Below are 144,179 nucleotides of genomic sequence, written 5' to 3' on the forward strand. Positions count from 1 at the left end.
GTCACAGCACATATTAAGCTACACCACAGACCCATAGTGACAAAGAGCAGCATGGCACTGATACAAGACAGAAGTATGTGGGACAGAAGAAATGCAGAGACAAAAGAACACTACTACAACCACAAAGATGCTGGAAACCTTGACTGGAGAAAAGCCATTCTTGTCAAATAAATTAGTGTTGTAAAAACTGCATATCAACATAAGAAAGGAAATAAATCCCTATCTCTTACTCTGTAGGAAAATTCCTCCAAAGACCTAAATCTATTAGAAGATAGCATACATAAAATACTTTGAAACAGCCAAGGGCACAGAAGTTCTGAAAAGAGCTCCAAGAAACCATTTCAAATTCAGAAACATGGTACTGGTAGCTTACATCATGCTGGAGCACATGATGCGGGCTGCTAGATAGGAGAAGACACTTGACAGTCTCACTCAGTTGTGGACTCTGTGTTACATTACTAACATTCCAGGTAAGATGTGCCCACTCGTACAAAAGTAGCAATAATATACAGGTATAGATAAAAAAAAAGGTAAAATGGTGTGCATGTATGAAAATTGCTCATGAAACCCATTACTCTATATGCTGACTTAAAAAAAAAAAAACTAGGTCTGGAGAGATGGCTCAGAGGTTAGGAGCACCATCTGTTCTACCAGTGGTCCTGAGTTCAGTTCCCAGCACCCACAGGTTGGCTCACAGCCATCTATAATGAGACCTGGTGCCCTCTTCTGGTCTGCAGGCACACATGCAGACAGAATACTGTATAAATAAAATTAAATTAAAAAAAAAAACAACCCTAGAGTAGCTGCTCATTTAGTCAAAGGAGATGGGGACCTGATATTCACCATCATCACCATCCAGGCATGAAATTATGACCCTGCTTGTCCAATTTCAACTTGTTTCTGTCCCTTAACTATGTCTGCATTTTTTTTCACCCACCACATGTGAGTGCTTCTGTCTGCAATGAGAATTCCTGTGCTTGCTGCTTCTCAGACTCAACTGAGGACATACAGATGTAATCACCTTTGTGCATTTGATAGCGTTGATTCCCTCAGCCGTTCTCTCAATTATTCTTTCCTGGAATTGTACATTAGTAGAAATTAAAAAGAGACCTAGAGAGAAAAACAGTTGGAAGGTGGAGGTACCTGAAATAGAGTCGACTAATTCCTTTGTGGGTGCCCTTTTAATTTTTAACCCTTACAAGGAAGATAAATTTACTACAAGGTGCAAGTAACATTTAGAGCCCTAGAGGCAGACATTGTTATACTGCTGTTGTTCTAATTCTGATCTCCTCCTTTGAACTTTTTCATCTTTCCCACAATACATTTAATTTGAATACACTTAATATAAATAGGCTCTTCAAAGTTCTGATTGAAAGCCTTAAACACTTCCTAAACTTCACCCCTGCCTACCAATTGCTTGTAAAGGTTTTTCCTTGGCTGCTCCTAGCTTACACCTCTTACCTCACTTGATTATAAATAGCTCTGTCTTCCACACTCAACAATATGCTGATTCTACTCCCGGGCAAATGCTGTATAAAAGATTTCCATTGCATCATAGTTCTGTGGAAGGTAGGTGGTGCTTATTACCAACTGGAGATGAGGAAAGCAGTGTTCACAGATTATGAAGTGGACCAGAGGAAGGATAGAAATACAGAGAAACCAAGAGAACAAAAAAGGGAAAAACATTTCCTTTTCCCATCCCAGATCAAATTTATATTTCTTCCTGGCTGTCAAGAATTTACACACACAGCCAGGAGGTGGTGGCGCATGCCTTTAATACCATCACTTGAGAGACAGAGGCAGGTGGATTGCTGTGAGTTTGGGTTCAACCTGGTCTACAAAGCGAGTCCAGGACAGTCAAGGCTACACAGAGAAACCCTGTCTCGAAAAAAAATTGCTAAAAAATTTACATATGCACACACACATACACACACTCATGTGCACACATGCACACACACACGTATGCATGCACACCATGGTAAAAAAAAAACTACTTGTATTAAAACAATGCTTATTTTTCTAAAAAAAAAAAACCTATCTCAAACAAGAGTGTTAAAATAATACATGAGCTATGTTTGCTTCAGGAAAAAATTGCATGTGACCTTTAAGTGTGATCTAATCAATATGTCTCTCATTCCTAAATCTGAGCCATGTACTTTATAAACCATTGTAGAGTTTTACTTAGGAAAGAAAATTCTTTAATACAAATAAGTAAAGCAGAAAATGTTTTTTACTTTTTAAGCTTTGTCTAATCTTTCAACTTGGTCATTAGTTTGATCAATATAACCTTGGAACACACACACACACACACACACACACACACACACACACACACACTGCACAGTGTTGGGAGGTAAGTACACCAGAGACCAACACGCAGACACTCCTTTTTTTAATCTTTTTTTACATATACATTATATTATTACACATATATACAATAGATTACCTGGAATGAGGGATGAGTCTTTGTTCTTCTGGCAGGTTTGCAGACCTACCTCCTGGGTTTTAAGGTCAGTGTGATGGCCCTAGCATGGTTATCTGTTGTGCTAAGGTCTGGGGACCTATTACGTTCTCCACTGATTCTACAGGCATGACTCAAATCATGGACTCAGCTTGGGGGAGAGCATTTTATCATCCCCCAGAATTTACTTGATAGTTAAGTAGACAATTGAACAAGCAGGGTCCTATACTGAGGGCTAGAAGAAAAGGATTAATGCCCCCAACAGGAGCCCTAACTAGGGTAATTGATCTAGAGAACCAGAAGACCAAGGATGGCTACCAGTTTTCAGAATCTTGGTGTCTCTTTTGTCTCTCCTTAAGGTTATTTCTGACCATTAAATTAATTACCCATAACTGGTTAACACAGAAGTGACAAGTTTCTCCCGGTTGTATACAGAGGTGTCCTTGTTTCCTTTAGAAGAGGTCCAGTCCTCTGAGATTCTGAAGAACCACCTCTGATAAGGATTCTGCCAGACAGGAAATAGAATTGTCTAGATGGCCTGTGTCTACATCTACTTGCTCACTGAGTTCTTCAAAGTTCCCCCACACACACACAGTTGGGGCTAAAGTTCTAACGGCAGTGGACCCCATAAAGCCTGCCTCCACCACCTGAGAGATGAGAATAAGGATGGTTTGCCATGCACAGGAAAGTACAGAATCTTCATCCTGATCTAAAGGTGGCTTTTCTACTCTCAAACCAGATCCCATCTCACTCCCTTGTGTGAAGAGGATGGCCAGTCACTACTGGAAATCATCTCATGTGTGCTGCTGGGTATAAAACAGAGTCTTGAAGAGACAAATAAGAGCCTGAAGTTTACATAGAATGGAGAGTTCTGTGTTTTCCAATTTTACAGATGACTGGTTGACAGGGACATCTAAAAGATGAAAGGAATAGAAGGGGAACCTTTGGGTATTGGGGATCCTCCCTTAGAGGAAGGTTTCAGGCTGCCTCTGCCTCAGGTAAATTGCTCCAAGAGCCTTAGCCAAAGCCACCTCATATGTGTGGAGGAGAGGGGGCCTTCCTTGAAGCATTTTAATACTCACTCCAATGGTGTCTTGGAACTTCTTAGAACTACCCTCTTCCTGTTTTATATCTGTTTTCCCAACCAACAGAACTGACAGAAACACAGAGAGCGTCACAGGAGGCAAAGAGTAAAGACAAACAGAATTGGTCACAACACAGACTTAAACCAGGCCTGATGGCATCTCACATGGATTCTGTTTCTAAGTGTCTTACTCAAAAGCTACCATGAACAGATTTACCTCCAGAGATAAAAGATTCAGGTGACTTTCTGCAATTCTCCATTTTAGGGTGGAGGCATCAGAGGCCTCTGGGGTGGTACGAATAGAGGCAGGAGAAGTTTGTAGGGCCCGGGAACATTTCATGGTTCACACTCCCTAGGAACTCTCTGTTTTCCATGCTATTATCCCAAAGGGATCTGAGATCCCAGTGGCCAGCATCTCAGTCCCTGGCACCTCCATAACATTGCTAGCTAAGCCCACCAGAGAGCACCACAAAAACACTCTAACAGCAGAAAGGAAAGTCTTTCTTGCCAGGCAGTTGCCTCAAGGGGAATTCGCCCAAATCATTAAGTTCTGAGCTTCACAGATCTTTGTCTTCATGCACAAAAAGAAAAAAGAAAAGAAAAAAAACACATCTCAGTTGTCACACTTTAGTTGGCAAGAAGTAGAACTACAGAAGTCAAAATGCAAGGTTAACATATTTAAAAGCTTTTTTTGGAATTATGGTCTAGGTCTTTGATGGATTAAGTCTTTGTTACTGTTTTGGCAGATATTGGGGCCTATGTGTTGGGTTTTAAGGTCATAATGGTGCTTCTAACACATCTCCCATCTGTAGTCCTGCCATTAAATCTAAGCAGACTCATGTCTGATTTTAAGACCAAGGTAAGAAACTTACTAATGTGTTCTTGATACATGAGCCACCGTGTGAAGAAGCCCAGTTGTCCTGATGGAATAGGAGATCCCATTAGCAAAAAGTACAGAAGGAAACCAACTGTAGCAAGCCAGAAAATGGAGAAAATCCATGCTAGTACTGATTAAGACCCTCTTAAGGCACTACATCTGACTCCACCTTTGAGATAAAGAGCTAGCACAGGGGTATTCAGCTAACTGCACGTAGAACAGAGACAGCCCTTCCCTGATGAACACTGCCAGGTACCTGTTATAATTAACAGATGGCCTCTATTGCACACAGACCCCGGATTTTGTGTAGGTTTGTATTTCAGCAACTTCTGTACATCCTTACCTCTATCACCCAGTCATACCCAGATCTTATCTGTCTGAATTAGGGACCCAGGAAGTGATGGGCAGGGAAGAGACTGGCCAAAGACACATTAGGCTGGCAGGCTACTTCCTTATCCTGCTGGCATTCCCCCAGCCAGTGTTTCCCCATTTCTACCTAGGTTTATTTCCAGTGAAATTTTAGAAATTTCTTTCTGTTTTAATGTTGTAATTTCAAGGCTGCTATGCTCTGTTCCTCCTGCGCTATCCTCTCAACAACAATAACAAAAAAGGTAGATATGGAAGTTGGTTGCAACCTTTTCCTGTGAGATCTGAAATTAATCGTTTCACACTGGAGTATATAACAGCTTCTGGATTCATAATCTTACATTTCTCCTTAATACTCTAAAGTCACAATTTCCTTCAAGTTAGTTTTTAGTGTAAAGATGCGTGAGTGAGTGAAACAGAGAGAGAGACAGATAGACAGACAGAGGCAGAGACAGAGAGAAAGAGAAAAGGGAAGGAGGAAGGGAGGGTAGGAGGGACGGACTGACAGAAGGAGGGAAGGAAAAAGGGAGGGAGTCCCACTGGCAGCAACTCTGACGCAAGAGCTGGAGACATGGCCCCAGCTATCACTTGTAACACCCTGAGGAATCTTTTCCAAGACCCCTACCCCAGGCAAGCCATTATTCTTCACTTGGTCGCAGAGAGAATTTCAGAATCGAGCTGTATGACACAGAGCTGGAGTTTAGCCAGAAGAATGTGTAACACAGGTTTAATAGGATTGATAGAAAGAGAAGCTCCCAGGGAAGACCAAGACCCACCCGAAGTGTTGGAGCTTCTGGAGAAAAACCATTCGTGCTCAGTTGGCTTCACAACAGCCATGGTATATTTTAGGTGGGTTCTGAAGCTCTATCTTCAAAGACGTGCGAAGGAATTTCAAAGAGATCAGAGGCCTTCCCTGCAGTAGAGGGAATGGTTGGTAAGGTAACAGCCTGGGTTATAGAGATTGCATAGAAAGTCTGAACATTTTCATAGTAAAGAATCATAGTCTCGTCTGGGAGAGGGGACTGAGGGGACTAGGGTGAAAGAGGGAGGGAGTGGGGAACGGGAAGATACAAGTGACGGGATAACAATTGAGATGTAATCTGAATAAATTATTTAAATTTAAAAAAGACTAATAGTCTTGTTTGTGAAAATCCTAGAAAATATCTGAGAAAGAAATAAGGCCATACTCCATCATATACAGTTATGTCTTAACCATGGTTTATTGCTATTTTGATATGTGTGTGCTCACATGTATGCATGTGTAGGTGTGCATATGTGTGTGGGGGGTGTGTGTGTGCGTGTGTGTGTGTGTGTGTGTGTGTGTGTGTGTGTGTGTGTGTAAGCCAGAAGAAGAAGTCAGCCAATCTCTTGGAGCCGAAGTCCAGTCAGTTGTGAGCCACCTGACTGATGTCGGTGCTGAGAAATAAACGTAGGTCCTCTGCAAGTGCCCTTAAACACTGAGCCATGTTTCTAGTGCTATTTTAACATTCTTACTTGAAAGCATCCAAGTACAAGGACTATTGTCCTCTGTGTCATCAACCCTCACTGAAAACTTTGATCATGCTGAGATTACTCATTCCCAGCTTCAGAGAGGAACCAGACTCCACGGTGAAGGTTCCTTTCCCTTCCCAGCACCCCTTAACTTCCTGTCTTTGTAGTTGGCCCCAACACAGCATACATGGATATCTAACCTCCTTGGGTAAGCTTACTTGTGCCAACTAATAACATGCCAATTTCTGACAAAATGTTCTTTTTAGTTCTGTATAAAAGAGTACTTAATCCAATTTGATGCATTCAGTAGTCACAATATGAATGAGCTACACTGACCTGAAGAGCTTGTTCGGTGTTTGAAGAGGTCTAAACTGTTTCCAATGGCAACCAGAAAAATAAGCTTCCATCTCAGACTACAGAAACCTTTCATCTATATGATGAGTCCAACAGAGAGCTGGGAGGTTTATGACATTTTAATCACTGATAATTTTGCTTGTGCTAATGAGAAGACTTTTTAATAGGAGGCACTTGGAGAGGGCTTCAAGAAGAGCTGCCAAGATAATTAATGCACCCTTATAAATCAGTATAAAGACAATGCCAGTCTGTCAAAAATATCCATTAGCCAACCTGACCCTACCTTCTCTGGCCATCCCATGTATTCATCAGATGTTCTCAGCCTTAATGGAAATTGACAACACAATGATGACAAGGATGTGGTATGGCTAAAGGAGCACAGACTACTCCATAGCCCTCGAAGACAGTCAATAACAGGACGCATCATTTATGCCCTGCCAACTTCCCGGAAGAGCCTCAGTCAGCTTATGTGAAAGCCTGCAGTAAAAATAATCTATGAAATTAATGTACAGTAGAAACCAGGTCTTGTCACCTAAATATTTGAAGGAAAGAAGGTGAAGAAATGGAAGCTAAGCCAGCACAAACTCTAAAAGAGGAGACGAAGAATATGTTGACTACAAATGCAGCCTACCCCATGTAGCATGGCATATAAATGGAGCAGAGGAGAAAGGAAAGGTCAAAATGCATGGGGGTGGGGACAAAGAGAAAAAGGGGGAAGAGTATCCCGTATGCTCCGCTCTTGCCACAGTGTTGACCCTTCTCAGACTTTATGTGTGCCTTGACGCTCATAGTAGGTGAGAAAATCAAGAACCAGAGCCTGAGTAACTTGCCCAAAAATTCATAGCCAAGACCCTGAGGAACTAACATACATAACACAAACCCATGTGGTTTCAACAGAAAGGTTATTTCTGCACAAATTTTCTCAGTGTGGAATTGAGTTAAGGGCACTAAGCAGAATTTGTGCAAAAATAATTCTTCCATTCATGTCACATGCCTTATAGGTTTCTTTGTGGAAGACAAGAACGTACAAAGTCTTATTTTTTCCTTTGATTTTTTTTTATTATTATTATAGCACCTTTGTGTACATGATAAAATGATACATTAGCACTCCAGGTTACCACACCATTGGTAAAAATCCTTCCCCTAAGTAAAAGTGTGATTTACTCCCAACAAGGAAAGTGTGCCAAAATGAGGGCTTCATTGCAGATGTGATGCTCTCCACTTGCCTGATTCTGAGTTAATCAAAAGTGAAATTTGGAAGAGCTTTTTTTTTTTTTTTGTGCAATGGCTGGCTAAGGGATAAGCTTTCAGACATAAAGTAAAATCAGTCCCTGTTGCATAGCCCTCTAGCTGTGAAAGCTCTAGCAATTTATTTTACCTCCTAGAACTTCAGAAAAGTGAGAACAATTCACACGTGGTTTCTGGGGTGGTGAGAGGTTAGCAGTGAAACTCAAAGCTAAGTACTTGGCATAGGGTTCTGACATAGTGGAGCTGCCCAACTGTTAACTAACATCTTCCTTCTCCCAAGTCAGGGTTTAGTACATTAAGATGACTGTTATTTCGCTAAAAAGAAGAGAAAATGATGGTCTGCCTAGGATTCACTTCAAAGTCCTTCAAATTAAGTAAGAGAGTAAAGAACATATTAAACAGAACTAGATGACACCAACAGACACTGCTGCCGGATGAACCTGGCTGAAGCCAGAACACAAGGTTCATCATACAATTTGTTTTACTTTTAGATATATTCAAATGTTTTTGATTTCCGTAGTTAGAATACCGAAAGGGCACATATGCTGACAGAAAAATACTAAGACCAAGGTTAAGGATGTAGCTCAGTGGTAGAGCACTTGCTTAATTTGAGTGAGGCCTTGAAGTTGATCCCAAGCGCAGTGAAAATAAATAAAAGGTTGCTGGGGAGATGATTCCATCTGTAAGGTACTTTCCATGCAAGTATGAAGACTTGATTTCAGATTCTCAGCACCCAAGTGTTTAAAAAGAGGCCAGTGAAGGCACATAAAAGCAACCCCGGCACGTGTGGGAGAGGATGCAAGAGGATCGCTGGAGCCTTCTGACTAGGTAGTCTAGCCAGTTGGTGAGCTCCTGGTCCAGTGTGAGACTTAATTACAAAATAATGAGGTGAACAGGCGAGTGAGATGGCTCTGTGGATAAAAGCACTTTCTGCCAATCCTGACAACATGGTTTCTATCCCTGGAACCACAGTGATAGTGGAAAGAAAGAAACAATTCCTGAAAAGAATCCTATGACCTCCATATATACACCAAGAAGGCATGCACAGACACACACACACACACACACACACACACACACACACACACACACACACATTAAATGATAGATAGATAGATTATATAGAACATAATAGATAGATATAGATAGATAGATAGAAAGAAAGAAAGATAGATAGATAGATAGATAGATAGATAGGTAGATAGAGACAGGGAGATAGATTAGATAGATAGATGTGAAGATATTTTTCAAGTAAAGTAGAGATAAAGGAAAACACTTGGCATTGACTTCCAGTCTTTACATACATGTATATGTATACAAACATGGTCAAAAATATATAAGTACATAAATCCAAGACTAACAAGAATAGAAGAGTGAATTATAGACCAGTCAGGATCATGCAGTGAGATCTTATGCCAAAAATGAAATAAAAGAACAGACTCTACATAGACTAGTCTCTTCTCAGACAGCCTCTGAGTCTGTGATGAGTGCTTCCCTGAAGCCAATTACATTATAGGACCTTAGAGTTACCTGGAGAGATGGCTCAGTTATTAAGAGTGCGTTCTGCTCTTAAAAAGAACCTAGCACCTAGGTCAGCCAGTTATGCCTCTGCTCCCCAAAGGCACTGAACTCACACACCTACTGAGGCCAGTGCAGCTATGGGTATCAGAGTCCTGGAAAGAAGGGTAATTTTAGACAGACACATGGAATGCTGGGTCCAGTTCGGGAATTAATTTTTTTTCTCACTACTGTTTATACATTGTTGGGTTACCTACTAAAAATAACTCTGCAAATAGAGCTTGAGCAGTCTCTTGGACCCTTTTTCAGAGTTCCTCCTTTTTCACTTCTTTGTCCTTGTGGTCTTGTTTTGCCCTGGAGAACATATATATCATAGGCCTTATCTTGTGCCAGCAGTTTTCAAAACTCCTGGGGTCACATCTGTCAGGGTTTGTGCCTGAGAGAAGAACTGCAGACCATCTGGACCCAGACACATGCCCACACATACACTTATATGCCTAAATACAAGGGAGGGGTGGGTATGGGAACAGGAAGGAGCAGGTTGGGAGAGGACAAAGGGAAAGAGTACTGAGAAAGGAAACTACAATGGAGGTCATCTCTGGGATGAGCTAGAAAACTGAGGCAATGGAAACTCCCAGGAATCTATGACTAGTTAAGATTCTTAGCAATGGGGGATATGGAGTCTGAACTGGCCATCTCCTGTACCCAGGCAAGACTTCCAATGGAGGGATTGGGACACCAACCCATCCACAAAACCTTCTCACAACCATCTGTAATACGATCTGGTGCCCTCTTATGGTCTGCATGAAGACAGTGTACTCATATACATAAAATAAATAAAGCTTAAAACAAAACCTTCAACCTACCATTTGTCTGGCTACAACGTGTGCAGTGGCAAAGAGTTCCCTCGATGGTGGACTGTGACCCAGAAGTGTAAGCCAAAGAGTTTCCTCCTCCAAACTGCCTTCAGTCAGAGTGTTTTATCATCACAACCAAGAACATGTTTATGCTTTTTAGTGCTAGGGGAGGGAGGCAGATTTTTGTGGGCTTGAGGCCAGCCTGGTCTACAGACGAGCCAGAGAGACTCTGTCTCAAAAACAAGAGAGGAAGGAAACCAGAACACAACTCAGGAGGAGTGCGGTCACTGTAGAAGGGAAGATATGTGCAGAACTAGGAGCTGGTACTTAAAGGCAAATTGTGGTTTGCTTCATTGTGTTTCCTAACTAGTGTATCCGTATTTCCCACCTGTCCATTGTTGGAAGTCATGTGATCTCACTATGTTACCTAAACTAAACAATGGGAATGATTTATCTTTAATAATATTAAAATAGAGCTGGAGAGATGGCTCAGAGGTTAAGAGCACTGCCTGCTCTTCCAAAGGTCATGAGTTCAATTCCTAACAACCACATGGTGGCTCATAACTATCTATAATGAGATCTGGTGTCCTCTTCTGGTGTGTAGGTGTACATGCAAGCAGAACACTATACATAATAAATCTTTTTTTTACAAAATGTCAAAACAGTTACAAAGTACATCTCTCAGTAGGACTTCTTCCTGGAGAATCACTCATGTTTTCAAAAAAACATACAGGGTAGAAAGAGAGCAGGGAGAGAGGCAAGAAGAAAGGGAGGGAGGGAGAAAGGGTGGTAGGGAGGAAAAGAGTGACCACTTATTTTTACTCATTCATATATGTAACTTGATGCAATGTTGCAATTTCATTGGTGCTGTTGAAAACAACCTGAAATTAGATTGGACTGTGAAGCCACAAACCCTCAACAGCAAACTTACCTTCTAATTCCACTGTGTCCACTCAGCATTATACAACCATCATCAAGTCTCTGAAGTGTTTTTGTGACTTTTTACATCTCAAATTATTTTTAAAAAAATAAGAATTTAAATGGCTGGGGCATATATGAAAGGCTGCATAAAAATCTGGAATCCATGTTTGCCTGTAAGAAATGCTCAGAGATTATAAACAGGAAAGAGATTAATGGTTTACTGACTTTTACAGTATGATTTTTAAAGCCATATTCCTGTATGACCTGTTCAAATACATTATCAACTATATAACTTGAAAATAATGAAAACGTTTTCATAAACATTAATGACTCCATAAAACAACTGGGAAGCAAAAGGTCATTACAGAAGAAGAAAGCAAAGTCATTTAACTCCTATGATTGCCAAGAAAAGAGAATTCCAGTGTGTGCATGCATGAGTGCAGCTATTTCATTTTTAATTTTTTATTGTATTTTTAACTCTCTCTCTCTCTCTCTCTCTCTCTCCCTCCCTCCCTCCCTCTCTCTCTCTCTCTCTCCCTCTCTCTCTCTCTCTTTGTGTGTGTGTGTATGTGTGTGTGTGTGTATGTGTGTGTGTGTGTATGTGTGTGTGTGTGTGTGTGTATGTGTGTGTCACATCCTCTAGAGCTACAGTTACAGATGGTCATAACCTTCCTGACATGGTTCTGGAGACCAAACTCAAATCTTCTGTAAGAGAAGCAAGTACTCCTAACAAACTACTCCATCTCTCTAGCCCCACGCAGCTATTTTTTCCCCCTTTATCTCATAATAAGCAGGCAAAGCATCTGGAACCATCTTCAAAATACATCTGCAACATCAGGTTTGTCATATTTGCATAAGAACACAGATATCGCCTTGCCAGCCAACCACTTCAAGATAAAAAGAAGCTCTGATGTGCACAGACCAGGGAACAGTTCGCTGAGATGCCCATTAGAGTGAGTGGAAACCCTAGCAGCCACACCACAGGTGTGGAACCAACAGATAAAAAGCAGGAGATCAAGCATTGAGTTCTCCGCAGTTATGACTGCTATAAAGATTCTGATTAAAGTCTAGATGAATCGTCTCAAAGAGGTCACCACTGAGGCCATCAAGAAAGGCTTTTCAAAGAAACAGCTGTGTCAGAACTGCCAGTAAGAAGTCATTTGTAACACTGGTACCCTTTCTCACCTAGGACAAATCCTGTAAATTCCGTACTTTCAAAGACCACAGTTTTTCCTCTTTACTCCCTCATGTTCAAGGAGTGCTCACTACAAATCACATTGCATGATAGTCTCTCCCATTTCCAAAGTCAACCTTGACCTGACAGCACCACTCAGTGGTAGAGCATGTGCCTAGTATGTCTGAGGCCCTGGATTTAATCCACTTGGTTTTAATCCCCAGAAGTAAAGAAGGGTCTCATCATGCTCTTTCAATTGACATTATAATGAAATGATCCCTGCCCTGACTTTAATTGCCAATTTAATACAGCCTAGAGTTACCTGTGAAGAAAGCCATAAGTGAGGAATTGTGGGGTTTGTCTTGACTGTTAATTGATTTAGAAGTATTCAACCCACTATGGGCAACACCACTCCCTAAACAGAGGATTTAGGACTAGATAAGAATGCTAGTTAAACCTGAATCTGCTAGCAAGCCAACAAGTAGCATTCCTGCATACTTTCTACTTCCAATTTCCTCTTGAGTTCTACCTGGCCTTCTCTCAATGATGGGCTGTAAGCTAAAGTAAATACCTTTCTCCTCTAGGGTCCTTTTTGTCAGATTATTCTTTCACAGGAACAGAAAATAAACTACTATTATAATCACTGTTTTCTTTGAATTAACAGTTCAGATGAGCTATATTTGTAAGAAATTTTAGAATGCAAACTATCAAATGCTTTGGGAAATTTGGATCCTAAAGCTTTATCTATCCCCAGATGTTAACAATAACACTAGTCCCCTGTTACAGTCTTTCCTAACAGTTGAATCTTTCCAGCAATAAAAGTATAAGATCACAAATATACAGCCCAGTGACATATAGACACACTAGTATAGGTAGCCGCCACCCAGGTGGCTTCTATCCTCTCTGTACAAAGAATGTACATTACTTTATTTAAATGATGCGATGACTACTCAGCATAGCAGCCTCTGCTATAGAGGGGGTGATAGAATGGGAACCTCAGGTGTGCACACGTGTTGGAGAGTTGGAAGCTGGAGAAGAGTGGTTGCCTTCTCCGGGTCAGGCACTTCTCTGTACAACAGTGTGACCACTGTAGCTGACTTGCATTACTTGGCTCCTTCTTTTCTCTGACCAACACCAGTACTCATTAATACTTAGATACTTTAAACACCCACTGAATTATTCGTTGCTTTATCATGCCCAATTAGTATGTCTCTGTATGTTGATTTTGTACCTCTCAAGTTTCCTGAATTCACTAATTAGTTCTATCAGTATTTCAGTGGCGTTTCTACATTTTTCTGTATGTAAAACTATGTCCTCTGCTAAGAAGGATGATTTTGATTTTCAGCTTTTCAATTTTGTTGAGTTCCTTTTTGCTTTGCCCTGATTGTTCTGGCTAAGAAATCCTGTGTTGTGTTGAATAGAAGTAGATTTTTTTTTAATGAGTGCATTTTTTTTTATCTTAAAGGAAACCCCTGAAAACTTCTCCTTCAAAGATTAAATGATGATGGTAGCTATAGAACTGTCATTCACGACCTGATTTTCTAAGAGTTTTTATCATTAAAGGATGCTGAATTTTTTTCAAATACTCTTTGTAGCTATATTGAAATAACCATATGGTTCTGGCATTTTATTAATGTGGTGGTGTTGCACATTTTTTGTCTATATTGAACTTTCCTTGCATCGCTGGAATGAATCCCACTTGACTGTAGTAAATAATCGTTTTTAAAGATTTATTTTTGCTTATATGTCCATGTCTGTGTCTGTGTGTGTGTGTGTGTGTGTGTGTGTGTGTGTGTGTGTGTGTGTGTGTCTGTCTGTCTGTCTGTCTGTCTGTCTGTCTCTGTGTGTATGTGTGTGTGTGTTTATCTGTGTGTGTTTGTCTGTCTGTGTGTGTGTATGTGTGTATGTTCGTCTGTGTGTGTGTGTGTGTGTGTGTTTGTCTGTCTCTGTGTGTGTATGTGTGTGTGTTTGTCTGTGTGTATGTCTGTTTGTCTCTGTGTGTGTATGTGTGTGTGTTTGTCTGTGTGTGTGTGTGTGTGTGTGTGTGTGTGTTTACCTATGTGTGAGTGCCTGAAGGGACCAGAAAAGGTTATCAGACCTTCTAGAGCTGGTGGTACAAAAGGTTTCAGGAACTGTGGTCCTCTACAAGAGCAGCAAGCACTCTAACTCGCTGGGCCTTCTCACAAGCTTTGGAGAATGATCTTTCTGATGCTTCGCTGAGTTGTATTTGCTAGTATTTTATAAAGATTATGTAACAGGGCTTTTACTATAGACCTTAGTAGGCTCTCATACATTAACATAACTGACACCATGACCAGAAAACTCAGCACATAGACAGTAACACCTGACAAAATGAAAATAAAGACCTAATCCATCAAAGTCCATAGCTCTGGGAACGCCTCTAAATGTACTAACCTTGATTTTCAGCTTCTGTAATTCTGCTTCTGGAAAACTGTTCTTGTTAACTGAAGTATGTCAACTCGATGTGGTTTTGTGCTTAAAAGCTCACCAAAAGAAAGTCTCAGTGCTACACCAGCATCCTGAACACCCAGTATAGTCACTGGCCTGTTAACAAAGACTTTCCATTCTCTTGAATTCATACCCAAGCAGTCTTCTCTGATGGATACCCCACAACACATTAAGCAAGATCATTTGAGAGCTGCTGTCTACACAACCCTTCTTAATCTTCCTTAATGGTGTTCTCACTATAAACCAAACACAGGCGCACCTGAAGTTTGAAAGGTCTGTGACATTTTTCTTATGCTGACAAGACTACCCAGGTCTGTTCTGTCGTCATTATCTAAGTATGTCTAAACACTGTCACAATCACCAATACAACAATGACAGTGAGTCATAAGAGATAGGTGAGGCTTCCTAAGAGGCAGGAAGAAAACAGAATTACACAGACACAAGTCACTTGAAGGAGTAAAGTCCAGGTATCAACCCAGTGCAGATGTGAAGAGAAGTCAGGCCTACTTTTGTCAATTTTCTTCCAAATAGCTAGAGAAGCTACATTATTATACTTTCAAAAGTGGCTTCCCATTCATGGCTGAGGGGAAAATTAAAGAGAATTTGTGTATGTGCATGTGTGAGTATGTCTACACATTACACACATGATATATAATAAATATAATTAATCCATTTATGTATGCATACAGTCAATTGTCAACTTATACTAATTTTCTAACCATTGACTTTGAAGTCAGTGCTCTAAAACACTCCTAGGAAAATAGTCCACTGGAAAATTGCCTCTTAAATATCTTCCACCATATAAGAGCCTTTAGGATCCAAGTTGAAATTTGACTCAATGAAGTACCTGGTATCAGATGAAAAAGAAAAGAATAAAATAAACACAGAAACTACAAGTATATTTAACATAATATTTCACAACATTTTGTGAACTCTGCATCATTTGTACTGGCTCCTGTTATAAGATGTGTTCTGTCTTGCCGAGAACTATCAGAAATTTGGATCCTGTGTGCTAGGGATATAGTTCAGTGACAGAGTGTTTGCATAAAGTCCTAGACACATGACTCTCTTCCCCATGCAATGGCAATAAAATGAGACTAGCTTTACAAGTAGCTCTGCACTTGCCCACATTATCACTACAAACTATTCAACAGTAAACAAAGCTTGTCTACCTCAACAAGATTGGAATCTGCTAGATAGATGTGTCTCCCTAGGGCAGGAGAACTGCAACTGGAAAGTCACCTGAAGCTACATAGTGAGACACTGTTGAAGAAAGGTGAGGAAGAGGAGGAGAGGGGACAGGAAAAGAGGATGAAGAAGAAGAAAAAAGAATATACTCTATATGCAACACCTTCCAGAGACTAAAACGTTTTTAAAGAAATGTACAGTAGAAAGGGCACTGACATCTTCAGATTTCCCAAAACATATTTTGTGAAAAAAAAAACAACTTTCTATTTACAAGAATTCAATTTGGTCCTTTATTTTCTATCCTTGAAATGAATGAAACTCTTGGTTGTTGGGAAAATCTACCTGTGGTGGTTAGTTTTATTCATCAACTTGACATAATCTAGAATCATCCAGGAAAAGAATCTCAATGAGGTATTCCCTAAATTAGGTTGGTCTGTGAATATGACTTTGGGGGTTTATCATGATTATGTTAACTGAGGTTAAAAAAACCAGCCCTCTATGAGTGTCACCATTTCCTGGGCAGGGGATTCTATACTCTGAGAGTGAAGAAAGAGAGAGGAACACAAGCATGCATTCCTTAATTCACTGCTTTCTGCTCTTAACTATGGATGTAATGTGATCAGTTGCTTCAAGTTCCTGCTGCCCTGCCTTTCCTACAATGATGGGCATAACCTGGAATTGTGAGTTAAATAAACCATTAAATTGATGTATTAGTCAGAGTTCTCTAGAGAATCAGAATTTATAAGTCTCTATTTCTTTCTCTCCCCCATATGTATATATATGTGCATACATGTGTATGTTCATTGTATATTTATATATAGGTGATATATACATATAAATACATAAATATGTGTGTCTGATTTATTAGAATGGCTTACAGGCTGTTGTTCAACTAGTCTAACAATCATTGTTTACCAACAGAAGGTCCAAGAATCCACTAGCTATTCGGTCTACTAAGCCAGATGTATCATCTGGTCTTCAGTATACACCAGTATCCAGTATCCTGAAGGAGTGGGGCACTAATGCCTTTAAAGAATGGACTTGCCAGTGAGAGCAAGAACAAGCAGGTGGCCATAGGTTACCATCAGAAGGTGTGGCCAAGATTAAAGATGGACAATCCCACCTCAAAAGGTCTGGATTAAAGATATATCTTCCCACCTCGAATAATTTAATTTTTAAAAATTCCCTCACAGGTACACCGAGGCAATTTGGATTTAGTTAATTCCAGATGTAGGCAAGTTGACAACAGAGAACAGCCACCACAATTGCCTTTCTCAGGATATTTTAGCATAAGGTAAAGAAACAAAGGTAATGCCTGAGATAAACAACTTATAAACCTAAAACAGGTTGTTCAGGCTCAGTTTGTGGCTGCTGCCTTCATCACTCTGCGTCTATGGTGAAGATTAACGTCCTGATAGGAGCACAAGCTGCTCACCCCACAACCACCAGGAAGCAAAGAAAGAGCAGAAGGAGATAGGGCCTGCTATAGGACATAGGTTCCCCCACACAGGTCTCACCCCTGGAAGGTGACACACCTTTCAGCAGCAAAGTGTTCAACATATGAACTAAAAGGATAACATTTGTCATCTAAACCATAACGCAATTCAACCATTTTTTTTTCAAGATTTGAGGGTGTTTTTATACTTTTATCTTTAAACTAATTTTGCTACCCAATATTATCATGATGTTGTGGTCCTACTGTCTTCCATCATAAAATATCGTATGTGGGATCACATTCTCCCTGAATTCTTTGTAATTTTTGTGCTTTCTTCTGCACAAAACAAAGCAAATATTATTTTGTTTCTCCTTAGATACAATTTGTGATCATGGGAGCTTTAAATATGCAGGCACGCTATTCTGTTCATTTACTAGATACGAAATTCTTCCACCCAAAGATCTGAACCTGTAGGAAGTACACCTACTAAATGAAAACTTTGATTTTTGTAACATCTAACTGAAGTTTAACTCATCCTTCAGATGTAAATATAGGGACTAAGCCCCAGTATTGTTTGCAGAACATAAATATTGTAGAAATAGAAAGCAGTAATTTCCACATCACATTTGGAGTACTACAAGTTCCTCAAAAATATATGCTAATGTATACCCCTTACTTGCAACTATAACAGTTTTTAAACCTACCACATACAATATCTTTTGCAATGTATTATTAAAATCATGTTTGTTGTATCAGAATATGCTTAAGAGTTAGTAATTTTATTTCATATACTTATTTACTTTATAAACCTAGGCATTTGTATTATACTTTTTAAATGTTTCCAGAAAACACAAGGCCCAGCCAGTTCTTCAAGTTGTAAAGAGGCTAAAATGGAATCACACCTACATCAGCACAACGCATTTCAGTTAAATAAGTGAAAAGAACCTAAGTGGGTTTTAGGGGAAAATTATTGTCAGTATGGATAGGAAAGGACAGAGGAGAGAGGGAAGGGAAAGGGAAAGCGGGCGAGCAATGAAATGGGAGGTAACAGTGCATGCCATGCAATTCCTGGAACCCACACAGAGGCAGAAGGAGAGAACTGACTCCACTGTGTAGTGGATGTAAACATATTTTTGTTTTGCTCCCAGGTGTGGGGTGTGAAACACACTTGGGTGAGGGTGTACAGTGTTTGTCCACTGTAAACAGACTTGGGAGAGGGCACATGCCTCTTGCAGGGGCATGGGGTTTGCCAGCTGATAAACATCCTAGTACAGACTCTGAGAAGAGAGATATATGTAAGCCTAAAACCAGAGGCTGGGCTTTTTGGTTTTTGTTTTTTTTTTTTTTTTTGCATTTGCATTTCATTGTTCCAATTTGAGATGCTCCTAGAGAGAAATGCTCCAGAAAACACTTTAAGGTTCTGGGTTCCGTCTGCTGCTCCCCGGGTTCCAGATGCTGTGATTGCCGTCACTTTTGCTGAATTCCTGGTTTACTGTTGAACAGGGCCGCTGGAATCCTGATGATGAAGAATGAAACTGGCCCAAGGAACAGGGTCTAAAACGGTCTACTTCTCCTGTCCCCATTAACCTCTTTTTCTCTCCTATCTAAGGCAGGTGGGTTGGAAAGAAAGGGGAGGCATTAAAGAACCCCAAATTAAAAAAGTATACACAACAACATTGTCCTCTGACCTCCACAGGCATGTCATGATCGGTATAGCTCTGTGTACACACGCATACACACACACACACACACACACACACACACACACACACACACCATAAATAAACTTTTAATACTGCTTAAAGTATTTAACTCAAGTTAAGCATTTTCACACAGGTAACTGTTAAGTCATGATGAGTTCCTCTCAATAACATCATGAAGGTTTTGTCAATGATTTATTTCTTTTATTGATATTGATTTCAATAATTTAATTGTTTCCATCTGTATTTGCTACCTGTATGGGACACATTTATCCAATTCATGGCTCATGTTTTAGTGTATTGAACCCAAGTCCTTACACACGCTAAGCTCAAGGGTATATGCAGAAAATGAGAAGCTTCCTCTTGCAGTAGATGGGAATTAATATGGAGACCCACAAATGGACAATATGCAGAAAGTGACTTTGTAACACTCGGGCCCAAATGGGATGTCTTCATCAAACTCTTCAAAGAGATCAAGGATATATGCAGAAAACGAGGCTAAAAGCTTGAAAGTCAGAGGGAATGGGTGGCACCAAAGAACAGGGTCTTCTAGGCACAATAGGACCAATGCACATATGACCTCACAGAGACTGTGGCAGCATGCACCAAGTCTGTACAGGTTCAAATCAGATAGGGTCCCAGCACTGAGAGATGGAAGAAGACAGGAGTTCCCATACCTAACCAAGAAGCTATCTCCAACTGATAACCACTCCCAAATGAAACAATTCTCTCCAACAGAGTCTGGTTGGGGATGCAATCCACTCTTTTAAAAAAAAAATCATTAATAGAAAATGTATTCAACATAGAAAACTGTGGAAATAAAATAAAATCTTTTTTTTTTTTTTTTGGTTTTTCAAGACAGGGTTTCTCTATGTAGCCTTGTCTGCTGTGGACTCACTTTGTAGACCAGGCTGGCCTCGAACTTCCAGAGATCCGCCTGCCTCCGCCTCCCCGAGTGCTGGGATTAAAAGCATGTGCCACCATCGCCCGGCTTAAAATCAATTATTTTGCTAACACAAATGCTTGTAAAACTTTACCTGTTTACTTCTTCCTCTGTCAACAGGAGACTGCCTTTTGTGGAGGTGTTGTCTTTGCCAGTTGGAAAAATATACACGAGCCCAGAGAGAAAGAGAGGAAGGAGGGCCCTCAGAAGAATGCTTGGAGGAGACAGTCAGAGCAGGAAGAAACGGTGTTTTTGGTGCATTTGTTGCTGCTGGATGAATATCCTGATGACAGAGATTGGTATTGCCCCAAAGAACCCAATGACCTGAAACAGTAGGAGGAAGGCAAAAAGAACCACGCCCCTTCTCCCCACTAATCTTCTTTCTCTCCTACATGATATTGGGGTATTAAAAGGGATGGGCGTGAAGAAGAGAGAATGGTTTTAAAAATCAATATAAAAATAGATTTTAAAGCCGGGCGCGGTGGCGCACGCCTTTAATCCCAGCACTTGGGAGGCAGAGGCAGACGGATCGCTGTGAGTTCGAGGCCAGCCTGGACTACAAAGTGAGTCCAGGACAGCCAAGGCTACGCAGAGAAACCTTGTCTGGAAAAACCAAAAAAAAAAAAAATAGATTTTAAAAATATGCCTACATTTCATGTTGTCATTTTTTAACAGCTGAGTAAAGACCATTGTATAGATGTACCACAGTGTCTTTATCCATTCTTCTGTTGAGGGACACCAATATTGTTCTCAAGTTCTGACTATTATGAGTAAGAAACAATGAATGTGGTTGAGCAAGTGTCCTTGTGATAGGATAAAGAGTGATATAGGTGGATCTTGAGGTAAATTGATTCTCATCTTTCTAAGGATGGGAATTTCCATAGTTGACTGTGTAAGACAAACCACTCTTAAGGGAAGGACCCATGCCCAAGAGTAGATGGCCAACATAAAACAAACTTGGTGGCATCTTTGAAGGCTTGTCATCTCCTAATGATTGGGTTTTATTTTGTTTTTTTGTTTGTTTGGTTTTGTTTTTGAACCTTACAGGTTCTTTACATAATTATGGCTTCTGGTTTTGTGTTTCCATGTGATTCCTATGTTATACATAGGCGTGTTTCTTCATCTACATGTGTTTCTTGTGTTTTTTCTTTGGAACTTTGTTTGCCTATATTTTATATTAATTTATCTTATTATTATTCTTTAGATGCAAAAAGCATATGTATTCAATGGGAAGGAGGTAGAAGGATCTCAAAGGAGTTAGAGGAGAAAAGTCATAATCAGAATATATTTCATGAAAAAAAGTCTATTTTTAATAAGGGCAAGAGGGAGTTCTAAGCCTAAAAATGGTGGGTAGATCCATGCAGCAAGCCACCTGTCCCTCACTACTGTAGAGATGGACTCTAAAGCTGCAGTGTGCTTTCTGTATCCTCCAGCAGAGTGATTAACACTAAAGATGTTGAAAGTACATCTACAAACATAAGTCATCCTCTTGTGCAGATCTCACGGCTGTGCTGTTTTCCATGCTGTATACAAGCATAACTATACCCCCAACAAGAACATCAGCCAAACCCAAGAGTTACAATCTGAGAGTCTTGGGATAAAGAACATGCCCAGCCCACATCCTGGAAAGGCAAATGTGGCCCCTGGTGCACAAAGATGGAAAACGACTTAAGAGAAAACAGTTGCAGTGAATATCAGACACTTGTGCAATACAGACTCCACAACAGCATAAACAGGGAAAGACAGTTTAATTAACAGTCCCTGGGCATATAAAGGCAAAGAAAACCACCTCAAAGCTTCATCCTTTTTGATACATTTTTCTATTTTTTTAACATTGATGTATAAACGTGTGTGTGTGTGTGTGTGTGTGTGTGTGTGTGTGTGTGTGTGTATACACCTACCATGTGTCAAAGGACAACCTACCATGTTCAAAATGCTCAAATCACAAAAATACGGCCAACAGAACAAACCATGGGGTGCTCTCATTTAAAAAAAAAAAGGCAGTATACTTGTTACTAGCTAGCCACCTCTGACTTCGAAACTATTATGGTCAGCTTGCCACAAATTAGAGCACCAGAGTAGGGAGCCACACCTGAAGAAGTATTCTGATTGCCATGCTGATGTGAAGGTGACCCACGCTGACTATACATGGCACCTTTTCATAGCAGCCCAGATAAAACCAACAACACAGCAGAAAAAAAGATTATCTCATTTTGTTGTTGTTGTTGTCTTGGCATTCCCTCTTGCCACTGAGTTAATTGGCCATGTTACTGATGGTGATGTCACACTTTCATTGTGGACAAAGGACCAGCAGTTCATTAGGGTCTGGGCACAGATTGGGACAGCTGAGGCAACCAGCCCAGTGGACTAAATGACTTCCCAGTAGTCAGCCTCCCCAGTGAGAGACAGCTACTGTAGGACTCTCCCAACTGCTGAGGCTACAGGGTTCACAGCTGCTCCGGTATGACACAAATGATGTTGCTATTTTAATACAAACAGCAATATGAATGTTTCCCACGTACCTTTTTTGCCATCCCATTGGTTCTGCGCCCCTAGGGAGTCATTGTTAATACAGCTAGCTATGGGCAATGCCTGGTTATAGGATAAATGTAACTGATGAGTTTCATATCGACATGGCATCTTAGTCCACTCCAGAGTGGACTGAATACAGCTCTCCACCCTGTCCACAGAAGGAGCATCTAGCGAGGTCACAGGTGGACTAGGAGCTGCACGCCAGATGACTCGAAGGAACCATTTCCTACTCTAAACACACTTTTTAATTAGCTCTTCCAATAGCATCATGCTAATTGGCTAATTTGGGAATGATATGAGACCCTGTGTGTTTTAAAGAAAATCTGTTTGTTGATGTATTTATTTCCAACTGAGACTGTCTTATTGCTGGCAGGATAGATATTATTAAAACAGAATCACCTGCTTATTTTAAACCAGGTTGTTTTTTTTTTAATGAACACACATGAGTTGGCTTATCCCTAGGGCTTCAGGGGGAAATATTAGCATTTTGAGTGATGGGAAATTACCACTTAGCTGGGAAATAAATGAGCTTTAAATAGATCCTATTATTTTTTACAGGTTTATTGCTGTAAATGTTTCATCAGAGAAAAATGTCCTTCAAGTTTATGATTGGAGTGTTAACCTTTAGCTAGCCCAGTTCTTTATGCCCACCACAGTGGTTTTTCATGGGTGATTATTACACAAAATCAAAGTATCCTTAATTGTCCCATATAACATTTTTAACAAGTTTCCCATCTTCTTAGTATGTAATTTTTAAAAATACGTTATTTGCCTGAGCTAAGAAACAATGGCTTCTTGGAGGTTTTGTCCATGTGATGTATTTTACTACTAACAAAGCTGTCCAGAGTGCTATAAAAACAGCATTTCCCAGTACTCAGGAAATTGATGCAGATGAATTGTGAGGTCAAAGCCAGCCTGGTCTACATAATGAATTCCAGGCCTACCCCAGCTATAGAGGTGGGCCCTGTCCAAAATAATAAAAATTAAAATTGTTGCCCTGTACTTTATTTTAAATGTGCATCCACACTAATTACTACCGATAAATAATTTTAAATAAATTCCATGGATCATTATGTATTTTCCTAAGGTGATGTGAAATGGTCTCCTCCCTCCAGTTTAAGCGTTCTCTTTTTATCAGAAAGTAAAATTGAGCTGTACAGTCAACTAAGGTTTATAGGTAAGTTTGGAAATGCTAGAGTGCCCTCTACTGTTTGAAATGGAGAAACGCTTCTTTTTGGCCTTCCACTCAAAGTAACTATTCTTCAGAAAAAATAAAAATAAATAAATAAAGTTTTAAAAACCCAGAATATTTATCCAAAGCAGATACATAAGTAGTCACATAGACCCGCATATAGAAGGAAGCAGTGAAAAATGGAGGCAGGCAGGGAAGTAAGGAGGAAATGAGGAACAATAAGGACCTACAGTAAATCTAACTACGGATTAAATGTTTTTGAGTTGAGAGTTATTTTAATATTCAGCTAGTCTAGAAATTTATATGTGGGCAAGAGGAATGCATATTATATGACTAAATTTATATATGTGCACTTTCTTTTTGTTTTTTGTTTTGTTTTTGTTGTTGTTGGGTTGTTTGGTTTGGTTTGGTTTGGTTTGGTTTGGTTTTTGGTTTTTCGAGACAGGGTTTCTCTGTGTAGCCTTAGCTGTCCTGGGCTCACTTTGTAGTCCAGGCTGGCCTCGAACTCACAGCGATCCACCTGCCTCTGCCTCCCAAGTGCTGGGATTAAAGGCGTGTGCCACCATGTCCGGCTATATGTGCACTTTCTAAAGTCATACTTCATCGTAAGTTTAGTGCAATATGGATTCCAGGTCTAGATACCTGTCCTCCCTCTCTTTCCTTCTCTTCTCCCCCTTTCCCCTCATCCCTGTTCTCTTCCTTTTCCCTCCCCCTTTTCACACCCTCTCCCTCTCTCCTGCCCCGTCATCATTTTCTCCCCTTCTCTTGCCCCCCATTTTCTCTCTACCTCTACCCCATCTCTCTCCTTCCCTTGTCTTCTCCCCCTCTTGGCAATCATTAATTGAGTGATATCAGGATCCATCAATAGTCCGTGAATCCATCTCCTCGCCATGCCTTAAATGGTATAATAACCAACAACTGTCAGTTGTAATAACCAACAACTTTCCCAACTCCCGAACATTATTTGCAAGTGCCCTGAGCTTTAGTCAAATGACTTTCCTTTTAGTAAGTCATTTTCCAAAGTGCTTTTGCTTCACTGGGATGGCCAAGTCACTGGCCTGCCATTGCACTCACCTGACTTACAGACTTTCTCCTTGCACACCTTCCTTTCCGTGGAACATCCTCCTTCCTTGCACACCTTCGTTTCCGTGGAACATCACTCCAATAGTGTCCTCTGCATAAACTCAGTTCCTTTGCTCCTCCTTCCCACCATCTGCAGGCAAAGTGCCATCCCTAACAAAGTCACTTCTTTATATCCAATGATGTACATGAAAAAGATAAATGAAGTGGGAGTGGAGGCTCAAGTCTGTAATGCTGTCACCTGTGAGGTAAAGGCTGGAGGAAGAGGGGTTTTAAATTATGTCTTTATGGCCAGCCCAAGGTCAGCCTGGACTATATAAGACCCTGTCTCAAAAATAATAATAAAATAAAATAAAAAATAAATAAATATCCAAAATAGAGTGGCCATCCTCATGATCACAAACAGAAGAGGTCTGGCAGTCTGGCCCATTTTCCTGGGCAAAATGCTTCCGACTGAGATGTGCCTTTCTTCTTCCTCATGCTCCCTTTACTCTCGTTTTCACCTGATCTCACATGGCGAATGTTTTGGTACTGATGCCATCTGCCTCCTCCATCTCTATCCCTTGCACCGCACTGCCTTTTCCCATCCTCACACTCTGCGGTTCCTGTAACACAGCATCCTTCTCTCTGGTGCTCAGATTCCTTCCCACACCAAGCCAGCTCTAACACTTCTGGAAACACATGTGGAAGCCATTGCCCTCCCTGTTTAAGGCCTACTGAAGAGTTTAGTCTGTGCTTACTTTCCCCAACAGACACCAATCATTTCCTGCTTGCCCATTTGCTTGACTGCAGGTATCGGAGGAGCCCTTGTCAAGGCTGCCAGGGACAACTATCTGCCCTGTTACATCTCATCTTTATTTGCCTCCACGTGACATGTCCTTCCTTCTGTACTCTTCACTTGGCTAAGGACAGTCTAAGTGTCTAGTCACATACACACACACACACACACACACACACACACACACACTCACACACACTTCCTAAATGTAGAACCAATCATCAGCTCCCCACTGTACACATGGAAGAAAAGAGGAGGGTCAACATTTCCACCTAAGTTTTAAATAGCGGGTTGATAAATTGCTTAGTGCGGGTTTGACAGGGTCGGCATTCTTTACTCTCCCAGTCCTCCGAGATTATCACTGCTTAATCAGAATACTGTCCCTTAATCCTACACACTTTTTGAGAAACTACAGTATTATAGATAATGGCCTTGATTGCTCTAATTTGTACTATGCCCTCAGGAAAATTCTACTATCAAGAGAAGAGGATCACTTACAGCTGGTTATATAAAGTGAGGAATGATCATCATCTTATGAAGGTACAGGAGGAACTAAGTGAGTTCGCAGAAGGGGGGGAAAAAACGTGATTTTCCTCTGGAAATACGGTGGCAAAACTAGATTTTGAACTACCACTTAAGAAATAGATAGAGGAGCCTGGGAGGTGGTTCAGGCTGGAAGAGCACTGGCTGCTCTTGTAGAGGATCCAGGTTCAGTCCCCAGTACCCACATGGCAACACTCTACTCCCTGCAACTCCAGTTCCAGAGGATCTGATGGCCTCTTCTGGCCTCTGAGGGCACTGAACGAGCGTGCTACATAGACGTACATGCACGCAAAGCACTAATACATATAAAATAAATAGTAAGTAATTTTAAAAGAAGCGGAGGCAGGAAGCTCACAAGTTCAGGTCAGCCTGAGCTGCCTGACACTCTGTCTCAAGAAAGTCAATCTTTAAAAATAAGTCTGTAAGCCCTACCAACCGAGCTACACCTCTAGCCCCATTTACCTTTTGTTTAAATATATTAAAATATTATTAATCATCAGTCAGTGCGATGACTCAGAGAGTAAAGGCGTTAGATGCCAAGACTGCTGACCTGAGTTCAATCTCTTAGACCTACAATGGTGGAAAGAGAGAAATGACTCCACAAGCAGATATGCACGCGCATACACACGCACGCACGCACGCACACACACACACACACAATAAATAAGTGGAATAAAACACATTGTTTTGTTTTGTTTGTTTTTTGTTGTTGTTGTTTTGAGAAAGAGTGTCTCTGTGTAGCCTTGGCTATCCTGGACTCCCTTTTGTAGACTAGGTTGGCCTCGAACTCAAGGCCAGTATCTACCTGCCTCTGCCTCCTGAGTGCAATGATATAAATAATAAAATGAAAAGTTGATTTTAAACCCTAGAACAAGTTGAGCAGTAAGGCAGAGAGAATTGCCAAATGTATCCGAGTCAACAGTAGATGCTTGCTAATGAAATAAGTGTGACAGCGATGAAGGAGAGCCAAGAAGAGAAGTCAGGGCCACATCAGCAAATAGAGAATATGTGTTACCTGCAAGTTGATGATCCCTTCTGATTAACTTTTATTGAGCTAAAACAATGCTGGGTACTTAACACACCTTTTCACAAATATCAAAAGAAACTTACACATTGATTAAACAGTCAGTGTTATCTCCATTTTGAAAGGTCACAGCTTTTAAAGTTAAACGTCTTTTCAAGGTCAGAAGCCTGGAGAATAGCCGACTCATTGTTCACCTTATTCCAGTGTTCCTAGTTTGCTCCCAGGAGGGGTCTGATTGGTGAACCAAAATTATTAATGTTTTGCAGTCAGAATAAGTGAAGCATGGAGATGGAAGAGTGTGCCATGCTGGAGACTATGATTGGCCGCAATTAAAATCAAGAAATCAGCACCATGTATCAGAATAAATACAATTTGGAAAGGGCAAATCGTTGCAGCAAATAGCAGGAACAAGACAAAGTGATGAGTTAGAAACCATTGAAGGCATGAAGCTTGATTGAAGTTGTGGTTTTCTGTTCTTTATAAATTCAACGGCAAAAAGCACGAGTCACAAGATGTTCATTTTCTGTTTGAAAAAGTTCAAGGTCCCAGCACTACGTATCCTGTCGCAGCCTAAGTCAGTGTGCAGTCATAAGCAAGCATCTCACATCGGTAGTCCAAGAGTGCCCTGAGGCTAATTTCCATCAGGGCATTGTCTTTTCGCCAAGCCCTGCTCAAACATGGCTGCAGTTCATGTTAGCTAGGTTCACAAGTCAAAGACTGCTTCTTCAAGTTGTATTTGCAAACAAGATGTCAGCAAAGAGCAAAGACTTAAGTTAAGGCCGGTGCCTTAACTAAAGATAAACTAGAAACTTATAATTGATAGGATATTAATAAAGACAACCAGGAGGAACAGAGGAATTTTCTGGCCAGAGATCAGCCAGGCAACAACAACAAACAGGTGTTTGATAGACAGAAGGAGCTGCCAAGCACTGCCAGTGTGGTGGCTAAGGAAAACTCCATTTTGTGCTTGACATTCATTCTAAATTCCTAAAAGACAAGCTCCTGGCAATTCTGACTCCTTTTCCAGTCTCAAAATTGTAAAACAGTTATGAAATAATTAACCACTTGCTCTGGTTTCTGTAAACCCCACTTGTTGCTCTGTATAGGAGGAATGGTGCAGTTCCTCACATGGCTGTAAATTCTAGAGGAAGGAAGTAATTGTGACCTGCCTTTAAAAGCCCTTTCCCTTGTAGCTAGGTTGGTTACGGAATACATGTGACTTAGGACTAGATGCCACTCTTCGTATGGCATGAATTGAACATTTATAGATGTCTTTCTTCTGCTCATTCAAACAGCAGAGAACTAGCCTTAATTGCTTTGTGCTCCTTGCACACCTCATACAGTTGTAATTTTAGGACTGTACAATGCTTGTGAGAAGTTATATGTTTTCAGAACAAAAGAATCTGACTTGTAAGCTGGATTGTTCCTGACAGGATTCATTCCTCTCACCATGCTGAACGTTGACATCCTACATCCTTCATGTTCCAGGACCAACTGCTTCAGCTGCTGTTCTCCGTCAGAACAGGACAGCACCCAAGACAGCTTTGAAGAAAACTTCCATTCCCAGTTGGCCCAGCACTTCAGACTGTCACACACAGGACTGTTATTAAGCCTACACATTCTCTACATTTAGAAATTGAGCCACAGATGATATTCCTACCTTTTTCAGTCATTTTCTCCAATTTTATCTGGGCCCCTACAAAGGTATTATTTGTCCCAAATCAGCCAGAAGAAACCCTAAGAGAATGATACCCCATTTTCCTTAAGGGGGATTGGGTAGATTGCTGGTTGCTTTCTTGGGCTTTAGATGTTTATTTTCATTGGGAGTTGGTTATAAGTTACTATTGGTCTTATCCAGAGAGAAAACAAGGTTAGACTTAGGATGTCTCTCTTTTCCTTTATCTTTCTTTCTTAGGTTTGGAGATAGGGGATGTAAATAAAGAAGGGAGAATATAGATATATATAGGGATGATAGGACAAAAAGTAGATAATTGAGTTGACTCCTCAACTTAAGGACTTACCTGTGTTCACAGGGTTATTTTTAATTCATTGGTATAGAAATTTTTATATTGATGCAAAATAATTTTAATTTTGATACACTGGTATAGAATTCAAATTTAAGAGTATTCTTCATACATATTATATATATTTCTACTCTAATATGAGGTACTGTACCCATACCCACTCAAGTAGAATACAGAGTTTACTTCCAATACTTTGAAAAGTCTACTACAGACTGTTTAGGATAAGTAAGTTCAACAAGTTAATTGTCAACTGATAAAAATCATGGTCATTTTCAATTACTAATCTATTTATATAAGAAAAATATACATCCTAGATGTAACAAATAGGTATGATTCTATAGACAGATAAGGTAAAATAGTTAGATAAAGCCTTCAAACCCCTCAGAGTCCTACAGAATATGGCATTTAAAGCGATTTATACTGCTTTAATGATTCTTTGACAACAAGATAGGTGAACTCCTGGCAACACCCAGGATACCTCAAAAATGATGATGAGAATCAATGAACTTCCTTATGGAGATGGCTTCAAATATGGCAACCATCCATTGGGCAAAATGTCCTCGTTTTGAACACTGACAGAATTCTGCCTAAAACTCGGCAAGATGGATACAGGCAGAATCAACAGCCAAACTCTGCCAAGATAAGGAAAGCATGTCCTCAATTGTTCCTGCCTCACAAATATATCTGTCAGATATAATGGGCCAGAAGACTGAAGATGATGCTCCAACGTTTTAGAGAGTATTGGTGACTATTCAGGCAGCAAACTCTGTCTTTTATTTTTATTTTGGAAGCTGCTAACCTGCTTCCTGTTTACTCAGGTAATTAATTTTACATGGAAAAACAAACAACCCAGAGTAGCTAAAAAACAATCTTGTATAATAAAAGATCTTCCAAAGGAATCTCCATCCCTAATCTCAAGCTGTACTATAGAGAAACAGTAATATTAAAAAAAAAAAACTGGCATGGTACTGGCCTAGAAATAGGCTGCTTGATCAATGGAATCAAATTGAAAACCCAGAAATAAACCCACACACCTATGGACACTTGATTTTTGATAAAGAAGCCAAATCCATACAAAGAAAAAAGATAGAATCTTCAACAAATGGTGCTGGTATAACTGGATGACTACATTTAGAAAATACAAGTAGATCCATATTTATCACCATGTACCAAACTAAAGTCCGAGTGGATTAAAGACCTTAACATAATACCAGACACACTAAATCTGGGGGAAGAGTCTTGAACTCATTGGCGCAGGAGACAAATTCCTGAACAGAACACCAATAGCTCAGCCTCTAAGGTCAACATTAATAAATGGCACCTCGTGAAACTGAAAAGCTTCTGTAAGGCAAAGGACACTGCCAATAGAAGAAAAAGACAGCCTACAGACTGGGAAAAGAGCTTCATCACCCTACATCTGACAAAGGGCTAATATCTAATATACATAAAGAACTCAAAAAAATTAAACACCACCACACCAAATAACCAAATTTAAAAATGGGGTGCATAGCTAAACAGAGAATTCTCAACAAAGGAATGTTGAATGTCTGAGAAACAGCTAAAGAAATGCTCATTAGCTGGATGTGGTGGCACACGCCTTTAGTCCCAGCACTCGGGAGGCAGAGGCAGGTGGATCGCCGTGAGTTCAAGGCCAGCCTGGTCTACAAAGTGACTCTAGGACAGCCAAGGCTAACACAGACAGACTCTGTCTCAAAGAACCAATAAAAAAAAAAAAAGAAAAAAAAGAAAAAAGAAATGTTCAGCATCCTTAGTCATCATGGAAATACAAATCAAAAAGACTCTGAGATTCCATCTTACTCACATCAGAATGGCAAGATCAAAAACCAAAGTGACAGCACATGCTACTAAGGATGTGGAGAAAGGGGAACACTCCTTCATTGCTGGTGGGAGTGCAAACTTGTACAACCACTTTGGAAATCAATCTGGCACTTTCTCAGAAAATTTGGAATAGTGCTACCTCAAGACCCAGCTATACCATTATTGGAATATACCTGAAAGATGTTTCACCATACAACAAGGACATCTGCTCAAATATGTTCATAGCAGCTTTATTCATAATAGCCAGAATCTGGAAACAACCTAGATGTCCCTCAACCAAAGAACGGATGAAGAAACGGTTGTACATTTACACAATGGAATACTACTCAGCTATCAAAAACAAGGAAATCTTGAAATTTGCAGGCAAATGGATAGAACTAGAAAAGCTCATCCTGAGAGAGGTAACCCAGACCCAGAAAGACACACATGGTATATACTCACTTATAAGTAGATACTGGCCCAACATAGATGTCCTGTGAAAGACTCCACCCAAGGAGGAGGACAGATACTGGGGCTCACAGCCCGACTCTGGATGAAACACTGAGAGCTGCATGGAAGAGTAGGGGAATGGAAGGAACTGGGGAATTCAGGGGCTCCACAAGAAGACCATCAAACCCAGCAGCTCTGGACCCAGTGGGTGCTGCAAAGACAGATACACCAACCAAGGACGTTGCAAGCAGAAAACCTAGATCTCCTGTTCCGACTTAGCCAACGAACAGCTCATTCTCCACGCCGCCAGGGGAAGGAGGGCAGGGACTGCCTATGACATGAATCTGGTTCCAGTGATCTGATCACTGTCCCTTAGCAGGGCGGTCTTGTGGGCACACAGAGGAAGGGAATGCAGGCTATCCTGGTGAGACCTGATAGGCTGTGGTCAGGCGGTGTGGGAGGAGGGCCCCAATCTCAGAGGTCTAGGGGAGGGGAATAGAGTGGAAGAGGGAGAGAGGGAGGGAGGGTGGGAGGGAAGGAGGGAGGGTGGGAAGAGGAAGATAAATGCAAGGGGATAACAATCGAGATGTAATGTGAATAAATTTTAATGAATCAAAAAATTTTTTTTAATAATTTGAAATAGGTAGATCTACTTCTAATCCAGGCCTTCGATGTAGGAAGATACATGCCTTTAATCCAGATTTTGAGGCAGGAAGACACCTTTATTCTAGGCCACACCTTCCGGTGATAGCCTATATATGAACATGGGAGAAGGAAGCCCTTGTTCTTGACCTGCGTTCCCTCGCCTGGCTAACAAGTCCACTGCTTATGCCTAATTCTTCAAGATTTCAAGTGTACTGGAAACCAGATAAGACACCCAGCCTTGTAGACCAAGCAACTGTCGGATTCTTGGACTTTCCATTCCCAGCTGGCCATTGTTGGATTAGCTGGACTGCAGCTCATAAGTCATTCTAATAAATCCTCTTTCACTGAATAAAGAGGGACCCATTCTATAAGCTCCATTACTCTAGAGAACCCCAGCTAGTACACCAAGTTTTTCCTGATTTGGGACCTTCCACTGTGAGAGCTGGAGGTGGGCAGGTGGTCCGAAGAGCATCAGCACTTTAGGTGTACGAAAGGTCCTGGGTTAGAACCAGCACCTTCAGAGGGAGGGAAGGAAAGAAGGAAGGTGGGAAGAAAGAAGGGGTAGATACCTGGGACCATTGTCCTGGTTTTTGTTTCATTTTGTTTTGGATGTATTGAGAAGTGAAGCACAATCTATGCGCCTTGCTCTGACACATGCATGGGCAGGTGGATGGACAGATGAGCAGCAGACACGCAAGTAGCTCTGGGGTGGTCTGATAAATTTTTAACTACTGATGCAGGGGCGAAGGTGACAGTATATGGTGTTTTAATTAATAGAATAATCTCATGTCAGAGGCTGTCCCTGCTCTCTCCACAACTGTTGAGAGCGAGCTGTCCATTGGCTAGGCCTGAGCAGGGGCTCTAGGTTTACTGCATGCATTGTCCTTGGTTGGTACAACAGTTTGTGCAGGACCCCTGGCCCCAGATCCAACAGCCTTGATGATTGCCTTGTGGGGCTCCTGAACCCTCTGGATCCTTCCATCCTCCTACTCTTCCATACCACTCTCACCTGGAGTCCAGCCGCAAGTCCCAGCAAGACCCAATCCCTCACTGACTGGGGTGTCTTAGAGGACATCTATATTGGGCTAATATCTGGCTCGAGGTCAGCCAGGTCTACAAAGCGAGTCCAGGACAGCCAAGGCTACACAGAGAAACCCTGTCTTGAAAAAACCAAAAAATAAATATGATGATGATGATGATGATGATGATGATGACGATAATAATAATAATAATAATAATAATAATAATAATAATAATAATAATAATAATAATAATAAAGTGAGTATGCACCATGCGTGTCTCTTTCTGGGTCTGGGTTACCTCACACAGGATGATTGTTTCTAGTTCCATCCATTTGCCTGCAAATTTCAAGATTTCCTTGTTTCCCCCCAATTTGATCACTTCCCCTTGGTAGAGAGGCCCAATGGCACACAGAGGAAGGGGAAGCAGGCTGTCCAATGAGACCTGATAGGTTGTGGTCATATGGAGGTCCCCTTCTGTCAGAGGTCTGGGGGAGGGTAACAGAGTAGAAGAGGGAAGGATGGTGGGAATGGGAAGATACAAGTGAGAGGATAATAATCAGGATGTAATCTGAATAAATTATAAAAAAAAAAGAGTTATATCCAAAAAAATAGAATGATCTCACTACAGCCCCTCTCAAGCTACCAATGAATCCAGTACTGGAAAGAGAGGCTCGCGTTTGACCTCTGTGGGCTCTCAAGGACAGATTCTAGCTCACTTCTATGTCCTACTGGGTACTACTTTTGTGACTTTTCTGTAGTTCTTAAGTTGCTCCAAAATATTTTTTCAGTTTTTTGTTTTTGAAACAGGGTCTCACTTGGTCACCTAGGCTTAGCCAGAAAGTCAATTATGTAGGCCCAGGGTGGTCTTGAACTAGCAGCAGTAGCCAAGAAGCAGAGAGAGGTGAGAAAAGGTTAAGAAGATATTAAGTTAGTGGCCATTATGCAATCGTTGGGTCTTGAAACTTTGCTCCCTACATCCTGCTTCTTCTAATATCCTGCGTTTTGCTGGGCATGGTGGCGCACGCCTTTAATCCCAGCACTCCAGGAGGCAGAGGCAGGTGGATCTCTGTGAGTTCGAGGCCAGCCTGGTCTACAAAGCGAGTCCAGGACAGCCAAGGCTATACAAAGAGACCCTGTCTCAAAAAACATAAACAAATAAATGAATGAATAGGCGCCCCAAGCAGGCATCTTTTCATATAAGAGCCTAACACAGAAACAAAACATCAGAGGCAAGATTGTATGAACTTGCCATCACCGACAAACTGAATTTCAGGTGTGGTAAAACGGGTGGAATTCTTGGGCCTGTCAAACATTATGAATGTTCAGCATCATTCTAAGCTGCGACCGTAGCGAGGCGGAAGGTTCTTACAGCACCCGTCATGTTCTCGGATGCTCTGGAACTCACGAGAAGATGAAGTCCACAAGGTCTAACTTATTAGTCTATACACAGACACATGAGTTATATCGAAGTGGCTGCCAAGCTTTAACATTAACAGCAAAACCAGAACACTTCAGATGAACACAGATTTAATCTATTTTGCTTAAATGTGTAAGTTCCCAAAATATCACACGGCTGTTTTACACTTGGCTCGTTCTGCATGCAGCAGCTCATCTAGAACGTTCCTGATGGTCTCAACACAAACTTCTCCTCTCCGGTGTTTCTTCGATGCGAGATCCCATACATATTCAAACTCTTCTTCAGAAAGCTTTACTCCAATGTTAGTTAGTATATCTGAAATCTAGAAACAATGCATTTAAGGCCAGACCAAGATTTGTGGTTTTAGTTTTGCATTTTAAAAATTAGGTAAAATAAACTGTATGTTAAAAAATACAACAGACACTGTTCCTCCCCCAAAGCATGTGTGTTCACATATGCTTATGTGCCTATGTACACATAAGATATCAAAATTCTAGTACATTCCAGGCATAGAGGGAGTGTATTCCTGTAGCTGCAGAGCTAGAGAGGCTAAAGCAGGAATGTTAAGAGTTCAAAGCCAGCCGGCACTACACTGTGAATTCCAGGTGAGCCTGCGCTGTAGAGTGAGATCCTCTCTCACTCTTATTTTTTTTTTTTTTTTTGAAAACAAAACAAGGCAGTGAAGGCGGCTCAGACAGTGAAGGCAGCTCAGACAGTGAAGGTGCTTGCTGCCCAGACCTTATTTTGATTTCCTCAACCCACTTAATGGAAGAAAGAACCAACTCTCATAGGTTTTCCTCTGATACTCACACATACATGAAACATACAAACACATGAGTAGATAAATAGATAGATACATAGATAAGTAGATAGTAGGCAGATGGTAGGTAGGTAGGATGATAGATAGACCGATGATAGATAGATAGATAGATAGATAGATAGATAGATAGATAGATAGATAAACTTCCAAAATGAATATTATGTATTTTTTAATTAAGTAAATTTAAATGAAGAAAAGCAGCTGGGCATGGTAGTCTATGCTTGTCATCACAGTACTTGGGAGACAGAGGCAGAAGTATGCTCTCGAGTTAAAGGCCTACCTGGCCTACATCGTGAGACCCTGTGGGAAGGGTGAGAAAATTATATAATATACCCAGAAAAAAGAAAAGAAAAACAGCAGCAATCTACAACCAAACTGATTATCATTCATCAAGAATCCTATATATCAGGACCCCTATACAAGCTATAATACTGAAAAGTCAAAATTGATAGTCACAGGCTGGAGCTAGGGCCAGGGCTGGGGCTCAGGTGGTAAAGCTCTTGCCTACCATGCACAAAACCCTGGATTCAGTCCCCAGTACCACAACTACCAGGAACATAATTGTAATCTCAGCACTTGGGAGGTGGAGGCAGGAGGACCAGAAGTTCAAAACCAATCTCAGATAGGTAGCTGATTTGGAGGCTGGCCTAGACCACACAAGATTAATAATAATAATAATAATAATAATAATAACAACAACAACAACAACAACAACAACAACAACAACATGAGCCGGGCAGTGGTGGTGCACGTCTTTAATCCCAGCACTTGGGAGGCAGGGGCAGGTGGATCGAGGCCAGCCTGGTCTACAAAGTGAGTTCAGAACAGCGAAGGCTGGCTACACAGAGAAACCCTGTCTCCAAAAACAAAATAATAATAATAATAACAATAATAATAATGTGGATCAGAATAGAAGCAATATGTAATTCAGATCTAGCCTAGGCTAACATAAAAACTCAATCTCAAAACAAAACAAATTAATAAAACAACAGTCAAGTATGTTGGTCCTTGCCTGTAATACCAATGTTTTGGTAAGCTGAGACAGGAAAGCCACCAAGAGTTGTAGACCGATTTGGGTTATAGAGTGAGTACCAAGCCAGAGTACGGTAAGAAGTGAAAAGCCATCTCAAAGAAAAATAAAATAAAAGACGACAATAACAAAACTGATCACAATAATAATAGTGGTCATTGGTAAGTGCAAACTTCTATCTTTGTATATTTGCATGGGACTGAAGTTTGAGGGGATTTCTTACCTCTTCCTTTGATCTGGTCTTGAAGAAGTCCCTCTCAAATACACCTTTCCGGGAGAAGATGGAGGGGTGCAGCAGCGAATAAGCATTACCCTCTTCACCATAATTATTCCTGTCACTGATTCGACAAGTCCGGGGAGCAGGAATGTCAGATCGAATGGTTGGAACACCATATATGGGGTAACCTAGGTCATCAATGAGGGAGAAAAAGACACCCTGAAACCCAGCTGTATAACAGTAGCCACCAGTCACATGTGACCGCTGAGCACTTGCAATGTAGCTAATCTAAACAATACTGTGCTTACACTTAAGTATAAAACCCAAAGACTATATAAAAAGAAGAGTATGGCCAAACACAGCGGCATGCACCTTGGTTGCAAGGACAAGAGGCATGATACTTGAGCTCAGAAGTTCAAGTGCAGCTTAGGAAAGCATCCAACATTCTCATCCATGAGTCTCAATTTCATTAATATAAAATTACTTTTTTACTTGGGCCGTTATTAACAGGTCAGTAAGACTTATCTTTGAGACCCCAGAATGCTTAGAATACACAGTTAAACTTACAGCCCAAGGCCTTAAGAAACTTACACTCTAATGCAGGGAGAGGTTAGGGACAGATACACTATGAACACTGCACTTTCCGGGTGGCCTGATCACTTAACTTGACAAGAAACGTGCCATGCTTACATATAGCAGGAACAGCTCCAACAGCTGCATTGATGTCAGAAGATGATGTCTTATAGTAGTTAGACACTTTGTCACTTGGTCTCAGGAGCATCCGGAGCGTCTCTTCTGAACTTCCTGGTTCTTTTGGAACGATATCTTCAGGCTTTATCAGAAGAGTTGGTTCAACTTCCCTCATGCTGGTCTCAGTAATGTTTTCACAGTTTTGTTTTCTACCTTGAAGAAAAAAAAAAAGAAAGAAGGGAAAAGAAAGTACAGGAAGATGTCACTTCTTGATGCTTGCTGTTCTGTAACAAGCTGGATTATTTGGACATGGAAGGTGGCTCATCAGGTAAAGGCACTTGTCACTTGCCACTAAGGCTGACAACAAAATTAGAGCCCTGGGACCCACATGGTAGAAGGAAAGAACTGACTCCTTCAAGTTGTTCTCTGACCTGTACAAGTAGTGTGACGTGTGCATCCACATGTGCACACACACATAATAATAATAAATGCAATGATTTTTACAGATTAGTTTCCTTTGTAGCTTCTTCCTAACCACGGAACTGAGCATCCATGGAGCAGTTCCCAGTGCCAACACTCCACTGGGAACAGCAAGTTCAGGCCAATGTCAGGTGTGATCCCAGCATGGCCTAGTGTTTACTTTCTGTTCCTCTGTCTATATTATTCCATAGAAATCTTTCCAGTTTGAGAACCAAAAACAGAGAACCCTTTGGTTTTTCTCTTCAAGTGACACATTAGAACCCATGCTCCACCACTGAACTGTCTCCCAGTTCTACATACACCGGGAGGGCAGAGCATGTCCCATCCGGAGAAGAAATAAGAAGAACATAAGAAGAACTGTGGGACCGCACCTCTAAGTAACTTCCTACAAGTTAGTGTATTGAAGAAAAAAAAAAAGGTTATGGTTGGCTCAGCGGAAGCAGGTGCAGACAGCATTCACCAGGTACTGGGACCAAGCCCACTAACAAAGGGTGCGGTAGCACTGAAACTCCTCCTGACTTTATGAGTCATTTCAGAAAGCTTCTCTTCAAAGCGCTAGCTATTCCACAGATGCCACTTGAGGGCACTGTGGAGTTCCCGCCACCACAGAAGAAGGCTGGAGAAACCCGTGCAAGAGTTACAAACAAGAGCTCAAAGGGACTGATCTACAGTGTGGGACCTGGCTTTCCTTGAAAGCTACAGAGCCTCTACTGGGACACCTTGATAAACAGGAGGGAGGCAGAGGGGTAGGGAGGGGAGAGGGAGAGAGAGAGAGAGAGAGAGAGAGAGAGAGAGAGAGAGAGAGAGAGAGAGAGAGAGAGAGAGAGACTGAGGGGGTGAACAGAGGAAGGGAGGGAGGCAGGGAGGGACATATCAACTCAGGAATAAAAGTAGAAATAGCAGTATCATCACTTTTACAGGAGAGACATTCTAGAGGGGAAATTAAAATGTCTGCAACCTCCCAGCAATCGGGTGCTGAAAATGGAAGCCAAGCTGGTATTGTTATAGAGCAGACAATTTACAAGTTCCAAAATAACTCTCAACCACCTTCTAGCCTTAGCTGATAAAACTACACATTTAGAAAAAAAAAATCTACAATGGCTTAGAAAAACAAAGTTGTTCGTGAGGTGATAGCATTCATACAAAATGGGATAAAGTTAGGAACAGAACGCTTCTGAGAGATGACCACCACAAACCTACCCACAGCTTCTTACACAGCTGGAAAGAGCCTAAACTTCAGAGTGTGAGAAGGGTTAGGAAATTGGAACACGTGAGGAAGATTAACAGAACTGAAGACGGAGGGGAAGAAACCACTAAAGAAGCTTTTCACTCCAGAGAAATTTGAAGGCTAAATTTTTCTTTGGTTGGGTTTGTGAGCCAGGGTTTCATGTAGCCCAGGATGGACTCAAACTCACTATGTGGTACAGAATGACAAACTCCTAATCCTCCTGCACCTTACATCCCAAGTGATGGAGATACAGCTGTACACCACCAGGCCAGTCATTTGTTGGCTTTCTTGTTTGTTGCGACAGGTTTCCTGTGTGTCCCTGACTGCCCTGGAGCTCACCATCCTATCAAACAGTTCACAAGCTTACAGCCATCTTCCTAGTTCTGTCTCCCAAATGCTTGGGTCACAGGCACACAGAACCACACAGGGTCTGAAAGCTAAATTAAAAAAATAAAAGTGATACGTTGATGGCTACTTCAGACACAGGTTGGGCAGAGCTATGAACGTGAGCCCCTTCTGCCCTATCAGTAGCTAGATGCTTAAGATAAACTGATGTGACAATAGCAAAAGCCAGGACAAGGAAGGAGAAATTCCCTCCCTTTGGTCCTGTGGCAGTGGATGAGAAAAGCTGTCACCATTAATGTCCAGCCCAAACTTGGCTCTTGGTAAAATGCTATAGATCAGAGTGCTGGCTGCAGTGCAGTGACCACCAAACCTCTAAGTGAGAGGCAGGCTGCATTGAGTTCTGCCCATGTCTTAGATCAGAAAAAGGGATATGGTTTTGATTATCAATGATAAATCTCTGAATCGATGGTGACACTCTTGACCTCTACAACTCTACAAGGCCTCTCAGAAGAAAATAAAAAAGAACCCAAAGCAAAAATAATAAAGGCAAGAAAAGGAGGCTAGAGAAATGTTCAGCAGTTAAGAGTACTTTTGCAGCAGCCAGGTGTGGTGGCCCACACCTTTAACCCCAGCACCTGGGAGGCAGAGGCAGGCAGATCTCTGTGAGTTCGAGGCCAGCCTGGTCTACAGAGCTAGTTCTAGGACAGCCAAGGCTACACAAAGAAACCCTGTCTTGAAACCCCAAACAAATAAACAAACAAAGGACTGTAACATTTTATTTTTGTGGAATTTCTGTTTTTGTATGACTTGGTTTGGGGATATTTTTTAAGACGGGGTCTCTATATAGCTTGAAACTCATAATTCTCCTGCCTCTGCTATCTCAGTGTTGGGGAAATAGTTGTGTGCCACCACACTTGATTTTTATGTTACTGTATGTATCCGGGTGTTTTGCCTATGTGTATATCTGTGTGCCACATGCATGGCTGGTTCCTATGGAGACCAGACAACGGTGTCAGATGGCCGAGAACTGGAGTTACAAACACTTGTGGGCCTATAAGTGCTAGAAATTGAACTCAGATCTTCTGGAAGAGCAGCCAGTGTTCTTAACCATTGAACCATCTATCTGGCCCCTACATAAAAATTTAAAAACTAAATGTTCTAATCCTTCAATGTGGAGAAGTAACTAAGATGGGGTTTTCAAACCCCTTTATGAGTCACTTTTGAATTTTGAGATTCTAAGCAATTTACTTTTAATTTTTAAATACATGGTGCCAATATCAGATGATACAAAACCATACACTGAAAAGTAAGCCTCTGGTTTGGAAAAGGAGAGTTAGAGGCATAACGGTGGGGGGAAGAGGAGGCAAGAAGTAGTAATAGGTAAATATCATTGAAATACATTATATTCATTTGTAAAATGTCACAATAAACCCCTTTTGATGTATAACGAAAGTATGCTAATTTTAAAACTTTTTTTAAAAGTAAGTTACCTCTGTAGCCATATGTAAGTCAGTCAAGTTTCTCTCCTCATGGCTCCAATCACTGTACAATGGCTGTGAGCACCACCCTTCTTGGGAGAACACACAGCCTGTTGTTTACCTGAACGGCCCTAGGGACCTTGGAGGCAGTTCCCAGGGCCAATAGTCATATCCCTGATACCGTGCTACTTGCAGTCTAGGCTCAGGACAGGTATGTAGGGGGTACCTTTAGGAAGCCCCAGGGCACAGTGGCCAGGATTCACATTACCCAGGCACCATTGCTTTCCATACTACATTGAAGAATAAGACCCACGTGACTGAATCCCTGTTCATGGCCACGTTCGCATTCCTTGGCCACCAGATGATCCACATCTCATAGAAGAGAGGTTTCACCAACTCTAATGGAATTGAATTTGAAGACATGGCATGGGAGACGTTGTTTCCCAAGGCAGAGGAGTCAAACATCCTCCTAAATACTGTCTCTGGACCACTGGCTAGCCTGTACTCAGGAGGGCTGTCACTGTGCTCAATGTCCCCTCCCAACAATGACGTTCACTAATAAATCTCACAGCTAACTTAAGGGGGTTGAGGGTAAGTCTCACTGTTGCCCTGCCTGAGTGCTACCAAATTCTTCCCCTCGATTCCATATACACCCTCCACATAAACATATATGCATACTATTCTAGTCCTACTTCCCTTTACTTTGCTGTGGTAAATACCGTGGGCAGAAACAACGTGGGCAAGGAAAGGGTTTATTTGGCTATGCCAGGTCTCAGTTCACCATTTAAGGGAAGTTAGGGCATGAACTGAAGCAAGAATGGAACAAAAAAATCTATGAAGGAGCATGGTTTATTGTTTTCTTTGGAAGGGGGCATTCGAGACAGGGTTTCTCTGTGTAGCCTTGGCTGTCCTGGACTCACTTTATACACCAGGCTGGCCTTGAACTCACAGCGATCCGCCTGCCTCTGCCTCCCAAGTGCTGGGATTAAAGGCGTGTGCCACCACGCCCGGGCCTTTTATTGTTTTCTCTTGCTCATGCTCAGCTACCCTTTAAAAAAAAAAAGACTTATTATTTTATTTATGTGTATGTGTATGTATGCAAGCGTGCATGAGTTTAAGTACACCACATTCGTGCAGGTGCCTGTGGAGGCTAGAGGGCAGTAAATCCCCTGGAACTAGAGTGTGAATGCTTGTAATTGAACCTGGCTCCTCTGCAAGGGCAGTAAACACTCTTAGTCACTGAGTCATCTCTCTAGCTCCTCAGTTAGCTTTCTCACACAGCCCACGGTGGCCTGACCTACCTCAGGTGTACTAGGTCATCTTATATGAACCGTCGATCAAGACAATCTCTCACAGAATCTGACCTGGTCAATCCCTTAGATAAGACTCCCCCTGATGACCCTGGGCCATGTCAAACTGACTGTTGGAGCTAACTAGAATACATAATATTAAAGTTGGTAGATACCCTAAAAACTATGCAATATAAAAATCTACTTAAATATTCAGCAGGCTTTCAAGAATTAAATACCTTTAATTATGACCCTCTTCTCGTACTCCTTGAGGGGCACTTTGTCTTTCCAGTTAAGGAAATTGGCAAATTCCAGGTAGTTAATCAGGCCATCCTGATCCACGTCACAGTAGTCAAACAGCTGGTCCAGGAGCATCTTGTCTAGATGCAGGTTGGCCTGGTTACAAGCTTCATGCAGTTCTTCTCTGTCAATCATACCATCCCCCTTCTGTCAACCAGTAAGCAAAGGAAGGTAAGGTGAGCATGGTCTCAGAAGGAAGGAAAGGAAGAAAGAAAGAAAGAAAGAAAGAAAGAAAGAAAGAAAGAAAGAAAGAAAGAAAGAAAGAAGGAACTCTAGCACATGCAATCAGCAAATTCCAACTTCCACTAAAAGAAATCGAATACTATGTACGTAAAGCAAGTGATAAGACACACTTCATAGTTTGTGGTCCTGGTATAGGCAGAATACAATTCAGAACCTTTTTGTTATTGGTCCTGGAGACTGAATCCAGACCTTTGCACGCCCTAAACAAATGTATGCTGTGCTCACAACCCCCACTTAATTTAATCACTTTTTCTTTTCTTGTTCTTATTTACCCATCCACTCATGCATGTGTTCATTTATTTTGATATTTTAATAATTATTTTGAGGCAAGGTCTCACATAACCCAGGCCAGCTTCAAGACCAGCTATCTAGATGAGAATGGCCTTGAATTCTGGTCCTCATACCTGTGCATCCCACGTGCTAGGATGACAAGCTTGTTCTCACACACCCTGCTTACTCATATCCTTTACACTACACTGTTTGCACTGGGATGTGGCTGGCATAGCCATAAAACATGCGTGGCATTTCAGTTGAGCAATGCTGTGCATGTCTGATAGCTCATTACAATTTTTGATGCTGACAGAGTTTTTTTTTTAACACCAGGCCCTCTACATCATTGCTTACTAATGAGGAAAAAATAGAGATGAGATTACAAAGCAAAGTGTAGGGAGGCCTGGTTTTGTTTGATAATCACTCCCACTAGCAAATAACAAAAGCTACCAACCCCTCAAGTCTAGTTCACTTGGGAGATGAGGGGGCAGAGGATTCGTGCGTGTCAAGGAAGAAAGTTAACAGGAGGCGATCTTAACTACTCAGTCCCTGGTGCATGCCTCCAAGCCAGCCATAGATGCACTCAAGGATGATGCTAAGGAGTGAAGGCTTTCATTCTATCCCCCATCCCTCCTTGGTACTTTGGGCAGTGAATTCTGGGTACTATAGGTTAGCATTGGGCTGGGGATATAGTTCAAGAGCAGAATACTTGCCTTAGTGTGTGAGGCCATAAGTTCTAAATAAATTTAAATTTTAAAAAAGATTTTATGAATGCATTGGCCCCTTAGAGGGATTTAATTTCCTATGTCTCCTCTTGTTAATATATTGCCTTGATAATGGAGGTAGAAATGGTCTGAGTTTATAAAATTCTTTATGGCAAGAGCAAGTCCAGCAAAACCATGAACCTGATACCCTACCAGGAAAACAATGTGGTAACTAGTGACAGAATCTACAAGTTCAGAAAGCTAAAATAGATGATGTCAATAATAATTTTGCCTGATACAAGGCTGTATCCACTGAAAGCACAGGTGCTTTGTTCTCATTAAACCCCATATAACCATCACGCCACTCAAAGCTCAAGGAAAGCTGGACATGGGGTGGAGGCAGGGGTGGTCATTGGGGAGCACAGCTAAGAATCTGCTTCATAAATTACAGGGATAACGATAGCTAATAACCAAAATCCCAGGTGTAGCTATGAGTCCCTGGGATCTCTGAGCTGTCCTACTCCAGTGCTGTGCTGTGCATGTTTAACAGCTGGCTTTCGGGCAGGTGTAGTATAAGAAGTCCTGATTTTGTTTTTGAGAAGGGTTATTTTATTCATTTGTTGTTGCTTGGGTCTTGGTCTTTCGAGGCAGAGCCTCACCCAGGCTAACCTCTAATGTCAATCTTCCTGGCTCTGGCTCCCAAATGTAGGGACTTAGGCACAGCCTGCCACACTCCTTGGGAAGCCCTGATTTGTATCAATTGCTACTCTCCATGGTAGAATTTTTTATTTCCTTCATTGGAGCTATTCCATAGGCGCCAGTGTTGCATCACCTGGTTTGCAAACTTGCTAGTAAGTTCTCTCAAGCCAGCTGTAGCATAGCGCTGCCACTCAGATTTATGGGTAACGTCTTCAGCTTCTAAGTTCCCTAAACAGGAAGTCTACACGTTATCCAGAATGATGCTTAATGGACAATTGGCACTCAATCAATAATAGGATTAATCTTATAAACTATCCATTTAGAAAACCACAGTTTATTTGTTCTGTTTTAATTATTTTTCTATGAAACTGAGTCTGGGCATACAACAGTTTCAGATGCTACTGCACTAGATCCACATCATCCTGCCTTCTCAGTAAAACATTCCTAAGTGATGCCAAACACTATGCTGTACAGATTGAAGGTTGACGGTTTAAAAGACACATCATCATTAAACAATTCTAGTGGCTTAGTTGGATCATCGGCAGCTATTAAGATGGTTGTATTCTTACAACTGTATTCAAAATGAACTTTTAAAAAGCAAAGGACTACGTATCCTGGCAGATGTCCTAGTTAGGGATTCGACTGATGTGATGAAACACTATGACCAAAAAGCAACTTGGGGAGGAAAGGATCTATTTGGCTTACACTTCATTATCGCTGTTCATCTTCAAAGAAAGCCAGGACAGGAACTCAAACAGGGCTAGAACCTGGAGGCAGAAGCTGATGCAGAGGCCATGGAAGGGTGCAGATTACTGGCTTGCTCCTCATGGCTTGCTCAACCTGCTTTCTTATAGAACCCAGGACCACCAGCCTAGGGATGGCTCCACCCACAATGGGCTATTACTAAGTAAGAAAACGTCCTACTGGTCCTGGGCCCCCTGCACATAGGTACCAGATACACAGCAGGCACAGCTTGGTTTTCATGTGGATCCCCCAACAACTGGAGCAGGGGCCCTCTCTAACTCTGATGCCTCCCTTTGGGTCCCACACCCCCCCTAACTTTCTGCCTTTTCTGGCCTCAGGAGGAGAGGAAGTACCTAGTGCTGCAGCAACTTAATATACCAGGACCAGCTGGCACCCATGGGGGACCCCTCCCTTCTCTGAGGAGGAGAAGACTGGAGGATGAGGGGAGAAGGGTGTGTGAGGGGGAGAATGGGAGGAAAGGGGGCTGCAATCGGGTTGTAAAGTGGATAAATAAAATTAAATAATGGAGTAAATAATGGAATAAATAAAAGTTAGAATGTACTTAGGAAATTACATAGTATGTAAACCCATTAAGGATATGAAGGAAGAGAAGCTTAATGCAGAAGTAAGATTTGCAGGGCTTTGTAAAGGCTTTTAAGGTTTGATTTGTTGTTCACTTGCTGTCTTGATGTAAATCTTGGTTTGGCCTTATATCTCAGAACACCATGCTGTGACGTGATTTATATTCATATTGACCTAGATTCCTTTGTGATTATTTACTGCAAACTCATGGCTAGCTCTATTAATGCCCTTGTATGTCAATAGTGTACACAAATTTCTTTAAATTTTTGCTTATTTAATTTTGAATAAAAGCTAAATTCATAATTTAAAATGATTGTGACACTCTCTATCAGCACACATCATGGGTATGTATTGATATTAAGCTCACTCTAAAATGTTTCGTAGGTCCAACCAAAGAGGTCCGTAGGTAAAGGCACCCATGCCAGACCTGATGGCTTGAGTTCAGTTCCTGGATGCTACAAGAATAATAAACTTTTAAAGTTCACTTAAAATGGTTTGTAAACTACCTGGAAAACTAGATACAATGACACACAAAGAGAGTAGAGGAAAATAAAAGCAAAGTAAGAAGGGGAAGGGGAATCAAGTGCCCACAAAGTCTACACTGAAATTGTTCAGTGAGCTCTAAGCTTCCTGAAAAACATGACAAAAAAAAAAAAAAAAAAAACCACATTCAAGGAACTGGGGTTCATTTCAGAGTATGTCATGTGCTTATCATGTATAAAGTCCTAGGTCCAATCCCTAGCATCAAATTAAATGAATAAATTACATTTATAGTAGTTTAAAATTAATTGATCTTGGCCTATAGGAACATCCTACAGGATTTGGGTAGCGCACCCAAAGCCAGTGGCTAAATCCCTAGTACCACATAAACCAGATATGGTGGCACAGGCCTTTAATCCTGGCATTTGGGAAGAAGAAGAAGGGTATAGAAAGTTCATGAGACTCGTGTGCTACTCCATGGGTTGGGAGCCTGTCTAGACAATAAAAGACCCTGTCTCAAGAGGAAAAAAAAAACTGACCTTGCACCCTTTGGATGCATTCCAGCCCCTGATATCCAACTCAATGCCATTCTATGAATGAGTTGGTTTTAGACTGAAGATATTATGAGTAGACACCAAAACTTAGATATAAGACTGACCACTGTCCTGCAGAGATCCACAAAGCTACTTGCTCTTGCTCTTAGAACTCTGAGATTTACTCAGTTCTACATATGTGAAGGACAAAAGTAGCTGCTGACCATGCTTAAAACCACACAGTCATGGCTGTCTCTGAACTTCACTGTCCACCCACTGTTCCTCTGGCCCTCACCAGGCCTGCGACACGAGGAACATCCAGGTTACGCATGCCTTCCAGATACCTGCTACACCAGGAACATCCAGCAACAACCAGATGGCTGAAAGCCGCCCTAAGAACGCAATAAACAAGAGCCAGGGCAGTATGGCACCTCCAGAGCGCAGCTGTCCTACTACAGCCTGGGTACCCTCATACAGCGGAAGCACAAGAAAATGACCTTAAATCCAATCTTATATGGATTAAGAGGGCTTTGAAGAGGAAATGAATAAATCCCTTAAAGAAATACAGGAGGGGGCTGGAGAGATAGCTCAGTGGTTAAGAGCACTGCCTGCTCTTCCGAAGGACCCGGGTTCAATTCCCAGCACCTACATGGCAGCTCACAACTGTCTGTAACTCCAAAATCTAACACCCTCACACCAACACACATAAATTAAAAAATTAAATAAATAAAAATTTTTTTAAAAGAAAGAAAGAAATACAGGAAAACACAATTAAACACCAACCTAGACTACTGTACCCAACAAAACTCTCAATCACCATAGATGGAGAAAATAAGATATTCCAAGATAAAACCAAATTTAAATAAACAATAGATATAGATAAATCCAGCCCTACAGAAAATAAAAGAAGGAAAACTCCAACCGAAGGACGTTAATTAATTCAAGAAAACACCACACACCACACCAGCAAAAACAAAAGAAGGGAAATACACACACACACACACACACACACACACACACACACACACACACATACACACACACACACACACACATACACACACGGCTCCTCATTCTACCTATTCCCTCATGGGTATCCAGGCACCACTGCATACCAGGCTGAAAAGGGGCAGAAGAGCTGGGGTCCTCAGGATCCTGGTCCAGGGGGTAAGGTCAAGAGAAGTCCTTCTCCAAGGTTGTCAGTGTTACCGCTCTCTGGTACAGAAGGGAGGAAGAAACCTGCGCCCCCGAAGTTTTCAGTGTTTCAGCCCTTATGGTTGATGGCATCCCAGGGTCCGCATCTTTCCTTTGGAACATTCAGGCACCAGAGGAAAAAATGAAACCTAGCCCAGCAGACAAGTCCAAGAGTCCAGGTCCAGTGTTGACTGCCCTGAGAGAGAAAGCCCTCTCTGAAGCAGATTCCCAAGTGTTACAGCTAAGATACTCAGATGACAGTTAGTGGAATAGCTTGTGCACATTTATTTGGAGTAATTAAGGGATATATATGAACCTTGGTGTAGTGGGAGGGGATCCTCAGACCATATTTTCAAAGAAGAGCTAATACCAATACTCCTCAAACTATTCCACAAAATAGAAACAGAAGGAACATGGCCAAACTCGTTCTCTGAGGCCACAGTCACCATGATACCTAAGCCACACAAAGACTCAACCAAGAAAGAGAATTTCAGACCAATTTCCCCTATGACCATTGATGCAAAAATAATAAGATACTCACAAACCAAATCCAAGAACACATCAAAAATATCCATGATCAAGTAAGCTTCATCCCAGGGATGCAAATACAGTTCAATATATAAAAATCCATCAATGTCTAACTAAGACTTCCACCAGAAGGGGATATGGACCCCCTGAAGTTGCCACCTCTTGTAGTCAGGCAGGACGTCCAGAGGAGGAAGAGGAACACCAACCCACCCACAAACCTTCGACCCAAAATTTGTCCTGCCTACAAGCAGTACAGGGATAAAATGGAGCAGAGATTGAGGGAATGGCCAACAGGCCCATGAGTGAGAGCCAACCCCTGGCACTATTAATGATACTCTGCTATGCTTGCAGACAGAAGCCTAGCATAACTGTCTTCCGAGAGGATTCATCCAGCAGCTGATGGAAGCAGATGCAGGGACCCACAGGCAAACAATAGGCAGAGTTGAGGGTGTCTTGGGAAAGAGTAGGGAAAGGATTGAGGGAGCTGAGGGGATCAAAGACACCGCAAGAAAACCTACAGCGTCCACTAACCTGTGCCTATGGAGGCTCACAGAGACTCAACCACCAAGCGAAGAGCAATGCATGGAGTGGACCTAGGCCCCCTACACATGTATAGCAGATGAGCATCTTGGTCTTTATGTGGGTCTGTTAACAACTAGAGTGGGGAACTGTCTCTGGCTCTGACGCCTGCCTTTGGATCCCTTTCCCAGAGCTAGGTTGCCTCGTCTGGCCTCAGTGGGAGAGAGTGCACCTAGTCCTGCTACAACTTATGTACCAGGGAAGGCTGGTACCAGTTGAGGGTATCGTTTCTGGGGGTAAGGGGATGGGGGGATCTGGAAGGGAGTGTGAGGGTGAGGCTGGGAGGAGACGAGGAAGTGGGGTTGCCATGAGGCTGTAATGTGAATAAGAAATAAATTAAAGAGAGAGAGAGAGAGAGAGAGAGAGACATGGCTGTGTTTCAACTAAACATCACTTAAAAGGACAAGGACAAGTAATAAGGTGGGATACAACCCCATGGGCCATAGTTTGCTGACCCCTGTCTGTGCCAGTCTGCTGGGATTGGTCTATGTATCATAACCCCCTGGCTCTGTGAGACTACTAGCCTTGTCATAGTGCCTGAAAGCCAACAGCAAAGTGTCAAAGTGCTGGTAATTAAATTTCTTCAAGTGGTGGCGAGCAGCTGAGATCAGGGCTCTCTGGCGGTCCTTCCCATGAAGATATTCACCTGGGACTCGGTAATGGATGAGATCGCCAACTCCTATTGAAGAGAAAAAAAAAAGGTGTCTTGTATGTGAGTTTAAAATATGGTCGGTCAATGTCCCCTGGAGAGGGAGACCAGGTGGCACTCAGAGGAAGGACAGCAGGTTACCAAGAAGAGACTTGATACCCTATTAGCATATACAGGGGGAGGTAATCCCCCTCAGGAACAGTCATAGGGGAGGGGAATAAGGAAAAAATGGAAGGGAGGGAAGAATACAAGGGATGGGAGAACCATTGAGATGTAACCAGAATAAATTAATAAAAAAAATATATGGTCGGTCATAGTGTTTCAAGAGAGAGAGGGACAGAGGCAGAGAGTGTCAGGGGTTGGTCTGGTGCTATGTATTCAAATGCTAGTTAGAGGCGCCCAAGATCTGGTTGCTGCCCAGATGAGCACATGCTAATGTACACCTGTTCTTGCCTTGCAAACCTACCTACCTTAAAATTGGTTAGTTAATAAATATGCTGAAGCTTGGGGTTTGGCAGAGGGGAAAGAGGCAGAGCTTGAGGTTCTCAGGCCTGAGGGTAGGGTGCACAAAGCAGGGAGAGAAAGGAAGGGCAGAGGATGTAGGAGGATGCAGCCGGATAGAACAGACCCACTCTAGAAGGGTGACTTATTGGCAGGTAACATGGGTTGTGTAGCTGAGAGATGTCTAAATAGCTCAGAGGGTTGAGATTTGCCCAGCTCCAATGCTTTAAGCTTGTAAAATTAATCATAGTCTCTCTGTCTCGATTATCCTGGAAGCTAGGAGGGTTAAAGAAAACTGTTCTGTCTCCTATAAGAAATAGACAGAAACAGAGAGACCTAGCAACCTCTAGGAATGAAAAAGCAAATATACTTAGATCGAATGCTGCCACTTCTCCCAACTACGTTAGTTTTGTAGACAAGGCTGGCCTCACTGAACTCGCGGCAATCCTCTCAGTCCCCTAAGCGCTAGGACTGCCTGTGTGCACACCATGCTTGACTCACTCTGATACTGTTATGCAGAATGTTTCTGTGTATAAACAGAGGCAGAGCTTGAGGTTCTCAGGCCTGAGGGTAGGGTGCACAAAGCAGGGAGAGAAAGGAAGGGCAGAGGATGTAGGAGGATGTAGGAAGATGCAGCCGGATAGAACAGACCCACTCTAGAAGGATGACTTATTGGCAGGTAACAGATGCATAAAGCAACTGACTTTTTTAAAAAGTTTATGTTTCTGGTTTGTTGGTTGTTTTGTTTTGTTTTGTTTATGAGCGTGTAGCACAGACATGGCTGTATACAGGTATGTACGTCCAGACAAGTACATGCAAGAGGCCAGAGAGCTTCAGTTATATTCCTCTTTTACTTTCCATTTATTGCCTTAGGCCAAGGTCTCTCAGTGGGTGGGCAGCTCACATTTTCAGGACAACTGTCAGTAAGCTCCTAGGACCTACCTATCTCTGACATCAGAATGCTGGAGTTACAGATGTGGACAGCCATTCCTGGCTTTTTATGTAGGTGCTAAGGATTCAAACTCAGCTCTTGAGTAGCATTCTTACTACTGAGCCATCTCTCCACCCCAACGTCTCTGCTCATGAAAACTCTGCAAGGCATTGTGGATTGTGCATGTGAGCCCAGCACTCAGGAGGCTGAACGAGGAAGTTCAAGGTTAAGCTAAAGCTACATAGGGCTGGAGAGCTGGCTCAGTGGTTTAAGAGCACCGACTATTCTTCCAGAGGACCTGAGTTCAATTCCCAGCAACCACAACCATCTATAATTTGTTTTTAATGTTTTATGTGTATGAATGTTTTGCCTGCATGTATGTCTCTGGACTGCATATGTACCTGGTACCCATAGAGCCAGAAGAGGCCTATGCGTGTGCGGGAAGTAAAGTTACAGACAGTTGTAAGCCACCATGTGAGTGATGGGAACTGAACTTCAGTCATCTAGAAGCTTAGCAAGTACTCTAAACCACTGAGCCATCTCTCTGGCCTTCTCCTCTTTATGGGCAAGAGGGATGGCTGAGTGGTTAAGAACATGGACTGCTGTCTCAAAATACCAAAAAAAAAAAAATGGACTGTTCTTCTAGAGGACCAGAGTTCAATTCCCAGCACCCACATCAGATTGCTCACAACCATCTGTAACTCCAACTCCAAGGATTCAGCTCTTCCGACCTGCAGGAGCACCTGCACATGAGTGCACCATAGCACTCATGGGAAGGCCAAAGGACAACTCTTGAGAGCTGGCTCTTTCCTTCCCCATATGGGTCCCAGGTACCAAACTCAGGTTGCCACGTTTGGTACTGAACCATCTTGCTAGCCCAGATTTTGCATTTGTAAGAAGGACCAAGCTTCTGCCATATCATGATATGAATACCATATTAAATAAAAAGTTGCTTTGTCTTACTGAGTTTACTTAGTACATTTATATTTATTTTCTAGGTAAAACTCAACTTACAGAATTACTTATAAAGCCTTCAAACTGTAGTAGTTCAAACATAATATGAAAAGGATTCTTTCTTATGTATCATTAATGTTATAAAGCTTTAATGCTTCAACATCAGAAGCTTTGAGGGGCTGAAGACATAGCTTAGTGGTAGAGTGCTGTGCCTAGAATGCACAAGGCCCTGGGTTCAATTCCCAGCACTACAGAAAAATGTGTTTATATGTGTGTATACATATATGTGCATATATCTGAGTATGTGTATGCACATATATATGTGTGTATATGCATGTAGATATTTACATGTGTGTATGTACATGAATATATGTATGTGTGTTTATTATGCACATATATGTATATATGCACATATATATATCCATGGTGAATGTAACAGCATAACTTGTTGGGGATGTTTTTCAACAAAAACAAAAGTTTATTTAGGATGCTACCAGGGACAGAAGCTAAGGAGTAACAAGAGCCCAGCACCTTCAGCCCGTTAGGGGGAACTTTGAAGGAAGGGGGTTAACTCAGATAGTTCAATACAGGCTAAAAGCATGGGGGTTAATAGAAAGAGAGACTTTCAGAAAGTCACACCTGGAAGTGGGCTTTTCTACAAATGTCACTCCTTGAATGGGGATGTGTTTATTTATTTATTTTTAATATATTTTATTAATTTATTCATATTACATCTCAATTGTTATCCCATCCCTTATATCCTCACATTCCTCCCTCTCTCCCATTTCCCCTTACTTCCCTCACCGTGACTATGACTGAGGGGGACCTCCTCCCCTTGTATATGCTCATAGGGTATCAAGTCTCTTCTTGGTAGCCTGCTATCCTTCCTCTGAGTGCCACCAGGCCACCCCATCCAGGGGACATGGCCAAATATGGGGCACCAGAGTTCATGTGAAAGTCAGACTCCACTCTCCACTCAACTGTGGAGAATGTCCTGTCCATTGGCTAGATCTGGGTAGGGGTTCAAAGTTTACTGCACATATTGTCCTTGGCTGGTACCACAGTTTGAGAAGGATCCCTGGGCCCAGATCCACCCGTCATAATGTTCTTCTTGTAGGTTTCTAGGACCCTCTGGATCCTTCTATTTCCCCATTCTCCCCTGCTTCTCTCCCACCAAACCAAATAACCCAATTGAGAAATGGGGCTCAGAACTAAACAGAGAATTCTCAACAGAGGAATATCAAATGGCCGAGAAACACTTAAAGAAATGCTCAACCTCCTTAGTCATCAGGGAAATGCAAGTCAAAACAACTCTGAGATTCCATCTTACACCCATCAGAAGAGGTAAGATAAAAAAGCTCAATTGACACCACATGCTGGAGAGGATGTGGGGAGAGAGGAACACTCCTTGATTGCCGGTGGGAATGCAAACTGGTACAACCACTTTGGAAATCTATCTGGTGCTATCTCAGAAAACTGGGAATAAGGCTTCCTCAAGACCCAGCTATTCCACTCTTTGGAATATACCCAGAAGATGCTCCAGCACTCAACAAGAACATTTGTTCAACCATGTTCACAGCAGCCTTATTCATAATAGCCAGAACATGGAAACAGCCTAAGTGTCCATCAGTAGAAGATTGGATAAAGAAACTGTGGTACATTTACACTATGGAATACTACTCAGCTATTAAAAACAAGCAATTCCAAAAATTTGTGGACAAATGGATTGAACTAGAAATGATCATAATGAGTGAGTTAACCCAGAAGCAGAAAGAGTCAAATGGTATATACTCACTTATCTGGACACTAGCCCAAGGGGCATGTCCCATGAAAGTCTTCACTTACCAGGAAAATGGAACAGAGGGGAGGACATCCTATTGTGTTTATGTATTTATTAAGAAGAAAATTCACATATTTACCATATTCCTCAGGCTTGAGGCAAGCTCCAAATGTGTGGCCTGGGGGAATGCTCATGGTTTCTGCAATGCTATAGGAGAAAACAGACTCTTTAGTTAAAGTCCTCATCACCGGAAGCTGAAAATTACACATGTTCACCTTAGCTTCTCAGCCACCCACAGATTCTCACATAGATACACTGTGAAAATCAAAGGAAAGCACCACAAGAGCTTGGTGTCCATTTGCATTAGCAATGGCTAAAGGTTTTCCCTGTAGACCCTTCCATGGGGGGGGGGGGGCTTCTAAGCAAAAAAAAAAAAATGGCCAAAATAAATTTTTGGATACTCCAAAATAAAGTTTTATACATGATTGTCACTCCCTCTTATCCAAATACACACAAGTCCACTGATCTCCTGGAAGTCCAAATGCTGCAGGCACTGACAATACTCCATTGATGAACAATAGAGAAATTATTTTTCTCATTCAATAAAAACAATCTGGTTAAAAAAAAGTTCAAACTCACGGGTCTAAAACTCTTCCAAGTTTGTGTTGAAACTTTTCTTTGAAGTCATCAACTCTTTTGGATACAATTTTAGCTCCTCTTTTCCTACAAAATGAGAAATTGTTAGGTATCTTTATTATTAAGATGTCATTGCAGAATATTCACATAGTGGAAAAGGTAATAGTATCACTGAGTCTTCAATGAACGAGTCTCAAAAGATATTTCATATTTAATACCTCATGTACTGTGCTTCTATCACGTGCTTTATAATAAAAATACTTTAGGTAGATAATACAACATGGACTATATATAAAATAGGGGTATAACTAATCCAAGATATGGTTGAGCAGAACATTTTTATTGGAGCTATGAGGGAGACTATAGCCAGAGGCATCTGGAAGAGTCCAGAGCAGGGAGAGAAATTAGTGGACTAAACATGAACCAAAGACTGAACCAGTTCATGGCAGGAAAGAGGGAGGGAGAAAGAGAGAGGAGAGGAGAGAATTCAGACAAAAGGAGACCAAGAGCGAGGAAGCCAGGAGAGCACATGGTCAAAAGGGCAGGGTTATATGGGAACCAAAAGCTGTGCCAAGGGAAGCCCAAGAGCTGAGGGAGCTGAGGGAAGCAGGAGGGTGAGAGGAACTAAGAGGAGCCAAGGGTACTGAGTGAGCCTAGAGGCCTGGAGACACTTAGGTATAATAGACACCACAGTTATCCATTTCTCTAGAGGGTTTGTTTTTTCTGTTTGTGGATTTTTGTTTGGTTGGTTTTGGTTTGTTAGGTTTGGGGGGAGGTTTTGTTGTTATTATTGTTGTTGTGTTCATGCATAAGGCTCATGTTTTAGGGAGGGGTTGTTTTATTTTGATTTGATTTGTTTTTTCATGCATGAGTTCATGCTCAGCTCAATCTTCCATACAAAAAAAAGGGGGGGAGGGGGCAGAGGCAAGAAAAGAAAACATTTTGGCTCATACCTATAATCCCAGCAGTTGGGAGGCAGCCAGAAGGTGGCCACAAGCTTGAGTCCAGCCTGGAATATACAGTATATTCTGGGCCAGTGAGGTTAACATACTAAGAGCATGTCTATAAAACAACAGGTGAGGTGGCCATTGCAAAGGGCCTGACTTGAACTCCCAGCATGTACATGGCGGTCCACCTGTAACTCTAGCTCCAGAGGAAGATGATGCCTCAGCCTGTGAGATGCACCTGCACTCACATGTCACACACACACACTTAAAAATAAAAATAAAATCTAAAGTAACAATAAAAGTAAATAAAAGCTTGGGCATGCTTGTAATTCCAACCTTGCAATGCTAAGGGAGGAAGATTACCAAATTCTAGGCTACTGCAGGCTTCAGAGTAAGACCCTGTCTCAAGGCTGGGCATGGTGGTGCACGCCTTTAATCTCAGCACTCGGGAGGCAGATCACTATGAATTCAAGGCCAGCCTTGTCTACAAAGCCAGTCCAGGACAGTCAAGGCGACACAGTGAAACCCTGTCTCAGAAGAAAAAAAAAAAAGACCCCGCTCAAAAAACAAAATAAGCCATGAAGTAACTTCAGAACAGCACAAACAAGAAAATAGTATCATGAATACCTCTGGAGGGACCAGACATAATGATATTGGAAGTAAAGGCATTGCATAATCTATATTTTCATGTTATGTTGTGTTGAACTGTGTTGACATATTTAATATCTCAAAATTAACTTTTTTTTCTTTCTTCTTTCTCTTTTTTTTTTTTTTTTTTTTTTTTTTTTTTGATTTTTTGTTTTTCAAGACAGGGTTTCTCTGTGTAGCCTTGGATGTCCTGGACTCACTTTGTAGATCAGGATGTCCTTGAACTCACAAAGATTCACCTGCCTCTGCCTCCCAAGTGCTGGGAGTAAAGCCAGCTGCCTCCTCGGCAGCGCTTAAAAATAACTTTTTACTAGGTAGTTATTTAAGTGTCCACGCTACAACTCTGAGACTTCCTTCTGGACCACGTGTAATCACACTTACATTTGTAGTTCATGGTGCCAATGTAAAGTTTTGGCCATGGTGCGTCCATCATTAAAATGCGGTGTTGGCACTCCATACAAATTAAACCTATGGAAACTTGCTGGGTTATACTTTCGGTTCTTTGCTTCTCCTGTGGGTAGAAGGAGCAGGGAATAAGACCTCTGAGTCAACCAGCGCGAAATGCTTATCTTAGGGAAAGCACACTGTGCTCTCACTGGTACTGAATGAATGGAACAAAGACAGGAACTGTACCCGTGCAGGCAGCTGTGCAGCCTCGGCTACCGAAGGCCAAGGCCCTCCCCTGCGCATGCTGGGACACCATAGAATTACACACGGAGCCTCTTGTGTTCATGGTTATGCCCGTGGTCTCAGTACATAAGAAGCTGAGACAGGAGGATGGTGACTTCTAGGCCTGCCTGGACCACATAGTGAGGTCAAGTCTCAAAAATACATATATATATATATATATATATATATATATATATATATATACACATACATACATACATACATACATACATACATACAATATTTTTAAAGGTTTCTTTTTTGAGAAGTCTAAGTAAAAACAAAAACAGAAGCCATAGGCACCACCCAAAACTAGCAAGACTAATAAATGAATTCAGGAAAAACTGAAGGATACAAAGTCAACAGACAAAAATAACTATGGTGTGTGGGGCGGGAGTGGTCTTTGTGACCACCAGGGCCAACAGATTGACTATCCACATGAAGGATATCGGGTTCATTAAAACTCTGTAGGCAGTGATGGTTCAAACTCCTACAGCCTGACATAGGGCAGTTTATTGTAGGTGCCTTTAAGTACAGTACAATTTGGTGGGGCAGGGGACGGGGGACAGGGAGACGTTTCCTGGTGCAACACAATCCCCTGTGCACAGGGAAAAGTAACTACAGCAAAGCTCTTCTCAAGGTCCATGTGTCTTTTTCCGTGAAGATGGGTTCAAGAGATAGGCTACATGTCTTATCAAGGGCCTAGGGGAGGACATGATGTGTGACCTCAGACATACAGATACCACAGAGGTCATCCGGGCTATTAGCCATCTCCAATTCTACTTATGGGTGCTTGGTATGGCCAGACCCTCAGATATCACGGATCGTCAGTCTATTAACAACCTCGATTGCCAGGGTTCTGGGTGGGAAGACAGGATACGCATCTCTCCCACTGAAGAACATCGCCAGTTTCCCTAGTGCTTATCTGTAAATGCAAGGACCTCTGTGCTCCCCCAAAAATAACTACCCAGAACAAAAAGAGCTGAGATGACAATCCCCCTTGCAACAGCATCACCTAATAAAATACAAAAGAATAAATTTACTTTTTCCAGTTGGCTGGTTGGCTGGTTAGCTCATGAAGCTGAAATTCAAATGCCTGGCCCCGCACATAGTAGGCAGGCTCTCCCTACCACTAAGCTACACCCTCTAAGCCTTTGTTTATCCAAGATGTGGTCTCACTATGTTATCCAGCTTGGCTAAAGAGATCACCCTGTCCCAGCCTCCTTATGGCCAAGGTAGGAGGCCCCATAGCACCATATTTGGTACTTGGGAATACATTTAGCAGAGTAAAAGACATGTACACTGAAAACTACAGAACTGTTGGAGGAAACTGTGAAGGTCACAAGTGGAAGGAGAGTCTGTGTTCATGCATCAGGGAAAATTATGTCATTAAAATATGCAAGCTGGAACAGGTGAAATAGCTCAGCAGATAGAGGTACCTGCCACAAAACCTGAGTTTTGTTCTAGACCCTATATAGTAGGAGGAGAGACCCAACTCTGAAAAGTTGTCCCTAGCCAAATGAGCCAAACGAGAAAGAACACAAAAATTAATAAAACGATAAAAGGAAGGAGACTGTGATTTGGTGGTAGCGTGCATCCTTAGCATGCTTGAGGCACTAGGTCCAATCCGCAGTACTGCAAGCAAAGGTAATAATAAGTTAATTTAATTTACAATGAAAAGAAACAAGAATTGTCCAGGCATGGTGGTACATGCCTGTAATCCCAACACTCAGGGAGGCAGAGGCAGGCGGGTCTCTGTGAGTTCGAGGCCAGCCTAGTCTACAAAGCAAGTCTAGGACAGCGAAGGCTATAGAGAGAAACCCTGTCTCAAAAAAAAAAAACAAAAAAACAAAAAAAAAAAACAAGAGTTGTTATAAACAACACCAATGAAATCTAGAAGGTTATTAGGCTACACTTCAGAAACTTAAATTCCAAAAGACTGGAAAACTTAGAAGAAATAGAGAAGCAGCATTATTTGTAAATGATAATAATTTTATAAACAAAAGACTGTAAAAAAAACTCCATAGAAGTTTATTTATTATTTATAGTTTATTATATATAGAAGTATAAATAATAGATATATTAAGGAAAGTAGTAAGATACAAAAATGAACAGGAAAAAATCAGTAGACTTCACATATACCCAGGACAAACAGACTGAGAAACAATACATTGTGTGTGCTTGTGATTGTGAGTGCGCACGTGCGCGCACACACACACACACACACACACACACACACACACAAATCTTGTTCTAACCAAGCAAGTTAAGGATATATAATAAAGACCTTAAGACACTAAGAGATTTAAGAAGACATCAGAAAATGGAAAGATCACCCATGCTCATGGATCAGTAGGATTAAGATAGTGAAACAGCCATCTTACCAAAAGCCATCTACAGATTCAACGCAACCTCATCAAAATTCTAACACAGTTATTGACAGGACAACTTTTCACTTCATATGGAAACACAAAAACCCAAGGATAGGTAAAACAACATTAATAATAAAAGAACTGGAAAAAAAAAAGAACTGTTAGGTGTCAGCACCCTCAATTTCAAGTTTTACTGAAGAGCTGTAATAATGAAACTCAGCATAGTATTGGTATAAACACAGACACGTTGGTCAATAGAATTGAGTTGAAGAGCCAGATATAAGTCCACATATGTTTATACACCTCATATTTGATAAAGAGGTCAGAAGTACACACAAGAAAAAAAAAAGAATCTTCAACAAACAGTACAGTACTGGTCAAACTGGATGGCTGCATATAGAAAACTGCAAAAGCTTCATATATATGTATGTATCATACAAAACTTGTACAGCCACTATGGAAATCAATGTGGTGGTTCCTGGGGAAGCACGGAACAGACTAACCTGAAAATCCAGTCATGCAACCCTTGGGCATATAGCCAAAGGACTCCATGTCCTACCACAGAGACTTGCTCATCCATGCTCACTGCTGTCCCAGTCCTTATAGCTAGAAACCGGATCAATAGGGTTAACATAGTGAAAACAGCCATCCTTCCAAAGCAATCTACAGATTGCACGCAATGCCCATCAAGCCCCAGCCAATTCTTCACAGATCTTGAAAGGACAATTTTTAACTTCATATGGAAATACACACACACACACACACACACACACACACACACACACACACACACACACACACACACAAAACCAGGATAAGTAAAACAATCCTGAACAATCCAAAAACTGCTGCAGCTATCATCATCGCCAATCTAAAAGTTTACTACAAAGCTATAGTAGTGAACAAAGCATGGTACTGGCATAAAAACTGACCCATGGATCAATGGAACTAAACTGAAAGCCTGAAGAGAAGTACACACACCTATAGACGCATGGAGTCCATACAACGGTAGACACCTGGTTTTGTATAAGGAAGCCATAAAAATGCACTAAAAAAAAAAAAAAAGACTGCAACTGAAATTGTGCTACTTTTGATGTCTGCATGTAAAGAATAAAAGTATATCCATATTTACCACCCTGCACAAAACTCAATTGCCAATGGATCAATGACCTCAACATAAGACCAGATTCACTGAACCTGACTGATATGAAAGAACATGAGAAATAGCCTTGAATCACTAACACAAGAGAAGACTTTTTGAAATGGATTCAGTTGCTCAGGCACTAAAACCAACAATTACTAAGGACGAGGGAGCTGGTCGAACTGAAAAGCTTCTGCACGATAAAGGATACTATAATTCATACAAAGTGGCAGGCTCATGAATGGGGAAAATCTTTGCCAATTACACATCAGATGGTGGGTCAATACCTACAACATTCAATAGAAGTCTAATAGGTGAAATATATAAAGAACTAAAAAGCTAAACACCAAAAAATAAATAACTCTATTTTTTAAGTGATACAGGTCTAAATAGAGGATTCTCAATAGAGGAAAATCAAATGTCTGAGAAACACTTAAAGAAACAGTCAACATCCTTAAGTCATTAGTGAATTGCATATCAAAACTACTTTGAGATTTCATCTTTCACCAATCAGAATAGCCAAGATCAATAAAACAAATGACAAGTCATGCTGGCCAGGATTTGGAATATGGGAAACATTCACCCATTGCTGGTGAGAGTTCAAACTTGTACAGCCACTGTGGAAATCAGTCTGGCAGTTCCTCAGGAAGCTGAACAGATCAAGCTAAAGATCTAGCTATACAACTCTTGAGCATGTACCCAAAGGACACTACACCCTACTACAGAGACACTTGGTCAACATGTTCACTGCTGTTTTATTTATAATAACTAGTATTTGGAAACAGTCTAGATGCCTGTCAACAGATGAATGGATAAAGAAAATATGATACATTAACATGGTGGAATATTGCTAAGCTGTTAAAAATATGAAATCATTAAACTCTTGAGTCCATGGATGGAGCTAGAAAAAAAATCGTTCTGAGGTAAGAGAGACCCAAAAAGACAAATATGGTATGTGTTCACGTATACATGGAGGATAGCTGTTAAGTCTTCCATAATCATGCTACTATCCATATAATCATTGAGGCTAGGTATAGAGTAAGGAATTGAGAAGAAGGAATGATCTCCCAAGGAAGGAGAAATAGAATATATAGTTATAGATGGATAAGGAGGAATCTGAATGGGAGAATTAAATGGAGACAGAGAGGAAAAATAGGAGTAAAGGAAAGACATCTGAAACTAAGGGCTATTTGAGGGATCATATAGAAACTTATTACAGTAGAAGTTTTTTTAAAAAAATATAAACATATGAAGGAAATCTAAATGAAGTCACCAAATAAGGGTGAAGACAGAGGCCCAATTGGATATCTCTTGTCACTAAAGGAAATCCTCAATTCCAGGGCTGGGTTACGTCTAATTGAGTTGCTGGTAAGGGGGTCCTAGGGAAATTCCCAAACAACCCAGGCTATGGCTAAGGCTATCGGTTGCTGTCCCCAAACTGACAGTAAAGACCTACTGTTCAAGGCAACGTATACACAACTCATTGAACATGGAGAAGTGGAGCTGGTGACAACCTAGAGCCTTTACCCTTACTAGCTAGGGCTCTGCCAAAGAAATATAGTAATAAAATGGATCCCAATGACATTCTGGTACATCCATAGGTCAGTGTCTCAGCCATCACCAGAGAAGCTGCCTCTTGCAGTAGATGGGAACTAATGTGGAGACCCACAAATGGACAATGTGCAGAGAGTTAGACTCAGGCCTAAATGGATGTCTTCGTCAAACCCCCTCAGGGACCCGGGATCTATGCAGAAGAAGAGGCAGAAAGTCTGTAAGAGTCGTAGCGAAAGGGTGACACAAAAGGCTAGTGTTTTCTAGACACAACAGGACTGATGCACATAGGAACTCAGAGACTGTGGCAGCATGCACAAAGCCTGTACAGGTTCAAGCCAGATAGGGTCGCAGCACTGAGAGGTGGAAGCGGACACAAGTTCACTTCCCTAACCAACAAACTGTCTCCAATTGACAATCACTTGCAAAGGAAAAATTAGCTGTCTCCAGTGTCTTACTGGGTATATAAGGCACACTTAAGCCATACACTTAGAGGCAGGCCCAGCAGAAGATGGCCAAAACAAAACAAACTCAATGGCGTGTTTGTAGAATTTTTTTTTTGTCTCACATTAGTTTGTTAGGGTATTTTTTTTTTATCTTAATGTCTTTTGCTTGTACATTATGGTTTACGATTTCCTGTTTTTATGGGGCTTGGGTGTGTGTGTGTGTGTGTGTGTGTGTGTGTGTGTGTGTGTGTATGTGAATGTGTTTCTTTTGATTTTTCTTTTTCTTTGGGTTTGTTTTTTTATTTACCTGTTTTCTAACTGTATGGAGAAAGAAGGCATAGCTTTTGATGGGTGGGATGGTGAGGATGACCTGGGAGAGGGTATGGTAGAGAAGGAAAAATTGTGATTAGGGTATATTGTATGAATAAAATTACTCTCAATAAAAATTAATGGAAAACCTGCCATGGATACTAATATGAAAAATATTACAAAATATTCCATGAGACAAACCAAATCAAGTGGGAGAATATATACATATATATTGTACACTAAAGTATGTACATAAAGCAGGCAAGCTAGCATACACCTGTAATCTCAGTATTTGGGAGGCTGAGGCAATATTTAGCACTGACTATACAGTGAGTTTGGAGCTGGCCTGAACCACATGGGAACCCCTGACTCAAAACAAGAAAGAAAGTCAGGTGTGGTGGCACACGCCTTTAATCTCAGCACTCAGGAGGCAGAGGCAGGCAGATCAATTTGAGTTTGAGGCCAGCCTGGTCTACAAAGTGAGTCCAGGATAGCCAAGGCTAACACAGAGAGACCCTGTCTCAGAAAAAAAAAATTGAACATTGACCATGGTCTACTATTTTAAGCAACAAAATCAGAGCTTGTTTTGTTTGCTTGTTTATTATTGAGCTATGGTCTTATTGTGTAGCTCTGGCTGCGCTGGAACTCACTATGTGGATCAGGCTGTCTTTGAACTCACAGAATTTCTCCTGCTTCCACCTCCCAAGTGCTGAGCTTAAAGGCATGTGCTAACACGGACAGCTTATTATTATTATGTTTAATTATGTGTCTATGTGGGAGTAAGCACACATGAGGGCAGGTGCCCCTGGAGGACAGATAAGGGCATTGAATCTCTCTGGAACTAGAGTTTCAAGTGACTGTGCCTGATATAGGTGCTGACAACCCAACTCTGGCCTTCTGTAAGAGCAGTGTACACTGTCAGCCACTGATCCATCACTCTACTCCCTTAAATAGCTAACCTTAAATGTATACCAGATTCCATGAAACCATGAAGGATTAGATTCTGTTTATCAAAGCCTAGATGATTCAATGAATATTCAATGGAACTGAATGGATAAAGGTTGGGAAATGTTTACAATTTATCAACTCTAGTTATCTTGGGCTACTGATGTTACATGGTACATTTGCTTTTTCTTCATTTTTTAATATCCAAACTCGCTACAATGAGTTTAAGCCAAAATATTAAAAATTTAAAAAGGAAGTTTTGATTATATAACTTTTAAAAGGCTAATACAAGCCAGACGTGGTGGCACACGCCTTTAATCCCAGCACTTGGGAGGCAGAGGCAGGCAGATTTATGTGAGTTCGAGGCCAACCTGGTCTACAAAGTGAGTCCAGGACAGCCAGGGCTGTTACAAAAAGAAACCTTGTCTCAAAAAAAAAAAAAAAAAAAGCCAAAAAAAGAAAGAAAGAAGTCTAATGTACCTTCCATGAAAATCAGCAAGTGAAGGTAATTTTGGCCTCATTATTGTCCATTAGAAATGTCCTAAGTATAATTTTAATACTCGTGTGTGTGTGTGTGTGTGTGTGTGTGTGTGTGTGTGAATACATGATTCATGTGTGTGATGTGTGTGAAAATATATATGCAAGTATTCATGTATGTGGGTGTGCCGTGCATGCATGCAGGTGGAAATCACAGGACCGCCTTGGGTGGCATGTTGATCCTCACTTTCTACTTTGTTAAAACATAATCTTTTTGCTGTTTTTTGCTGCTGCGTAACTAGGCTAGCTGGCCTATGATCTTCCCGAAATTCTCCAGACTGGAGTTGTACATAATCTTCCGCTCAGCTTTACGTGGGTTTTAACCATTCAGACACAGTTCCTCATATTTGTGCAGCAAGCACTTTACCTTATTCTAGTTTTCAAACATCAATGTGCACACTGTCATACACACACACACACACACACACACACATTTAGTTATAGTTATCTTTTGTTGTGTTTGTTGTAGGTTGTTGTTGTTTTGAAACAAGGTTTTATATAGCGCATGACAGCCTAGAACTCCTGACATTTTTACATAAGTCGTCATAGCTAGCTCCAAATCAAACACTCCACAGAACCAGGTGTAATGGCGCATTTCCTATAATCCCATCACTTGGGAGTTGAAGACAGGAAAATCAGAAGGGCAAAGGAACCTTCAGCTACATACTAAATTTGAGACAAAATGTTATTTCCATAACAAGTGTGGGAGGGCAGGAAACAAGGAAGAAAGAAAGTCGGGCTGGGGAAGCAGAGGGAGAGAGATAAGGGAGTCACGGCCATGAGAAAGACACAGTGCTTCGTGAGCAAGGACAGCTGGAGACAGAGGTGGAGACTAACAGTCCTTGGGAACACATTAAGGAGTGTAGGAACCAGCAGAGAGTAGCCGAGAAAGAAGAGAGTGGCAGACTCCAGACAAGGTCTTCTCAAGACCCAAATAAGAGTCTAGTCAATTTCTTTATTCCATCAAGACTAGCATTAACATATTTTTAATTCAGTTGGATTTTACTGCACTGTAAAAGGTATAATGTTGGTGGTGAAAAGCATTCTACTACTGCGATGTCATCAGACAGGATCGCTTCATGGCTGATAGCTGTTCTAGGCACCAAGCTAAGCATTTTTCCATGTGCTCAGCTCGACCCAGGTCACCACGGCACTGAAGAACTAAGGCGGCCTGGAGGTCAGATGCGTAAACTACTCAAGTTCTCAGACAGTGAGTGAGTGAGCCAGAGTGTGGACCTAACCTAGCCAATTGATAACCCTGCACACCTGGGCAACACTCACGTGGGAGGCCTGAGCCCCAGCTAGATGTGAGCCAGAAGGAAGGGGTGCTTAAATCAAGGAGCTTAAGAACATCCTGGATTTTTTTTTCTTAAATGTGGTTAAGGGGGTGGGGCAGACCCTCTGATAAGTATGGTGATCACTGAAGCTGAAACCCACTGAATAAAATAAGACCACTTGACATTTCGTATTTCTTAGCTGATATTTCACCTTATTGATTATTATCGTGCCTGTGCACGGGGGTGGGGGGTGGGGTGGGGAATGTGCCGCAGTGCACATGTAGGGGTCAGAAAGCAACTTTTCATATTCTGCTCTCTCAACAATTTCATGTGGGTTCTGGGGATGAAACTCTGGTCGCCAGGTTTGAATGGTAAACTCCCTTACCGAGGGAACCATCTCACTGCAACTGGTTTTTTCATTTTAATAATACACGTATGTCTGCATTTCTCTCATTGCTGTCCTTCCTGTCCTGAGGTGAGGTCTCACTCTAGCCAAGAATGATCTGGAATTCATCCTGTAGACCAGAGTGGCCTCAAACGTATGATAGTCCTCCTTCTTACCTCAGCCTCCTGAATGCTGAAGTTACAGGAGTAAGTCACATACATAACTACTTTTTAAAAATTTTATTGATTTATTCATATTACATCTCAATGGTTATTCCATCCCTTGTATCCTCCCATTCCTCCCTCCCTCCCACTTTCCCCTTACTCCCCTCCCCTATGACTGTGACTGAGGGGGGCTTCCTCCCTCTGTATATGCTCATAGGGTATCAAGTCTCTTCTTGGTAGCCTGCTGTTCTTCCTCTGAGTGCCACCAGGTCTCCCCATCCAGGGGACATGGTCAAATATGGGGCACCAGAATTCCTGTGAAAGTCAGACCCCACTCTCCACTCAACTGTGGAGAATATCCTGTCAGTTGGCTAGATCTGGGTAGGGGTTCGATGTTTACTGCACATATAGTCCTTGGCTCGTGCCATAGTTTGAGCAGGACCCCTGGGCCCAGATCCGCCCATCATACTGTTCTTCTTGTAGGTTTCTAGGACCCTCTGGATCCTTCTATTTCCCCATTCTCCCATGCTTCTCTCACCTAGAGTCCAAATAGGATGTCCTCCCCTCTGTCCCAGTTTCCTGGTAAGTGAAGACTTTCATGGGACATGCCCCTTGGGCTAGTGTGCAGTTATAAGTGAGTATATATCATTTGACTCTTTCTGCTTCTGGGTTAACTCACTCATTATCATAACTACTTTTTTATTTAACTAATTATTTCTTTATTTTTGAGGCAGGGTGTCATGATATATCCCATACTTACCTCTACCTCCATAGTACTAGGATTACAGGCCTATGCCACCATGCTTGCTTGCTGGCTGGCTGGCTGGCCTGCATTCCTCTTCTTCTTAAAATATATTTTATTAATTTCTTCATATTACATCTCAATTGTTATCCCATCCCTTGTATCCTGCATTCCTCTTTTTAAATATACAGCTTCACTAAGAATACCAGGCTAACTAACCCCAAGCCTGCAATCCTCTTTTGGACACCCGAGTATTGGGATTATAATCATCCAGCGCAATGCCTCGCTAGTTCTATGTTTTATGAATTTGATGCATTAGCGTACATGTTCTCGGCTACCAAAATTTATGATGCTATAAATAATAATGCATTTCCACGTATTGATCAGCTACATCACCCATGAGGTATCTAACCTCATGAAAATTATGCTCTGTCCTTTTATTGACAAATCTGAGGGCCCCGTTCTCACAGCCCCACTTCACACTGGGCAGGGCTTACCTGCGAAGTAATCATGGTGAGAGACAATGTACAAATTGTGTCCTTCCTCTCCTTCTTTAAACACGTCCTCAAAGGATTTTGGTGGATTCACAGTGTCACGAGCAGTCAGTTCTGAAGGCAGAATCAACAAGGTCAATATTTAGGGCTCCTACCCATTTATAGTGGATATAAATGGCAGCATATGACAAATGTGGTCTGACGGTTTCATAAGCTACACAAAGTGCCTAGAAGATCACATAGCCAAGACAAATGAATATTTATCAACAAAAACAAGGTGAGCTGGACATGGTGGATGGAAGGAGCAGGACCAGGACTTGAAGCATAGCCTGGGATACATAGTGACTTTGAAGCCAGCCTGGGCTACATGTGACCCTGTCCAAAAAGAGAGGGGCAGGAAGGGAGCGGGAAGGAGGGACAGTGTTGGGGGTAGAGAAGGAGGGAGAGAAAGAGATGAAGGACAATGAGTAAGAGGAGAGAGAATGGGGGCTGGAGAGATGGCTCAGTGGTTAAGAGCGCTGCCTGTTCTTCCAAAGGACCTGGGTTCAATTCCCAGCACCCACATGGCAGCTCACAACTGTCTGTAACTCCAAGATCTGACACCAACGCACATAAATTAAAGTTAAATAAAAAATATTTTTTTAAAAAAAAAAGAGGAAAGAGAATGAGTCTGTGTGTCATTTGCTGTAAAGCCCTGAGAATCCTACCAGAGTCATTCAGCCGTGCTCCAACTGCAGCTAAATTCTCAGTCCTGAAACTCTAGACAATTTTCCTTTACATTTGTTCCCCCACTTCTTCGGATAATACAAGCAAATGTGAATTACAAATTGGGTGAGATGTGACATGTGCAAACTTTCGCAGTTGTGACTTGAATATCCAGTCTGTCTTCATCGGGAGCTCCATTCTCAGCACAGCCAGAGGGAGCAGGGCTCGTGGAGTCAAGAAGAAACCCTTCTCCCCACGCACTCCCAGTTTGCATACAGTGAGCTGGCTTCTTCCACTCACTGTTCTGCATACGCCGGGGGCTGAATGTGGGGCCTTATTCACGCTACACGTTCCCTCTACCACTAAGCTGTGCCTCTTGTCCTGGGTTTTTCTAGGTTTAACTAGCTTGTTCAAGGCCCAAGGTTCAATCAGTTCTAGAGAAAACTTCCTATAAAACATTACTTGAAGATTTTTAGAGGTTTGTTTTATTTTTTTAATGTACAGAGACATATTATGATATGTCTTTTTCACATGAGTGCACGTGTGCAGGTGTCCTACAAGGCCTGAGGCATTAGATGCCCTGGAGCTGAAGTTAAAGGTGTAGGCCACTCTTTGTGAGTCCTGGGAATCCAACTCAGGTCTCCTGGAAGACCAGAACATATTCCTAATCACTGAGTTACCTCTCCAACCCCTCAGCTTGTTGTTGGTTTTATTGTTGTTGTTGTTGTTGTTTTGATTTATTTTTTGTTTTTTTTTTGTTTTACACAATTCAAAACCACCTGCCTAGAGATGGCACCACCCATAATGGATTTGGCTTTCCCTATCAATTATGAACCAAGAAAATACCCCCACAGACTTGCTTGCTGGCCAGTATGGTGGAGGTGTTTTCTCAGTTGAGGTTTCTTCTTCCCAAATAACCCTAGCTTGTGTCAAAATGACAAAAATTAACCAGCATACTACTAAAAAGAAAAAGATACTTTATCTTTTCTAAAGGACATGTTTAAGCAGAACAAATATATATTTACTAAAGCAAAATGAGAAAGAATTTCCATGGTTCAAATTTTAATACATTTAAACTCTTACCAATAAGACAATAAGTTACTCCAACAACTGTTGCATTCCAAGAATAGTTTCTTTTCAAAGCAAATAGTACTATCTAAAAGAAAACAATCTAATGAACTTTTTAGGTTAATGAGACTTAACAACATGATAGAGGTTTTTTTTAAGCCTATTTTTAAAAAACAAATAAAGAAAAAGTGGGGCTGACAAGTGGCTCCTCATGTCAAAGTACTTCCACTTGACCCGAGTAACCTGACTTTGATCCCCAGAGCCTCATAAGGTAAAAGGAGAGGCCTGTCCTCTGATCTCCTCACTAACTATGACACACATGCCCCACCCACAAAGAAATAAATAAAAGGAACTATATAAAAAAAGAAAAGGCTGTCCTGTGTTGGGAAGTTGAAATTAGAGGTTTTCTGTAAATTTGACACTAACCTGACCTTCTGTCCTTCAAATACTGATGCATTTGGAGTCAATTTAGGTTAATGAACAAGATCTTATCTCCAAAAATGGGGTAGGAGGAAGTCTACACCGTCTCAAAATCAAGAGTGAAAGTTGAAGATACACTCTGCCCAGTGTTAGATTAATTTGCAGGTATCTAAGGGCCTGAGCTTAATCCCCAGCAACAAAGAAAAAACGCTCATCAACGCAGACATCCAGGAAAAGATGCAGCTCTCAAAATCCTGCTGGCAGCTTCTCTGAGACTCTCCTTCATGTATTATGTCTGGTATAATTAACTGTATCTCCACCGTAAAACCTGAGTTTTTAGTGCTGTGCCCTTATTTTTACTACCTCTGATAATTGGTGTCCCAAATGTTGTGTTGGTTACATCCAGTCCTTTAGGCAATCCTGGTGCTTGGTCATGAGATTTTTCCAATGGTGCTCGTTGATTGCTAAGATATATGGATTCTTTTTTGTCTTTAATTTTCTGTTGAAACGTGGTAAGGGGCTGTGGGTTTACCAAGGCGCTCATCTAAAGAAATTATAGATGGTATATATATTGAATCAAGTATACGTAAGGAAACTAAAATGCTAATGAGAAGAAAATATGATTAAGGTGATATTTCCTCATCATCATCAAAGTGAGCTTTGCTCACTTTCCTATGAGCCATAGAAATCAGCAATTAAAAGTTTAACAATGCAGATCCAGAAGTTTCCAGCTAGCTCCTGGAGGAACTGAAGAACCAGGACACCAGGCTCCAGGCTGGCATGGAGTACAAGGAGAGCACAAGGCCATGTGAGGGGTACAGTTCAGCACTGGAGTGCTCATGAGGTTGTAAATTCAAGCCCTGGAGGGGGGAGGGGCAGGAGGGTGTACATGGGGCATGGGGTCGACAACTCAAAACTTAAAAAAAAAAAAAAAAAAAAGGGCCTAGAGGCCAAACAGTGGTGGCACCTTTAATCCCAGCACTCAAGAGGCAGAGGCAAGTGGATCTCTGAGTTTGATGCCAGCCTGGTCTACAGAGTGAGCTCCAGGACAACCAAGGCTACACAGATTAAACCCTGTCTTGAAAAGCCGAAAGCCAAAAGGCCGGGCATGGTGGCTCATGCCTTTAATCCTAGCACTAGGGAGGCAGAGGCAGGCGGATCTCTGTGAGTTCGAGGTCTACAAAGCGAGTCCATGACAGTAGGGGCTATTACACAGAGAAACCCTGTCTCGAAAAACAAAAAAATAAAACAAAACAAAAAACCAAAAATAAATAAATAAATAAAAAGAAAAAGAAAGAAAAGAAAAAAGAAAGAAAAAGAAAAGCCAAAAAGCAAAAAAAAAAAAAAGCTTAACGCTTACAGATAGAGAGCACTTGCCTAATTGGCACAGACCCTGAGTTAGTTCTATCCCCAGTATAAATAAATAAATAGATAGATAGATAAAAGAAACGTTTCAAAGTAGCCAAGAGTCTACAGTGGTGCTAAGAGTCTATGGAAGGAGTTTGCAGGTTATTGACTCGAATAATCAAGACCAGCAGGCATCACAAGCCACATCCACAAACGTTCTCAAACACATGCATCCCAGATTGGGCTTGATGACACAGCACTGTAATCCCAGCACTTAAGTAGTACAGACAGGAGGAATGAGGCCAACCTGCACTACAGAATAAAAATACAAAGAATGAAAGATAAAAATGATAGAAACCACCGGAGTGGTGGCCTGGTGGTGTATGCTTTTAGTCCCAGCGCTAGGGAGACAGAGGCAGACAGATCTGAGATCGAGGCCAGCCTGGTCTACAGAGCAAGTTGCAGGACAGGCAGGGCTACCTAGAGAAACCCTGTGTCAAAAACCAAAAACAACACACACACACACACACACACACACACACACACACACACACACACGCTAAATGTGAGAAAGGGTTTTTCAACAACAAAAAAAGGCTAATCAGTACTCAGCTATAGGCTGGTGATGGGACTCAACAGTAGTATTTACCCAGCACACACAATACCCTGAATTCTAGCTTTGGCCCCACTAAATAAATAAATCAACAAAAGGCAGACAACAGATATAAAGGGAAGATAACGGGTAGATGAACAAGCAGTTAGGTGACAATTTATATCCAGGCAGGCAGTACCAAATGCTTTCTGCTCCGTGTCCACTCCTCTATATCATGCTGTCTCTAACGAGGGCCAGGTCTGTTCTCTTGATGGCTAACAAGGTCTGAGGACATTTCTGTTTACTGGGAAAATGGGATGCCACCGCCTCACACCATCCGAGGAGCAGTGAAGTCTAGGGTTTGCACTACTGTGTTCCTTCACACGTTCTTAGTTGCTGCTGTGTGAAAACTGAATCCATTGCCCAAAGACTAGTGTTTTTAAAGGACAAACTGAGGGAAGAAAATACTCATGGGAGTTATGAACTCCATTTATTGCTTTATTTGTGCAAGTTCTTAATGTGGTAAATTAATAATTAGTAGAGGAAGAAAGGTTTACCGGTACTGAAATTTTAGATCTTATTCCGTGTGTCAAATAAGGTGCAATTTGGGGATCCTTTGCTCTGCCATAAAATACTCTTTCTTCTCCGGGAGGTGGATATCTGAAGTTGTAATACTTCTTTGCCGACGGGGGAGTAATAAGCTGGAAGAAGTGAGACAACAAAACAGAACTGTGAATATCAATTCACCTTCCCTCAGCAGTGGTGGCTTTCTGAAATTCCTGAAGAGGGGACTGCATCCCCAGATGAGGACATGTCCCCTAAAATTTGTTCACTGACAGAAACAAAATACCTTAACTATCATAGTTTGAGGCGCGGAAGGGACTGCTCAGTACTTTAGAGCACTTGCTATTCTTCCAGAGGATCCGGGTTCTGTTCCAACACCCACACGGTGGCTCACAACTCTACCTCCAGTTCCAGAGGATCTGATGCTCAGTTCTGACCTCTGTGGGTACCAGGCATGCACCTGGTACACAGACATAAATACAGGCAAAGCACTCATACACACAAAATAAAATTTTATTTTAAAGCATTTTAAGACTATACTTTAGGCCAGGCGTGGTGGCGCACGCCTTTAATCCCAGCACTCAGGAGGCAGAGGCAGGCGGATAGCTGTGAGCTCGAGGCCAGCCTGGTCTACAAAGCAAGTCCAGGACAGCCAAGGCTACATAGAGAAACCCTGTTTCTGGGAGAAAAAAAAAAAAAAGACTATACTTTAGGCTAAAATGGCTGAGTGGTTACTGCTTTCACAGAAGACTTGAGTTCTGTTCCCAGCACCCACAGCAGGTGGCTCGTAGATAACCACCTATCACTCCAGCTCCAAATGAGTCGATGTCTTTTCTGGCCCCCCATGGATGCCTGCACACATGGGGACTATATTCACACAGGCTTTTCCCCCCAGGAAATATACAAGTTTCATACCATCCCATTACTCCTACTGAAACGTTGAATCTCAGAGTTTTGGATGAACTAAAAGAAATATAAACTTTATTTCATTTTCTTGGACAAAGGCTATCGATGACATCAAAATACAGTAAAAGTTCAACACTGGCAGTGTTAAATCTGTGCAGCTTTTCAGTCTCCTACGACTCTTATTCAAGGCACAAACAGAAAGGTAGGAAAGTACTCACCCTGGGAAGCTTTTCAGTCAGGCAGGTTGCAACTCTGTATCCAACTGGCTTAACTTTTCCTGCCTTACAGGGAAAAAGGAAAAAAAAAAAAAAGCACGGATCATTTCAAGGTGAAGAAAGCATTTTTAAGAAACAGACTTCATTTCAAACTTGGCCTGTACCTTAAATGCTACAAATGCTACTACAATAAAATAGAAGAGCCAAGTAAATAAATAGAAAACAAAGCAAACAGCAGAAACGCATCCAGTGATTCTGTGTCATACCTGATGGAAACACGATGTTTCTTTTTCTGGTTTGTTTAGCTCTGGCGCAGGCTTTGCGGGAGAGGATCACCTTGAACTCCTAATCCTTCCCTAGTGCTGGAATCAGAGACCTGTGCACAGGCTTTATGTTTTGTTTGTTTGTTTTGAAGAAGGTTTCACTTAAATTTACAGCAATCCTTCTGCCCCAGCCACCCAGGTGCTGGGAATACAAGCATTACCATGCTTGCCTACAAACAATCCTAACTTTTTTTTTTTTTTACTGGTTAATTATTTCATGTCCATATGTTTGCAGGTTTCCAGCATACATTTGTTTCCTAAGCCACGGATCTTATGTAGCGAGGCTAGTCCCTAACTCACACTTCCAGTGCCTCGGCCTCTAGACTTCAGCAAACTCTCACAGAGGTACAGAAGACATATTTTTGGTTTGGTTTGGTTTGGTTTGGTTTGGTTTTTAGTTTTGTTTTGTTTTGTTTTGTCTTGTTTTTGAGACAGGGTCTCTCTGTGTAGCCTTGGCTGTCCTGGACTCACTGTGTAGACCAGGCTGGCCTCGAACTCACAGCAATCCACCTGCCTCCCGAGTGCTGGGATTAAAGGCATGCGCCACCACGCCCAGCCAGAAGACACATTTTTTAATGTGTGGGCATGTTACTTGTAGCCCAAGCCCTAAAAAGAATGACCCGAATATTACTTGGCTTTGCCCACTTGCTACTAACTTGGGTCTTATTTGCCCTTCCTTTGTTCAGAGCAAAGCTTGTAAGAATGTACTCCCAGAAGCACAACACATGTCACTTTCCCCTTTATCTATTTCAAAGTGGCTGATTTTCGTTTTGTTTTGCCTCCCAGAGTGCTGGGATTAAAGGCGTGCGCCACCACACCCGGCTTTGACTGATGTTTGTATAATGTGAGCACTACTCTTTTCAAAATGGAAGGGATTGGGAACTAAGCATAGTGGATCATCCCTGTAATCCCAGTACTCACATCTGAGGCAGGGGGATTCCCAAGAGTTCAAGGCCAGCAAGAATTATAGTAGCAAAATCCTATCCAAAACAAATAAAATGAACAGTGCTAGAGATGTAGCTCAGTACCATGTAGGAAGCCCTAGGTCTGACTGCCAGCACTGTGTACCAAGCATGGTGGTGCACATCTGCGGTATGTATGCTTGGGAGGTAAAGGCAAGAAAATGTGAAAGTTAAGATCATCTTCTGCTACACAGAAAATCTGACACTAGCCTAGAATTCATTAGATTTGTCTTAATTTTTTTTAATTTATTTATTTTTATTTATTTATTTGTTTGCTTGCTTTTGATTTTTTTGAGACAGGGTCTCTCTGTGTAGCCTTGGCTGTCCTGGACTTGCTTTGTAGACCAGGCTGGCCTCGAACTCACAGCAATCCGCCTGCCTCTGCCTCCCAAGTGCTGGCATTAAAGGTGTGCACCACTACGCATGCCCTAAAATTTTTTAGTATCTTCTAAGATTCAAAATAAATAAATAGCTAAGACATCCAGTGGAATTTGGAGCTGGCGGTAAAAAGAAGCAATAAACACGTGTGATTCCCTTTCCTTACTCTTCGGTCTGCTTAAGAGCAGGATCTTGATTTGTGTTGCAGAATATTTGATCCCATTGTAAACCTTGAGTTTGTGAACTGTAAAACCCTGTTTCTTGCTTGGTGTAGTTGAGCCCTAACACACACCTTTAATCTAAGACCTTTCTGTATATTATGGTGTAGTTGAGCCCTAACATATACCTTTAATCTAAGCGCATTCTGTACACAGGATTTAATAAAGTTAACCCTAGGCCAAGAGGTGAAGCAAGTAAACAGCTGGCAGGGACTGAAGAGTAGGAGGAACTTTGCGTTGAAGGGTACTAAAGATGGTATGGATCAGACGGGCTTTTGAGCTTTGGCTTTTAGGGTTTTTGTTTTGTTTTGTTTTGTTTTTGTTTTTGTTTTTGTTTTTCCCTTTTCTTTTTCTCCTCGGCTGTCTGCTGAGTTAGCAGGCTTTTACTTTGGGTTTTTTGGTTTTGCCTCTGGATGTGAGCTGAGTAGGAAGGTCCGCTGGGTGCTTTCTCTGCCTCTCTAAGCTAGCAGGTTTTCACCCCAGCATCTGGCTTCTGAGTCGTTACTGGTAAAATCAAACAGTCGGGGTTTTCATTTGTTATAACGGCAGACCTCCAAACCCAACAAGAGCAGCTCTTGGCCCCTCAGGACAGTCCACTGAGAGGATCCCACACAAACACACTTCCGCTTTCATTCTGCTGCTCTGACAAAACACTGACCAAAACCACCATTCTGGCTTACACGTCTAGGTGACAATCTATCACCAAGTGAAATTGGGCCAGAAACTGAAGCAGATCTACCTACTATTTTACACGCCACCACCACCTCTGGCCAAGAAACTCACAGTCAGGACAGAACAGTAGTAAGCATGGAGGAGCACTGTCTGATGGCCCACTAGCTCATGCTTACCTTTCCTATGCAGCCCAGGACCATGTGCTCCAGCAATGGTGCAGTCCACGGTGGGCTGGGCCTTCTCCTCCATCAGTTAACAATCAACACAATCCCTCTGTAGATGTGTCTACAGGCCAATCTAATCTAGGCAATGTCTCAACTGAGACTCTTTTCTAAGGTGACTCTAGGCCAGTGGTGATCAACCTGTGGCTCACAACCCTTTTGGGGGGGGGGGGTCAAATGATCCTTCCACGGGGGTCACATGTCAGATAGGCTGCATATCAGATATTTGAATTACGATTCATAATGGCAAAATTGCAGTGAAGAAGTCGCAACGAAAATAATTTTATGGTTGGAGGGGGTCACCACAAGAGAAACTGTATTAAAGGATGGAGCATTAGAAAGGACGAGCGTCACTGCTCTAGGCTGTGTCAAGGTGACAGGCAAAGCGCACACTGTGTCTACCAAAATAACCCATGTCTTGCATTAGTTTCCCCTAAATATGTCCTAGTCGCATCTTCACAATCTATCATTCCTTGAAGACTAGAGTGCTTGTGTGCTCACTCTCTCTCTCCTCTTTCTCTCTCCTCTCTCTCTCTCCCTCCCTCCCTCCCTCCCTCTTTCCCAATCCTCTCTTTCTTTCTTCTCCCCCTAACTCTTTCTCTGTATTTCCCAAGGTGGTTTGAATTTAGCATCCTGTCACTTCAGGTTCCTGAGTAGCTGGAATTCACAGATGAGAACCATTGTGACCAGCTTCTCAACCTCGCTTAAAGTAATAAGACCCTGAATCTAACAATCAATCTGAGGCTTACTTATTTTCTGGGAACCCCTGTGCCTTTAAATGCTGTGCTGCTTTTCTTTCTTCTGATTGTTTAGTTCATATTTCTGCAGTTCACAAACCAAAAATACCAGTGTAAAGGCTCGCCTCTGCAATAGTGCAGTGAAAACAACCTTGTAGGGGTTCGATCCCATACCAAACAAAATAGCTTTGTATGTATAGTGAAATTTTTTAAAAAATTAATAAAGAAAGAGCATTTTAATGTTACAATAACAACTGTATAGAAGGGCATTTCGTGGAAGAATCATAGAAAGGTGTAGATATCATCTTTCTGTTGGCCTTTTTAGCCATGTTTAAACACTACTAGCTAGCCGTGTTTTGCTTTCTTTTGTTATTTGAGATAATTTCTCATTCGATATGCAGGCTAGCCTGATTTTGTGACAATCCTCCTGCGCTGGCCTCCTGAAAGCTAAGATTACAGGCCTGCACCACCCCACCCAACTAGTCACTGTCTCCTTGACACTCTCTTTTGAAGAAGCTATTCTTTCAAAGACACTAAGGCAGAAAGCTCATCAATTTGAAGTCAGCATGGATTACCAAGAGAAGGAAAGGAGGGAGAGGGAGAGAGAGGAACAGAGAGCATACCATTCTTGCATGATAGCTCACAACTACAATCTTATTAACTAGGAAGGCTGAAGCAAGAGCATCATCATGAGTTCCAGGCAAGCCTAAGATGCTACATACTAAGTTCTAGGCTAGCCTGCACTTCAGTGTAAGATGAGACTCTGCTTTAAAAAAAAATTATATATATATATATATATATATATATATATATATATATATATATATACACACACACACACACACAATATGTATGTATGTATGTATATGTATGTGTGTGTTATAGATAGATAGATAGATAGATAGATAGATAGGTAGATAGATAGATGAAGAAACAAACAAAGGAAAAGAAGGTTAAGTGGGTGGAGGGAAGAGTGGAAGGTGGCAGAAGCAGATGTTCTATACCTACTCCCTTTAGAAGCTGTCTCTGTTAGGGTTTTTATTGCTTAGAAGAAATACCATGACCAAAAAGCAAGTTGGAGAGGAAAGGGTTTATTTCAGCTTACACTTCCATATTGCTGATCATCATCCAAGCCAACAGGACAGGAACTCAAACAGGGCAGGAAACTGGAGGCAGGAACCAAAGAAAAGGCCATGGAGAGATGCTGCTTAACTGGCCTGCTCCCTGGCTTCCTCAGCCTGCTTTCTTATAAAATCCAAGACGACCAGCCCACAGATGGCACCAGCCCCAGTGGGCTGAGCCCTCCCCCATCCATCCCTAAGAAAATGCCCTAAATGGATCTTCTGAAGGCATTTTCTTAATTGAGGTTCCCTCCTTTCAGATAATTCTAGCTTGTGTCAAGTTGACATAGGACCAGCCAGCACAGAAACCAAGGGTTAGAATACACATGTGTTTGAGGCCAGATCAGAAGCCATAAACAACAGAACCAATCCAGAAAGAACAACAGGCACACGCCAGAGGAGAAGTGGTGGCTTGGGGAAATCTAGAGGTAGACCAGAAAGCAGAGTGGTTCAAGGCAAAGGCACAAACAAACCCCAAAGGAGAGCGGCAGCCTACTGCACCCAGACAAAATGCTGCAGGATCCCTACAAGCTCCTAAGCAGATTCTGTCTTCAAATTTCAGCATGGGAGCTCTACCCAGAATGCCTTAGGACCATGGAAGCAAAAGAGACTCAAGGCTGAAGCAGAAGCATTAGGAATTCAAGATCACCCTGGACTATATGAGAGCCTGTCTGAAAAATAAACAGCAAAAAACATCTCTTCACTGTGCAGTGGTGGCCCACACCTTTAATCCCAACACTCCAGAGGCAGAGGCAGCCAAATCTTTTGAGTTTGAGGCCAGCCTGGTCCAGGACAGCTAGGGCTATACAGAAAATCCCTGTCTTTAAAAAAAAAAAAAAATTTAAATCATCTCTTCACTGGATGATCCTAGCCATCTCTACCTCTGAGGTCTGAGGACAGTGGCTCAAGAGGATGAAGAGTTCAAAGCTAGCCTGACATATATAGATAGATCCTGTCTCAAAAACAAACAAACAAGGAAATCATCTCTTCTTCAGAGTGTAATGACTGTAAGGGTAGCCTGGACTACACAATACAACACCTTGTCTCAAAAGCAAAAATGAAGCAGAAATAATTTTGGTTATCCTGTGACTTATGGTACCCAACGCTGGGGGGGGGGGGAGGGGAGCAGCAGTAGCATTGCTAGGATGCAGAACTTCTTGCATGCTAAGCAGGAAGTCTCCCACTGAGTTAGAGATGAATTCTTCCCATTTGTTCCTGTTTTGGTTTTGGTTTTTGGTTTTTGGGTAGGACCTCACCTTGTGCCCAAGTGAGCCAGGAATCCATGACAATTTCTCTGCCTCCACACCCCGGCTCTGATGCCTCCTTTAAGAGGTTCACCTATTCTGTTTGTAAAACATTTCTGTGAGCTTTGTGATGAAGCTGCATTTCTATGAAGGGAGAAACACGTTTTACCTTTCTTTTGACACCTGTGAAATACTCCCTTAGTTGTCTGTCTCCATTACTGGCTTGAGCCTAAACCTATAGGGCAAAGGACATGAACTTTCCATCTCTTGTTGCCCTGTACCAGCACAACGATGACCGCAATCGTTTGCTGGAAGAACAGACAATAACCTGAGTGAACAGTGAACATAGAGCGGAAGGCCTCTCCCCGTTCACCACAAGAACACTGGAAGTCCAGATGATGTCAGCATGTAAGAGGGCTGAGAAAATTGAGAGTGGGCGGGGAAAAAAAAGGCAAGAGAGGAGAGAGAAGGAAATCAGTAATAATCACAGGTGTGTGGACACAACAAGCTCACACCTAGGAAGGAAGGCAGAGAAGCAGAAGAAATCTATGTAATTTCTGGAAAGAGTACAACAGCAAAAGAGTTATTAGACTCTGTACTGGTGCAGGGCAGTGGTGGTACACACCTTTAGTCCCAGTGCTCTGGAGGCAGAGGCAGGCGATCGCTGAGTTCAAGGACAGCCTGGTCCAGGAGAGACCCTCTAACAACAACAAAACAATAACAATAACAACAACAACATTCTTTTAAAAATAATAATCTGGCTGGGTGGTGGTGGCGCACACCTTTAATCCCAGCACTTGGGAGGCAGAGGCAGGCGGATCGCTGTGAGTTCGAGGCCAGCCTGGTCTACAAAGTGAGTCTAGGACAGCCAAGGCTACACAGAGAGACCCTGTCTCAAAAAACCAAAAATAAAAAAATAAAATTAATAATAATAATAATAATAATAATAATAATAATAATAATAATCTGTACTGGCTAGTTTTATCTCAATCTGACACAAGATAGAGTCATCAAAGAGGAGGGAGCCTCCACTGAGACAATTCCTCCCTAAGACCAGGTTGTAGGCGAAGCCTGTAAGACATTATTTTAATTAGTGATTTACAGGGGAGGTCCCAGAATGCTGTGGGTGGTTCCATCCTGGGCTGGTGGTGGTCTTGGGTTCTACACAAGCAGGCTGAGCAAACCATGTGGAGCAAGCCAATAAGCAGCACCCTCCATGGCCTGTATCAACTCCTGCCTCCCAGGTTCCTGCCCTGCTGAGTTCTTGTCCTGATTTCCTTTAATAATGAACCGTGGATGTGAAAGTATGAGACTAAACCCTTTCCGCTCCAACTTGCCTTTGGTCATGGCGTTTCATCATATCAATGCTAACCCTAATACGGAATCCCAGCGAAAACTTTGCTATTTGTCTCTAGGAACACAAACAAGCCTCACTAGAGCATCATCTCAGAAACGGCATGGCTATCCACAAATTCAAGCGCAAATTCCAGGAAATACAACAAAGCAAACCACTACAACATGAACTCACGCTTGGCCAGCAAGGCATCCGATCAAAGAATTTCCCAGAATATATGGGTCTGATGTGGGTTGGAGGCTCCACTCCAGGTTCCGTGGCCGTGGGCTCCTTTTTCTCTTCAGGTGGTTGGGCAAATGGACATTCAGAAAGTTCTGTTACTAAGCCTATTTGAGGCTCTGCGGTCTTGGCTTCTCCTGGTTCCTGGGTTTGCGGCAAGCCGATGTCGACGCCCTCAGGAGGTGTCTCCCTGTATGGGTTCACCACAACACAGGTGGGCTCTTTCTTCTGTTTTCTGACATCCAAACCTACATCAGCCTGCTTTTCCTCTACAGCAGCCGTCGGAGCAGATCCGCTGGCCACAGGCCTCCCTGTGCTCCCCGCGGTCTGTGGACTTGAATAGACTGTGCTCAAAGGAGGCTGTAGTGTCCCTCCATGCGGAAGCCGAGGAGGAAGGCCCTCGTGTTCTGACCCCACTGTTCCTGGTAAAATATCCAGAGGTTTTGATTCCTGAAAGATGGAGCCTCTGTGGAGTCCTAAATTACCCTTCTCCATAGGCGTCCTAGAAACGGTGTGGCTCTCTAATCCTACTCCAGGGGCCTGGCAAGGTGGCGATTTTGTTTCTGATGCCATTCTCTCCCTCCGTCTTCGATCTTGTCCTAGGCCTATTTCGAACCCCAGCTCCTTGGGAGATTTTGATCCCCTAAGTATCCTGTCTCTGAAATCGTCCTTTTGTACTTGGGTGACTCCGACCTCCGTGACTTCAGGTTCCCTTGTCCTTCCCAGGGAACTCATCTCTAACGGCGAAGCTGAAGTTTGCAAAGCTTTGGGGGACCCCACTCTCACGAATGAACACATTCTCCCGGTACTCCCTGCGGACTGCTTCTCCTCGAGTAGAGTAGATGCCGTCTGTTTACCACGTTACCTGGGAAACAGTCTTGGGGCGGGGCTTGGAGGGCAATTCTTCCCGGGAACCCGCCCCGCCCACCTCTCATTTACAATTCTTACAGTAGGCTTAACTCCTTTTCTTTTCAGGAACTCTGGTTTCTCTTTCTGTTTCTGTCTCTGTCTCTCTCTGTGTGTCTCTCTGTCTCTCTCTCTCCCTCCCCCCTCTCTCCTCCTCTCTCTTTTTTCAGAATATTATTACTTATATGTATGCGAGTGTGTGTGTGTGTGTGTGTGTGTGTGTGTGTGTGTGTCTGCAGAAGTCACGAAGAGCAAATAGGCTACCAGCCCTAGCACTGCAGTTATAGGAAGTTGTGAGGGGGCTAGGAACCAACGGAACTCTGCAAAAGGGGAAAGCATTCAACTGCTGAGCCATCTCAGTATCACAGCGGGTTCTCTCAGAATGCCCCACATCGTCTGCATACACTTTTGGATTTCTTTTTACCATAGGAAGCAAGAAAACTTGAGTGCTGTGGCTTTTGGATACTAAACCTAATGTATGTCAATTCTTTTAGGTTTTCCAAATTATACAGGACTATTTTGATAGTTTTAGTAGACTGAGTGAGACATTGTACAATAGCAGAACTCAAGAGGCCAGCATGGGGTAAAACAAGCAAGGAAGGCAGGAGATACAGACACGAAGAAATAGATTCAGTTCTGACAGCCATTGGCCTCTTCAGTGGTGACCTGAGAACAAACAATTTGGGGGTAACTGCTTCTTTTAGGTCTTCCCTTGCCCACAACTATCTCCAGCTCTTGGAGTTATCTTATGTTAAAGAATCAGGAACGGTCAGGGCCTCTTATTACATGTCAATAATCTTAGCACTCAGAAGGCAGAGGCAAGAGGATCTCTGTGAGTTCCAGGCCAGCCTGGTCTACAAAGGAGCTCCAGGCCAGGAAAGGGCACTTAGTGAGACCCTGTCTCACAATCACTACCCTCAAAAACAAAAATAAAAACACATACATACACACCCAGTGTCCCTATTGCTGACACTGCGTCAATCTGGAAGCCCAGGGAAGCCAGGCAACATCTCTTCTACGAAGTTAAGTCTCCAGCTCTAAAGAATGACTCTTAGGACCAGTGAGATGGCTCAGTGCATAAAAGCGCCTTCTACCAAACCCAGGAGCCTGAGTTCAGCCTCCAGGGCTCACATACTAACTCTCTTGAGTCGTTCTCTGATCTCCACATGTGCCCCGACAGCAGCCCCAGCCCCACCCCAAATAAATAAAAATGTAATTTAAAAACATTTAAAAAAACTACTTGAAGTTCTAGAAACTTGTATTTCACAGAGGTACTACAGAAATATCTTTTTTTTACAGTAACATCTTAAAAGTCCTTAGATGGACTGGTCCTCGAGTCATATTCAAATGTATATGCTACAGTTTGAAGGCCAGACCCAGTGATACAAGCCTGTAATCTGAGCACTCAGAAGAGAAGCCCGGCACCTGCAAGTTTACGGGCGGTCTTAGCTACCTAGCAAGACCCTCCTTGCACCAAAGAGGGGGAGACGATGTACCACAATAACATGTTGTGTTTTGGAAATGTGGTGAATTCAATTCTATTGCTTTTAAATGAGGGCTATTCCATACATTGGAGTTGCGTTCTATTTCTTTTTCTTGGATACGAAATATAAGCAGGCCAAGCTGACCTCTACCTTAAAATTCTATTTATCAGTGGCTCATAGAGACTGAACTACCAGGCAGGAAGCGTGCGTTGGACAGACCAAAGTTGTGCAGCTGGGTCTTCATGTGGGACTCCTAAGGCAGGAGAGGTCTGTCTCTGACCACACTGCCTGCCTTTGGATCCCTTCCCCTAACTGGGCTGCCTTGTCTAGCCTCCATAGAAGAAGATGACCTAATTCTACTGCAACTTGATATGCCAAGGCAGGTTGATACCCATGGGAGACCTCCCCTTTTCTGAGGAGAAGAGGAAAAGGGGTGGATGGGCATGGAAGGGAGGGGAGAGGGAGGAACTAGGAGGAGGGGAAACAGTGGTAGGGATGTGAAAGGCACAGCTCAAGGAAGAGACGGAGATGGAGAGAGACGCAGACAACACAGAAAGCAGATCCCTCTGCCTAGAGACAACTTAACCAACCAGCTGAAGAGGGGCAGATAGTTCGTTAGACTGGCAGACTGGCACACCTTGATGCTGAAATGGACTGTTGCTGAAGGATTGCAAATATGGAGGATCATCGCATCAATGGCCAAGTGGGTCTTCATAAGGACGCTTGGACTGTTAAGTTTGTGAGGTTGATAATTGTGTGTATAATTTTTAGCTTAAAACAGAAAAGGAAAGGCTGTAGAGAATTTTTGATTAGGAACATGGCTTCTCTGGCAAGAGATTACATCTAAAGACCTTCTAGGTCCATGGGATCCAGCTGGAATACAAACATGCCTTTAATCCAGGAGACAGAGGCAAGCAGATCTGAGTTCAAGGCCAGCCTGGTATAGAACAAGTTTCAGGTAATTAGGTCCATGCGTGGTGGTACATGCCTGTAATCCCAAATGAAGGTAAACTTAATCTGTAAAAAGACACAGCCATGTTTGAAAGTGATGTCTAATTGATTGGCAGAAAAGGTGATGCATCAGAGAAGATTTGACGAAATAGGATATGGCCAACTTTCACGAGAAGAGAGAGGAAAAGGAAGCTACTTAAGAGGTAGTTAGTTTTACAGAGAGAGGGGGAAGTTTTAACCAGGACAGTAGTAGAGAGGTGGGTTGCAGAGAAAGAACTCAGGTAAAGACAGAATCAGACAGAGAATGAGAAGGAGCCAGAAGATTAGAGCAGATTGCTGAGTTAGTTTGAGGCCAAACAGAGCAATTCAGAGGCTTAGAGAAAAGCCAGAGTGAATAAGGTAGCTCAGAGAGGAATTTGAGCCAGAACAGCTGAGTTGACCAGCCAGATAAGAGCTCAGTAAGAATAAGGGTGAGCTTATTAAGAAGTGAGTCCGGGGCCAGCCTGGTCTACAAAGCGGGTCTAGGACAGCTAAAGCTACACAGAGAAACCTTGTCTCGAAAAACCAAAAGTAAAAAAAAAAAATTAAGTCACAGAGGAAGAACACCATCTAGGCCTAGTTTAGATTGTACAGAGGCTAGAAGCTTCCAGGACTAGGCCTAGGTTAGCAGACAGATTCAATAATCTTCAGAGACAACAACTGAAGCAGACTAATAAAAGTTACTTTTACAGGGATATAAAGTAAATAAATAATCAATAAAAAATTCTATATCAGCTTCTCGGGACTGAGATTATACTTATTTGCTATCACAGCTTTAATCAGTTTTTTTTTTCTCTCTCTCTTTGGTGGTACTGGGGTGTGGGGGTTGAAGCCAGGGCCTCACACATGCTAGGAAAATAATCACTAAGCTTATGCCCCAGCCTTTTTATGTTTTGAGACAGCAATTAGCTAACTTGCTTAGGGTGGCTTTGATTTCTCTCTGTAGACCATGTTGACCTTTAATTTGTAATTCTACTTCTTTTTTTTCTTTTCTTTTTCTTTCTTTCTTTCTTTCTTTCTTTTTTTTTTTTAATTCTACTTCCTTACTTCCTTAGCCTTTCAAGTAACTAAAATTATATATAGGAGTGCAAGATTTTTTTTATTGAGTGTGTGTGTGTGTGTGTGTGTGTGCAAGTGCTTGCACTTGTGAGTGCAAGTGCTTGCACAGTCCAGAAGAGAGTGTCAGATTCCTCCAGAGCTGGAGTTATAGGCAGTTGAGAGCTTACTGATATTGGAATTTGGGCCCTTTGAAACTATATGAAGTTTTAACCACTGAGCCATCTCTCTAACTCTACACACACACACACACACACACACACACACACACACACACACACAGTGTGTCTTTGTTTTGTTTGGTGTTTTTGATTTTTCAAAACAGAGCTTCTCTGTGTTGCTCTGGGTGTCTTAGAACTTGCTCAGTAGACTCGGTTGACCTGGAACTCAGAGATCCCTCTGCTTCTGCCTCCAGAGTTCTGGCATTAAAGGCATGTGCCACTACCTCCAGGCTAGGAAAATTACTTACTTGGAAAAAAAAATGCCAGAAGGAAACTTATTTTTATCCATGCTAAACTTCATATGTGAAATTACTTAGATTTCAAAAGAATGTTATGATTTTTAAAAGACTCTTAACTGAATACACAAAGAAGGAAGACACAGAACAACTGAAGCCTCCCTTCCCTTTGCCCACATCTCCTGTGCCTCCCACAGATCTTCCCCTCCTAACTTTATGTTCCTTTATATCCAACCTCCCAGGCTCATCCCCAGCTCTGTACTGACCCTCTAGGGTGACTTCTCTTCACTGTCTATCCCCATAATCCAAAGGGATGAAATAAGCTGATCCTGGTGGAACAATCTGTTCTCCTTCCTGTGAACCCCTTCAGACCCCTAGCCAATCTTCACTCCTAAGTATCCACTACCAATATCCAAAAATCTCATTTTACATGGAACCTCCATGGCCACACCTATTAGGTCCAAAGGATATTTCCTAGCAGGCAACCCACAGGCATCATACTCCCCCAAAATCTAAAGGAAACAGAAAACAAGGAACAAACAATATCCAATCAAGACAAATTGAGAAATCAGCACCTCGACCTATGATCATCCCAATCCCAGATGCCTACAAACCAGTGTAAAAACACAGTATCAGCCAGGACAAAAAGCCTCCACTAGAGCCCAGCTATCCTATCAAAACATACCCCGAGTACTCCAACATAGCTAAAGCACAAGAAAAAGACCTTAAAACTGTGTATATGAAAATGATAGAAGTCCTTAAAGAAGAAACTAATAAATCTCTTAAATAAATCCAGGAAAACACAAATAGTGGAAGAAAGTTAATAAAACTGTTCAAAACCTGAAAAGGGCAATAGAATAAAGAACACCCAAGCTGAATGAATTCTAGAAATTAAAATTGTATGTATTTGGATGGGAAATACACAGGCAAGCTTTACCAACAGAATAAAGAGACAGAAGAGAAAAATCTCAAAAATTGAAAGTACAATAGAAGAAATGGTTAAATACATTGATCAAAAAAAAGTTTCTAAACTGGGTGGTGGTGGCTCATGCCTTTAATCCCAGCACTCAGGAGGCAGAGGTAGGCAGATTTCTGTGAGTTCAAGGTCAGCCTGGTCTACAGAGTGATTCTAAGACAGCTAGGGCTACACACAGAGAAATTCTGTCTCAGAAAAAAAATAATCAAATCTAAAAAAATCTCCTGACACAAAGCATTCAGGAAATCTGAGATGTCAGGAAAAGATCAAACAAACCTATAGGAATAGTAGAAGGAGAAGAATTCCAGCCTAAAGGCCCAAAAAATATTTTCAGCAAAACCATAGAAGAAAATTTCTCTAACTTAAAGAAGAAAATATCTGTAAAGGTACAAAAATACTTACAGAATAACAAATAGATTGAACCAGAAAACAAAATCCTCTTGCCACATAATCAAAACACTAAACATACAGAACAGAGAAAGAAATTGAAAGCTGAAAGGAGAAAAGACTAAGTAATATATAAAAGACCCATTAGAATTACACTTGACAGGCCGGGCATCATGGCACATGCCTTTAATCCCAGCAGTCAGGAGGCAGAGGCAGGCAGATCACTGTGAGTTCAAGGCCAGCCTGGTCTACAAAGGGAGTCTAGGATAGCCAAGGCTACATAGAGAAACCTTGGCCCCCCCAAAAACAAAACAAAACAAAACAACAACAACAACAAAAAGAATTACACTTGACTCCTCAAAAAAAAAAAACTGTGATGGTTTTAATAGGATTGCCCCACACACACCCATAGACTCAAGGGTTTGAATGCTTGGCCCATAGGGAGTGTCACTATTAGGAGGTGTGGCCTTGTTGGAGCAGATGTGTCATTGTTGGAGGAAGTGTGTCACTGTGGAGGCAGGCTTTGAGGTCTCCTATGCTTAAGCTACACCCAGTGTGATACAGTCTCTTCTGCTGCCTTCACATCAAGCTGTAGAACCCTCAGCTCTTTCTCTAGCACCATGTCTGCCTCATACTGCCGTGTATGTTTTCTTTCACGATGTCATAGACTAAAGCTCAATTATTTTCCTTTATAAGAGTTGCCATGGTCTCTTTACAGCAATAGAAAACTAAGACAGACTCTAAAATCCAGAAGGGGCTGGGCAGATTTGCTGCAGACTCTAAGAGACCACAGATGCCAGCCAACACTACTATACTGAGCAAAACTTTCAATCACCATAGATGGATAAATGAGACACTTCATGGTAGCTGGGTGGCAGCGGCACACCTTTATCCCAGCACTCAAGAGGCAGAGGCAGACAGAGCTCTGAGAATTCTGCCTACAGAATGAGTTCCAAGACAGCCAGAGCTATAGAGAGAAACTGTCTTGAAAATTGGAGAGAGAAAAAGATATCCCATGATAAAGCCAAATTTAAACAATATCTATAAATCCAACTCTACAGAAGGTGTTGGAAAGAAAACTCTTACTTAAGGAGGCTAACTACAACCATGTTGTTTTGTGAGCAGTTGGTAAGGGAGGCTCCCTCAGAGCTTGGTAACCAAGAGAGGCAGAAGTGAGAGCCTGGTTTTTTTTTTCAGCTGACAAAATGGCTACTTCAGGAACACTTGTTCTCACAGACAGGAACTGCAGCGTGCACAGCGGGGTGAAACTAGAAATGTGACAGTAGCCAGGCAGTGGTGGTGCACTCCTTTAATCCCAGCACTCGGTTGGCAGAGGCAGGTGGATCTCTGTGAGTTCGAGGCCAGCTTGGCCTACAAAGTGAGTCCAGGAGAGTCAAGGATACACACAGAAACCCTGTTCTCGAAAAACAAACAAACAAAAATGTGACAGTAGCAACATGCCAATGAATGGGAGAAGCTCTTGGCAGCCAATAGCAAGTGGTTGCCTGGCCAGAAACCAAGCCTTGGGTGTCCAGTGGCAAATTCTTCAAGGAAGAAGAAAGCCCCTTCCTTCCTCAGAATAAATGAGGAATCTCAGGGAGTGATGGTGAAAAGCTGATGGTTTTATTTATTTATTTGGATTTATTTATTCATTCATTCATTTATTTATTTCGTGTGAAATCGGGATGTAAATACTTTGGGTAGTGGGAGGGGTTTTGAGGGTGAATGTGTTTGATTCACTGGGGCTAGGGAGCCTGGGATATCTCATCTACAATGTAACAACACTGCCCTATCACATGAAGGGGAAAGCAATATTTAATTATCCTATCGGTGGGCTGGGGGTGGATGGGGAATAAACTCCAGGCAAGGTCAAAGGCCATCAGTTGAAAGGCAGAACCAGAGGCATCTCATTAGCAGAGGGTGGGTGTTTCCAGGAATCCCCAGGTAGGTACTGAATGGATCTCAAATAGGCAAAGGGTTGGGTTTGTAATCTCCCTGAGGGCTATGTGAAGTTCCTTGGAGGATCTGGGGTTCCCCCAGATCAGACAGAGAGGGAACCCACCTAAGAAAGGGAATCTGTCATCTTGTATCGAGCTCAAAAGGCTATCCAGAGATGCCAGACTTCAACCTTAACAGCACGGTCCCACATCCATTAGCAATTAATAAGACGCTGTCAAACATTTTTCAGTCAGAGACTGACTAGCAAATGTGCGCAGAATGAACTTAAAAGGCATGAGTATGTGTTAATTCCAGTTCATATGAACAGCTCCATGGATCATGCATTGAGGTTAAATAAAGTTTGGAAATTACATACATTTTACTGGTAAAATGGATAATGCTTTATGGGGGAAATAAAAAAGGAATGAAAAAGATGTAGTCAGTTCCAAGACTAGATGACTGTTAATGTGTCATTAAGTGGAAGCAAGTCTAGAAAATAGATTTGCTGTTGATATGGCAAAACTGATGTGACACAGTGATCCTATTTCCTGATTCTTCCTGTGGTTGTTTACAAGATATTAACATGACTAATATATTAGAACAAGCCCTCGGGGATAAACTGACACAGATATTTACATATGACACATTCCACCCTTTTAGTAAGCGGGGAGTTGATCTGAGAGACTGGCTGTTCAAGGATTCAAATCATCTCCCTTGCACAATATCGAATGAGCAAGTACAGGATATCTCTGCTAAAGTTCATGGCAAAGAAACAGGGTTTTCCAGACCAGGAGAGAGATGCTGCACAAATGAATTCATGGCTGCAATGATGGCATGTGTCACATCTGTAACAAGATCCAGCCAGCCAAAGTGCAGCATGAATGAAGGACTGACTCATGAAACTCTAATCACAGTTGAGGAGTTACTATAAAACTCATAGCTGCAGGAGAAAAAGTCATTTTTTTTCTGATGTGTTTCCTGATAGGGTGCCCATGTTCTAAAAGATGGTTCTAAACGCATAGACATACTTGCAGCACAAAGTGGACTTGGGGCTGGGGGCTGGAGAGATGACTCAATGTTTAAGAGTGTTTGTTCTTGCAGAGGACTGGGGTCTAATTTCCAGCACCTACACACTGGCTTATGTTTGAACTCCTAAATGAAATGAGGACATGTCCACTTCAAGGTATAGTTGAGGAGATTGTTACTGTAGATATGAAGGAGAGTGCAGTCAGAGGCACCTGGAAGAGTCCACAGCAGAGAGAGAAAATAGTGGACCAAACATGGCCAACAGAATGAACTGGACCAGGAGATAGAAGGAGAGAGTGAGAGAGAGGAAGAAAGAGAAGAGACAGAGAGCAAGCCAACCAAGAACCAAGAACAATGGACCAGCAGAAGCAAGAGAGTGCATGGCCAAAATGACAGGGCTATATAGGAATCAAAAGCTAGGGGAAGCCAGGCATTGGTGGCATTCACCTTTAATCCTACCACTTGTGAGGAAGAGGCAGGTGTATCTCTATGAGTTCAAGGCCAGGCTGGTTTATAGAGTGAGCTTTAGGACAGCCAGGGCTACACAGAGAAACCCGGTCTTGAAAAACAATTTAAAAATTAAAAAAAAAAAAAAAAAAAAAAAAAAGAACAACCTGGAGGAAAGGAAGCAAAGTGATCTAGATGGGTTTAGGAGGTGAGAAAAATTAAGAGAGGCTACAGGCACTAAGTGAGCCTGGAGGCCAGGCTGACACTTAGGGATGCTAATAGGCGCCCACAGTTAGCCATTTGTTCTGAGTCTCTTTAGGATATGACACTCCAGCCTTTTTGTTGACGATAAGGTGAACTCTCTTCTTAGCTATGACTAGGCCGTCATAGTCAGGGGCCCAGGGGACAACCGGTGGCATCTGTTTCACTAGCTGTGCAGGTTCTGTAGAACCACCTGGGGCTAGTCAAGTGAAGGCATCTTTGGAGCAGCCTGGAAGGGCTGGTTCAAGTCAGGAGTTCAGGCTAATTGGAAATCTGTCAGAAGCATCCAGCTTACATTGGCTTTCAGCAAGTCCAAGACTTGCTAGTTCTGATTTGTAGCAGTTTATTGTGGAAGGATGGCTGGCGTTGCCTCAGGTGAAGGCAGTCTTAGCGGGCTTTGTCCCTTGGAAACACCACGGATACCCCGCTATGATGGGACACTGTGATGAGCTGAGAGGAGCCATCCTGGGTCCAGAATTAAGGAAGAGAACTGGAGACTCCATGGAGCCTATTGTGTGATAAATCAGCCATGGGGGGAGGGGGAGAGAACCGGAGGAGAGTTCGGGGCCATGGACCTTCTGGGAGAAGGGGAGGAGAGAAGCGAGGATAGGCTGCGGTGGTGCATACTGCTTCGATCTTGGAGAGAATCTGCGTACAGGACCAGAGACACTAAGGAATTCGCCCTGCAGAACTGATTCCTGGAAGGTTCATTCTTGTTCTCTTTAGCCTTCTTTCCCTCTTGCTTAAAGTAGTCGGGTTATAAGGAAGATACCTTTGATTTAAAAATTCATAATAAAACTTAATTGTTAAGGACAAGAGCCAATAGTTTATAGACTTTAGCTGATTGGACATCTGCTGGGAGAGATATAGACTAAAGAAAGAAGGTAAATTTAACTTAGGGGAAAATCTTTATTTTGGGTGGACACTTGAAACTTCCAGACCTGTGGTCCTGGTAGTTGGGGAAATAAGTAGTAGGTGTGGGGGCGGAGCTTAGGCTCTTGACTGACAGGAGTACTTCTCTGGACTCTGTTCAACCTTGGACAGCTGGATCCTAATCATGACTCCCTGAAGTTTACAAGAATTTCAGGTATTTTTGTTTATTTGTTGCTTTTTGGGGTTTTGGGCTTTGTTTGTTTGTTTGCTTTGTTTTGTTAGTTTTTCAAGACAGGGTCTCTCTGTGTACCCTTAGCTGTTCTGGACTTGCTTTGTAGGACAAGCTGGCCTCCAACTCACAGTGATCTGCCTGCCTCTGCCTCCCGAGTGCTGGAATTAAAGGCATTTACCACCACACTCAGCTAAGAATTTGTTAAATTTGCAAGAGATAAAAGTTTTAGACATCCTAGCACTACCACTGTTTTTAATCCGTACTAAAATTTACATTGTAGAAGGAGTAGAGTCACACCTTTGGGTTATACTAAAAGCTGCGGTTTGGGGTTAAAAGCATGAACACTCTTTTCTCTGTTGAGAGGGCTGGATATGCTCAGCATGATGAGAAGACAAGCAAAGGAAACTTAAAATTTTGACCTTGGACTATATAATAGTTGTCAGTGCTTTACTAGGATGGCTAATAGCTTATCAGAACTCCACTGATTGCTGTTAAAACTCTGAACTTCTGAAATTTTAGTATAACAGTACCATTAGAGGGAAATAATCTGAAACACTTTCAGTTTTTACATATTTTAAATCATTTTTTTTCGACCCTCCCAACTTAAGCTTTCACACCCCCAGACCTTTACAATTTACATTTACATGCCTTAAATTAACTTTCTTAGACAGTCACAACTCACATAAAGTTCAAACTTTTTCTTTCCATCCAATCATTTGTCATTTATCATGAGATATAAGTAGTTGATAACTGAGAGTAGCCACTGCAAAGGAAGTTCCTTTAAACAAAGGAATTTTTTGGGTTTGTTTTTTTTGGTTTTTTTTTTTTGGTTGTTGTTGCTGTTGCTGTTGTTGTTTTAAAGTTACACTGAAACCTGTATTCACTCGCAGCTGGAAAGCTAACAGCTCTAGAGAAAAGCAAGTCATGATTTTTGTAAATGAAATTAACTGAACAGGCAGCTGCAGCCTTGAGAAGAGGAACTGGTTTGCTTGCTGTTGCTAAACAGATAAAGCTACAGTTAGCTATCAATATCATCAGAGACCAGGGAAGGACAAATTGGAGCAAGAAGTATCATCCACACGGCCTGCGTATCAACTGAAATGATAGCAGCTCGCCCACAACCTGCACAGTTGCCCTAGGCTCTCAGATGGTTTCGCTGGGGGCAGAGCTCGCTGGTCTTCAGCTGCCACACAGGACAGCATTACAGCTTCCGCTAGCACGCAGGGCAGTGCTGGCCTTCAGGTGCCTGACCCAGAAGCTCTGAGATGTTTTCCTCTGGAGGAGGAACTTAGGGAAACTGACCTAAGTTGGTGAAGCAGAGGAGGTCAGTCAACCCAACACTGTCCACAGTCTGGGCAGGACTCTGGTGGCAGGCCAGGAATGGGGCAGTTATTTGCCCAATGATTAGCATCACCAGAATCCAGTATGAAGTCTAGCAGGTCCAAAATAAACCCAGGACTAATGGCTAACTGAGATGCTTATTAGCATTCCAAAACAGAAGCCAGGTTAACGCAGTATCTGTGGCTCTTCTCAGCTCCTCATCAGCCCCTACCTAACCCTCTCCAGCCCACCGGCCTTGCTTCCCTTCCTCCAGCTTCTGACTCCTGTACAGCCCTGCCTTTTTGGCCATGTGCTTGCTTGGTTCTCTTTGGCCTCTCTCTTGTCTCTTCCTCCCGTACCCCCCCCCCTTCCCCCGGGGCCACACACACTATGGCCCAGTTTAGTCTGCTGGCCATGTTCAGTCTACCTCTTTCTCTCCCTGTTCTGGACTCTTGCAGATGCCTCTGAGTGTACTTTCCCGCATATCTACAATAAAAACCTCTTCTCCTCAACCATACGTTCCTCACTTCGTTCAGAGTCATCTATGCTTCATTGTCTTCCTTAGAGACCTTAGGGTTTTCTCTAGGAGCTTGCATGTCTATCACAGGATGCTTGAACACTTTAATTGCCATATTCAGCAGGTCTCTGAGGAGTTTTAGGACTATCTATTCACTGTACCTGATTTACAAAAAACAAAAACAAAATAAAAACCTTTTTAGTTACTTGCTTTACACTTAACCTTGAAAATACAGCAGAAGGTTTGTCCCTGTAAGATAATTTACATATGTACATACTTTGACTACAAACATAGTTCTGAGCAAATTAAAGAATTTCATCATTTAGAAGGTGACTATTAACTTGCATGTCTTAATTATTTTAACAGTTTACAAGTTAGTAGATTTTATATAAGATTAGGATTTTACAGCTTTATCCTTGTTAAGATTGAGCCTTAAACATCTTAGTTGAAGATTTAATTGAAGATCCTTTAGTATACAATAAAACTTTAAACCATAAATACAGGCCATAGATAGACATAATGGGGACTTCACTTTTCTGATCCTTGACAGTGTATTTTTACAGAATGTTTCTTGGATGGCTCAGGTTATCCAAATAGCTAAAGCTTAATAAAAGTAGCAAAGACAAGAAGGCTACATATGTACATACCTTCAAGTCAGTTATTGTTAATCTGAGTAAACTTTAGAAATTTATAAACTTATATTTTAACATATTTTATTCATCAAACATACGTTGTTCCTTATTTAAAATTTTCCAGGAGTCTGGTGGTATTAGTAAAGACACAAGCAGGAGTCATACATCTCTAAGTTTCTGTTAGCCTCAGTATACCTATATGACCTTAGGAATTTATCATCACACAAAAATCCATCCTATCTAAAATCTTTTGGAGACATGCTGTTGTCTCCTTCATCTGAAAAGGAGATATAATGGTAAGAGGTCCCAGTAGGACTAAGAAGTTTTATAATTGTTTCTTTAGTTGGTTTATGCCATGTGATCTTAATCTTAATCAAGATGGTGCTAAAGTTTTGTGGCACGGATCTCTTTTAACATCAGTAAAGGTGACTGTCAGCCACATGGCTGCTTCCATCCTGATGAGGTCATCAGTCAAGATGAAGGCAAGCCACATGGTTATTGAATCACATATATAGTATGCTGTAGGAAGTTAAGGTTACTTATATAGAGATTTTTAAAACATATCAACCTTAGACCCAGAAAGATACACATGGCATATACTCACTTATAATTGGACGCTAGCCCAACAGAGATGTCCCCTGAAAATCTTCAGTTAGCAGGATATTGGGATAGATACTGGGACTTCCTATTGTGTCTCTAGGTGAGACAGGTATGGAAGAATGGGGAAATAGAAGGATCCAGAGGGTCCTCGAAACCTACAAGAAGATCATTAAGGCTGGCAGATCTGGACCCAGGCGGGTCAGCTCAAACTACTGTATCAACAAAGGACAATGTATGCAGTAAACCTAGAACCCCTATCCAGATCTAGCCAAAGGACACCACATTCTCCACAATTGTGTGGAGAATAGGAACTGACTTGGACATGAACTCTGGTGCCCCCTATTTGACCACTTCCCTTTTGTAAGGAGATCTGGTAACACTCAGAGGAAGAGTAAGCAGGCTACCAGGAAGAGACCTGATAGGCTGTAATCTTATAGTGGGGGAGAAGGTCCCCTACTGTAACAGACCTAGGGGAGAGGAATAGGCTGAAAGAGGGAGGGAGGGAGGGGGAATGGGAAGATACAAACGAGGGGATAACAATTGAGATGTAGTCTGAATAAATTACTTAAATTTTTTTTTAAAAACCCAACCTTTTGTTACAAGTTTTAAACTAACTTTTCTTACAGATGTTTAGACCATAAACTTACAATATTGAGATAAAGAGTTTACATTATCTGGGCTGGAGAGATGGCTCAGTGGTTAAGAGCACCATCTGCTCTTTCAAAGGACCCTGGTTCAATTCCCAGCAACCACATGGCAACTCACAACTGTCTGTAACTCCAAGATCTGACACCCTCACACCAATGCACATAAATAAAAATTAAATAAAATATTTTTTTAAAAAGAGTTTACACTATCATAAAAGGTTTCTTGAGAGCAGAGAGCAAAGAAATCGGAGAGATAAAAGACCCAGAAGCACATAAGGAAGCTGCCAAACTTCCAGGAGAGAGCTGAGAGGCAGAAAGGACAGGGTTGTAGGCAGAAACTCTACCAGAGGAAGGGGTCCAATATTGTAGAGGGTGTAAGGTGTAAGGAAGCTGTGGCACTTCTCAGTCAGCTCCTAGGGAGATGAGGAAGAGAACGGGATGACTATATATATAGGGCCAATGGGGCATAAGGAGAGATAGCGCATGTAGCTCTGATGGGAAGGAGGTAAGGAAGGGGTCACAAGCAGGAACTCCACTAGAGGGGCCCAGGAGAATACAGAGAAGCTACAGGATTTTAACTCCTAGAGGAAGGCAAGGAAGCTCCAGGAAGGAGCTGAGAACAAAGGGAGTGGAGGAGGATAAGCGTTATGGTGACAATAATGTCAATCAGGAGCATTCACAGGTGGACCGAGAGACTTGTCGGAAATGTGTCAAATCACAAGAGGTATTAACTATACAGTTTTCTATGGCCATCATCTCTCCCAAATAATGACATGGAGACCTGTTATATTTCTTAAAGGCTGGGCAGATACTGAGTTACTCTAACCCAACTACCTTAGTCTCACCTTGGCTATTTCTTCTCCATCTGAGTCACACTTCTTCTCTCTCTGGTCCCCAACCCTGAGACCCCTTCACTGAAATCGAAAACCCCACCTTATCACCTCCTGCCCAACTATTGGCTGTTCAGATCTTTATTAACCAATCAGAAGGTGATGGAGAACGGTGTTTAGAACATACCAAGACAGGTGATGCTTCATAATAATGCTAATGCCAATATCTGGACTGTAACTATGTCTGTGGGTACTTGTGTACAGTGCACAAAACATCCTCCAACAGAGAGGTGTCATTTTCGACATGATAGAGGCCCAATAGGACAAGAGCAGCTTTCTGGTGGTGTGTCTTTTGTAGTAGTTCAACAGAGACAACGTAGGCAGCTCCAGGGTGACACTTCAACCAGGAAAGGAGGAGAGGAGAAACAGATAATGAGGTGGCCTGGGAGAGGCTTTTGGGGAAAGGGAGAGTTCCAACAGAGAGAGGGTGGTAAGTGTCTTAGTAGAGAGATGCCCAGGAAAGTAGAGCAGGCTCCAGGAACCAGAGAGACTAAAAAGACACCTACCGAGTAGTCAAGAAGAGGACAGACAAATGCTTAGAACAGGTGGAAGAAAGAAGTAGCTGAGGAGGTGGACGCTAGAATTTGGGGTCAAATATGGTGAGTGGCAGAAGCAAGAAGCAACAAATGATCCATTCATACCTTAAGAGAGTCTAATCAGTAGCTTGGTTCAGGTAGAAGAGGCTGAGCCCATTGGGAGGGGGCTCATGTATGTCTCTCCTGGGTCTAGGCACCAGATGAGGACATGGGGACATGGCATTTCCAAGGTATGATTGAGAAGAGTACAGCCAGAGACATCTGGAAGAGTCCGGAGCAAGGAGGGAAGGTAGTAGACAAAACTTGGCCAGTGTACTGAACAGGACTATGAGAGGAGGGGAGAATGGTTTGGGGGGGGGGTAGGGAGGACAAGAGGACCAATCACCAAGAGAGCACATGGCCACAATAGTAGCATTATATAGGAATCAAAAGCTAGGGGAAGGGAAGCAAAGCCTGTGGGCGGGAGAGGTTTAGGGTGGGAGGCGGTGGGTGGGTGAAAATTGCTGGGAGAGCCAGAGGTACTGAGTGAGCCTAGAGGTTAGGTGATATGTTGGGATGTTATTAGGCACCACAATTAGCCATTTGCACTAAGTTTCTTTGGGACTTGACGACTCCATTTCCAGAGATTCTACATTCTCTTCTGACATCCACATGGCATACAGACAAATAATTGAAAACATTCATATACATAAAATCAACTTTAAAAATTAAAAAAAGAGCTGGGCGGTAGTGGGGGCACACCTTGAATCCCAGGACTCAGGAGCAAGAGGTAGATCAATCTCTGAATATGAGGCCAGCCTGGTCTAGAGTGAGTTCCAGGACAGCCAGGGCTACACAGAGAAACCTTGTCTCAAAAAACTTCACACACACACACACACACACACACACACACACACACACACAAAGTTAGGAAGGAAAAAGTCATGGTGGAGTATGAGAGTATTTGGAAGGGAGGGAATTGGGGGTAGAAGTGGTGGATTTCATCAAAACAGTCAGGTATATGTGTTATGTGTAAATAGAGGGTTTTTGACACCAGGTGTATAAACCGAGGACATGACTGCTCCAAGGTATGTTTGAGGGGAAGGTATTTATTGTAGATATAATGAAAGGTATAGCCAGAGCATCTGGAGAAGTCCTGGGCAAGCAATAGAAAGTAGTAGACTGAACATGGCCAGCAGACTGAACATGGGTTGGGGTACAGTAGTGAGAGAGGAAGACAGAGCGTGGGCACAGGTGACCAAGAGAGGGCCAGCCAAGGGAGGAAGACAAAACAGCATGGCTCAAATAGTAGGGTTATGCGGGTGAGAAACTAGGAGAAGCCAGCCCCCAGCTGGAAAAGTTTAGGGAGGGCGCTAAGAAGAGCCACAGGTACTGAGTGAGCCAGGATGCCACCATATGGTTTTGGTGTGCTACTAGGTAACAAATAATAGCCATCGGTCCCTTCTGACAGCGATGAGGCTTTGTTTTTGTCGATCAAGGGAACTTTTTTTTTTCTTCAAGACAGGGTCTCTCTGTGTACCCTTGGCTGTCCTAGACCCACTTTATAGATCCAGCTGGCCTTGAACTCACAATGATCCACCTGCCTCTGCCTCCCAACTGCTGGGATTAAAGGTGTGCGCCACCACGCCCGTTTTTTTTTTTTTTTCTCTTTTTTTTTTAGGGAACGTCTTAAATAGGTGCGCTCTGAGCAGGCATAAACATCTTGGGCTGCTGATCACTGGAATCTTAAGAACTAGTTTTCTGGGGGCCAGTTGCAGGTTACAATGTATCTTCATCAAGCAGGCAGAGATCTTGGCCAAGTGATGGCCTCCCACATCAACTCCCCAAACATGACAGGGCTCCTGGCTGCCAGGTGGGACACCGGTTGTTAGCTAAGGTGCTGATGAGTGAGTTAGGGGGTCGGGTGCTGGTGTCTGATACAAATATCCACTGTATGTTTTGTTTCAGAAAGACAGGCTCCAAAGTGTTTAGCACTTAATTCAAAGGGAAATCCCGAATAAACGCCAATTGTTAGGGCTTGCTCCTTCCCAGCCCTTACAAAACAACAGGTTAAACTCTCAATAAAAGCGAGGTATTTTGAAGTTGGCTGTCTCAGGGCAGCTTTTGAATGTAAAAGTCTTAATTCTCACCGAGATCACGGACACACCCATACCTGGAAGAGCAGGGGTATTTTCAGGGCTACACAAAGCCCTGGCCTAAACCCCTTTACTGAGCTGCTGTTCTTCCCACCGGGCGAGAAGACCACTACGACTGAGGTGCTGTGAGAGGCCTGTGAGTGAATCCTCACACCCCAAAGTCACCGCAATGGTTACACAGGCCTCCAAACTGTCAGGCTGACCAAGGCGTTTGGGGACACTGCCGCAGCTCTGAAGGGACCTACGAGACGCAGGTCTGGCCCACGCCCCGCAGGCTCCCATGACGGCTCGCATCACCCCGAGCATAGAGACGCCCGCCCAGATAACAATGGCGCTGCTGAGGGTGGGGCCCCGGGGACCATAGACGACGGCTAGGCAAGGATCTGAGGAGGTCCCGCCAGGGCGAAGACACGTGACGCACACCCCCTTCCTTCCGGCCGCTCCCGCCCCGCCTGGCAGCCAGAGCCCAAAGATGTCCGCTCAGATAAAGGGGGCGTTAGCGAGGGAAGGACCACGCTCCCACAGCTTAGAAGAAGAGGGTGGAGGCGAGGTCACGTGGCCCAGGCCCCGCCCCTTAGGAGGCCCCCCCGTTTGGGCCCCTCGGAAGGGGCGACGGCGGAAGTGAGCACACGGCGTACTTGGCTGCGTGCGGCTACGTGGCGGAGCCGGCGGAAGTAGTTCCTTCGCTAGCTCCGGAGTGTTTGTGTTTTGGTTCGTGAGGGAGCCGCCGGGCGGTCTGAGGGGAGGAGACCGAGGGAAGAGGAGGAGGAGGAAGAAGAAGAAGTCGGAACTCGAGTGCGGCGACTGCGGAGGAGGAGGAGGAGAGAGGAAGGCGGAGCGCAGAGGCGGAGACGCAGCCCGGCGGCAGGGGCGGCACGGCGCTCGGAGTCCCGCGCCGGCCAGTGCGAGAAGCTGCGAGCAGGCGACGGCGCTGCAGCCGCGGCGCATCCCATCTCCGGGCCGTAACGCGGTGGCCTCGCTGCCGGGAGCCGCGCCCCAGGTAAGCCGCTGTCGGGCCGCGCCTCCCGCGTCCCGGGGGGCTGTGCCGAGGCCTCCCGAGCCGCCGCGGGGCCTCGGCTCCGGTGACTCATCCGGCCAGCAGCTCCGGAGGCCGGGATGCAGGGAGCCGCTGACGGAGCGGCGGGTGTCACCACCCTCTTCCCTTCACAAGATGGCGTCGTGGGAAGCGCCCGGGGCCGCGGCGGTGTCCGGCCGGGTCCGAGCGGGGCCGCCTGGCGTCGTGGGTAACGGGGGTGGGGTGGGGGTAGGTGGCCCGGGAACGTGGCCGCAGGGCCCTGCGGGGCTGCCGGCCCTGGCACCGCGGTTTGCTTTTCGGGTGCTTCCGGACGAGGATCCATCCAGGCCTCCAGCAGGTGTGGATTGGGGGAGCTCCGCCTACCTCCCGACTGCCTCGGCCGGGCTGGGTGATCGGTGGGGTCCTCTCGTCTTCATCCGTGGGAGGTGGTGAACCGAGGCCCCGCGGGTCTTCGCGAGCAGGTTAATAACATCCTGTCACTTGCAGAAGTGTAAAGCTCTGACTGTCACACTTGGCGGATTTAGTTTTTGCCTTACTGAAATGGATTCAAACTGCTGAATCAGTTGCCTTGCCCGTAACTAATTTAAAAAACAAAAACCCTATGAGTAAGTCTTTCGAAATACTCAGGACTGCCCAGAATCGTTCTTAATGTAAAATTTGAACAAACTACGCATTTGTGCCACGCACAGTTTAAGGGCTTAGTAAATATCAAAAGACTACCTAAAGAACCGTGTAACATAATTACTATTTTAAAGATTTAAGATGCTTAGTATACAAAAGGTTTTTTGTTTTTGATTTTGGGGGGAAATAATGAGTACAGAGCCTCTGTGCGCTGAGTAAGAGCTTCCCTGATCTACTCCCAGGCCTTGCACTTAACTTTTAACGTTAATATTGTGGTCAATCTCTGTATGTTTATAATATGGCTTATTTCCTGTTTGAGGTCTTTGGAAGTAAAGATTCAGTAGCTTTGAACTTTAAAAAGCATTGACTCTAGAGGCGCCCACCTGTCCTCCCAGCACTCTGGATCCAGAGCTCCAGGTCATTCTTGACCTATCCTGGGCTAACTCAGGCTCTAAGTCCCGGCATTGGGAGGACAGAAAATGCTTTAAAAAGCAAGACTATGTTCAAAATTTTGTTTCTATGAGAATCTGCTGATAACTTGAAATTTTTGAAGTACCATAGACATTCAGAGCAAGCTTTGTCCCGGATAAATCATTTGCTGTTTTGTAGGTACAGGACACTTGGGAAACATTTAAGATGACAATATGTTTATCTGAAAGTGTGTTTGTGCCTTTTCAGCCTGCGTTAGTCTATTGATCTACAAGCATTATCTCAGCAAGAGGACGTTTTAATTGCCAATTTCAAACACTTTGCACCTAGTAGACACTGTATTAGAGGCTACATATGTTGCCTTACTTAGTTCTCACAGTTGCTATGCAGTTTTACAATATAATGGATGTAGAAATTTGCAAACTAAAACTTTGCTTAAACAGAAATAGCTGGGACTAGACTTCAAAATCTGGGTGGTTTCTCAGATTGGGGTGAAGGAGTTTTATTGATTTGCTTGGAGACAGGCAATCACTGTGTAGCTCTGCAATACTTGAAATGTTTTGTTGTAGACCAGGCTAGCCTGGAACCCACAGAGATGCATCCACCTTCCTCTGGCTCCTGAGTGCTGGAATTAAAAATCTTGGACTATCATGCCTGTTGTTTTGAGTCAGGGCTTTGCTATATACTTCTGACTGACATGCTCTGTCAGCTTCCCAAGAGCTAGGACCACAGGCAAGTTCCATCATACCACATTGGAAAGTTGTTTTATTTATGTGCTGTTGGTTAGAAGCAACTCAAACATCATTTTATCTACAAATGTCTCAATATTAGTAAAGATAATGTTCAAAACTAGTAATTAGATCAGGCTAAGATGTATCTTAAAAACCAAGCAGGGCTTGGTGGGGCATGCCTTTATTTCCAGAACTCAGGAGGCAGAGGCAGATCCAGGGTTACATAGAGTGACTTTGTCTTAAAACAACAAAAGCAACAGCAACAACAAAATAACCAAAGGCCACATGGATATGTTTATCGATGGATTTGTCATTATCAAGAGCGTTCCATGTATCAACTCATGGGGAATACACGTTTCTTGAAGTCCAAATTAAAAGTGGCTGCGTGGGGGCAGAGAATTTTTTTAGGGAAGAAATCCTTAGTATGTTTTGATGATAATAAGCTTATAAGCCACATTTATTTTAGATTATGTGTGTAGTGTATGTATATGTATGTTCCTGTGTGAAGGCGTATGCATTTCACAGCATTTTTGTGGAGAACAAATTTCTCTGGAGATCAAAGGGACAACATCAAGTCTTGATCCTCACCTATTCATTGTACATGGGTCCCAGGATCCAAACCTAGGCTTAGACTGCAAGTGCCTTACCCAGTGATCTTTCTCCTCTAAATGTTTTGAAACAAGGTCTCTCTGTAGCCCGGGTTAGTGGGGGTGGGGGGACAGAAGGGGTGGGGACTTCACAGCCCTCCTTCCTTCAGTTACTGGGATTATAGGTTTGCCCCCGTCCAGGTTCCATATATTGATAAAAGGTTGGAGTAAACTATTAAGGTTGACTTGTGAATATGCTGAAAGGGTATTTCAAATATTTACCTCTTCAACTGGCCTGGTGGCGCAGGCCTTTAATCCCAGCACTCAAGAGGCAGAGGCAGGAGGATCTCTGTGAGTTCCAAGGCCAGCCTGGTCTACAAAGAGTCTAGAACAGCCACGGCTATACAGAGAAACTCTGGAAACTCTGGAAAAACAAACCAGTTTTACCAAGATTAAAATAAGCTGGATGGCTTAGTGCACATCGTAAGAGCCTGGAGTATTAAGATCACTATTCAGTTCTACTTTGTGACACCCTGTCTAAAGAGGAGGGAAGGAGACTGACACTCAGGCCAGCTTTTTCCAAATACATTGCTAACAGAAAATAATGCATATATTGTTTGCCCAAAAGCTATCCCCTCCCCAAATTACTGTAAGTAAATAAGTCACTCCTAATCCTACCAGATAGAGAAATGCTTATTATTCAGGCAGAAACATGGGAGTTAAAGAATACTTGGTGTTTGGGAATTAACTTATTAAATGAAAAATATATCATTTAATGGAAGCCTTCAAATAGTAAGCCCTAGGGTTTGTTCTAGAAGCTTTCCATTTACAAGCAGTTTTCTTCAAAATAACATGACATTAGAGCCTGATTTTTTTTTCTTCTCCCTTCTTTACTTTCAGTTTTTTGGTAGTTTTAGTTTATATGTCTGTGGATTTGTGCTTGTGAACGCCAGTGCCCGAGAAGGCCTGAGGATGTCAAATTACCTGGAGCTGGTGTCACAGGTGGCTATGAATCATCCAGTAAGCTAAACTCCAGTCACCTAGAATTGGAGTACTCACACTAAACTGCCATCTACCTCTCCAGCACCTAGAGCCTGAATCTTCATCGATCTCTCAGATTGCTCCTCACAATTGCTGTGTGAGCTCAGTGAAGTTGCTTAACCTTTCAGTGCCTGTTTGCTCATGCATAAGGATTATAATAGTGCTTGATACTGTACAGTGGCTGTGTTAAGTATGTAAACTACCAACTGGGACAAAGTCATGTTGTTTTGTTTTTGTTTTTGTTTCTGCCTGTTTGTTTGATTAATTGATTGTTTTGGACCTAGAGCCTGCTGTTTGCTGGGCAAGCACTTTACCAATCCCCAGCTCCAGAGTCAAATTGTTGAAGGTTGCTGTTTTGTTTTGCAGTAAGGTCTTGCATGTTATCTGTGGCTTTGAGATTTCTGCCTCAGCCTTCCCAAGGTTGGAATTGCTGTTGCCACCACACCCTAATGAAAGCTTCACCTCTGTTATTAATTTCTTTCTCTCTCATTAAATTTTCTTGGTTAACATACAAAGAGTTGGGTGATGTATACACACTGGTCATGTTTTCGTTTGTGTCCTACTTTGTGTTCTTCCCCCCCCCCACTGCTGTTCCCTGTCCTTCTCATCCACCCCCTTCTCTGTAGACGAGATCCCTTCTGCTTTCATGACACGTGGATTCTATTATTTTTTTCTTCTTCCAGACCTTTTCCTTCATTTCTTTAGATTTTTCACACTTTTTGAAGGTTAACTTGAGGTGACTTTAGGCATTATTTCCGTGAAAGGTGGTGAAATAAACTAAATGATATTGCCTGTCTAGTTGGTCATTACAATATTCTGATTAAACTTACTAAACTAACCAATACTGATTTACTTAGTTTTTATTTATTTATTTATTTACTATTTGTGTCTATACAGGTATTTTCGCCAGAAAGAAAACAAAATTGATATCTTGCATCCTGGAAGTTCATTTAGGAATCTGAAATTAGAGACTTCTTTCAAATTTGGACATGGCTAATCGAGGAGCAACAAGACCCAACGGGCCAAATACTGGAAATAAAATATGCCAGTTCAAACTGGTACTTCTAGGAGAATCAGCTGTTGGCAAATCAAGCCTTGTGCTTCGCTTCGTGAAGGGCCAATTTCATGAATTTCAAGAGAGCACCATTGGGGGTGAGATTTTCCTTACTTTACTTTTAATCATTTAACTGAATCATACATTAACAAATATTTCTTGTAATGTGATTTCAAATAACTAAATAGATCATGCAGGAAAGAAAAATAAAAGGCTTTAGCAGACCTTGAACATTAAAATATACTTTATGGGCTGGAGAGATGGCTCAGCCATTAAAGGCTGGGCTCACAACCATAAATAAAATATACTTTATTTTGATGTTTTGTTTTTAAACAAGGTGTTGTGCCTACGCTATTCTAGAATTCCTATGAACTTTCAACTGGCCTCTCTCCACCTTTTAATTATTGGGACTACAGGTGTACACTCACGGCCCAGTGTGGGTTTTTGGCTCAAGCAATATTTAATTGGGGGGCAGGGAACGAACGTGACTACAAAACACAAAATTGTTTAGGTAGGAAAGTCTTTATTCAAAACATCTTGTCAGCCTGGCATGGTGGTGCACGCCTTTAATCCCAGCACTCGGGAGGCAGAGGCAGACAGGCTGTTGTGCGTTCAGGACAGCATGATCTACAAAGTGAGTCTAGGACAGCCAAGGCTACCCAGAGAAAGCCTGTCGGGGTTGGGGGGGTGGGGGGGGACATCTTGTCCTGTAGCCCTGTTTCCAGCGAACTCTCGGAAATCCTACTTCCCAACTGCTGGGGTTACAGATTTAGTTCACCATACCTGATCTATTTTATTTTTGAGACAAGGTCTCCAACCTAGCAGTGCTTTATTTCATAGTTTGTTGTTGTTGTTGTTGTTGTTATTGTTGTTGTTTTTCCGGGGAGTGAGACAAATGGAGCCTAGAGTGGCCTGGAACCAGAGCTAGGGAGTTGTGGATGACCCTGAATATCTGATCTTCTACCTCCTGACCATAGAGATTGCAGGGAGATCACCACACTCTATGTTAGTGATGCTGGGAATGAAACCCAGGGGTTTGTGCATGCTAGGAAAGCGCATTCTCAACTATCGTGCGCCTTGATCACTAATTTCTAACACAAATTTTTTATCCACCCTCCAGTGCATACTACTTTTGTTAGAGAAGTCACATGCTTATTTTCCTTTTACATGAAACAAAAATAATAGTACCCTACCTGAAATGAAAACAGGTGTTCTTAGCTAATGTCTGGCAAAAAATAAATGTTTATAAAGTATTAACTAAACCAATAACAGTGTAACCTTTTTGCTCGGTCATTTTTAGCGTTGTTAATGTATAATAATATTTTGGATGCTGCCTGATTAGTATTTAATTTAGGATTTAAAATTTTTGATTAAGTAGGGGCTAAAGAAATGGATGAGTTAGGAATACTGGTTGTTCCTCCAAAGGTAAGAACTTTAGGCCCAGATTTTATTTAGACCAGTGGTTCTCAACCTGTGGGCGGTGACCTTTTGGGGCGGGGGGGGGGGGGGGGTCGAATGACCCTTTCACAAGGGTTGCACATATCAGATATCCTGTATGTCAGATATTTACGTTGTTATTCATAACAGCAGAATTACAATGTGAAGTACCAACAAAATAATTTTATGGTCTGAGATCATCAAAACATGAGGAACTGTATTAAAGGATCACAGCATTAGGAAGGTTGTGAACTTCTGACTTAGACAATAAGGTTTCTTTTCTTTTGGTTTTTCGAAACAGGGTCTTTCTGTGTAGCCATGGTTGTCCTTGGCTCACTTTGTAGACCAGGCTGGCCTCACACTCACAGCGATCCACCTGCCTCTGCCTCCCAAGTGCTGGGATTAAAGGCATGCGCTACCACGCCTGGGTTTGACAATAAGGTTTCTTACTAAAATTTACAGTTGATAGGCATAGTGATGTGTCCCTTTAATCTGAGCACTGAGGAGGCAGAGGCAGGTTCATCCTTCTGAATTGGGAGGTAGAGTCAGGAGAATCAGGAATTCAGGTTAGCTTGGCTTTGAGTCTGAGGCTAGCATGCTCTACATGAGATCCTGTCTCAGAACACAGTACCACTAACAATGTGAGAGCATAGTGTAAGTCGCATACCTTTAAATCCCAGCCCCCTGGAGGCTCAGGCCAGTCAAGGCTGCATGGTGAGACCTTGTCTTAAAAAAAAAATTAAAGATAAAATTTAGAGCAACACACTTCATGTTTTTACTGGACAGTCTGAGACATGAGGATTGCTGTGAGTTTGAAGGCAGCCTGGGCTACATGAGAACTGGCTCAATAAGAAAAACAACCAAGTAAATGGTAACAGATGTCAGGCATGGTTAATCCCAGCACTCGGGAGGCAGAAGCAGGGGATTGCTGTGAGTTCAAGGCCAGCCTGGTTTACAGAGTGAGCCAAGGCTACACAGAGAGAACCCTGTTTAGAAAAACTGGAAAGAAAAAAAAAAGTAACAGATAAAATACAAAAATACAAAACAAATACTTCCTAAACCCGAGACCCCCCCCCAAAGAATTTAGTTCTCCATATGCATTCACATAAATAATATGAACATTTTACAACCAAGTTTCTGGAATTAGGCATGGTAATTTTTTTTTTTTTTTTTTTTTTTTTTTTTTTTGAGACAGGGTTTCTCTGTGTAGCGTGGCTATCCTGGACTCACTTTGTAGACCCGGCTGGCCTCGAACTCACAGCGAACCGCCTGCCTCTGCCTCCCGAGTGCTGGGATTACAGGCGTGTGCCACCATGCCCAACTGGCATGGTAATTTTTAATAATTTTAAGTTCATTTCTTGGTTTTCACAAAATGTGGCCAGTCATGTAGACTGTGCTAAGTGGATTTTACTCAACATCAAATGAGTTAGTTCCTTGTTTGTTAGAAGAGTATCTGGGAGAGAAAGTACAGATGAATGGAGTCATGTATGTGTATATGTTGTTCCTCATTATATATAATTAGTGATAATTTAAAATAGTGGTGTGGATCTTTTGTGCTTTCAATTTTAAAATGTGTATGAGAAATAGTGGGTATTTTTATTAGCTTAGTTTCTTGTTTGTTTGGCTTTTTTGTTTGTTTTAGAGACAGGGTTTCACCATGTAGCCCAGATTGGCCTTGAACTCATAACCATATTGCCTTATCCTGCTGGAATTATTGGCTTGCACGCTATACCCAGTGTTTTGCTGTTGTTTGTTAAGACAGTGTCTATGCATGTGATCTCTGTTGGTCTTATTTATCGTTATATTTATGTATTACATGAGTATGGACAGAAGTATGCCACGATGCATATTTGGTGGGCAGAGGACAACTTGTCTGGAGTTGGCTCTCCTTCTACCCCAGGGTTCCAGAGATCAAACTCAGGCTGTCAGGTGCTTTTTTTAACCCACTGAGCCATTTTTGCCCACCTTAAAATTAACGTGTGTGTTTGATTCATTTGTCAAATAGCAAATGCATGTATCAAAACTGTCTGTGTACATGTGACCTTTATTCCTCAGTTACACCTTGCTCTGTCCATATAGGGCCCCAGGAACAGGCTGAAGCAGTGAGGGGATGAGGAAAAGACGGATCGTGGACACACAAATAGCCGGGATGGGGTGGACTGCGATCTCTGCTGGGAAATCACAGCACTCCAGAAGCTCAGCATATTTATTATGTAGAGTTGAACAGGGAGGGAGGCAGGTCTACTGCATACAACAGAGCAAGGAGTAGTGGTTGTTACATATAGATAGTCCAGACTGCTGGCTTGCAACTGGGTCAAGGAGACAGGTTTGACTAAACTTGGCAACAGCAGTCCCTGTATGGGAACAGTCCCCAGGCTAAAAAAATCCCAGCAAAAAAAAAGCTAGGATGGAAGTTTTCTGCTCACACTGCCAAAGCTCATACTCAGTCCACCAATAAAGGATTTGCTATTGCTCTGAGCTGTGATGTGACATGGTCCATGTGAACCCATGTCAACAACACACATTCACTTAGGACCTTATACAACCAGGGCTTTCTACAATGCCTTAATAATTAACTATGGGGGAAAATACTTTTATTTTCCACCACCCCACCCCACCCCCAAAAAAGCCAACTGAAAATTTTACAACTAACTGTATTTTTATTTTATTTGTCTTTGGGGTTTTGATATAGGGTCTCTGCAGCATAAGCTGGCCTGGAATTCGCAGCAATTTGCCTTAGCCTCCTGCGATGTGTCAGCATACTCAAGTTTCACATTGTTGATAGGAACTGTTGGCTGTGTTTTGTGTTTTATTTTAGATAGGATCTCATGTAGAGCAGGCTGGCCTCACACTCACTGTGATTCCCCTGTTTCCACCTCCCCGAGTTCTAGGCCTACAGATGGATGTTACTACCATGCCTTGCTTTTATTAAAGCTGCTTTTTAAGGAAATGGTATAAGACCCAGATGTGACAAAGGAGATTATCATTTGAAGCAAGCTGGACCTTGTTTAATAAATTGTTTTGATTAATTTTTTTTTAAAAAGGGTACTTTTAAAATACTTTGCTATTTCTCTTTCTAGGTTTGTTGTTTCTATTTGGCTTTGAGTTTCTTGCTTGGGTGTTTTTGTTTTTTCAAGACAGGGTTTCTCTGTGTAGCCCTACCTGTCTTTGACTCTTTGTAGTCCAGACTGGCCTCATACTCATAGATACCCACTTGACTCTGCCTCTGCAGTTGGGTTTTGAGAAGATCTCTATCTTTCAGCTTAGTAGTGATCTTCCTGCCTCAGCTTCCCTGAGTGCTGAGATAGTAGGCATGAGCCACCACATCTAATTTATTGTGTTAATACAAAGATAAAATTAGTATTTGGTGTCATTTGGTTTTAAGTGAGAAAATATTACCTTTATGTCCATGAGTTTGTAGGTTGTATTAGATCTTGGTAGAAATTTGATTTTTCATACTAGTTTATGCCAGTTAGGACCTAAGGATATGTTTCAGTAGTTATATTATCAGTCCTCTGAGTTGTGAATTGAAAATGTTACTCTGTGTAATTGAAGTATTGCTGTTGAATAGGATCAATATAAATCCTGTGCTTTTATAAACATCTGAGCCCTGTTTACATATTTTATAAATGAGAGGATTGAACTGGGTAAGGGTTTCCAAGAACACCTTTTGTTGATGTTTTGTGTTATTTACGATTCTGTTGAACCTAGATCCTCATGCATACTAGGCTAGTGTTCTACCACTGTGCTATTACATTCCCAGCTCCAGGTGGTCTTTTAAGTTGCATGTTGCATGTCATGGTGCACACTTAATCCCAACACTTGAGAAGCAGAAGTCGAGTGATCTCTGAGTTTGGGGCCAGCTTGGTCTACAGAGTGAATTCCAGGACAGACAGGGCTCATAGTGAGACTGTCTCAAAAACAAAACAAAAAATAATGAGGCTGTATTCAGTGGCAAAGAGATTGCTTAACATACATAAGATCTTAGTTTCAACAACCACCCCCCACACACACACACACGGATGCAGTATCACAGAAGATATTGTCACACATACACATATTTAATATGGTCAGATAGTTTATCTTTTTTACTCTCTTAAAATTGATTGCAAAGAGTTATTGTGAATCATGCATATCATGTCTCAGTTTCATTAGGGTTAGGGTGCTGATGCTGTTCAAGTATTTGAAGATGTTCAGAATGACTTGATTAAGGAGCGCTAAGCTAGGTAACTACCACTGCTGGTTCACTTGACCATTCTGTTGTAAACTGGAATGTAGTAGATGGCCTGAAATTGATTACCTATTTCCAAGCACAGTTCTACTTGAAATCACATGTGACCTGCCTATGTTAGTTGTGTATAATGGTATATGCCTCTAACCCCAGCACTTCGGAGATGGCAAGAGGGTAAGTTCAATACCAGCCTCAAGTATGTAGTAAGTTTGACATCGTCTCCCCCAAAAAGGAGACAATAATTCAAGAAATTTTTATGATTAATTTGTTTTTGAGACATTTTTTTTTAGCCCAAGTTAACTTTGAATTCACTGTAGTGATGACCTGTTCCTTCTGCTTTTATATTCCTAACACCAGAATTATAGGGCACTGAGCCTGGAGTATGCAGGGTTTGAACCCACCAGTTAGTATATGTGTCAGTGAGGGTACTTCAGTGCCGTGGCTTACATGTGTAAGTCAGAGAACTAATTTTGGGAGTTAACTCCCTTTTGCTGTGTTTCCAGAGTTGGGCCTCAGGTTAGCTGGCCCAAGTTTTTGTTTTTACGTTATCAACTATTGGGCTGGAGAGATGGCTCAGAGGTTAAGAGCACTGACTGCTCTTCCAGAGGTCCTGAGTTCAATTCCCAGCAACCACATAGTGACTCACAACCATCTATAATGTGACCTGGTGTCCTCTTCTGGTCTGCAGGTGTACATGTAGGCAGAGCACTGTATACATAATAATAAATAAATAAATATTTTTTAAAAGTTATCAACTATCTTGATATAAACATAAATTTTTATTGGTATAATGTCTTATACTTTTCTCTTTTTGTATTGTTAATATTAGGGACTGAAGCTAGTGCTTCACCCGTGCCAAACAAGTGCCCTGCCTCTGAGTTATATCCCAGGCCACCTTTTTTCACTCTTATTTTTAAGACAGTTAAGTTGTTCTGGCTGTTTTTGAACTCATTGTGGCTCACAGCAGGACTTGAACTCTCAGAGCAGAATCTTCCTCAACCTCCAGAGTAGCTGAGGATTTTTAGGTCCAGTCCTATCATTGGACTATCAGTACTTTACAAATCTCTCCACCTTTTCCTTCTTGATTTCCTTCCCCTTCTTCCCTTTATTTTTTTTGAGACAATTTTGTTGTATAGCCCAGGCTGGCCTTGAAATTATGGGGGGGAGGGGCAGTTCAGAACAAGATGTACTCTTTTTATCTTTGAACAACACATAAACTAACAGGAGTACATTTTTTGGCTATGTTGTATTTTTATCTATTTTGTAAATGTTTGGTTTTTGCAAGAAGTTGAGACTAAAAAATCAGAGTACACATGACAAGCATTGTGTTGTATAATTGAATATTTGGAAGTTATTGACTCTAATAGATCAGCTAAAGAAAATACTGTGAAAATTATTTTTCAAAAACCATGTCTTAGAAAAGGAGCTAGAAGGCTGGGGGGAGTGGCACATACCTTTAATCCCAGCACTGTGGAGGCAGACTGATCTCCATGAGTTCCAGGCCAGCCACGGCCGCATAATGACACTCTTGTCCAGAAGAAAAGGCGGTCAGGGGAGAAGGTAATGGAATTAAGGTTCCCAGTGGGCCTCTAATACACCACTTTACTATTTGTCCTTCGATGGCACCTCTTTCTTGCTCCCCTCCTATATGAAACTTTTACGGTTGTACATTACTTCACAAATTATGTTTGCATGTAGTTGCAAATACGGGGATTGGAGGGTGACTTGGAGTTGTTCTCTCCTGCCACCATGTGGGTCCTGGGAATTGGACTCAGTTGTAGCAAGTTGACCTTTTGTGTTTACATCAGCCTAGGCTTTACCTGACAATAGCTGAGTTTGAGTGTTGTGAACGAGCCAGATAGAAGCTAGAGGCTTTTTTATGACCAAGCTCAAATTACAATGTAAGTGCCAGTTATGCTGTAAAAAAAAATGTAGTGTTACACCATATAGTGCAGATAGGTCTATTGGAACATGCAGTCTGCTCTGAGATCTTAACAGATGAGCTTCTTCAGTTTTCTTTATAATGGTTATATGCCTATTCCATTTTATTTGTTAATGATAAAATTTCTCAATGTTCTCTAAAATTTTTAGCTACCCTTGTGCGTGTGTATACACACACACACACACTCTCTCTCTGTCTGTCTCTCTCTCCCTCCCCGCCTCCCTCCATGGTGCGGGGGTGGGGAGTGGGGGTGGGACCAAATCAAGATCTTTGTAAGTTATGCAAAAAACGCTCTGCTGCTGAGAGTGCACCCAGCTCCAATGTTAGACATTTAACCCTTACTTTTCTGTTTGCAGTTTCAGGTTACAGTCCAGTAAACATCTTCAAATGTCTGCTCCTGAACTTATTTCTGTAATTGATTCTTACATATGGTAATAAAACCAAAAGAAATTTTACTGACTAAGATTTAAAGGGCTTCTGTCTTTTCATAAGTTTTCTCCCTTATAACACTTCTGTTTCTATGGGAGTCTTGCCTTAATTCCTGTAAGTACCTATAACTGTTAATCTGGATGGATTTGGGAGGCTAACTGATTTGTTGTTGTTTTGGCCTGGAACTCAAAACATCCTCACACTTCAGCTTCCCAAGTGCTGACGTTACAGGGATATATACCACCACCAGCTCCGTTATCTGTGCTGGCTTCCCTATCTCTACTGGGTATGGCAACGTAATCCCAGCATTCAGGAGCCAAATTAAGGGCTAGTCTGCTCTTTTTAAGGAGTCTTACGCCAGCCATAGTTAGCTACATAGCAAAGCCCTGGTTTTATTTATTTTTTAAGACCTTTAAAGTGTGTATGACTGTTTTGTTTGCCTGCATGTTTATAAGTATACCACCTGCATGCCTTGTGTCTGAGGTCAGAGGAGGGTATGGATACCTTCTATCTGCAGGCACAGGTAGTTGTGAACTGCATGTGGGCGCTTAATATGGGTCCTCTACCAGAGCAACAAGTGAGCTATCTTCCAAAGCTCCCAGCCTTATGACCCTCCCCCCACTTATATGTTGTAATAAAAACTATTATCTATGGCTAAAGTGTTTTGTAAACTTTTTTTCACATAGAACTGTGCCCCTTAAAGCTAAGTTAATTGTATTTACTTTTTCTGTGGTGTATGTTCAGGGATTCATACACTACATAGGCTTAGCTTTTGTTTGGTTTTTATTTTATTTATTTATTTTTTACCACAAGAAAGACTTTATTACCAGATGGGCAGTGTAAGTAGTTAGGTGACAAATAAAATCATTAATTCAGCATTTCTTGTTTTTTGGCTTGCTTTGTTGGTTTGTTTGGAGACAGGGTTTCTCTGTGTAGCCTTGGCTGTCCTGAACTCATACTGTAGACCAGGCTGGCCTCGAACTCACAGCGATCCACCTGTCTCTGCCTCCCAAGTGCTGGGATTAAAGGCGCGCACCACCACTATCCGGCTTAATTCAGCATTTCAAAATATCTCCACTTTATTAAGATACTAATCCCCCTTTCCTGGTCTACTAGGAATTAACATCAAGATATTTACTAGTACTCCTCACAGTCTCTGCATCCTTCCTGGCTTCTATTTTTTTCTTGACTTTCTTTCTTTTCCTTTCCCCTTTGCCATTTTTCTTATCTCCCCCCTCCTTTTACAAAAAAAAAAAAAAAAAAACTAAAAATACATATAAAAGAAACCATCAAGATTAGTATATGGGTGTTTTGCCTACATGTATGTCTGCACACAGTGTCTGTGGGGCCATAGGAGGATGGATTCCCCTGGAACTGGAGTTACAGACTTTGTGAGCTGTCACATGGGCGGGAAAATTGAGCCAGGTCCTCTAGAAGAACTGTCAGTGCTCTTAAAGTACTGAACCATCTCTCTAGCCCCATTATTTCTTTCTTTGCAATGTGTACCTTTATTCTGCTTCTTACAAAGGAAATGCACTCTGCGAACAAAGACTTCATTAGACTTTGAAGATACAACTGGCATTTTTAACTCTGAAAGTTTAAATGCTGACTTGGTTTGGTTTTGGTTTTTAAAAAGACAAGGCTAACAATATAATCCTGGCTGGCTTTCGACTTGAGACATTATAGATGGTTATGAGCCACCATGTGGTTAGGAATTGAACTCCTGACCTCTGGAAGAGTAGTCAGTGCTTTTAACCTCTGGGCCATCTCTTCAAGCAAGCCTGGAACTCAATAGAAACACAAAGCTGGCCTTGAATTCTTGGCTGTTCCTCTGCCCCAGGCTACTGAGTGCTGATATTACAAGCAGTTTCCACCACAGTAAATACTATAGGATATATTCTAGTACCAGAGTTAAAGTAGGAGAGGAATATCAAGGTATGGTGGAAATGGCTTGTAGGATGGGTTTGCTGGTTGGTTAAACTGAGGAGCCATATATGAACTAACCTTTGTTTACCACTCTAAAAGGCAGTGGGACCTGGGAAAGTGGAGACTAAAAATGAGGCAGACTAAAGTCTCATGCAGTACCCAACTTTATTCAGAGCATTAGGCAATTTATACCCTTAGGGTTAACAAAAATCACCTGAGTAAAGTTGTCATGTGTTCACTAGGACAAGCTGTGCATGGTCAAAACAAAAAAAGTTTCTTTAGAGGCATATAAATTAATAACAATAACCAGTTGTAGTGAATAAAGTGAACGCCTATCCGTTACACTTGGGAATGTCATGAAAGCATAATCCAAAATCCTATTTTTTAAGAAACTGAGGTCAGAAGACTTGTTTTCTTGGAGTTTTCTCAAAAGCACAAGAATTCTCATACAACTCCATTCTTGGGCCATGTTTTGACAAACCCTTATATTTATGTATGGGTCTAAGCCCAGGCTAGGCTCAAATTCATGATTCTTCTACTTCCAGTGAATAAATGCTGGGTTACAGTCTTGCATCACCATGCCCAGTTTAAAGTATCCTTTTATAATGTCACTGTTTGTTAAAATTAAAATCAGAATAGAAACAGCGGCACTTGCCATACAGCCTGACCTGAGTTCAATCAGTGTAGCCCACACAGTGGCCAGAAAGAACCAATTCCTAAAAGTTGCCTTCTGACCTGTATATGTACTGTGGCACACAGTGTTTTTAAAGGTGTATTAATTTTACTTTATATGAGTATGTATGTCTGTGTACTGTGGTGTTCTTGGATGTCGGGTCTCTTGGAACTGTAGTTAAATGGCTGTGAGCTGCCATGTGGATGCTGGGACCTGCACCCAGGTCTTCTTCTGCAGGAGCAGAAAATGGTTTACAATTGCTGAGCCATCTCTCCAGCCCCAGTTTTTTGTTTTTTGTTTTTGGTGTGTGTGTGTGTGTACCTAGTGGATTCCAGTACAGCCAGATCTACATAGTGAAACTCTATCTCAGCATACATAAAGAAGACAGGGAAAGGGAAAGGTTAAAAAAAAAAAAAAACCTTAGAAGTAGGAGGGTGGACCCTGAAGAACTGACTCAGTAATGAAAAACACGTACTGCTTTTGCAGAGGACTAAGTTTGCTTCCCACCATCCTCTTACATAGACCAGCACACATAGTAAACATATAAAAATGACCCTTCAGCATGATGATATATCTTTAATTTCATGGCATTCCTATGTCAAAGGCAGACAGATCTTTAAATCTGAGGCCCGCCAGGGCTATATAGCGAGAATTTGTCCCAGAAACTTTTTTTCCTTAATATGAGAGAGGGTCTGAATTTAAACTTCTCATAGTAGTCTTCTGAACTATGCTGTACGCAAACAAAAAATAGTAAATTTGGTTTGTTTGTTTTTTGTTTTTTAAAGAACATAGGAACTTACAGAGACTAACAACATCCACAAGACCTACACAAGCTCAAGTCAGACAGAACTCCAGCAAAGAGAAGGAAACATCTTACCTCTAACTGTGAAGAAGCTATTTTCAGTTGATACCTCCAAAGAAAGGGCATGCTCTCCAGGGAGCTAATAGCCACACTTCAAGACAAGCTCCTTGCCTAAGAGTAGTTGGCCAACTCAAAATGGACTCCATGAGTTTCTTATGCTTTTTGTTTTGATTTGGTCTTACTGGATTTGTTGTTTAGATTTTATTTGATTTGACTTCGATTTTTTTGAGAGCAAGAATATGAAGTTTGGGAATAAAGACGATCTGGGAGAAGTTGGGAGGGTAAAGGATATGATCAAAGTTTTGTATGAAAAAAAATTTTTAAAGAGACACTATTATTTAACAGTAGCTCTGCACTGAATCAGTGAGTATGTATGTATTTGTATTACCTGAAGTGTAAAGTTGTAGGCTGGGATGTGCTTCTGTTGGTAGAGCGCTTGTCTAACACGCTTGAAGCCTTGGGTTCAATCCCTAGCACATAAACTGGTCATGATGTGGCACCAATGGGGGAGGTAAAGGCAGGAGAATCAAAAGTTCAGTGTCATCGTTGGCTATGCAGTCAATTCTAACGCACCTGGTCTTCGTGTCTTTAAAAAAACTTGAAAAAAAAAAAGATTAATAAAGATATTTTCTTTTTCAGCTGCCTTTCTAACCCAAACTGTGTGTCTTGATGACACAACAGTAAAGTTTGAAATATGGGATACAGCTGGCCAAGAACGGTACCATAGCCTAGCACCAATGTACTACCGAGGAGCACAAGCAGCCATAGTTGTGTATGATATTACAAACGAGGTGGGTATAAAAATCATACTAACCCAAAGCCAGTTTGAATAATCATTTATAGTATTTAGAATTCGGTTAAAAGATTTTGGGAAATTCATTTTTAGCCAATCATAACATTTCTGCCAAAGCTTTTATGAGTGAGGTATAAGATAATACAGTAGTACTAAGAATTTTCTTCCCACAGGGTGATGCTAGAACACTGGTTATCAATTTGTGTGTCACAACCCCTTTCACAGATGTCACCCAAGACCATCCTACAGATCAGATATTTACATTACAATTCATAATTAGCAAAATTAGTTATGAAGTAGCAGCAAAGGAATTTTGTGGGTTGGGGGGGTCACCACAACATGAGGGACTGTATTAAAGGTGTTTTCAGCATCAGGAAGGTTGAGAACCACTACATTAGAGTCTTTAAGCCTTGTTTCATAGGAAATGTTTCCTAACTCTGTTTTGAGTCTGTGCCAAATAGCTTTTCCTTTGTCTTAACAGGAGTCCTTTGCAAGAGCAAAAAACTGGGTTAAAGAACTTCAGAGGCAAGCAAGTCCTAATATTGTGATAGCTTTGTCAGGAAACAAGGCTGACCTAGCAAATAAAAGAGCTGTTGACTTCCAGGTATGTGGAATTTTACTTTACCTTAAAAGCATATTTTTATAAGTAATTTTAGAGCTTGAAAATACAAACTTTGTGGCTGGGTGTAGTGGCGGATCCTTTAATCCCAGCACTTGGGAGGCAGAGGTAGGTGGATCACTGTGACTTGGAGGCCAGCCTGGTCTACAAAATGAGTTCAGGACAGCCAAGACTACACAAAGAAACCCTGTCTCCAAAAACAAGAAAGGAAGGAAGGAAGGAAGGAAAGAAGAAAGAGAAAGAAAGATAGATACAGACTTTGAAAACAAAAATATAAAATACTAATACATAAAGTATTTTTTCTGATGAGGTCACAAATATAGCTCAGGTGATACAAGATAGATAGCACTTGCTTAGCGTATGTGTGTGTCATGGCTTCTATCCTGAGCTGCTGCATAAACCTTAAAAGGAAATTAAAAAATAGAGGCTCAGCTACTATTCATTTGAGACCAAGAAGTGTGGCTCAGCACATAAAGGCGCTGAGTTTCTATGTCTAAAACCCAGGTAGTGGAGGGAGAAAAATGGAAATTGTCCTCTAAGCTCCATATGTATACTGGCAAATACATACATAGCACACACAATAGTGTGTGTGTAAGTAAATAATGTTTGAGCCGAGCATGCCAGTTCACCCTTATAATCCCACTACTTGGGAGGCAAGGTAGGAGTATTGCCACAAACTTGAAACCAACCTCCTCTTTTCCACAGTTAGAGTGCAACCAGGGCTGCATAGTAAACCAGTCTCAAAAGGAAAAAACAAAACAAATAAAAACAAAAACAAAACCACCTCAAGCCTGTGAAAGACTTGCCGTGCAAAGGTGTTATCAGTCAAGACAACCTGGATTTCTAGAATTGAATACTGTTGTCCTGCAAGTTGTCATCTGACCTCTAGTGTGGGATCCTCTGTTTCCAAATAAATTAATGTAGCAAATTTTAAAATAGTTCCAGTTTTTAGGATATTCAAGAAAATTAATTCAGAGCACCCTCCACTACAAAGAATGCTAGTCATTTAAAAACAAAGCAATTCCCCCCGCCCTTCCGGAGACAGGGTTTCTCTGTGTAGTCTAGGCTGCCCTTGAATCACTACGTAGGCGAGGCTGGTCTCAAACTCATGGAGATCCAACTGCCTCTGCCTCCCAAGTGCTGGGATAGCAGGCGTGCGCCACCATACCCGGCCCTTTGTTTAATTCTTAAGACATCCATATGAAGGCTGTTATCTGTTATGCTGTCCAGAACAGTTAAACTCCCCAGTAAACATCTTAAGGGAGCTTCCATTATGTTCAAAAGTGGCCCTTTGCTAACAGCTCAAAGGGGCCTCAGTTGGTTCCATGGGGTCCAAAGGAAACAATACAGATAAGCTAGAAAGTGGGCAGAAATGTAGGACAGTTGAAGAGAATCATTTATAATATAGTTGGAATTTTAATGCTGTATGTATGTCATTGAAAATTAAACATGAGGGTGTAATTCAGTAGTTGTTGCCAGTGTTAAAACGGTGGATTTCTATATTTATTGCAAATTCTTTGTCTGTAAAGGGCATTAAGTAAAAATTGTCATTGTGATTAAGTAAAATTTAGAGTAAAATGATAACACTGTCCCCAAATTATTGTGATTAGTTTTAATCTTAGACCTGCTGATCAGGGTGGAATATGCAAAAAGTAAAAGAAAGTATTCATGGTAATTATCCTGCTGGTTGTTTCTTCCTTTGCCACAGCATGTTCTGCAGTTGTAATAGTAATCCAATAAGGAAATTCACAAAACATAGGCTCAAGGGACTTTTTTTTTTTTAATAAACAGGAAGCACAGTCCTATGCAGATGACAACAGTTTATTATTCATGGAGACATCAGCTAAGACATCAATGAATGTAAATGAAATATTCATGGCAATAGGTAAGATTAATAATAATATTTTTCAAGTGACAAACAAAATACATTGAATATTTGGTCCACACCCCTGTTTGATTTAACTGATACTATTTTTCTAGATCCTTTTCACTAAGCAATACTAAAGGCTGGTTTGGGAAGCAGGATGTAGTGGCCAGCATGAGAAAAAGACACTGCCTCGTTGTGGGGGAAGGAAAAAAGATTGAAGTCAGAAAGTTTCACCCTCGTCCCCTTCCTCCTCTTTTTTCCTTTCCCTTTCTTTTTCCTTCTCTTTCCTTCTTTCTTTTCCTTCCTTCTCCCTCTTCCTCTTTTTCCCTCCTTCCTTCTCCTTCCTTCTCCTGTCTCTTCTTCCTCCTCCTCTTCCTCTATTCTTTTTCCCCTTCCAATTGTATGAATTAAACCCAAGGCCTCCAACATGGTAAGCAGTCTTTGTACCTACCACTGAGCTACATTCCTAGCCCTATTAATGTCAAATTTGTAGGTGAATTCAGTGAACATTGGGTTATATAATACCCATTGATCTCATAGATAAGAGGTAGATTTTCCAAAGGTTTCACTGGAAAGCAGTCCACTTATCTGTAGGGAATATGTTCCAAGACACCCTGTGGATACCTGAAACAGTAGATAGTGTTGTCTTGTAATTTGATGCCTTTTCCATCCTAAGTATGCATCACACACTGTGGCCATAACTTGTACAGAGAATAGCAAAACTAGCATAGATTTCCTTCTCCTTCCCATTTTCACAAACATTGTTTTACATCTGGGAAAGGGATATGGCCCTTGACCTTAAAAATGGTGGTCAGTGGTACAGAGTGAGTTCCAGGGCAGCCTACACAGAGAACCCTTTCTTGAAAAGGAAACAAAGGGGAGAAAAACAAAGAAAGAATAGTAGGCAAATGCTGTGCTACTAAACCATATCCGAGTGTTGAAGATTGATTTTCCTGAGTTTCTGTTTTGTTGATGCTGAGTTCAAGTTTGGGTGTGGTGTGTATCTAGGTTAGATTAAAACTTGGGATCATTGTGCCTCAGACTCTGGAGTGGTTTATAGATGTTCCACCAGATCTGACGACGACCACCTCCTCCTCCTCCTCCTCCTCCTCCTCCTCCTCCTCCTTCTCCTCCTCCTCCTCCTCGTTCTTATTTGTTGCTTTGAGACAGGGTCTCCAGTACCTGAGGATGACCTTGTACTTGTGCTTTGGGGTCATTCTTAGTAAGATAAGGGTTGCCTGAACAAGAACACTGTGATACTAAGGTAGTCTGATAACTAAGCTGACTATTAGTAGGTAGGTAGCATATATACTATTGGCACATTAAACAAAGATGATCCATGTCTGTGGCAGGAAGCTGGGGGCAGTGTAGCATTTCAGCATGTGCCTGCGCTTTTGTTTTGTTTTATACACTTGCATCTCATTTTTTGATCCCAAGTCTTTCACTAAACTCTGAGCTATTTAGAAACCCCAAGATAGGTCTTTCTACTATTCCATAATCTACCCTCAGTGCTAGAGTTACATGTTTATGTTTTTACATGGGTGCTGAGCATACAGATTCAGATCTTCCTTAACTGAGCCTGTTTTTTTTTTTTTTCAGACAGAATTTCACTATATAGCCAAAGCTGGCCTGCAACACTAGATCCTCCTGACTCAGTCTCCCAGTTACTGGGATTATAGGGTGGAAGCACTGTTCTCAGCTAGACTACACTTTAGACTTAAGTTTTGAAACTCATAGGCTGTGGGGGCAGCTCTGTAATACAGAGTGTGTGTTGCATTCCTGAAGCCAAGAGTTTATTCCCAGCTTCCAGATTTTATTTCAAATTTTGTTTCAAATATTTCCCTTTTAAAATGAAATCCCAAGCTTAGTATTAACACATGCCATCCCAGCACTTGGGAGGCAGAGGCAGGTGGATCTCCAAGTGAGTCCACCCTGACCTATAAAGTGAGTTTCAGGACAGCCAGGGTTACACACACAGAAACTCTGTTGTGAAAAACAAAAAACAAACAGCAACAACAAAAGTAAATAGAATTGTGGTCTTTCCTTTGTAAAGTTAGCATCTCCACATAGTAAATACAGGACAGTCCAATTAACAGAAACAGTCCGTGTTGATATTCACTTCCTCCTCCTGATCTCAGTCAGATGTGCTTATAGACAGTCCTTAGAGGAGTAGGCTAGAGGGAGAAATTTATGCTCATTTCAGAACCTAACTCTGGTATTTATTATAATACAGTCTGCAGTGCTAGCTTATTCTGTGTCCCTAACACCATTGTTAATCCATTTACTGGGTATTCCTTGTAAATATGTCTGACTGAACATTTATTGTTACTATACTTTATGGTACCATCTCTGAAGCCATTTTTTTCTAGGGTGGTTCAGTGGAAGGTATCTTCCCAAACATTAGTGTTCTCTGGACCTACTTTCAGCATCTGAGATTCTAAAGATAATTAGTATAGATCAGGGGAAGGTAGGAAAAATAAAGGGTTAAAAAATGCAGTATGTAGGGTATGGCTTAGTTGTAGTCAAGCCTCAGGTTTGCTAGTACAAAAAAAAAAATCAAGATCCAGGGTTAGGTAGGCATTAGGCATAAGGTACTGCTCTATAGTATTACGTGTTGCTACTTTGTTCTGTGCAGGTGAATGTTTAGTGGGGAACATAACTCCACAGAACCTCTACTAACTGTAGAACTCAGGAAGCTATTCATGTATATTAAGTATTGCTATTTGTAAATCAAATTGAGGTTCTTCATAGCACAGTCTGGGAAAAGGTAGATGTTATTGGTCATATAATTGTGTGTTGATTAGGTTGCATAGTAATGGGCAAGTTTGGTTGGATTGGTGGTGATTATATGTCAGTAGAATTTGTTCATGTCCTGACTTGTTCTCAGAATTATTTGTGATAATCCTGGGCTCCACTGATTGTCCCCAACTAATTCTCCATAGTGAAACATGGGAAATACAGTCATACACCAACATGTCTAGCAGATTGTGTATAATAATAATTCAATGATTATAAAACAGGCTGAGTGTAGCTAAGTGGTAGTGGACTTGCCTAGTGTGCCCATGATGCAACAAAACACACTACTAATTATTAAGTAAATTGTTATTTCTAAGAGAATTGATATTAAAAATCATGTATAGTTCTAGTTAAATTTAAGTTTAAATGTTATGTCAACAGTTGGCCACTACCTACTCCTTTAAAAACACTAAAAAATTAAACTCCTTTAGTATAGCAACAAGTATCATGTGGGGTTTTTTGTTTTTTGTGGGTTTGGTGTTTCATTTTGCTTTTGGCATTAAGTAAATAATAAACATTTTAAAAGAGCAAATATACAGTCAGTCACTTAAAACTTTGGAGATAACCCAGGTGGGAAAGAGTGCTATAAATAAGCATAGCTAAATGATTTTAATATGAATATTATTTTTTGTTTATTTCTTTCTCAGCTAAAAAGCTGCCAAAGAATGAACCACAGAATCCAGGCTCAAACTCGGCCAGAGGACGAGGAGTAGACCTTACTGAGCCTGCACAGCCAGCCAGAAGCCAGTGTTGTAGTAACTGAAGTCCAGTGAACTTCCTAAATGGCAAAAAACATGGAGTTGGAACATTTAGCAGGCCCAGTGTGACTTCCAAAAAGAGACTTATGGTAGAATCAAGTTTCTAATACTGAATTATTTTGAGTGTTTTGAACTTAATTTTTAATAACATGCATGTGTTCTTCCGACTAATGTTTCGGCAGTAGAAAGGGAAATGAGAACTGTGTGTGTACACTTGTTCCATGGGAAAGTTGAGGGGAACGGTTTGTCTTCAGTGGGTGTGGACCCACCCTTAACCCACCCAGTCTCCAAACTGGGATAATAGATGTGAAAGATTCAAAATTACTAATGTATGCTTTAGAAGAACATTTTAGATGACTAAAAACATTCATGCTTAGCAACAGAAGCTAAGCAAATGATAATTTCTTCTATTGTCTAAAGTCTACATTCCATATATTAATAAAGTAATCCCAAGAAAACAGTCATACATCTCCAGAAAGATGGATATTGGTGACATCTTATTTTTCTTCAGTCCTGTTATTTCTTAAAATTTGATTGAAAAAAGTGATGTGTAACCCCATCCTGTCTTAGGAATATAAAAACTGATAAGTATATCTAATGGATAATTAGTGGTCTCTTTGTATGAGCTTTTCAAAAAAGTGGAAACAAACCAGGTATCTGATTTCTATTTAATCACTGTTGGCTATTACATTAAAGGTCTATCTGGAACAGGGAGGGGGCTCTGATTCCCTTTGGACATGATTAGTCAGTGCACTAACAATTATGTACATTCAAACTTGATTATTTTAAATATGATCTTCAGCTGTACTGTAAATAGAGTACTGCATTGTAGTCTCCATATGTTTATTATTTTCTGTAATATTTAAGAATTGCCTAAACTTATACAAAATGTACAGTTACTAAAGCAGCTAATTATTTCTTCCCCTATGAAAGGAAGGGGCTTTGCTGTTCTTACATGGCTAGAACCATAATAAACAATGTAATTGCAATTTGTAACATAAGTATTACAATGTTATTAGTAATAATCTTGAAGCGTTGTTTTTTGAAGTCCATTTATTTTGATCAGTATATTACACTAATTATTTTAGGTATTTCATTATATGAAATCTACCATGTGTCAGATGATTTAATCTATTTAAAGTGTTGATCTGCTAGCAGAACTTGTACATTTTACAGTAACTCAAAATTAGTAAGGAACAGTTCACCAGTGTTTAGTTTTATATTGAGGTGCTCAGGTTGGAATAAAGTGGTATAAAAAGCAACACTGAGTTTTCTCTCTCTTTGACATAAAGTAGTGAGCATAGTCCACATGGTATATAAAGTAGTGAGCATAATCCACATGGTATATAATCTGAAGCTTTAGCCTTCCCTTTTGCTCTTAAGAATGGTTCTCACAATCGTGATCTGCCCTAGAGTCGAACGCACTAAAGTCTTTGGTACTGTGTGTTGCTCTGGTCATTGGAATATGTCCGTGATACTCAACTTCCACTGAGAAGCATCACCATAACAGTGATGCTGTCTCTGGACCCACCTGCTAAGGCAGTGCTTATGAGTTCACAGCCAATGTACTCAGCTGCATCTTCATAGAAATTCTTAGCACAGAATTCATTCTTACTTCCCTGCTTACTGTCAATAGTGGGGGAGGTGTTAGTTTCTTTTTTGCTGCAAGCATCATAATTAGTCACTTGTGGAAATGTTGCTGCATTTTTAAGCTGATGAATGCTAGCTTCAGAGTCTATTGAATTAGATGACGTTTTCACTAGATTTGTAGTTGACATAACTTCTTCAGATTGAGGTGTGTACTGGAACAGCACGTGGATGTGATTGTCTGATGGAGAAAGATGCTCTTTCGATGGCCAGGATTTCTTTCTAGGGTCAGAAGCACATGTTTCTTTATATGTATGAAACAAGGTTATTACCAGTGCAGTGACTTCTTTCATGTCTAGAACTTCCCAAAGTCCGTTAGTGGCTAAGATGAGAAACTGACATAAATCATCTATAGGGACAGAAATTGTTTGGGGTGCGGGAATGATGAAGTTTTTCAGTGTGAGGTTTCCATGGAATCCAAGTCCCCTGGTGATTTTTATGTGCCCTTCCAGGAAGCTGTGGGCCTCATTGGAACTGATCACTGCTCCTTTATGAAGGACTCTTCTTCTTTCTTTGGTGTTTTGTGTAGTGTGTTCTTTAGTCAGGCAAAACTCTTTTCCATTTCTGCATAAGACTGCTTGCACATTACCTAAACGGGTGTAGTTTTGTTTTTTGAGAGAAAGAGAGATGGAGAGAGTAATCATCAGTTTGTATTAAAGTATGCTACTTACTAATTCAATTTAAGTGCTAAACAAAAAGTATGCCATCTAAGTATTTTTAGAATACATAAGCGCAACCCTGTACAAATATGATCCTGACCTGGGAAACCACTTAGTTCAGTCTCAGTGATAACCACTTAAAATACTTAACTAAAACTATATATAGGTCATGAAAAATAACTTCTAAATCAATTTTTATGATACTGTTTCAAAATAAGGTTTTTACTATTTCTTAACATCTATTCAGCAGATTTTTAAAATACTCAAATAAAGTTTTTTTTTTATGCTTAAATTATGTGTATGTGTGTGGATATGTGCACATGAGGAGGGTGGGTGCCTGCAGAGGCCAGAAGAGAGTATTGGATCATCCAGAGCTGAAGTTAAAGTTGGTTGTGAGGTACCCAATGTGGGTGCTGGGACCTCAGCTCTAATTCTCTTGGGGTAAAGTGTTCTTAAATACTGAAACATCTCTCCAGCACCAAGTAATTTTTTAAATTATTATTTAAAAAAACAAACAATGGCCGAGCAGTGGTGGTGCATGCCATTAATCCCAGCACTTGGGAGGCAGAGGCAAGGGGATCTCTGTGAGTTCGTGGCTAGCCTGGTCTACAGAATGTGTCCAGGACAGTTAAGGCTACACAGAGAAACCCTGTCTCGGGAAAAGAAAACAACAAGTATAACAAAAAATGGGGGGGTGGGGCTTAGAGAGGTAACCCAGCAGGAAAGAACATACACTCATCTTGCAGAGGACCTGAGTTCAGTTGCTAGCACCCATGTAGGTTGGCACACAGCTGCTTGTAACTACAGGTCTCAGGAGATCTGACACCCTTGTCTGTACTTGTGTGCACAGACCCACACACATACACATAAAAACAATAAACCCTAAAGGACAAAAAACAAAACAAAACACTCTGGGGTTAGCAGGTAAATTCATAGGACGTAGGCAACCACATTAAACTCTACAGCTGAAAACTGAAGTCCTCAGTAAGTGCAGCAGGATCATAGTTGAGAGGAACCTGTGGTGTTTGTATCATTTCATTGATATCCTTAAGGTCTAGAAATGGTCTGAACAGATTAAAAGACGCTGTTGGTAGGGGTTGGGGTTTTGATTTTGTTTTAGCTCTAAGATTTTAGGATCAGTGTATATTTAAGAACAGACAATGGTTCTCGGTACAAAATTGTGATTCACAACTTATCTGAGGTGGCATTGGTATCTGAATACTCTATGCCTGAATATTGAACTTGCTACTTTAATATGCCAGTTCTAAAAAGTAAAGGATTGTGGAACCAATGAAATGAGTAAGAGGCACTTGCTGACCTGAGTGTGGTTCCTGGAGCCCATATGATAGAAGGAGAGAACCTGCTCCCCAAAATTGTCCTCGACCTCAGCATGGATACCATGGTATATATGCACACAAGCCACACACTCTTGAGAATATTCTGCCAGATGGTGGTAGCGCACACCTTTAGTCCCAGCACTCAGAGGCAGAGACAGGTGGATCTCTGAATTCCAGAACAGCCAGGGCTATCCACAGAGGAACCTTGGCTCAAAAAACTAACAAACAAAACAAAGAATATTCAGAACTTAAATGCAGTGCTATATTTGAAATAAAAATTTTGTTGCTAATGAGTTCAATTCTATTTCTGTAATTTTTAACTTATTTTTGTTTTTTTATTTTTCTTTTATTTTGAAGTAGAGTCTCAGTGTATAGCCCAGGCTGACCTGAGAGCTTCTCATCTCTGCCTCATTGCTGGAAAAGTCTTCAATGTTTCTAGACAAAAAAAGAAAAGAAAAAGAAAAAGAAAAAAGAAACTAGGCTTAGATGGTTAAAGTCCATCCAATTGGACAGAAAGCCTAACTTGGTGGTGTCAGAGACACAGTAGTATTAGCTCATTAACCTAATGGCATGAGAGCCAGGTTGGTGGTACACGCCTGCCTTTAATCCCAGCACTCAGGAGGCAGAGGCAGGCAGATCTCTGAGTTTGAAGCCAGCCTGGTTAATAGTGAGTCCAGGACAGCCAGAGAAATCCTGTCTCAAAACAAAAGTGAAATGAATGATATTTGATCTGGGTTGATTAAAAATTGTGACCCTGAGCTATGCAAATGATGCTTCTGCAGAATGCTTAACCTTGTGTTTTGGTTATTGTTCTTTTATGCTAACTTGGGGATCTTCTCCTTTGATTCAGTAGCAGGTAAGTCAGTAATTCTGGGATGGGGAATGGGGATTGGTTTTGGTTTGGTTTGGTTTGGTTTTTAGGTAAGCTTCATGTAGCCCAGGCTGGCTTTGAACTCCCTTTGTAGCTGAGAATGTCTAAATTCTCAGCTCTGCTAGCCTGTACCATCATGCCCTGTTCTTACAGTCTTATGCATGCAACGTAGGCGCTCTGCAAACTGAGCTGTTAAGTCAATTATTGGATTTTGTCAGGTTCTAACTAACTGATACTAGCAAAGCAACACAGTAGCATTTAATATGCCAGCTAGCTAAAATATCAGGCCCTTAAACACCTCTTTTAAAATAGAAAAAAGTGTGTGTGTGTGTGTGTGTGTGTGTGTGTGTGTGTGTGTGTGTGTGTGTAAATAGTGCCACTGTAGCTTTAAAATTATGTGGGAGGCATAGTTCAATTTCCAAATGTTGATTTCCATGTGGCAGGGCCAAGCCAACTCAGTAAAGAAGGAGGGAGCATTCTTTTCCTGCTGTTGCAGAAAAGTTTGAGTTCACATACCAGCTTACAGGGAAGGCCGTGAACAAGCATTTTTACTTTATTTACTTCTGTAAATTTAGCCTTACAACATGGTGTGCCCTCTGCCCAAACACATAACATTCTTACTAGATAAAGATACTGTAATGGTAGATACATGAAAATATTCAACTATTTAAAGGTAGTAGGTTGGGAGGATAAGGCAGGTAGATGACAAGAGTGAGGCCAGCCTGGGCCAAAATCTGAGACTATTGTGTTCAAGAAATAGAGGTAGTAGACACTCTGGACCAGCGACTTAACACATCTCACCAAACAGGATCCTGGATAATGTACTGTTAAGTTTCTCCATGTTGATGAGTTGATGCAGAAAGTACAAAGTTCTTAAGTCAAAAAATAATGGGCCAGAGAGATAGGTCAATAAGTAGTTAAGAGCATTTGATGTGTTTCCAGAGGAGCCTGGTTCAGCTTCTCGTACCCTGTCAGATGGCTCACAACTGTGTAACTCCAGCTCCAGGGGATCCAGTGCACTCTTCAGATTCCCCAGGGACCTGCACATATGTTACAAAAAGCACAAAAATGTTCTACAAAAACATTTTTAGGTTTAGATCAGCAATGGTCTAAATCTCAGAAAATGAAAACAAATAATAAAAAGTGAGAGTGGGAAAAGAAAGGAAGAAAGGTGAGAGGAAGGGAGAAGGAGGGAAATGAAGGAAACTGGACTGGTAACTAATACCTATAATCTCAGTGCTCAAAATGAGGCAGGAGAATTGCTACAGATTAGAGGACAGCCTGGGCTAGAGTGAAATCCTATCTCCAAAAAAAGGGAAAGATGGCTTGCCAATATGAACTTCATGACATCCAAAATGTTGAGAAAATAAGTTTCTCGTTCATTTTTTGGGAATTTATTGTGGCAGCCCAAGGACAGCATGCAAATAAGCATCAAGACACTGGGCCATGCCAGAACTATAGCCCCATGATAGAGTGCTTGCCTTGTGGGGTTAACTACCCCCAACACACACACACCACACACCACACACGTTTAAGCCTGGTGTATCCATGATACACACCTAAGGAGAGGTCAGCCCTAACTAAGTGGCACCAAATGCCAAAATGTCACTGGAATTGAGATCAGCAAGAAAGATCATTTAGAGAGCAACAAGTACTCTGGGCCACTAAGTCATCTCTACAACTCTGTTTTTTGTGAGACAGGGTCTATCACTGTCTGGTTTCTGCCCTTTCCTCCTTTCTTTCCTTCCCTTTTTTGTATAACTGCATTTCCAATGTCCAAGTAGTTAAGACAAGATTATAGATGATTTAAAAAAATAAAAATGGAGATGGAAACCACAGTGTAATTAGTGCCATACTGTATTCCAAAAGAAATGGTAGATGAAAGGGGGGGAGGGTACGGGGGGAGGGGCGTGGCTCACGCCTGCTAGCCCGCTATCACAGCACTTGGGAGGCAGAGGCAGACAGATCTCTCTGAGTTTTAAGGCCAGCCTGGTCTACAAAGCCAGTCCAAGAGAGCCAAGGTTATACAGAGAAACCCTGTCTCGAAAAAACCCCAAAAAATAAAAAGGTAAGTGAATTTTAAACAGCCAAGGAGCCTTGTGTAATGTACATGCACATCTTTAAACACAGCACTTGACAAGGAGAGGCAGCTGGAAGTATAAATTAGGAGTTCTAGGCTAGCCATGGTTACGTGTGATACCCTGTCCAAAAAAAAGAGGTGGGGGGGGGGGCTCAAGGCTGTAATCTCACACTTGGGAGACTGAGGCAGAAGGGTTGCCACAAGTTCAAGGCCAAGACCCTGACTCTCTCAAAAACAAAACCAGGGTTGAAGAGAGCATTTTCTTCTTGAGAGAACCTGGGTTCCATTTCCCACACCCACATGGTAGCTCACAGCCATCCATATGACTCCAATTCTAGGACATCCAACACTGTTCTGAAGGCATCATGCACACACAGGGTGCACATACATACATATCAAATATTCACATAGACATATCTTAAAAGGTTTTCATTTGTTTATGATTAAAAAGAGAAAGAAAAAAAAGAGAGAAAAATGGAAGGAAAACAAGACTAGTGAAATGACTCAGTGAGTAAAAGTGGTTGTTGCTAAATCTGATGAGCTGAGTTCAATCCCTAGAACTTACAATATAGAAAGAGAACTAACTCCTGAAAGTTGTCTGGCCTCCACACATGCTCAGGTCCTCTGCAGTTAAAAAATATTTAATTGAGCTGGGCATGGTGGTGCAGGCCTTTACTCCCAGCACTTGGGAGGAAGAGGCAGGCAGATCACTGTGAGTTTTGAGGCCAGCCTGGTATACAAAGTAAGTCCAGAACAGCCAAGGCTAGCACAGAGAGACCTTGTCTTGAAAAACCAAAAAACAAACAAACAAAAAAATTAACTGGGGGCTGGAGAGATGGCTCAGAGGTAAGAGCACTGACTCCTCTTCAAGAGTCATGAGTTCAATTCCCAGCCACCAACATGATGGCACAAAACCATCTATAACGGGATCTGGTGCCCTCTTCTGGCACACAGGCATACATGCAGACAAAACCACTGTATAATAAATCTTTTTAAAAAAATATTTAATTGAAAGAAAAATATAGAAAAGTGAAACGGCATAGAGAAATGAAAAGAGCATTAGCTGTGCGTGGGTTCTGAGGGAGTAACTCAAATGATGTGAATGACCCAGAGGAGAGCCTTAAGGAGGAAAAAAGATACATCACAGTCAGATTGCTTAAAAAATCTTTTAACGCAGCCACAAGGGGGAACCACTGAACTGAACAGTTCCGAACTGAAGAGCAAGAGTAACAGAGACAGGGATGCTTGCCTGGATAATCAGAAGTGCAGGTTCCAACGACTCAGAAAAATCTCCCAGTCTGGAATTACATACCAAGTGAATATTTTCTTCAAAAACAAAAGAGGCAAATAATATATTAAAAATTCATCATTAGCCTAGATGGATGGTGTATGCCTTTTCCCCTAGCACTCAGGAAGGCGGCTGAAACGAATGGACCTAAGTGAGCGTGAGGCCAGCCTGGATTACAGTTCCAGGACAGTCGGGATCCATGATGAAGACACTGTCTAAAAACAACAAAATTTAATCGCCAGAAAAATCCATATCATAGAAACCAATGAAAATTTCCAGGCAGGAAGCAAACCAAATGAACAGGTCTGCACAGAGTAGTTAAAGGAGCATGAGTTCCTAAAAGATGTAACACTTTATTTTATTGAAGTACATAAAAGATAATTGTTTAAAAATGTTTTTAAAATGTTTAAAAATACATGGCACGAGCTGGAGAGGTGGCTTAGTGGTTAAGAGCACTCACTTCTCTTCCTAAGGTCCTAAGTTCAAGTCTCAGCACCCACATGGCAGCTCACAACTGTCTAATGCTATATTTTGGTGTGCAGATGTACATGCAGACAAATACACATAAAATAAATCTTTAAAAAAAAAACCCTACAGTAGCACACTCAGAAGGCAGAGTAAAGTGGATCTCAGTGACTTTGAGGCCAGCATGGTCTACAGAAGAGTTCCAGGACAGCCAGGGCTACACAGAGAAACCCTGTCTTGACAAAAGGAAAAAAAAATACTATGCAGAATATAAAAATACTTGTCATGTAAACATTTATCAACATCTATTGTGTATGCAAAATACTGAGCCAGGTGTAGCCATGTACACCTGTAATCCCAGTACTCTGAAGCCAGTGGATGTGGGGTGGGGGGATTCCAGGTTAGCTGTACTGGCTGCTGGCTGGGGGGGCGGGGAGGGGGGAGAGGAGGAGAGGGGAGAAAGAATGAGACCAGCCATCTACAGAAGTCAGGACAACAGTCAGTGTTGTTTTTCCAACATAAGGTTCCAGAGATTGAACTCCTCAGCGATTATCATTAGGCTTGGCAGCAAGTACCTTAACCCTCTCTGAGTCATCTTGCCAGCCCCTCATTTGGAAATTGTAATACTTTGTCACATCTAATATGCCTCCAAGCCTGGAACATTCCATCCTGCAGGGAAGCTCCTTTAAGCAGAAAGACAAGCAACTTAAAATAACTTCAGGAAGTCCCTGAAAGTGACCAGATTCATTAGGCCCCTCCCTCTTAGAGCAAGCAGTAAAGCTGCTGAGAGTAACTCTTGACAAGATAAACTGCAAAAGAAGACGACTCAGATGAGACAAGTTCCCAAGATTCTAGCCGGGCGTGGTGGCGCACGCCTTTAATCCCAGCACTCGGGAGGCAGAGGCAGGCGGATCGCTGTGAGTTCGAGGCCAGCCTGGTCTACAAAGTGAGTCCAGGATGGGAAAGGCTACACAGAGAAACCCTGTCTCAAAAAACCAAAAATAAATAAATAAATAAATAATAAAACTAAAAAATAAAATGCCTACAAGAAGCAGAAACTGGGCTGGGTGTGGTGGCGCACGCCTTTAATCCCAGCACTTGGGAGGCAGAAGTAGGTGGATCACCATGAGTTCAAGGCCAGCCTGGTCTACAAAGTGAGTCCAGGACAGCAAAAAAAAAAAAAAAGAAAAAACGCAGAAACTAGCCTATGCCTCGAAGAGGTTTAGACCAGAGTCACTTGGAAAGAAGCTTTCCAACCCGTAGAGCTGCAGCTGTTTGTGACTTGTAACTCCAATAAAACTGATCTGTTCACCATTGGACTTTGGTGGTATCGATACTTTGGTCTATCATGGGCTCCTTATCTGAGGTGAGTAGAAGTGTCTGTTATGTCTCCCTGGGAAAAGTTTTGTCACACAACTCACACCAGGGCCTATAAAAAAAATAGTTACAATTATTTTTGTGCCTGCAATCTATAATTAAACCAGAGGGGTTTTTTGTTGTTGTTGTTGTTGTTTCCTAATTGTTCAGTGCAATTTCTAGACATTAATAAATCACAAAATGACTGAATAATTCTGGAGGCATGAGAGGTTTTCCACAGGCATTTAACATATGTATGTGTCCTGGATGTAAATGGACATACGCACCAGCATTTGCAATGTGTAGTACCCCAGAGATGATCTGTGGAATCTTCTGGAAGGAAAAACTGTTGGCACCCTGCTGATTGTTTCCCTTCCAGTCCTTATTAAGGTGCGGGTACTTAATCCCGCCTTCTAATAGACAAGTGAGCGCTGAGCAGCCACTCCACTGAACCCGGGACAGCTCATTCCTTCCGAGCCGAAGAAGCCTATCCATTCTCCAAAAGGCCTTTGCAAACGCTTTGTGTATTTTCTCATACTCCCATTTATCGGTTTTGAGGGTTTTGGGTGTGGACGAGAAGATCTCTTCTCTGACTTTGTATTCTTCCCTGAAGACGGTGTGAAAGGATTTGATGAGTTTTTGCTGCTCGTCTGTCATTCGGTAGGAAGGGTCCTGTTTAGACAGTTGATGGAGGAGTAAAATCTGGAACTCCTTTGACGCCAGGTCCGCTGCCACACTGCCATAATGGCCATCAAACAAAGCAAAAAAGCACGTATTGGCTCTGTCACCGAAATCGTTTGTGAAGGTAAACTTACAGTTCGGGTCGGCTTTCCAAGTTGAGTTGCTGTTGCCACAGATGGCTACGCCTTTGATCAGCAGGTGGCGGGCGTTTGGAGAGTACGTAGAAGTCTGGCCAACCTTATCCCAGAGTTTGAAGTGTGATCGGACTTGTTTCTTCCGAAGAAGCTCAAACGCGTAGTTCATACTCTGAAGGGCTTTCTCGCTGAATAGAGACGTTGCCAGTAACTTAGAAATCACTAACTGTCTCTGACTAATGATCAGGGAAGGCATCGGCTTTCTCCCTCCTGTCCAGTGCAAACCCAGCGTGCTCAGAGCATTGTGATGTTTCTTATGGAAAAACATCCCAGCTGCACTGATTTCATGGTGACAGACAGAGCAGGGGAATGTAACCGGTTCATCACAAGTCAGCCACTCATCAAACTTCTCCTCGTTCCGGATTCTTGGGATCTTCAGCTTTCTCTTTTTAGTAGGCTGCTTTTTTTTCACCTTTTTCACCGACTCGTCTGAAGAAAATGATCTCCAAAACACTCTGGAAAAGATGTGGAATATGTTTACTGATCAGGAACTAGAGAGGTAGCGCAAGGGTGGAGAGTGTCTGTTGCTCTTGCGTAGGACCCCCACAGGGCCCGTGACAATCAATAATTCATTCTAGGAGATCCTGGTGGCCTTTTCTGACCTCTGACCTCTGTAGGCACTACTGCATGTTATCTGAACGAATATTCAGAGAAATAATATTTTACTCCAGCTATGAAGATACATTTCGTTCTATAAGTTTTTCTTAAAAGGCGCGTGTGCAGGCGCATGGAGGCTACAGGAGCACATTAGATGCCCTCTTCCACGACTCTTCTCCTATTCCTTTGAGGCAGAGTCTCTCCCTGAACCTGAAGACAGGAAGACAGCTGCGGCTTGCTGCCTACCAGCCTCACCAAAAAGATTAAAAACTTGAATTCCAGATCCAAGTGAGAGCCTGACACAAAGGAATAAGGTTTAAATTGATAGAAGGAGGCATAACACATACTCATACATATAATTGAAACATAAAATCTATTTGTAATTAATCTCAGCACTTGGGAGGCAGAGGCAGAGGCAAGTGGATCGCTGTGAGTTCGAGGCCAGCCTGGTCTACAAAGTGAGTCTAGGACAGCCAGGGATACACAGAGAAACCTTGTTTCAAAAAACCAAAAAAAGAAAAAAAATCTATTTGTAATCTTTTTTTTTTTTTAATGTTCAATATAATTACTATCCCGAGACAAGAGGATGGCTGAGGTTGAGGTAGGCTTTGGCTACATCGTGAGTTTCTGACTGGGAAAAAGAAAACCAGAGAGTATTCTTGTGATATACTTCAGTTAAAATGGTCAAGTCCCAATCTCAGTTTTTTGTTTTTTTTTTTTTTCATTTTGGTTACTACAGGACTCAGGGCTAGGCAAGTACAGTGTCTTTGAACTACAACCGATAGTTAACTATTATTTATATTTTCAAATGAATGGGTAGAGAGAGAATAGAAGAGGGAGAAGAGGGAGGGAGGAAGAAAGGAGGAAGAAGAAAGGAAATATTTGCTACAAGCCAGGAGTGATGGCAACCCAACACAATTATAATCCTAGGAGGCTGAAACAAAATTAAGAGTTTGAGGCCAGCCTGGGCTATGTACTGAGACCTTGACTTAATACATATCCATATGTAAACTTCCTGAGAGTCTTGCTGTAGCCTGCCTGCTGAAACCCCTCCAATTGCCCGATCTCCATTAGCCGGGGACCCTACTTCCACATTATTATTATTATTATTATTATTATTATTTTTTTTTTTTTTTTGGTTTTTCGAGACAGGGTTTCTCTGTGTAGCCTTGGCTGTCCTGAACTCGCTTTGTAGACCAGGTGGCCTCGAACTCACAGGGATCCGCCTGCCTCTGCCTCCCGAGTGCTGGGATTAAAGGCGTGCGCCACCACACCCGGATTATGATGATGATGATGATGATGATGTATACAGTGTTCTACCTGCATGTACACCTGCAGGCCAGAAGAGGGCACCCAATCTCATTATAGATGGTTGTGAGCCACCATGTGGTTGCTGGGAATTGAACTCAGGACCTCTGGAAGAGCAGCCAGTGCTCTTAACGGCTGAGCCACCTCTCCAGCCCCTACTTCCACCTCTTAAGACCCAGGGTCACCCTCTTTTCTACTGAACATATTTTCTTTTAATTTTTTATTAACTTATTCTTGCTACATCTCAATGGTTATCCCATCCCTTGCATCCTCCCATTCTTCCCTCCCTCCCATTTTCCCTTTATTCCCCTCCCTTTAGTCCCAGCACCCGGGAGGCAGAGGCAGGCGATCACTGTGAGTTCAAGGCCAGCCTGGTCTACAAAGTGAGTCCAGGATGGCCAAGGCTACACAGAGAAACCCTGTCTCGAAAAACAAAACAAACAAACAAACAAAAAGAAATGAATGGTTCAAAGAAAATGTTAAATCTAAAAAACTAGGGGCACAAAAAAAAAAAATTCCAGGAAATCTGGAACTCTATGAAAAGACCAAACCTATGATAATAAGGATAAAGGAAAAAGAGGAAAAGCAGATCGAAGGCACAGACCGTGAAAGGCTACTTCTCACTGTTGTTGACATTGTTTGGTTTGGTTTTGGGTTTTTTTGGTTTTTGTTTTTTGGTTTTTTTTTTTTTTTTTGAGACAGTTTCTCTGTGTAGCCCTGGATGTCCTGGAGCACATCTATAGACCATGCTGGCCTTGAACTCAGAGATTTGCCTACGTCTGCCTCCTGAGTGCTATGATTAAAGGTGTCCGCCACCACAGCCTGGTCAGGAGGCAGAAAATATTTTTAACAAAATTATAGAAAAAAAAATTTCCTGATATAGAGAAAGAGGTGTCCATCGAGGTACAATAAGTATACAGAACACTAAATAAACAGGACCAGGAAAGACATTCTCATGGCACATAATAGCCAAAACACTAAATGTTCAGAACAGCAGCAACAAAATTATATTAAAGTTGCAAGGGACCTTTCTCACTACTGCACTTGACTAGTCTGAGGTAAATAAATAAAGTTGCAAGAGGAAAAGACCAAATAGCATATAAAGGCAGGCCCATGTGAATACCATCTGAATTTTCAATAGAGACACTGAAAGCCAGAAGGGCCCTCGTGTACTCTCTCTAAAGGATCTGAGAGACCACAGATTCCAGCCCAAACCATTACACCCAGCAAAATTATCAATCACAATCGATTAAGAATAAAAAATCAGCTGGGTGTGGTAGTGCATGCCTTTAATCCCAGCACTCAGGAGGCAGAGGCAGGTGGATAGCTGTGAGTTTGAGGCCAGCCTGGTCTACAAAGCAAGTCCAGGATAGCCAAGGCTACACAGAGAAACCCTCTCTTGAAAAACAAAAAAAACAAAAAACAAAAAAACAAAACAAACAAACAAAAAAAGAAAAGAAAAAATGGGTCAATACGTAAATCAAAAAAAGAAATAAAAAGCATTTTGTAATTGAATGAAAATGAAAACACAACATACACAACCCTATGGGACACTGACGTAAAAGTAGTTTTGATTGGCCTGATGTAATTGTTGCCTTGGAGGCTTACTCCCTCTGTCTCCTAACCTAGGCCTAGTCCTGGAAGGTTCTAGCCTCCTCAATCTAAGCCTAGGATGTTTTCAGCCTCTAGGTCTTACTGCTGAATAAGCTCACTCTTTCTAGTTCTTTCTGAACTCTGGCTGTCTGGTTCAACTCAATTGTTCTGGCTTAAGCTGCTTTCCAATCTGGCTTCTCTCAGCTTCTCACTGAATTGCTCTGTTTGACCTAAAACTAGCTCCAGTAATCCCTTCTAATCTTCTGGCTCCTTCTCATTATCTGGCTCATTCTGTCTTCACCCGTGTCCAGCTTGTTTGCTCTTCAATCTGTCTCTGTAAAACTAACCCAGTAACACTGCCTCTGAATTCCGCAAACTTGACTGCTCTGCACTGCCTCTCAACTCGCTGACTCAACCAAACTGACTGAACAGCACTGACTAGAACTCAGAGATCTGCATGCCTCTGTCTTCCTGAGTGCTGTGATTAAAGATGGGCACCACCACACCTGGACCGAAGCTTTTCTTTACCTGAAATTTACTCTACACCATGCTGGCATTAAACTCTGAGATCTGCTTGCCTCTCTCTTTCAGGATTAAAGGCATGTCTTTACTCTAGCAGGATCACACAGACCTAGAAGGTCTTTGGATGTCATCTCTTACCAGAGCAGCCATGTTCTGAATTAAAATTCTACATAGTAAATAAATAAATAAATCTTTTTTTTTTTTTTAAAGGGAGGGACCTGGAGAGCTGACTCAGAGCTTACACTTGATACTCTTGCAGAGAGCCTGGTTCAGCTCCCAGCACTCACATGGCTTCAATTCCAGGGGATCGATACCCTGTAACTCCAGTTCCAGGGCATCTGACACCCTCTTTTGACTTCTGAGGGCACCAAGCACGCACATGTCTACCAGCAAGACAGCCACACACATAAAATTTAAAAATAGAAAATAAGTTAAAAATAAGGAGGGGAGAACCCAAGCTGCTGCTAGTGAGGTGACTCAGTGGTCAATGGCACTTACCACACAAGCCTGCTACCCTAAACTCCAGAAGTGAAAAGGTAGAAGTTGTCTTCTGCTCACCACATGGGCACCAATGGTATGCATTCACACACACACACACACACACACACACACACACACACACACCACAACACACACACACACACACACACACACACAACACAACACACACACAAATATTAATCAAAATAGATGATTCAGAGGTTAAGTGCACTTGCTGAGGATCACAAGGACCACAGTTGAGATCTCACCACCTACTAAACAACTGGGTACCACATACCAGCCTGTAACACCAACTCTGAGGAAGGTGGAAGACTAGAGATCAGTAGGACTTCTTAGCTTGCAGTCCAGCCAGGAAAGGCCAGGCCTCAGGGTCTCGGGGAAATTCTTCAAAAGCAATAGACAAAGAATGACAGAGGAGGATGCTTTACGCTCTCTTTTGGCCTTATGGGTGCACACACATAGAACTCAATCAGTCAACCAAACAATGTTTTTAGGAGCCAAAATAGTCAGCCATGGTGGTGCACACCTTTAATCCCAACACTTGGAAGGTAGAGGCAGACAGATCATTATGAATTTCAGGCCAGCCTCGTCTACAAAGTGAGTCCAGGACAGCCAACCAAGGCTACACAGAGAAACCCTGTCTTTAAAAAAAAAAAAAAAAGAGTCAAAATAAATACCTGAAAGCACTATTCAGTTCCAATTCCATGTTCCTTTAGATGTAGTTCTTTTCTCTCTCTTTACTGTATTCCATTTGCAGGGCCTCTATTTTGAGCACAGGTGGAGGATAGAGGAGAAAGATGAGGAAGAGGAGGAGGGGAGGAGGAATGAAGGAGGGAGGGAGGGAGAGTGAAGTACAAGTAGTTATGGCAACCAGTGAAAAAGGTAGTGATGACAGGGGCGGGGTCTTCTCCCATTGACAGAGGCTTTGTGTGAGAATGCTGGCCATCTCACCTGGAATTTTAGCCACAGCAACCTTTATGACCCAGGACTTGATCACAAGAGTATTAGCCAACTTCCCTGTGGAATTTTCTAAACACAACTTTAAACGCACCATCTTACACCTATGTCACAGGATAAAAGTATTAGAAGGGGGCTTTCTCATTTCTTTTTTCTAGTTAATTGTGGGGTTTTGAAAGCAATGATTATAGGGACTAGAGCGATAGTTCAAGGCTTAAGCGCACTGGACTCAGCACCCAAAGGATGGCTCACAACCACCCTTAGCTCTAGTCCCGGGGAATCTGACACTCTTCTGTCCTCCTTGGGTACCGCACATGCACATGCGGTATATGTATACATGCAGACATGCACAAACAAAACACCCATACACATGAAAAATAAAGTACCTCCATAAAAGCACCATAAGGAACAGGGGTTTGTTTGGATCATTATTCCAGATGACAGTCTGTTGCTACTGGGAAACTTAGGCAGTAGAACTTGGAGCAGTTGATCACATCACCTCACATGCCCACAGTCAGAAAGTCAGAAGCCGAGAGCCAGCTAGTGAGATGGCTAAGATAACTTCTTCTTCTCCTTCTCCATCTTCTTCTTCTTCTTATTTTCTTCCTCCTTCTTTTCTCCTTTTCCCCTCCTCCTCCCTCTTCTCTCTCTCTCTTTCTTCTTTCTCCTCCTCCTCCTCCTTTTAAACACAAATTCTTACTGTGGTTTCACACTTGATTTATTGCACAGACTGTCAACTGCCTTGTGGTAAAATCCTCCTTCTAGGTGCTGGGGCTACAGGAATATACAACATATTCAGTTTTTCTTTATGGGGAATAAAAAGAAAGAAAAACAAAACAAAACAAAAAGTCATTATGATGTTTTCTGCTGCAGCATGGTCTGGCGTTTTACATTTAATTGCTAATTATTTTGTTCCCCAAAGTCTACTTGCTATCTTTTATAAACAGACTATCATGTATGCCAAGTAATACTGTGTAACCTTGCCCTAATTGGCTAAATAAAAGGCCTATACACCTAGGCAGGGCAGAAATGAGGTAGGCAGAGCCAAAGTTCTCAAGGTTGGAGGACAGAAGGTTCATGGGAAGGAGAGAAACAGGTAGGACCCAGAAGAAGGAAGCTGGACCACTGTGCATTAGTGTGGAGAGAACCACGTGGTTGGGAGAATTTACTCTGAGGATCCCAGCTGTTGGAGAAATCAGCCCAGATGAAATGCATGAGCAAGCCAGGTAGTGGTGACACTCGCCTTTAATCTCGATACTTGGGAGACAGAGGCAGGCGGATCGCTGTGAGTTGGAGGCCAGCCTGGTCTACAAAGCAAGTCCAGGACAGCCAAGGCTACACAGCGAAACCCTGTCTGGAAAAACGGAAAGAAAAAAAAAAGCATGGTCAAGTATTTATGGAATTATGGATGGAAGTAGCCCAGATAGGAATGGTTAAAGCAGATGGCATGGGATATGGGGCTGGGAGGTAACACGGTAGCTTAGGGGGTTTATATCTGCCCAGCCCCAGGTTTAAGGCATATTAAAAACACAACAAGCTTCTGTATCCTTTATTGGTTGATAGTGAGATAAATAACAGGTGCCATAATAAATATCGGCTACTAATAAGTATTAATAGCCTTTTTATTTTCTACAACAGTTTTCCAAACTACTAATCTGAGTTTTATCTTTAGGTCTGAAAGATGGAAGACAAAGTATACTACTTGTTAGCATATGTGACTCTCTCAATGGTATCCTGAGGACCACATTTTTAAAAATGTGTCATATACCTCTAATCATATAAGGCCAACATATAGGTACTGAGAGAAGCGAGGGTTCAAACCCACCAGGCTGCGCAGCTACATAGAACCATCTGGGTGAGTTCTCTCCTCAAAAACAAACAAACTCAGCCTGTAATCCCAGCACGTGGGAGTTGGTATCAGGAGGGTCAGGTCATCCGTGGGAGAAAATAATAGTTTTAAATTTTAAAACAAAGAAACAAAGAGTGTGTACTTCTCTTGTGGAAGAGCAGAATTTGGTTGGCAGCACCCATGCTTGGCTTTCAACAACCTGTATTCCAGTTCCAGAGGATCCAGTGACCTCCTCTGGCATCCATGGCACTTACACACATGTTCATACACACACACACACACACACACACACACACACACACACACACACACAGTAAATAATAAAATAAAAACAAAAATTTTTTACCACTGAGTTTCATCTCCAATTACTAGTTTTTGAGATGGAATACTGCAATGGAACCAGATTGGTCTTGAATTCCCACTCACTGTCTTGGCCTCCACTTGCCAGAATTGCAGGTTACAATGCCATGCCTTACTCTTTTAAACATATTACATGTAAACCTAACGTGAATTTCTGTTATTTGAAAACAACCGATTTAGGCTCAGTGGTAAAGGCCTGCAATGTCAGTACATGGGCTGTGGAAACGGAAGAACGTCAAGTTCTAGGCCAGCTTAGGCTACACAAAACTATGTTTCAAAACTAAGTAAGTGAGCCAGGTATGGGTGGCACCCTTTAATCCTAGCACTCAGGAAGCAGAGGTAGGCAGATCCCTCTGAGTTAGAGGCCAGCCTTGACTATAAAGGGAGAGCCCAAGACAACTAGGGCTACACACACAGAAACCCTGTTTTGAAAATAAATAAATAGCTAGGATGGTGGTGCACACCTATAATCCCAGCACTCAGGGAGGCAGGGGCAGCCAGAACTCTGTGAGTTCGAGGCCAGCCTGGTCTACAAAGTGAGTCCAAGACAGCCAAGGCTACACAGAGAAACCCTGTCTTGGAGGGAGTGGGGGGGGGGGCGAAAAAAGAGAATAACTAGATAGAAAGAAAGAGATAGACAGATATATTAGATAGATAGAGATAGATAGATAGACAGACAGACAGACAGGACAGACAGATAGATAGATAGATATTGAGGCAACCCAGACTCAGAAAGACATACATGGTATGTACTCACTTATAAGCAGATTTTAGCCATATAGTACAAGATAAACATTCTACAATGCACAGACCCAAAGAAGATAAGTAACAAGGAGGACCCAAGGGAGGATGCTTTAACTCTCACTCAGAATGGGAAATAGAATAGACAGTGGAAGTGGTTGAGGAGAGGGCACAAGGTAGGAAAGGGAACACAGAGAGAAATGAGGGTGGAGATCAGACCAGGGGAGAAGAGGGGCAGGAGAGAGGGCCTGCAGAGAGAAGAGAAACCATGGGCAGGGGCATCTCTGTAACAACTTGGAGACCTAAAACAGGGAAGGCTTATAGGAGGATATGAGGGTGACTCTAGCTGAGACTCCTAGTAGCAGGGGTCATGGAGATTGAAGAGGACACCTTCTAACTAGACAGGACTCCTAGTGGAGGGAGGGGAACACCAACCCAACCCCCAAAAACTTTGACCCAAGGCTGCCTACAAGATGTGCAGGGATGGGGTGGGTGTGGTGGTGCGCACTTTTAATCCCAGCACTCGAGAGGCAGAGGCAGGCAGATCGCTGTGAGTTCGAGACCAGCCTGGCCTACAAAGCGAGTCCAGGACAGCCAAGGCTACACAGAGAAACCCTGTCTCGGGGGAAAAAAATATGTGCAGGGATAAAGAGAGAGCAGAGATGGAGGGAATGTCTAACCAATGCTGGCCAAACCTGAGACCCACGCCATGGGAGAGAGCCAAACCCGAGACTTGTAGACAGGAGCCTAGCATAGCTGTCTCTGAGAGGCTCCACTCAGCAGCAGATGGAAACAGATGCAGAGACACACGGCCAAACATCAGGCAAAGTGTAGGGAGTCTTCTGGAATACTGGGGAGACGATAGAAAGACCTGGAGGTGACAGGAGTGCCACAAGACCACCAACAGAGCCAATTAACAAGGGCCCAGAGGGGTGTGGAGACTGAAGTACCACCAAGGACCATACGCAAACCTGACCTAGGCCCCCTACACAGATGTAGCCAACGGGCATGTGGGTCCCATAGTAACGGGAGCGAGTGAGCACAGTCTCTGTGACATGGATTCTATTGCCTGTTTTTGCTTACTTCCCCCTGGTGGGGCTGCCTTGCCAGGCCACAGGGGAAGACCACCTGCTCAGTCCTGATGCGACTTGATAAGCTGGGTGGGTGGGTAGGGGTGCTCCCTTATTCGGAGGAATAGGGAAGAGGGGAGGGGAGAAGAGGGAAGAGGGGTAGGCCGGGGAGGAGGAGAGGGACAGGATCAGGATGTAAAGTGAATAAATAAATAAAAATTCTAATAAGAAAATAAACAAATCACTGAGGATATAGAACATTAGCCTTGGGTTTAATTATATAATTCATATTAATATATCTTGGGTTTTTTGTTTTTTGTTTTTTTGTTTTCCGATACAGGGTTTCTCTGTGTAGCCTTGGCTGCCCTGGACTCACTTTTTAGACTAGGCTGGCCTCGAACTCACAGCAATCCACCTGCCTCTGCCTCCCGAGTGCTGGGATTAAAGGCGTGTGTCACCACCACCCTGCGGATATCTTTTAAAGCCAAACAGGAATGACTTTATTTTGGCCTTGTAACAAGATGGCTTTAATTGTGAGGCATGCAGACCATGCCTCTAGGGGAACTGGCATGGGTATTGTCCAGGTGGAGGGTGTTGAAACCCTGGAAGCTCAAACTGGAGACTGACAGGAGTAAAAGCCCCTCCCCCACCCCTCTTGTTCCAAGCCTGCATGCCCCGGGCATGAACCACAACTCTCAAGGTAGTCACAGGTAGTCGTGTGCCTAGCTCCTAGATGCAAAGAGAGGCTCACCTGCATCACAACCACAAACAATGCAATGCATGCACCCCGAAAACCCCTCCCCACTCCCCGAGGTTCGTACAGTACTTGCTCACCATGGAATAAAGGTGCATAAAGCTGTTTCACTAAATATCACCTAAGAGCTGCTGTTCCATTGGGATAGCTCTGAGCTAAGAGAGCTGTAACGCTAAAATCCTCAGAGAAGTCCCACACCCCCACACCTGACACCCCAGCAGTCGCAGCTGGACCAGGATCCTGTAGATTCCACCCTTTCTGGACTCCGCTTCATCTTCCCCAGTTTGGACGCCCTGAACGTGGAAGCAGTATTTGGAGCCACATTTAATCTTAAGGTGGAGTCAGGCTGCTCAGTCACCATGAACCGGAGAGCAGAACCCAAGCGTTGCTTTCATGTGTGCCTGTGCGCCACATGTGTGTGCTGTCACCTCGAAGGCCAGAAGAGGGCGTTGGATCCCCTCGAACTGGAATTGCAGATGGAATCCCATATAGTATCTATATGGGAGCCACCATATAGATACTAGCAACTGAATGCAGGCCTATTGGCAGAGCAGCCAGTGCTCTTGACCACTGACTATCTCTCCAGCCCTAAGCAAGCACTCTTAACTATTGAGCAGTATTTCCAGCCTTATGTTTATTAATTAAAGTCAGTGTGTGTGTGTGTGTGTGTGTGTTGTGTATACAAACATTTTATAACACCTTTCTGGATGTGCATCCAGTAACTCATCTCCTTGTAATATATGTCTAAAATACATATACATAAGTGGCTATTGCAGGAATATAAAAAATGGGTCACTATCTCAGGAAGGCTCCCATGGC

At 42.1% G+C, this 144,179-nt stretch overlaps 3 protein-coding genes across 3 annotated transcripts; 1 reads left to right on the forward strand and 2 right to left on the reverse strand.

Moving 5' to 3' along the window:
- Positions 1-34,738: 34,738 nt before the first annotated feature.
- On the reverse strand, positions 34,739-81,254 carry EFHB (EF-hand domain family member B). Its single transcript, XM_084753677.1, has 13 exons — positions 80,344-81,254; positions 72,943-73,005; positions 71,812-71,955; positions 69,679-69,859; positions 67,126-67,236; positions 56,472-56,601; positions 54,499-54,582; positions 53,999-54,066; positions 49,569-49,723; positions 42,428-42,635; positions 37,369-37,581; positions 36,685-36,866; positions 34,739-34,933 (listed from the first exon to the last, which is right to left on the reverse strand). The coding sequence occupies exons 1-13, from the start codon at positions 81,184-81,186 to the stop codon at positions 34,760-34,762; spliced, it is 2,556 nt and encodes an 851-aa protein (XP_084609803.1). The 5' UTR covers positions 81,187-81,254; the 3' UTR covers positions 34,739-34,759.
- An 18,070-nt stretch (positions 81,255-99,324) lies between these two features.
- On the forward strand, positions 99,325-123,792 carry RAB5A (RAB5A, member RAS oncogene family). Its single transcript, XM_084753681.1, has 6 exons — positions 99,325-99,698; positions 104,041-104,295; positions 116,337-116,488; positions 116,972-117,094; positions 118,901-118,994; positions 122,420-123,792. The coding sequence occupies exons 2-6, from the start codon at positions 104,133-104,135 to the stop codon at positions 122,533-122,535; spliced, it is 648 nt and encodes a 215-aa protein (XP_084609807.1). The 5' UTR covers positions 99,325-99,698; positions 104,041-104,132; the 3' UTR covers positions 122,536-123,792.
- Positions 123,453-138,456, reverse strand: PP2D1 (protein phosphatase 2C like domain containing 1). The gene is made up of 3 exons (XM_084753680.1): positions 138,307-138,456; positions 132,521-133,563; positions 123,453-124,766 (listed from the first exon to the last, which is right to left on the reverse strand). Exons 1-3 carry the CDS (start codon positions 138,333-138,335, stop codon positions 124,009-124,011), a joined length of 1,830 nt encoding a protein of 609 aa, XP_084609806.1. The 5' UTR covers positions 138,336-138,456; the 3' UTR covers positions 123,453-124,008.
- Positions 138,457-144,179: the final 5,723 nt, after the last annotated feature.

This window comes from Acomys minous (genome assembly GCF_964271855.1).
Source record: "Acomys minous genome assembly, chromosome: 13".
In the NCBI taxonomy this organism is placed as follows: domain Eukaryota; kingdom Metazoa; phylum Chordata; class Mammalia; order Rodentia; family Muridae; genus Acomys; species Acomys minous.

Coding starts and splice junctions, on each gene's coding strand:
- EFHB (XM_084753677.1), bottom strand. CDS start 81,186: ATGTGTTCATTCGTGAGAGTGGGGTCCCCCAAAGCTTTGCAAACTTCA. Junction 56,602..67,125: donor TCACCATGATTACTTCGCAG/GTAAGCCCTGCC, acceptor TTCTACCCACAG/GAGAAGCAAAGAACCGAAAG. Junction 54,583..56,471: donor TGGCACCATGAACTACAAAT/GTAAGTGTGATT, acceptor CTCATTTTGTAG/GAAAAGAGGAGCTAAAATTG.
- RAB5A (XM_084753681.1), top strand. CDS start 104,133: ATGGCTAATCGAGGAGCAACAAGACCCAACGGGCCAAATACTGGAAAT. Junction 116,489..116,971: donor TGTATGATATTACAAACGAG/GTGGGTATAAAA, acceptor TTGTCTTAACAG/GAGTCCTTTGCAAGAGCAAA. Junction 117,095..118,900: donor AAAGAGCTGTTGACTTCCAG/GTATGTGGAATT, acceptor TTTAATAAACAG/GAAGCACAGTCCTATGCAGA.
- PP2D1 (XM_084753680.1), bottom strand. CDS start 138,335: ATGGAATTGGAACTGAATAGTGCTTTCAG. Junction 133,564..138,306: donor GAACTGAATAGTGCTTTCAG/GTATTTATTTTG, acceptor CATCTTTTCCAG/AGTGTTTTGGAGATCATTTT. Junction 124,767..132,520: donor ACTACACATTGCAAATGCTG/GTGCGTATGTCC, acceptor ACACCCGTTTAG/GTAATGTGCAAGCAGTCTTA.